Source organism: Drosophila pseudoobscura, chromosome 4, assembly GCF_009870125.1.
Source record: "Drosophila pseudoobscura strain MV-25-SWS-2005 chromosome 4, UCI_Dpse_MV25, whole genome shotgun sequence".
NCBI lineage: Eukaryota > Metazoa > Arthropoda > Insecta > Diptera > Drosophilidae > Drosophila > Drosophila pseudoobscura.
The window spans coordinates 3,743,428-3,860,472 of record NC_046681.1 but is presented as its reverse complement, the minus strand read 5'-3'; the positions used below and the strand labels follow the sequence as shown (position 1 = coordinate 3,860,472).

At 44.7% G+C, this 117,045-nt stretch overlaps 17 protein-coding genes and 1 long non-coding RNA gene across 24 annotated transcripts; 10 read left to right on the top strand and 8 right to left on the bottom strand.

Moving 5' to 3' along the window:
• The first annotated feature begins 7,509 nt into the window (after positions 1–7,509).
• rk (G-protein coupled receptor rickets) lies at positions 7,510–28,477 on the top strand. The gene is made up of 15 exons (XM_015181312.2): positions 7,510–7,655; positions 16,315–17,341; positions 18,402–18,473; positions 19,159–19,302; positions 19,683–19,826; positions 20,490–20,561; positions 20,640–20,711; positions 22,324–22,392; positions 23,596–23,733; positions 23,796–23,936; positions 24,006–24,071; positions 24,125–24,268; positions 24,335–24,702; positions 26,050–27,822; positions 27,896–28,477. The coding sequence occupies exons 2-15, from the start codon at positions 16,722–16,724 to the stop codon at positions 28,201–28,203; spliced, it is 4,131 nt and encodes a 1,376-aa protein (XP_015036798.2). The 5' UTR covers positions 7,510–7,655; positions 16,315–16,721; the 3' UTR covers positions 28,204–28,477.
• Positions 28,478–28,701: 224 nt separating this feature from the next.
• On the bottom strand, positions 28,702–31,503 carry NimC2 (Nimrod C2). Its single transcript, XM_001356184.4, has 4 exons — positions 31,344–31,503; positions 31,173–31,275; positions 30,934–30,989; positions 28,702–30,865 (listed from the first exon to the last, which is right to left on the bottom strand). Exons 1-4 carry the CDS (start codon positions 31,412–31,414, stop codon positions 28,975–28,977), a joined length of 2,121 nt encoding a protein of 706 aa, XP_001356220.3. The 5' UTR covers positions 31,415–31,503; the 3' UTR covers positions 28,702–28,974.
• A 1,574-nt stretch (positions 31,504–33,077) lies between these two features.
• On the top strand, positions 33,078–35,498 carry NimC1 (Nimrod C1). The gene is made up of 2 exons (XM_001356180.4): positions 33,078–33,395; positions 33,592–35,498. Exons 1-2 carry the CDS (start codon positions 33,183–33,185, stop codon positions 35,431–35,433), a joined length of 2,055 nt encoding a protein of 684 aa, XP_001356216.4. The 5' UTR covers positions 33,078–33,182; the 3' UTR covers positions 35,434–35,498.
• A 35-nt stretch (positions 35,499–35,533) lies between these two features.
• NimB5 (Nimrod B5) lies at positions 35,534–36,853 on the bottom strand. The gene is made up of 3 exons (XM_001356185.4): positions 36,430–36,853; positions 35,815–36,357; positions 35,534–35,747 (listed from the first exon to the last, which is right to left on the bottom strand). The coding sequence occupies exons 1-3, from the start codon at positions 36,768–36,770 to the stop codon at positions 35,651–35,653; spliced, it is 981 nt and encodes a 326-aa protein (XP_001356221.2). The 5' UTR covers positions 36,771–36,853; the 3' UTR covers positions 35,534–35,650.
• A 700-nt stretch (positions 36,854–37,553) lies between these two features.
• On the top strand, positions 37,554–39,569 carry NimB4 (Nimrod B4). 2 transcript variants are annotated; one of them, XM_001356181.4, is made up of 3 exons: positions 37,554–37,903; positions 38,014–38,577; positions 38,936–39,569. In XM_001356181.4, the coding sequence occupies exons 1-3, from the start codon at positions 37,614–37,616 to the stop codon at positions 39,438–39,440; spliced, it is 1,359 nt and encodes a 452-aa protein (XP_001356217.2). In that variant the 5' UTR covers positions 37,554–37,613; the 3' UTR covers positions 39,441–39,569. The 2 variants fall into 2 exon arrangements, with proteins under 2 accessions (XP_001356217.2, XP_015036802.1); XM_015181316.2 differs by having other exon boundaries at positions 37,723–37,907.
• A 103-nt stretch (positions 39,570–39,672) lies between these two features.
• Positions 39,673–40,396, top strand: NimB3 (Nimrod B3). Its single transcript, XM_002133179.3, has 2 exons — positions 39,673–40,020; positions 40,084–40,396. Exons 1-2 carry the CDS (start codon positions 39,860–39,862, stop codon positions 40,283–40,285), a joined length of 363 nt encoding a protein of 120 aa, XP_002133215.1. The 5' UTR covers positions 39,673–39,859; the 3' UTR covers positions 40,286–40,396.
• Positions 40,397–41,182: 786 nt separating this feature from the next.
• NimB2 (Nimrod B2) lies at positions 41,183–44,494 on the top strand. Its single transcript, XM_002133180.3, has 3 exons — positions 41,183–41,683; positions 43,453–43,989; positions 44,045–44,494. The coding sequence occupies exons 1-3, from the start codon at positions 41,274–41,276 to the stop codon at positions 44,352–44,354; spliced, it is 1,257 nt and encodes a 418-aa protein (XP_002133216.2). The 5' UTR covers positions 41,183–41,273; the 3' UTR covers positions 44,355–44,494.
• Positions 44,495–44,828: 334 nt separating this feature from the next.
• NimB1 (Nimrod B1) lies at positions 44,829–47,071 on the bottom strand. Its single transcript, XM_001356186.3, has 4 exons — positions 46,807–47,071; positions 46,186–46,743; positions 45,900–46,103; positions 44,829–45,842 (listed from the first exon to the last, which is right to left on the bottom strand). The coding sequence occupies exons 1-4, from the start codon at positions 47,010–47,012 to the stop codon at positions 45,584–45,586; spliced, it is 1,227 nt and encodes a 408-aa protein (XP_001356222.2). The 5' UTR covers positions 47,013–47,071; the 3' UTR covers positions 44,829–45,583.
• Positions 47,072–48,017: 946 nt separating this feature from the next.
• On the bottom strand, positions 48,018–53,289 carry NimA (Nimrod A). 2 transcript variants are annotated; one of them, XM_002133182.3, is made up of 6 exons: positions 53,074–53,284; positions 52,621–53,002; positions 49,734–49,908; positions 49,562–49,679; positions 48,784–49,502; positions 48,018–48,599 (listed from the first exon to the last, which is right to left on the bottom strand). In XM_002133182.3, the coding sequence occupies exons 2-6, from the start codon at positions 52,921–52,923 to the stop codon at positions 48,199–48,201; spliced, it is 1,716 nt and encodes a 571-aa protein (XP_002133218.2). In that variant the 5' UTR covers positions 52,924–53,002; positions 53,074–53,284; the 3' UTR covers positions 48,018–48,198. The 2 variants fall into 2 exon arrangements, with proteins under 2 accessions (XP_002133218.2, XP_015036803.2); XM_015181317.2 differs by having other exon boundaries at positions 48,463–48,599; positions 48,780–49,502; positions 52,621–53,289.
• Positions 53,290–55,043: 1,754 nt separating this feature from the next.
• Positions 55,044–103,585, bottom strand: Ance-3 (angiotensin-converting enzyme Ance-3). The gene is made up of 9 exons (XM_002133183.3): positions 103,060–103,585; positions 102,461–102,982; positions 101,880–102,038; positions 101,580–101,820; positions 100,802–101,526; positions 100,636–100,739; positions 100,478–100,576; positions 55,830–55,970; positions 55,044–55,659 (listed from the first exon to the last, which is right to left on the bottom strand). Exons 1-9 carry the CDS (start codon positions 103,300–103,302, stop codon positions 55,353–55,355), a joined length of 2,541 nt encoding a protein of 846 aa, XP_002133219.2. The 5' UTR covers positions 103,303–103,585; the 3' UTR covers positions 55,044–55,352.
• Positions 64,399–67,618, top strand: Vajk3. Of its 3 annotated transcripts, none has more exons than XR_004469578.1 (3): positions 64,399–64,902; positions 65,174–65,212; positions 65,261–65,455. XR_004469578.1 is itself a non-coding variant. In XM_015181318.2 (3 exons), the coding sequence occupies exons 1-3, from the start codon at positions 64,564–64,566 to the stop codon at positions 67,154–67,156; spliced, it is 1,227 nt and encodes a 408-aa protein (XP_015036804.1). In that variant the 5' UTR covers positions 64,408–64,563; the 3' UTR covers positions 67,157–67,618. The 3 variants fall into 3 exon arrangements, 1 of the variants encoding a protein (XP_015036804.1); XR_004469579.1 differs by having other exon boundaries at positions 64,400–64,902; positions 65,264–65,455; XM_015181318.2 differs by lacking the exon at positions 65,261–65,455 and adding an exon at positions 66,308–67,618 and having other exon boundaries at positions 64,408–64,902.
• Positions 78,625–81,054, top strand: Vajk2. Its single transcript, XM_001356191.3, has 2 exons — positions 78,625–78,726; positions 79,707–81,054. Exons 1-2 carry the CDS (start codon positions 78,715–78,717, stop codon positions 80,550–80,552), a joined length of 858 nt encoding a protein of 285 aa, XP_001356227.1. The 5' UTR covers positions 78,625–78,714; the 3' UTR covers positions 80,553–81,054.
• On the top strand, positions 85,710–86,769 carry LOC26532159 (uncharacterized). The gene is made up of 2 exons (XM_015181319.2): positions 85,710–85,949; positions 86,009–86,769. The coding sequence occupies exons 1-2, from the start codon at positions 85,755–85,757 to the stop codon at positions 86,447–86,449; spliced, it is 636 nt and encodes a 211-aa protein (XP_015036805.2). The 5' UTR covers positions 85,710–85,754; the 3' UTR covers positions 86,450–86,769.
• On the top strand, positions 94,708–97,584 carry Vajk1. 2 transcript variants are annotated; one of them, XM_002133184.3, is made up of 4 exons: positions 94,708–94,976; positions 95,264–95,740; positions 95,802–96,395; positions 96,494–97,584. In XM_002133184.3, the coding sequence occupies exons 1-4, from the start codon at positions 94,965–94,967 to the stop codon at positions 96,497–96,499; spliced, it is 1,089 nt and encodes a 362-aa protein (XP_002133220.1). In that variant the 5' UTR covers positions 94,708–94,964; the 3' UTR covers positions 96,500–97,584. The 2 variants fall into 2 exon arrangements, with proteins under 2 accessions (XP_002133220.1, XP_015036806.1); XM_015181320.2 differs by having other exon boundaries at positions 95,802–97,584.
• Positions 103,586–105,267: 1,682 nt separating the features above from the next.
• Acyp (Acylphosphatase) lies at positions 105,268–106,030 on the bottom strand. Its single transcript, XM_002133185.3, has 2 exons — positions 105,493–106,030; positions 105,268–105,435 (listed from the first exon to the last, which is right to left on the bottom strand). Exon 1 carries the CDS (start codon positions 105,938–105,940, stop codon positions 105,590–105,592), a length of 351 nt encoding a protein of 116 aa, XP_002133221.1. The 5' UTR covers positions 105,941–106,030; the 3' UTR covers positions 105,268–105,435; positions 105,493–105,589.
• A 131-nt stretch (positions 106,031–106,161) lies between these two features.
• On the bottom strand, positions 106,162–108,974 carry LOC6902708 (angiotensin-converting enzyme-like). Its single transcript, XM_033380479.1, has 4 exons — positions 108,747–108,974; positions 107,732–108,678; positions 107,113–107,673; positions 106,162–107,054 (listed from the first exon to the last, which is right to left on the bottom strand). Exons 1-4 carry the CDS (start codon positions 108,768–108,770, stop codon positions 106,748–106,750), a joined length of 1,839 nt encoding a protein of 612 aa, XP_033236370.1. The 5' UTR covers positions 108,771–108,974; the 3' UTR covers positions 106,162–106,747.
• A 1,392-nt stretch (positions 108,975–110,366) lies between these two features.
• Positions 110,367–112,866, bottom strand: LOC6904117 (angiotensin-converting enzyme-like). Its single transcript, XM_033380066.1, has 8 exons — positions 112,795–112,866; positions 112,651–112,710; positions 112,036–112,582; positions 111,611–111,974; positions 110,979–111,545; positions 110,772–110,912; positions 110,531–110,703; positions 110,367–110,459 (listed from the first exon to the last, which is right to left on the bottom strand). Exons 2-8 carry the CDS (start codon positions 112,687–112,689, stop codon positions 110,443–110,445), a joined length of 1,848 nt encoding a protein of 615 aa, XP_033235957.1. The 5' UTR covers positions 112,690–112,710; positions 112,795–112,866; the 3' UTR covers positions 110,367–110,442.
• An 85-nt stretch (positions 112,867–112,951) lies between these two features.
• Positions 112,952–113,405, top strand: LOC117184040 (uncharacterized). 2 transcript variants are annotated; one of them, XR_004469194.1, is made up of 2 exons: positions 112,952–113,149; positions 113,216–113,405. It is a non-coding gene; the product is annotated as an uncharacterized lncRNA (long non-coding RNA). The 2 variants fall into 2 exon arrangements; XR_004469195.1 differs by having other exon boundaries at positions 113,212–113,405.
• The last annotated feature ends 3,640 nt before the right edge of the window (positions 113,406–117,045 follow it).

The window sequence follows — 117,045 nt, the reverse complement described above, 5'->3', positions numbered from 1 at the left end:
GCGCCGCCGCCTCCACCGCCTCCGCCGCCTCCACCGCCTCCGCCGTGCATCAAATGACAGTGTCCACATAATTTGCGGCTTCTCGCGTGACTTTAATTGCATTTTGCAGTTTTCGACAAAACTTAATTTAAACAATTACAGGGTCAGGCGCAGTCCCTAGCGAGGGTCGGATCGGGCAGGGAGGGTAGTGCATTCGCAGACGCCATAAAATGCAAATTCCTGTTGATCCTGTTTGCCAATGCCAATGCATGCGCCCGGTCCCTGCCATTTAGCCGGGTTAACTGGGGATGCTGCCTGCCTGGTGGCACGGTGGCACGGTCCTGGGCTGCCTTGTCATGTCTGATTCTGCTCTGGACCAGTTTCTGCCATCCCCAAGCAGCGTTCCTGGCGCACTTTGGCACAAACCAATCTAAGGATATTGTCATGCTGCCAGTCCCAGTCCCGGGCCCCCCCAGGGGCTCTGGATGGGCTTGGGCGCCAGCATCCCGGCCTGGTCCACTGAGCCGCAGCACAAATATTTGATTTTAAATTCTTGTTCCTAACTTACTCAACAGTTGTGTGCACTGCAAATTTTTAAAACAATAAAAGATACACCCAATGAAAAGAAAGATTTGATTACAGATCGAGTAAACTTTGTCTATCGGTCCTCCCTATCCAAAGCTGATCTCCGGTCTTCTGTAGAAGTTTATTTCAGTCCACTTTCTCCCAGTGTACGAGTATCTGGTAAATTGCAGCAGCTTAGCTTACCAACTGCACTGAAACTGGCTCGACGTAATCCCCGAGTATTTTCGCGCTGGCACTGCACCTTTGACCCCCATATCGATACCCGACCGCACCCCTGCCGAGCAACTCATCAAACTGTCATTACTTTTACCCTTAGCAGATCCGACAAGGGCAGCTGCGATGTTGTCACCAGTTGCCACTCCTCTCGCTCTGCGCCAGGCGAACGGGATTAGATAAATATGCAAATAAACTGCATGTCAGTCAGCAGCAGCCCCCACGCTGTCCCCCATACTCGCATTAGGTACAGGACATGTTTTGCACACATAAAGTGCGATTAGCTGTGAGCTTCGCATGTTGAGGCATAGCTGAGATTCGGTATCTTGCAGATACATAAATCACACAAAGAAGTGTAAGCTCATTACCACAGACCACGGTTCATTGACCGACACACGCGCCGTGGCCCTCAAAACTTTCGACTAGTTCCATTTCACCCTTTTCCCAAAAAGTAGCCCAAAAAATAGGCAGCAGAAAACAATTTTTATCGGCTCCACGCACGTCAGGGTTCCGGGTTCCGGGTTCCGGGTTCCGGGTTCGGGGTTGCGGGCTCCACCCACTCCACCCCCGCCCCCATTCGGGCTGTTATATACGAGGCTGCTTCTCTAAATCTATATCTCCATTGGTTTTTTGTTTGCTCTGCCTTTGTGGTATATTTATTTATTTTTTAATTTACTTCTCCTTTGTGTTTGCGTTTTCGTTGGCTCTGGCCTGGACTCGCTGTTAGGGACGAGTCCCATAATTCAAAATGGAAATAAATGGGAACAATCTCAGTTGGACATATATCTGAGCGCTGTACATGTACGAGTAGATTGCTTGTGGCTGCAAAAATTGTTGGACACCACTAAAATGTATATTTATTATTTACGGAGAGGTGGGTGGAGCCTTTTCAGCTAAATGGAACAGTCCTATTTCTAAGGATTTGTGTGCTCATGATTATCTCTATCTTGACATAATTGGACATATGGGGGATGGCATTAAGATTTCTGTTAGATACTATATGGAAAATGTGTACAAATTTGATTGTGGAAGTACATTTTTCGAAATCTAAGCATCTTCATCTTCGAATTCAAATGTTAGTTAGGGTGTAAATCAATCAATACAGCTAGCAGAAAAGCATCCTATAGACAGTGACAGTACAAGGACATGTTCCGTTCCGACCTCGCCCATTTCAATAATTATTGATCGCTTACAAATATTAAAAAATTATGTTGATCCCTCAGGTATGTATGTATTTGCATTCATCAGAGATCTAGCAGTTTTCAGGATTTCCTTTTCCTATTCGGATTTTTGCTTTTCATTCCCTTTAAAGACCTGATTCGCTCTTTCTCCCTCTCAGTGTCAGCCCTCAAAAACAAGATATATGTATGTGTATTTACCCAACTCATATTGAAGTTAACTGAAAGTTGTTATCTGCTAAGAACTATTCCCATCACCATAAAATCCAATCGTTTGAATGCCCTTCGACCTGGCACATTCCGTTCCGCAATGCCTTCTACTTTTTTTGGCGCTTGCTCGGAGTGCGTGCTTCGTGCGTTGTTGTCCTTGAGGAGGCTCAACTTAAGGCAAGTCAAGCCGAACAAAATCTGCCAAATCATAGGCCATTTCAATTTAAATGTCCCCAAAAACATCTACTCCCCCAGCACGACCGAAACCAACACCAACACTGGCCAGCAGCACCTTCTCCATTATCCTCCTGCCTTTTCCGTTTCCTTTTGGGAGTGGGGAATTCCATGCTTAATGTGCTTCCTGTTGACGATGCCGTACGTATCGTGGACGTGGACCTTGCTTGTGGACACTCTTTCCCACAAATTCACTGCGTGTAGGACTTTCTCTGGTCTTGTGTTTGTCCGGTTGTCTTCGAGTGACATGTCAAACACGCAACTGAGGCGATTTAGGGGTTTTCCGACTTTGCAGTGTCCTCTTCTCTGGCTTTTTCCATCAAAGCAAATATTGATTATTATTATTGCTGCTGCTGCTGCTGTTGTTGGTGGTTGGATGTTGGTCAGGGCTTTCCGCGGATTTGCTGTAGAGCTTAGACTTCTGGCCCATTGGTCATTGACCCTGTTCAAAAGGCCAGCCCATGACACTGCTTCCCAAATGAGGCGGCAATTTTTCCTCCCTTTGTGGCTTCTTCTACTTAGACGCTAATTTGTTGATAAATTGCCACAGCTCAAAAAATGACAACACTGTCTCCTCCAAAGGTTAAACATTCCGGCTAACAAGACGAGGGCTCTTGACCCAGCCCATCACATCCATTTGGCAAGGTTTTATGATTGTATTAAATTTGTCATACTGATAATCTCTGAAAAAGTTAATTAATTTCAATAGGACTGTAGATAGCCGCAAAACGGAATCAGATTGGGAGTGTCACACATTCGTTTCAAGAGAAAAGAGAAAATTCTGGCACAAATTCGGGCTGGCATGTTTATTAGATGATGCGGAGATTGCCCAGTCTGTGTTCCAAAAAATTGAGGAAAGAAAAAGGAATTAAAGAAATTAAACTAAAGTTACATTTTTGGCAAAGAAGAACTTTCCAGAATGCATCAACTCCATTTACTTCTCTTTTCATTGAGCTCTTCCTCCATCTCACTGGCATTCTCCCTATAACCATACAAATTTCCATGCAGAAAATATCGAACGAATATTTATTCATATGCATTCAGTTACAAGCACTTAAAAGTGGCTCCAACAGAAATTGCAGCATTCATTTTTTATGAAAACTGCTCTTTGTTTTTTCTGAATTGCTCTTTCGGGTTCATTTTTTCCAAAACTTTTTCTCGGACATTCCCCATATTTGTTTTGTGGACACGACACGACACGCTTCATAAAGAAAATCGCCACGATTTATCAATTGCCAAAAAGGAATGAAAGGAAAGTCCGAGCCGCGGAGCTGTTGACAGGCGACGGGCCTTGGCGGAATGTATTCTGTATGCAAATAAATGGGAACAGAGTCATGTAATTTTGGTCAAAGGTGACTGCAAAATGTTTTGGAATGCATAAATCACAAAAAGATAGGAAACTATTCTGGTAGGCCGCGAGTTTTCAGAATGCCAAACTGCCAGTAAACAAAGTCATTTCTTTCTTTTATAAAGACATACAACTATCTCAAAATTCTATTGGACTCTTGGACTGATTCTCTACCCTTTGAGAAATTGACGAGTCACATTAATTTTAATATTCGTTGAAAATTGATCATTCATTCATTTCATATTGTAATGCGAACTTTGGACGAGTATAAGCTTTATATACTTATACAGATAGACATACATAAAGTTTAAATATTCCTGCTTCAGCGTAAATTAAGGTAATCTTTATATTTTTAATCATGAGTCAGTGCCGCTTTGAAAACGGCACCAAGCGGCAACGCGGCAAGGGCCGCGGCTCTACTTTTATGCCCGCTACTCAGCTTATGATTTATATTATATTATTATTATGTATTATATATATTAAACGAATTTATACGTGCACGCCGGTAGGAAGAGTCGAAATTTTGAAATACACTGGTACAGTGGGATACAAAATTTGGTTGCTCTAGCTCCTATAGTCTGAGATCGAGGCGCTCATTAAAACGGACACATAGACATGGCTATATCAACTAGGTTATTGATGCTGATCAAGAATATATATACTTTATGGGATTGGAAACGCTTCCTTCCGTGTGTTACACCGGAACTAGGGAGTCTAGAAAAAAGAGTCATATCAGACAGTAATCTATAAGAAATGAGTCTGAGTGGTAGTGAAGGAGACATCCCCATTCTGTACACCAGTTTACACTTTATTTACAAAGTTTTTGGGGAGAGCTGTAAAACTGGATGTTAATTGACCCCAATGTAAGGCTTTAAGGCGACATACATATATCAACCCATAAGGTATAGACTGGACGAAACTAAAGCCATTTGCCTATATAATGCAGGACAACTCATCGCGGGCTTGGCTCTGCTAGTCGTGATGCTATTCCATCTGCGATTTATCTATACGATTTGCATTTATTTAAGCTCAAAATAAAATTTGATCGATATTTGGTGTCTCGTAGCTTTGAAATTAAGGTTTTTTTTTTTGTAATTTGGCACCTTTTCCCTGACCTGAAAACACTTTTAAGCCATGAAACTTACTTGGTCTTGGAAAATTTATCATAATTTCCAAGACAGAAGAGTTATTTATCACCCCTAAGATTTTCTTTGGGCCAATAAAATGTTGATGAATTATTGCTAAAGTGTGCGTGGCTCTGCGTTTGACAGTGCTTCCACTGCTAATGAATAGTTTATTATCCTCCATGAATGGTGGAGTGGAGATTCATGAAAAAACTCACAATGAGTGGCGTTCCCTTGAGGTTATTTGTCAAGCCATGGGTGGTAGGGGTGTGGGTCTGGGGTGGTTTGCTATATTATATAATTTTCACAGTTTATCGGCTACCATATTAATATGCAATTGAGTTCAATCAGGCCGACAACTCGGTTGCCCAAAGAATTGCATAATTGTGAGGAAAACTCTGCACAGTTTGGACTGAAGTACTTTAATCAACAAAAAGTGCCCAAGGAATATATCCTTACAAGGTCATTACACACACAAATACACTTGCGCACCCTCTTGCCCTCGCCCATCTGATTTAGTATGTGTAAATATTTTGCTCTCCAAAGGCCCCCTTCAGCATGAAAGGCTCTTTGCTGTAGTTATCGTCGTTATCCTGTTTGTGTGCATGGTCAGGAGGACTCTTGTTACAAGGACAGCCGGCAGCAGAGCTTTCTTCTCCGCGCTGCTCCTAATGTCCCGGATCCTGTACTTGCACTCTCACTTGCACTCGCTCCGCTCTCACACTCTCAAACACCCACACACTCAATCTCATACGCCATTTGCTGCAACTTCCGCTTCCGCTCGGGTTGGTCGAGTTCAATGGGGAGCAGCAGGGACTCGGACTGCGGCACTCAGCAGGGCGGGCTCTTGAAAATTTACGAGTCCTTTGGTCCTCTGTTGCATTCCTCAAATTACCGACACGCATATTTTATATTGGGCCTGCATTACGGTCCAGATCGCTCGCCCGCCCTCAACGAGGGGGATATCTATGGCGCGCCCTTCCTCCCCTGCTATCGCGTGCACTTTGTGGCGCTTTTAATTAACGGAAATTTATGCATAATGCTCTCGACCGCCATGCCTTTTGGTATACCCTCCCCCCCATTCACGGCTGGAAGTTATGGGCCGTCAGCGAAATGCGAGAATTTGCAAATGATAGGATAGGATAGGGTGCATCCAGCTCTGCTCTGTTGAAAAAAATTAATATAGAGAAGATTTATGCTAAGGCAGTGCCAATATCGAGCATGTTCAAATGAATGAATGAATGAATGACCAATAATTACCTAAAAATACTAAATAATTAAATGACATCATATGCTAATTGAGATGAATGTCCCCGCACACTGTTCTGTTTCGATAATTACACAACAACAAAACAACAACAAAACGCTCTCAGCAAATCTCGTATTTTGTGTTTCAATTTTCCATGCTCCGACCACAAAACAAAACAATCGACATTGAATTCCGAACATTTCAAACTAAATGCTTTTCAATTAACAAGAGACAGTTTTTTGACTTTTTGACAATTTACACATCTTTTTTTTCATTCTGCGGCGGGAGGGCAGGGCAGTAAACTTTTCGTGACCTCTGGCATGACATAACGAAATGAGGCGGAAATTCTAGGAAATATGTCCAGCGGCTGGCAACAACAACTACTTAGACCTAGAAATAAATTACCAAACAATCACACAATTTTATATTTTTCACATAAGCCGCTTTAAAATGACTAAAAATAAAAGAAACTTTTGCCCTGTTTTTTCCAGGCCCATAAAAACTTTTCCTTGCAGCCAGCAGCAGATGTAGTAAATGTTGCGAAAAGCGGGAAGGGGCAGAGTCGAGGACTCCAGAGGTCCAGGAGCTGTGGAAGCAACAGGTGTTTATGGCCACTCAATGAATGCCGGCGTAAATCTTGCATTAAGCATTTCCCCTCGTCCCACGCCCCTCCACACCCCACACCCCTGCTTTGGCAACATTCCCGAGCAGTAGCCGGCGTGGAAGAGCCAGAACCAGGAGCAGCAGCAACACCATTATCAGTAGTCGTGCCAGACCGGGAAACATACGTATTCAATGGTGTGGTAGCAGTGCGCCGTCTCAGCAACATGTTTCTGGGAGGCTTGAATTTTCGGGATACTTCTTGGAAATTTATTGGGGATTAGCTGATGGTAAAGCTTAGACTTAAATGAAATATTTGGAAATATTGAATAAGATATACACATTTCTTGTAGATTATTTGAGCTTATTTACAGTACAGTACGGAAGATTACCTCCGATTTAGAGGCGTGGTATTGGGCTACGAAAAGATAACCATTAATGAGGCCAAGATCTTCTAGATTTGAAGATATATTGTCGGCCAGACTTTGGGCTCTATTCTATAATATGTATTTTAAAAATGTTCTTCTTTGTAGTTATTTGTGCATTCTAGATAAAGAGTTATGATTGGCTGTAACCTTGAAAAATGCACTGACACACGCATATCCCCTTGCATTCGCTGGGAAAACCTTTGGAAACCCCAAGTCAGTCGAAAGCCAGAGGAGGGGAAGCCCACAGTGCGACCACAAGCACTGCGATTGGCAACAGTACTCTCGTGCCTCGTGTGGCTGGCAACAAGCGTCCGATGTTGCTGCTGCTCGGCTGCCGCTGTCTGGTGTCTGGTGTCTGGAGGCTCCTCCGAAAACACTTTCGGTTCAATACGCTTTGTGCGTTCGACGCGTGCGGTTCGCTCTGACGGAAACCTCGAATGAAACACCTGGAAAGCTACAAGCTGAGAGCGGATTCGAGCCAACGGATAACTTGACTCCGATTCTGAGGTGCCACCAAAGTTTTGTAGGCGCGTGAACTCGTTACGCATAAATTACGTTTCTGCAACACGCTGACCGCGTTTCTTAACGGACCCACCAGCGGCAGCGGCAGCAGCAGCAGCAGCAGCAGCAGCGGCACCAGCAGCAGCGATTTGTGGCAAGGAGTCGACAATTTTGTTGCCGCTTTCCCCTCGAACCTGTGGCTGTGGCAGTGGCTGGCGCTGCTGCTGTTTCAGTGTGTTTTATTGGCGTTAAAGGTCGTTTACTTTTTGGCGGCATCAACAACTTTTGTTGCTGCTTTGATTTTCATCTCCCCTGTGTCTGTATATGTGATGTGCCTGTGCTGTGCTGTGCCTGTGCCTGCGCCTGTGTCGGTGCATCAAAGTGTGAGTGTGTGTCCGCTTATAGCACACTTTCAATTTTCAATAAAACAAAAGTCAACACAAACCCCAAACACAAAATAGCCCACAAAAATCGCACACTGATCGATGACGTCGATTCGAGATTTGACGCTGCTCGTGACGCTTTTGTGCCTAGAATTTCACGATCATGATAGCACGCATAAGCTGTAAAACACATTCGATTCTCGCAGTATTCGAATCCCCTGTGACACGCGTTCTAGTGAAATGTGGAAATTGTGTCAGCTGATTTGATTCCGTTTGAATGGTGTATAGTGACAAATTTTAAATTAAATAATATTCGTATATAGTGAATTATACAATATACAATACAAATTATACAATACGAAAATAATAAGCTATTAAAAGTAAATATAAAACAAAAATATAATAGTTTCAAAGGTTTGAAATATTTTAATATTCACATTATTCATTGGAATATTATTCCAATTTTTAATTCTATCAGATTTATTGTTGGTTTTTTTTTTTGCAATGATTGCAATGTTTTGCAATGAATTGTAGATGCTTCAGTATTCTCTATAGAAAACAGAAATAAGCCAAAAATGAGAATAAAATAAAATAAAATATATATTGACGTACCTAAAATATTTCGTTTATGCGACTAAATAACAATAATATATGATGCAGAGTATTTTGGGGATTTGGGGATTCTTCTTTATACGACCAGTGCCAGAAGGATTTAAATAAACTCCAAATTACAAATTTAACAAGCTTAAAACTTTATCCAAACTTCTCCCCTGAAAACTTCGATAAAATCAAAAAATAGAACATTGGACGAATCTAAAATTGTGATAAGTCGTGCGAATACAAGTGCATAACAACACAAAGAGCAACGATTTATTTGGTCCCCACACACCGCTTACAGCCAGCCAAATGTCTTCAGAATAGATTTCCCAAGGCAAGCATAATGCTTGGGAACACGAGTAAATCTCGTTCGTTGCGACTTTGGTTATCAGTAGTCAGATTTCGTTTAGTTTAGCCAAAACAGCCAACAAAACAAGAAACAGCCACAGAAAGTGTCAATGCACTGCCAGACCGAGAGCCATCAGCAACGCTGACATCAACCTAGAGAGTGGAGCGCGCCCCGAGTGCAATTGTTAATTATGTATGCCAATCTGGTAGCCAGAAATACTCATAACACTTTAGCGCTAAAGATACCCGCAGACATCAGAAATCTCATGCATTTCATTAACTGTGACAAAAGGAAAAAATACTTGCGAGTAGTCGCCACCCACTGACTACTGACCACCGACCACCGACCACTGACCAGTGACCAGTGACCGCTCTGTCCACAAAGTGTTGACGCGTGTTCGGGTTTCCATTTAGGCTTTGGAGACAGCTCTGCCGAAAGACGAAAGACGAAAGACAGCTCCCCACGATTCCGATTCCCACTCGGCTTGAATGTTTAATCAGAGCCTCGCAGACCTCTCGATGATGCAGCACGCATCAGTCCCAACTTAATTTGTAATCCATCAGCAGCCCCGGGGATGAGCAGCCAGAGCGTAACCTTTTTATTTTAATTTACGAGCTCCAAGTTTCGCTCAACTTAAACCCGTCCAAACTCCAAGCTGGGACAGAAACCATGCCGGGGAGAAAAAGGTTGCTCGGGGCGTCATCAATTTTGGCAAATGTTCTTTCTCAGGCCGCTGCCGCGACCCAGCCAATTGCAGCTAATTGAAAAGTGTGTGCTGAACAAATGGAAAAACCGAATCCTAAGTGCATTTCCAAGGCGAGCCGGGGCAAGTTAACGAGCCGCTTACGGGGGGCGGGGACTCGGAGCAGTGAGCGGTTTTCTATTGATGACGACAGTTTATAAAAATTACGCATGAGCAAACTAATTTTCATTATGAAAAGCGTCAAAGAGACAACAGCAAGCAGCAAGCAGCAAACAGCAACAACGCTGCAGCGACAGATTGAAGTGGGATGAATGCCGCCGTTTGTGCACTCCGATTGAAGAATACTCTTTCCATTTCCACCTAAAGATGTTACATCCAACGAGGAGGCTTCATTCAGAGTTTCCTTTGAATATTCATGGATGCAAGATGCCATTGGGGTATCCAGTCAGCCATTCTCCTTGCATCCACGGAATAGGGTATTTCGCAAGCAAACAAGTCCGGCGACTGCAATCGCAATTTGGTAGCGCAAAAATAAACATTTTCATTTAAAATGTTATATTTATTGAACGGCGACATCTCTTCTGATATGATAACTCAAGGCGTAGGCGTGGGCTCCATCTGTCGTTGGCGGAAATTGTTTCGCAGTGGGAAAACGCAATTGACACGATTTCCCAAATATGTGCCACGACATATAGACACTCGTTCACTCGCTCACTCGTTTACGCACATTATACGAGCATATGGATGTGTGTGGGTCTTTCCCTGGTGTTAATCAAAAGAGCTGTGCAAGTTTTTTAATGATGCTGCTACTTTGGTGTAATTAGGTAAATGGGACGGGAGCGGGAACGGAGACTGGAACTGGCACTGGCACTGGCACTGGGACTGGGACTGGGAGGGAACGATGGGGCAGAAGATGCTGACAAAATCGTTCAAGTTGAAAGGAAAACTTTTGCCCTAATGCAATTTGCGCATTTGCCACAAATGGAAAATTTTCTACTTGGCGTGGAGCAGCTCCATTGGCAGGACCATCTCACCGCACCTCCATTAAGGTGAAAGAATGGAGAGAGTTTTCTTTTTGTCGACTCGAGATGAGGTTTGAGTTTCTTTATTCCTTCAAGAGTGGGTGTCAGAGTTGTTTAATCGATTAATTAAAGGGATCTCTGGACGGCTCGAAGGCTCAAAGGGCAAAGGCTGTTCTTCTCCCTGTACGGACTGCAATAAGTGTCAGCTTCAGTGGAGGGCCGCCGAGCAGCAATCCACCGAGCACAGTCGGCAATTACATGGCAAGACGGAGGGAGGAGGTAGGAAGGGGATCTGGTCTATTCTAGTGGCCTGCCACTGACATCTTCACCCCCCCATTCTCCCATTCACCCATTCACCCATTCAGGCGTTACCAATTTGGGAGCCATAAAACCGTCTGCAAGAAAAAAGAACAAACAAATTTTTGGCTCTGGCCCAGCGTTACACTCGTATTGTTGTCATGTCTGGTGCAGCGGTCAGAGTTGACAGGGTTCGGCGGGTCGGATGCGTAATCAATTGTTGCAGCTTTGTCACGTCTCTGGGAGATGGCCAGAACTATCTCCGAGTCCCTCCCACAGCCACAATCTACTTAATCGAGTTTCGAACACATTTTCAGGTCAGTTGCCAGTTGGCAGCTGCCTTTGTGCTCGATGTTCTATTGATTTCCATACAAATAAATATATTGTACGAGCATGTAACAATAATAAGCAAAATTCCATTTCCATTTGCCAAAATGGATTGCTTACATGTCCGTAAATTAGCCGAAAAGAGGGAGAAAAGAATGGTTAACAAACGAATCAACATTTCAAGCATTAATTACACATTTGGGAATCTCCACGCCAGCACCATCCAAGCAGGCACATCTCAGTCGGCGGACAATTGACCCAAACTGCCAATAAAATTGAGTAGCATGAAATGTAAATAAGAAGCATTCTCTCCTCCTGGCTAATAGCTCGATTATGATGGCGATGACGCTGCCGATTCGCCATCCGAGGAGAATGTAACGAGAAAGCCATAAAATAAACAGTTGAATAATCTCCAATAATGAGAGCTGTTCCCATCTCGCCCTCGGGCCATCATCTTCAAGCCACACGAAATCGATTCGACAGCAAGCCAGCAATTCGAGTAATAACAGCCCAGAATACATGTGAGAATCTTAACAATGGGCCGGCGAAAGGAGAAGGAGAGTTCCGAGATCAAAGCGATCAGAAGTGCCCCGATCAGTGGGATCGACGGGCTATGGCTGGATTCAAGACACATAAACGGATCATAAACGGTTCGGAGGTGTGAACTTTCGTGTGGCCTTTGCTTTGATTGAAGTAAACCCAAACTGATAATTGTTTGGCAGCTCTAAAAATAGACTCCACATTTCTGCATTCATTATTATATTTGCGAATTATCGTAAACGGCACACGAGAGTGCTGTGTAATATGTATATGGGATATGGATGAAAATTCAAGAATTTTATTCTTATTTATGCAAAGGGAAGAATAAACAAAAATGAAGACAACAATTTTCTGTCAGCTGTGATTCCATCCCAACAAATCTGAGACTTCAATTCAGAATTGCATTCTTAAAGTTTTCCACCCTATTGAATCCCATTATCGCCAGCAGAGACTTTTCTTCTTTGATGATATACAAGCAAATTGATTTTCTCCTTAAACAGAAATCACATTTAATTATTTTTCTCTTAAAGTAGTTTTGAGCGCGCCAAAAACCAAATAAATTATGCAACAACTGTCATTAATAAAGTCGAGCGCAAAAAAAAAAACCCAAAATGAATACGAACGCAACAAAAATCGAAAATATCCCACAATGAATCAAGGTCAGCATAAGGCAGGCAGCATAACTGCAGCGGCAGTGGCAGAGGCAGCGGCAGCGGCAGAGTCAGTGGCAGTGGCAGCGGCAGCTCGGCAACAAATTAAAGTTGCATTTTGTGTTGAAAATCCAGTTTTGTATTTGGCGAGCTGCACTTGAAAAAAATTCGCAAACAATCCAAAAAGTGCAAAAACAACAAAAAACCAACTGAAACTGACGTTCGAGCCGCTGCTGCTGTTGCGGTTGTGCGTTGATTTCTTTTACATATCAAGTGAGCCGAAATTCGAAATTGATTCAATGAAGCCAGAACACAAGTTTGCATTTCGAGTCGAGAGCAGAGCTGGCTGGATTCTTTTCTGGGGGAAATATAAATTCACTGCATGTCAAAATCAATTTTCAGCTTTGATTAAACTTTGCCAGCTTTGCCAGATCGGGTTTCATTTTGATATTTTTCATATTTTCCACGGACACACACACGGCGTGTTTTTTTGGGGCGTGTCAGTGTCTGCGCTCTTGTAATTAATCGCTGCGAATGCAAAAATTTATGAGATTTCCATGAGTTTTTGAAGCTTACCGTGGCTGCAGAGCTTCGTAGCTACGGGCAGGGCATGTGGGCTGAGCTGACCGCTGTCCGAAGTGGCATTGAAGTGCGTGGAAAAGTGCGTCAGAAAAGCACACACGTGCGACCGACCATATATCATTTAAAGTCACAGTCACAACAAAATCGTGTGACAATTAACTCGCCAAGACACCCGTACCCGACCACAGCTACCACTACGAGTACGAGTACGAGTGCGAGTGCGAGTACGAGTGCGAGTACGAGTGCGATTTTGGGCTCGGCAATCGTTCAACTGTGAATATTTGCATGGCTCAGCCTCAGCCGAGCCGGCGATAAGGCGCTTTAACGATTATTTGATAAACGAGATTGAGATTGATCTGTCAAAATAACCAGCCAATGTCAACCAATCAATTGAGCAGCTAATACCGCCATATTCAGATCATTTAGGCCTGTCAAAGTTGCCCAGAAATTGAGCTTTGCCGTTTGCTCTCTCCAGAGTTCCAGAGCATAGCGCCATGGCATACGAAAAGCAATGTCCAATTATCTATTGTAGAGAAACTACCAAGGTGTATATAATAACTTAGAGATTTGTTCAAATTCTGTACATTCTTCAAGGGGACTTCCTTGAGCACTCATAACAAAATAAGGACTGTATTATCCAGTTAGTCAATCCTTTCAGTGAAAGCGTTAACCAAGTTTTTCTATGATTTACAGCCCGAGTATCTCGTTCTAAAACACTGTGGAACTTTACCCATAGCCCATACCCACTTATGATATTGAGTCGTGAGCAAACAAAATCCCTTAACCACCTACGGGTATTGGAAGAGAAACATGAAGCACTTTAAGCCCGCCAATACGCCGGGCGGGGCCTCATCCACCGCCTAAGAGGTTCGGAGAAATGTTTCCATTTTGCTGCCAATTTTCCGCACAAAACAATCTGCGAAACGTGTGCATGCATTTGGCTGCCTTTTGGTTTTGATTTTGTCCCATACTGTGTGTTTTTATCTTCGTGGCTATGTTTGGCTTCACCTTTTCAGTTTCAGTTTCAGTTTCAGTTTCAGTTTATTTTTGTTTTTCTTTTTGCCTCACACCCCACTCCGAGTGCAAATATTTGAATTTTCAGATTCGTTTGCAGATGGTTTAAAGTTCTTGGGGGCCCGCATTTGCGTTGTTGCTAGGGGAAGATGATATTAATTTAGCGGATATCATAATAATTTCTATATTAGGGGAAGATATACATACGTAAGAAGAGTAAGACCTCCATTTTATTTTGTACACTCGCACAATATCTACATATCTCTTAGTTTACGCAGCAGTTTTCATCGCCTTGTCGTCAACCTGTTCAAAATCTTTCAAATCGCATAAAAGATACTAAATACCCGAGTGTTTACCATTGATATTCATAGCAAATAACAATTGATGCTTGTTTACAATTAGCAAAGTCGAGAGGAGTGAACGAATTATTAGTCATGAATGGAAATGGGCAAATCCATAAAATACTCCCCAGATTCGATTATCGGCAATTGAAATCCCTCATGTCATCGTTTGCTGTATTTTTAGTGCTATTTTTGGTACCCTTTCAAAAGGTATTTTCGTTTTATGTTATATCTATATTTTACTCTCAATTGAACATGAGGATAGTTTTTACCTCTATTTAATCAGATTCTGTTTCGGAATTCGACCACTATGATGGGTGTCAAAAATAAGTATTATCGGAAAAAAGTTTTTTTTCTATTAAATCAACGTAGATGAGTATCTAATAATTATCAAATGCATATATCTATATGACTCTTAAAATAGCTCACAAGCGGCAAGGGTATAAGAAATTCGACAACCAAAAGATAGCCTTTGGGCATTTTTTTCTCATGCTTTTTTGGCTCTTTGCCTTATCCACGGGCCACATTTCGGAGGTGGCCAACTATCCGCATGTTGTTGGTGGCGGGGGAGGATGGCTGGTTGCTATTGGCGAGGTCAGTGGAACATAAACATGCCATAAATCATCGAGCAGGAGTGTGCGCGAGGTGGGAGCGGAGCCGCCGGCTCGTGCTGCGGATAACGGTGGGAAATCTCTTTTATTTCTGGACATATTTTTGCCCTGCTCATCCTGCGCGACCCGTCACCGAGCACCGAGTCACAGAGCATGGCAGCCAGAATGTGGAGTAAAGATTCATTTAGTTGGTTCGCATATAAAAAAGCGATTCGTCGACACTTTGTAGCCCATTGCAAATCCAAAACTGTCAACAGACTCATTAATTATGGCCGGCAATAGTGCTGAAAAATGGGCCTGACCAACCGTTCTGCATGGAGCATTCTGTGTCAAATTTGTCATTCATCAGCTCCGCCTTTGTGTGCGGAAGGTAGGAGTGGGCTCCTTCAGGCCTTTTGTTTTTGACAGGAACACGGCTCTGTGTGAATGAGCGTCGGTCAGTGTCCAGTCCCCGGCTGATTGGGGCCATTGTTGATATGAAGTGTTTGACGGGCTGTTGGCTAATTTTCTCCTTTATGAGTTCGGATTCAGTTTGGAAAAGTTTCTTTGTGCAGCTGATAAGGGTAATGTGCCGAAAAGTTTACGGAACCCGAACATATTACCTTTTTAAGGACGTTCGTTGCTATATGTGAAACTTTTTGAAAGGGCTATGCAATGAAATATAATTACGCATTGGCGAACATGTCACATATGAATGTACGATGAGGAGCTAGTCCTAAATTTAAATAAAATAATTATAAATCACCCAAAATGGCAGCACGGTGGGGGTAACCCCTTATCTTTTTACAGTTTTGTAGACGATTTATCTGAGATACTTGAAGCGCAACGCATTATGAAGTATTATATTATTGATCAGCTTGTGCTGATCGAATACTCATTCGAGTTTCCTTTTTCATGTGTGTCAGGCAGGCCCTGTTTCAGATTTAATCCAAGATCGCTTCACTATATCAAGAGCTGCCAAATCAGGCTTTGCCTCTGAACCGATTATCCAACCGATATTCGATATTGTATCATATGGCTGCCATGAGGATGATCGTTCGTAAAAAAGTCTTTGTGCAATTAACCCAAATCGTGCTCATTCCTTAATATATCGCCGAATACGTATTCAAAATGACACGAAATAATTTGCTTATTCTGTCTCGGCTAACGAGGATTGATAGTGACGATCAATCACGAGCGAATGTACACATTTATAAATACATAAAGCGAAACGTGACACTCCATTAACCCCCCATTATCCCCCTCGCAGACAGCATCAATCACACCCGAGGGAGACCCTGGAACGGTGTGCATCTGCGAAACGTTAGGCGAGGCGACGTGAAACGCAAGAGATCAAAGTGAATCGAATCGTAAGGCCAAAGCAGAGAACGAAAGGAATCACAAAGAGAATCCAATAACAGTGCTACAATGCAGCAGAAAGTAAATGCACGGTAAATACGAAAATTGAATAGGAAAAACGCGAGGCAAGAGCGTACGTATAGAGTGCGAGCGGGAGAGGAAAGCGGGAGGACGAGCGGCGTCGGGCGTCGTGCGTCGGCAGCCGGGAATCATGAGCGAGAAACGAATCGCACACAAAACTGTCATCAAATGACAAATGCTTGACAGCATCAATCAGCAACTGCGACGACAACAGCGACGGCGACTGAGACGACAGCTATGGCAATGCATTGCCGGCGGCGTCGGGAGAGCGTCTGCGCTTGCAGTGGAGACAGCGGCAGTTTGTGGGTGCGTTTAAAGCTCTGCTCTCTGCTGCTGCTGCTGCTGCTGCTTCTGCTTCTTCTGCCAGTAACAGCGTCGAACACCACCTTAGCGGTAAGCGAGGAAACCAAAGAGAACCAAGCTTCAGCCAAGCAAGAAAATCATCGAGGAGAACCACTTAGTGAACAATTTAGCCAAATAACTGTTAACAGAACGTCAGCAACGCCCACTGCAACGCCCAATACCACGCCCACTACCACGCCCCTGAGCACGCCCAGCACCGCCATGGCGACGGGAATCAGGGAGAACGTCATGCTGCCCTCGGCAGATCCCGAGCGCGAGGCCCAGATTCTCTACGAGAAGTCCCTTCAGGAGTACCACGGCAGCCAGATGGCAACCGCAGCCACCGCGGACGCAGGCAGCGGCAGGCCGCAGCAGCGTACGCTGCACTCGCTCTGCGAGCGCTGGCAGCAAAAGCATTGCCACTGCAGCGGCAGCCTGGAGAGCGTCAAGCTGACCTGCCGCGGCATCGGCATCCTGGCAGTGCCCGTCAACCTGCCCACCGAGGTCTACTACCTGTGAGTATACCCAGGCGGGGTTCAAACTAGGGTCTAACTAGGATGCTACTGGGAAAAACTTTTCTGTCTTACATTTCACTTTATTATTCTTCAAGAAGAATACTCATTACATGAACAACCATTCCAACAAAATCTATGTGTATGTATTTCTTTTTCAAATAATTTTTACCTCATTGAGTACTACTACCACACGAATCACACATAAGTTGCAGCAATTAAATTGGGAATGATACAGAAACTTCCTCTTATTGAGCGATTAGGATGGCTTACAAACCGAGATTTCGAGGCATTTTGCCGCTGCTCGCATTCCTCAATCCGCATAATTACAAGTCAATTTCGCAGTCTTCGGTCCGATTCGGTTTCGGGCGATTTTGGCATGCGGTTTAATCTAATTACACATACGCCACGTTGTGCAGCGTTTCGCAATCATCGCCATCGTCATCATCATCATCATCATCAGCGTCAGCGTGTCAACGCTGCCAGTGCTCACGTATGAGAGTCACGTTTTCTTGCCGCCGACGGGCTCTCTCAAAGGAGTTTGGAGCCGTTTTTGGCCGAGCCAAAGTTTCTTTCCACTGATTAATGGCCAACTCGAACCGTCCATATATAAATAAGTAAATAGCTTATTAATTAACGCATCGCTCGTCGCTCAGGGACCCCAGTCATAAGCCATTTAAATCACTTGCATCTTATGCCAGCGAATCACGTGAACGATGAGTCTTCAAAGTTTTCGCTGGGCAAACAGATCGCATCTTTTTGGAAAACTCTTTCCATGCCAGGCAGTTCATCTTCATTGTTATGCCATTTTCCCTTCTGGAGGGGTCTAAGGTTCGCTCAATATGTTTTTATTCCGTACCCGGTTTGATTGATAGCCCACCCATTGGGATCTTTTTTTCTTGGCATCATTTAAGCCTCGTTTTCTATTCATGACAATGGAAGTGTTTTTTGCTCGACTCGGTGGCTTTTTGATAGATGAATTGATGGGGCTGCCAATGATTCCATAAAGTTATTAATTTGCTTATTGTTTTTGCTTTCTTTCTGTCATTTACGTCTTACACAGGGACTTGGGCAACAACAATCTAACCAAATTGGAGGCCAACTCATTTTTTATGGTACCACATCTGGAGGAGCTGTAAGTATAAGTGGATCGAAAATTTCCTGATTAATAGAAGAAGGAATTGCGAAAAAAGTTCTACAAAGAATTTGAAATTATTATACATTCCTTCAGCATTGCCATGCTTTACAGAATTAATGATCAAGTGTACCGGTTTGATTCATTGTCCAGATTATTCCACCCTTCGCCCACTGTCCCTCTGTGTGTCAGACCTCCATTGGGGTATTTTAGAAACCGCAGAACTTCCCCATTTTAATCTGTGCCGGACTCGAACAACAGGAGCAGAAAATATGACAGCAGTATAAAAAACTTTCGTCATTTTAACGGGCAAAGTTGCCCTTCACGGGCGTGGCAACTCATTATTCAATTTCACAGCAAACCCCTCCCATCCACAAATCCACAAACACAAAACAGCAAAAACAAAAAAAAGCGAGATAGAAAAAATCACAGCGGTCAACACCCTACCCATCCCTGACCAAAGCTAACCCCAGCCTCAGCCTCAACTTCAACCACTGTCCTGGGCCGGGCCGAGTCTTTGGTAATATAAATTACTTGATTACGCTGTATATTTCAGCGAGTTGGCACGATTAATTACTCCTGACTGTGCTATCCTTGCAATTTCCTGCACTTTAGCCGGAGACACTCGACTTTAGTTTAACTTTATTCCGGATATTTTGTTGACCAAGGGAAGGTTTATTTGCAGGACTTTGTCGGACAATAGCATCATTAATATGGATCCCAATGCATTTTATGGTTTGGGCAAATTGAAACGTTTGAATTTGCAGAACTGTGGCCTCAAATCGTTGCCGCCGCAGTCGTTCCAAGGACTTGGCCAGCTGACTAGCCTGTAAGTATGCCACAGAAAAGTATTTAACAAATAAAGCACCATCATTCCTGCCTGCTTGAGTATCTGTGCGGGTACGTGGAGTGGACGTTGATGTTGGCTTTTATGCATTGCAATTAAGTTGAGCATAGGATATCGTCGAGACGGAGAAGCAGATCAAGGACTCCTCAGCTGGATCAACATCTACTCGCATTTGTTTGTCTCACACAAACTTAGAAGCGAACACACATGCACCAGCACAGCAATTACACGCTATTTTCTCATTTTTTTCGCAATCCTTTTACACTTTTCCCGCTGTTTCCCCCCGTTTTTCCGTTTATATTTGGATACTTTTGCCATGGCTAAAAAACACAAACCACCCGACCAACCCACGACCCATCAAGTCAATTGAATGGCAACGCCTTGGCCAGTCTGGATGGGGATTGTCTGGGGCACTTGCAGCGGCTCCGCACCCTGCGACTCGAGGGCAATCTCTTCTATCGCATCCCGACGAACGCCCTGGCCGGACTCAGAACCCTCGAAGCACTGTGAGCCTTTGATTTGCTTATTTCCAAACTTTTCACACTAATTATTTCCCTCTGCATGTCCAGCTAAAATTGTTGATCTAACCAAACGAAATTGGCAAACTGTTGGCTTGTTTTTCTAATCCATGTCGCTGTTGGGCCATTATGAATATTTATTTTTCCACCCTTGAGTATTTTTTGGCATGCGTTCGGGTAATTTTTTGGATAATTTTTGAGCCGCAATTAGCAGAAGTGTTTAAGTCTGACAATTTATGTGCGGTTCGCATTTTCAAACTAATTATGCTAATTTTTAGGCTTAACTAACTAACTAATTTTCAGGGAATAAAATATATATCATATATAACCATTTCAATGCATTAATCTTTTACGTACATACATACATATGTGTAAAACTAGCACTCAGCCTTAAATTGCATGCCAGTGTTCTCTTCGCTGAACAGTAAATCTTTAATAAACGAACCATAACCAATAATAATAATTTTATGTGCATGTTTATCCGCGTACTTTGACCCCTCAAGTTTTGCCATCGTATTACCATTTTTGATCTATAAACTTACTCCAACCACAAAAAGAATTGAATTATAAATGAAAGTTAAGGGATAATAAAACCGTGCCATTGCTCATAATTCTCCCCGTCTGCTTCCACTTTACGCCAACCATCGCCAGCAATTTGGGCAGCAATTTGTTGACAATAATAAACGACGAGGACTTTCCCCGAATGCCAAACTTGATCGTGCTGTAAGTAATCGGAGTCACCCCACACCGCTCCCTATGTGCTCAAGTTGCAGCATTAATTTTCTTTCGTTTTTACTGCAGCTTGCTGAAGCGAAATCAAATCATGAAAATCTCCGCGGGGGCTCTCAAAAATTTAACCGCCTTAAAAGTTCTGTAAGTAACAAAAGCAAGAGCTCCGAAATACTTTCAGCACTTTACACACACATGAGCAGGGCAGACATGACATAAGCCCCCTGACACCACTTCGACCTACAAAACTGCAATTGATATCGAATAGAAAAATACAAAAATCGTAGCAAGTGAGTCCGAAGTGTGTATACACTAGTTGCGACCTCAGAGCAGCATCAATATACATAGGCATCTAAACAGTTTTCGGAAATGTGTTAAGTAATGTTCGTCCTTGTAGGATATTCCCATTAAATGTTTGTGACACTTCCAACCAGTTCATCCACCAACCATATCATTTATTCATTTTTATTTAAGAAAAACCGGATCTTTCTTAGCGATGACTAGAAGCAAGACAAGGGGGGTGTACAGTGTACCCCTTCTGCAATGTAATGGTAGCAATTGTTAGGACGAGGAAAACGCGAGGCAACTTTAGTCAAGCACAAAGTGCCAAGTGGAAATGGTGTTTATCCGTTTTGCGGCCATGGCTCGAATAAATTTCAATTTTCCACCAAAAGTGTGGGAAAAAGTTTTCGTTTTTCTTTTTATTTTTACTCCCGGTTCGGTTCGGTTCGGTTTGGTTCAGCAACTTAAATTGTCGTCGACCGCGTTGACGTTTTGCTCTGCTGTTTACCGCAAATTTTCGGCTTTTGCACTGCATATTCTCACTTCTCCGTGGGCCCATAAAAACTTCCGCTCCTTAGCCGTGGCCTCCCTCTGGGCGGGACAGCAGACAAATATGCAAATTTATGTTGTGGCTGACAGACTTCCATTCTCTTTGTGAAGGAGGATACGGAGGGGGTGCGGCGGCAGGGGCGTGGCAAACCTTCCGAGGAATGCATCAAGTGAAAGTGAAAAACTTTCGCCGTGCAACGCGTAAATCTAAGCATTGAAGAAGAATGGGGAGAACGTTCCGTGTGCATGCTAGCATTTGTTTCTGGATTCATGGGAAACACCGCCCGGATGTGGGCGAGACTCTTTAGGGGAGACTCTTCTGCACTCGGAGTGGGTCATATGCAGAAGTTGGGGCTGGGGGCCAGAGCAGCTGTTGTTTGTAGTTTCTACCGCAGAGGGGACGAGCTTGCGCAATAACATTTTGCTGGTACAAGGAGCACAAGGAAGAACATGCCTCTTGCATGTTGAGTATTTTGATCTATCTAGAGTATTTGCCTAATGAATGTGCGATGTTTCAGAAAAATATTACCCAAAGAGAAGTAGTGTGAAAAACCAAAAACCAAACCAAATCAAATCGTATTTTATTTGAGAGATTTGAGCATTCTCCATTATGCTACATTTTATTTGAATATTCAATCTTTCAGTATCCCCAGGTAGAAATGGTCGAAAATCAATGCACTTCAATGCACTTTAAAATACTCGTCAACTTTATTTTCATGCATAAATTTGCACACTCCCTGCCAGAGGAAATTGGAAACCCTCCGGTTCGAAATACGTGCTGTCACGTAGCCAAACTGACCCCAAACAAAGCCATGAGAATGTGATTGTGAATATTCCAGGAACGAGAAGGAGACTCCGTTCCTACTGTAATCGAAATATACAAAAATATACTTTAAATATGCGTCTGTGCTGTCTTTCTTTGCAGGGAACTGGATGATAATTTAATAAGCAGTTTGCCCGAGGGTCTCAACAAATTGTCGCAGCTGCAGGAGCTGTAAGTCTTCCCCAGATACTCCCATCCCCCTCCTCACTCCCGTACACAGATATCCTATAAGAAAACAGGTGCCCGGCCGAGATTAGAAAGCACGGATGGGATGCAACTGCTGCCCGTGGTTGTTGACTTGCCACAGCATTTCCTACATTGTCGGGCGGCAAACAGGCGGAAAACAAAAATCATAACGCATCATTACTTGTGGAATTTATAGCCCCTGCCCCAAGCTTCCCCTTCCTGAGTCCTCCTTCTATTCGAATGTCATAAGAAAACCAACCGAGAACTCCAATCGAGAGCTGAAAGTTGCATTTTGTTTTTGCCTCACGCCCGCTTCCATGTGCAGCTCCAGCTGCACTATAGCAGCCACATCATGTGGCAACAGTCAGTGGCAACTGTCATGGCAATGTTGACATCGTTTGCGATTGCAGCTCCCCAAGGAAATTCAATTTCTGGTAAACAGGATAATTATGAGCATGTTAAATGTTGCGATAAAAGCCACGCTGCGCTGCATCCCAGAGCCATCGCGACCATGATTGGGGAATTAAGCTGGAAAATAAATTGGGAGGAGGGCGGGGCAGAGACTCCTCCATTTCCTGGCATGTGTGCGGCTTGGCAACGACAAAAAAATCAAATTTAAAAGGATTAAAACATTCACTAAGCGTCTGCTATTTCTTGACTCAGTTTTTCAGTCGGGAAAGGAGAGAAAGTTAGCCGAATGGGAGCCCCGAAGCCCAGACAATGCCACAAATTAAACTAGATAAGCAACGGGATTTTGTAGAAAGTCGCCAAAAGAGGGACAGACATAGAGAGGGAGACAATATATGAACGAAAGTTCATTTGTTTGGTTCAAAATTTAAAGAAGGATGCGGGCATCGAAACAACTTTTGTGGCTGCTGATTGCGGTTCTGAGAGCTTGCATTCAGCTGCACTTCCCAGACCAGCGCCTGAATGGTGGCCAAGAAAAACGAAAAGACGTTAAAAATATGAGAATCGAAAAGAATGCAGTTGTCACAGTTTATTTTTGGGTTTCTTGCTGTGTTGGTTGCTTGGCAAACTTGACTTTTAAATGCAGCTGTTTCCGAGTGCCACTTGCCAGGAGAGTGCATCCAAAAGATACTTTTCTTGGCAGTTGGTAAACGGTTTTATTAAATTTCCTTGAAACCCCCTCTTTCCCCCACTGCCACACTGCCACACTGTTCCTTCCAGTTCTATGACCAGCAATCGATTGCGATGGATAAACGATACGGAGCTGCCGAGGAGCATGCAAATGCTGGACTTGAGAGCCAATCCCCTTTCCACCATTACGGCAGGCGCCTTTCGAGGAATGACCAAGCTGAGGAAGCTGTAAGTTGAGAGCAGACCCTGATGGATCTTTAGTAGAAGTATCTCTTTCCCTCATCCTATAGAATCCTTTCGGATGTGCGGACTCTCCGCGCTTTTCCCGATCTCGAGGCCTGCCACGCACTGGAGGTACTCAAGCTGGACCGTGCCGGCATCCAGGAGGTGCCAACGAATTTGTGCCGTCAAACGCCAAGACTGAAGAGTTTGTAAGTGTGGGAGAACGTCATAGAACTAGCCCATGATAAACTGAGATATTCTGTTTCTTCAAATCACAGAGAACTAAAAACCAATTCCCTGAAACGCATCCCAAATTTAAGTAGCTGCAGAGACTTAAGGCTGTTGTGAGTATTGGACATTGTACTAGGGAACTGCCTCTGACCTCCATTCCTTTCAGAGATCTATCGAGCAATCAAATTGAGACCCTTCAGGGCAAACCCTTCCACGGTCTGAAGAAGCTGAACGATCTGCTTCTCTCGTACAACCGCATCAGTGCACTCCCACAGGATGCTTTCCAAGGCATACCCAAGCTGCAGCTGCTGTAAGCTAAGATCATTGGGGAACTATGAGGAAACCTCTAATAGGTTCTTCGATTTTGTATCTACAGCGATCTGGAGGGAAATGATATTACCTCCATACACAAAGAGGCCTTTGCCGGTTTCACCGCCCTCGAAGATCTCAATCTGGGCAACAACATCTTCCCTGAGCTGCCCGAGTCGGGCTTGAGAGCTCTGCTGCATCTGAAGACCTTCAACAATCCCAAGCTGAGGGAATTTCCGCCTCCGGACACCTTTCCGCGCATCCAAACGCTGATTCTGTCCTATGCCTATCATTGCTGCGCCTTTCTGCCCCTGGTTGCGATGTCAGCGAAGAGGAAAACCTCACAAGTGCAGGAGGCGGTACTCTTTCCCTCCGATGCTGAGTTCGACATGACGCTATGGAACAACAGCATGATGAATATCTGGCCACAAATGCGTAAGTAGCTCAAGAGTACATACCCAATAGCCCATACACACACATATGCTGTCAACAAAGTAGCAGGATATCATGGAGCAGATCAGTCTTAGTCTACAGGTATTTCGTTAGCATAGATCTCCAGCACACAGAAGAAACTAAATAGTTGACCATAAAGATTGACAGAATGACCGAATCTGGATCAGACCGGATCAATATTACAGCCAGAAGCACCAAATGAAATTCCACATACTTACTATCCTCCTTCAGTGTGTGCCTCCCCTAGCGGAGGGGAGTGAGATATAACGGCTTGAGTTTCTGTGAGAAGAGGGAGAGAGACAAATGAGGCGTAAAAATAGAAATTTATAAAATTCTAATAAAATAGGTTATTAAATGAAAAGCAGCTAAGCGAAGTGCAAGAATTAACATTAGCGGTCGCGGTTTCATCTATTTCTCTCCTTTTTATACCCGATACTCAAAATGAGTATTGGGGTATATTAGATTTGTGGTAAAAGTGGATGTGTGTAACGTCCAGAAGGAATCGCTTCCGACCCCATAAAGCATCAATAGCCGAGTCGATTGAGCCATGTCTGTCTGTCCGTCTGTCCGTCTGTCCGTCCGTCCGTCTGTCCGTCCCCTTCAGCGCCTAATGTTTTGGTGTTTTGTTGGATGGATCCCGATGTTTTGGATCCAGACTTCTGTGATATGTCACTGCTACAAAAATATTTCAAAACTTTGCCCCGCCCACTTCCGCTCCCACAAAGGGCGAAAATCTGTGGCATCCACAATTTTAAAGATACGAGAAAACTAAAAACGCAGAATCGTAGAGAATGACCATATCTATCTGATTGCTGAATCTGGATCAGATCAGATAATTTTTGTAGCCAAAAGGAACAAATCAATTTGCATTGGCTACGCAGAGCCCGACGTCACGCTCAGACTGATTTTCTGTCTGTGTCGTTTAATATTAGCGGCGTCTGGAGGAGGAGGAGAGACATACTGACTAAGTATCGGGTATAAATGTAGAGTTGCGGTGTCCGCAGCAACTCACAACGTTCCCCCTCGTTTTTTATCATGATAAGTGCGAGCAAAATTGAGAGACATCGCGGTCTGCTTTACCGATCCTACCAAAGCCCTCTCTCCCCACATTTATCAACAGATCAATTCGTCCCTTTTTTCGCAAAGGAATCTAAGACAGAGGGAGAGAGAGAGAAGGAATGCTGTAGTCATCCGTATAGTATCCCTTGCAGCGGCTCACAATGTTCCCGATCGTTTTCTTGAGTTTTTATATGCAAAATTAAAGAATACAAATTCCAAACATGGACGAAGTAGTGACAGATTTATCATTTTCTCTTCTGTTCTCTTCAGACAATCTCAGCAAGCAGCTGGGAGCAGCCATGCACGATCCCTGGGAGGGGGCCACATTCGGCGAGGATCAGCTGCAGTCCCCGACGGGTGGACAATCGCCCACTAGCTACATGGAGGAGTATTTCGAGGAGCACGACGTGAGCGGGCCTGCCACGGGCTATGGCTTTGGAACGGGTCTGTTCTCGGGCATGTCCGCGGATGACTTTCAGCCGGGGTCGGTGCAATGTCTGCCAATGCCCGGGCCCTTCCTGCCGTGCGCCGATCTCTTCGACTGGTGGACTCTGCGCTGCGGCGTGTGGGTGGTCTTCCTGCTGGCCCTCCTCGGAAACGGCACCGTGGTTTTTGTGCTTCTCTGCTCTCGCTCGAAGATGGATGTGCCCAGATTCCTGGTGTGCAACCTGGCGGCCGCGGACTTCTTCATGGGCTTCTACCTGGGCATTCTGGCCATTGTCGACGCAGCCACTCTCGGGGAGTTCCGGATGTTTGCCATCCCCTGGCAGATGTCGCTGCTGTGCCAGCTGGCCGGGTTCCTGGCAGTGCTCAGCTCTGAACTCTCGGTCTACACTCTGGCCGTGATCACGCTGGAGCGGAACTACGCAATCACCCATGCCATACACCTGAACAAGCGCCTTTCCCTCCGGCAAGCTGGCTATATCATGAGCGTGGGCTGGGTCTTCGCTTTGATCATGGCTCTTCTCCCCCTGCTGGGCGTCTCGGACTACCGGAAGTTCGCTGTGTGTCTGCCCTTCGAGACGACGACGGGAGTGGCCAGCCTGACCTACGTTATATCCCTGATGGTCATCAACGGGTGTGCCTTCCTCACGCTGATGGGCTGCTACCTGAAGATGTACTGGGCCATCCGGGGCAGCCAGGCCTGGAACACGAACGACTCCCGGATAGCCAAGCGCATGGCTCTGCTGGTCTTCACCGACTTCCTCTGCTGGTCCCCCATCGCCTTTTTCTCGATCACGGCCATCTTCGGCTTGCAGTTGATCTCTTTGGAGCAGGCCAAGATCTTCACGGTGTTCGTTCTGCCCCTCAACAGCTGCTGCAACCCCTTTCTCTACGCCATCATGACGAAGCAATTCAAGAAGGACTGTGTCACACTCTGCAAACACTTCGAGGAGTCGCGCGTAATGGGAGGCGGCACGGGCGCAAGAGGTGCCGTGGCCCGGGCAAAGAGGGGGGAGCTGCCACCGCCACTCCTACCGGCGACGGCGGCTCATCCGCCGGGCTGCCGCTGCCTGAGAATGCTGCCCAGCGAGATGCCCAATTGGCACAAGATGGAGCAGGCGCCGGGTCTCTGGCAGCGCCTGAGAACATTCTGCTGTGGCGACCGGCGCCGCCGCCGTAAGCAACGCCGACAGCCGCAGCAGCGACGCCCCAGGGCCTACACCGCCGCAGCCGCCAATCCCTACCAGTACCAGTTCGCTGAGCTGCGACAGCAGCGCCAAAACCGGGCCAGCTCCATCTCTAGCGAGAACTTCTGCAGCTCGCGATCGTCCAGCTGGAGGCACGGCCCGCCCTCCTCCGCTCCGGTACCGCAGAGCAACTGCAGCATGCCGCTGAAAATGATGGAGCCCCACGGGCATATGCACGGGCACGGACGGCGCAGACATTCCGCCTGGCTGATCACCAGAAAGACTTCGCAGGACTCGAATCTGTCAAGCTCGAGGAACGATTCCTCGGCCTCAGCCACCACAGCCAGCACTTCGACCTTCCGACTATCCCGCTCTAGTGCCGGAAGCAGCACGCCTCTGCCCTCGATCATAGGTACGGGAAATCCTTTTGAATCTATGTCATCAATTATGAATTTTATATTTTGTAACTATGCACTCTTCCACAGCCCACAACGGAAAGACATTGAACGAGGTGACAAAGCCTCGTCTGGTGCGACAGGAGGCGGTCCAAGAGGAGGAGGACTCTTCGCCGCCACGTCTGGGAGTGCGCTTCCTGCCCACCATTCCGTCGGCGGCCGACAGTTCGGTCATCCTGGAGGATGGTGACTCGGCCAACACCAGTGGAGTTGCTGGATTTCTGGGCATGCCCCAGCCGGGGGCCTCTAGCGGCTTCCTCATAGCACCCACATCCACACCACCAGTGGTGCTGCAGCCCGAAAAGCCGCCACCCGATCCCAACGATGCCCCGCCATGATGGTGGGACTGGGGCTGGCGGGGGCTGGGCAGAGCCAACCGGGAGACCTTCTTGTAGAGGACAAGGGAACAGAAAGCAAACTGTGTTCATAGATTGTATTCGGGGGCGGGGCGGGCAAAGCATAGGGAACTTAGGATAGCTAAAGACAAAGCAAAAAAAAAAACCCCATTAGGCACAAGAAACACGATACAAACATATATTGTACGTAGTCTTAAGTAGTCAATTCGTTAAGCAAAACCAATGCCGACTCTGATCCACTTCAAGCTTAATACGGATCTGCTTTTTTTGTCCAAAATAGTTGGAAAATTTAAATATTTGGCGAACATAAGGATGCGACAGCGCATCATTCAATAGCTCAGTCAATAATGTTTATCAAATGTCGAATGTGTGTTAGCCTCAAAGAGCTCTAAGACCCCAACAACTGCATTTATATACCTACATATGTGCGTACAAGAGCTAAGAACCCAGAGCCGCCAAATGAAGTCATAGTTAAAGGGATCAGAGAAGGTGGATTAATGAGTATTATGTATTACATAAATTATTATAGTAGATACATTCGTTACACTTACCCATAACTGTTTAGTGAAGCTATATATATATTCGTACGTATAGGTATGTATATGTATTTATGTATGTGTGAATTACGAGTATGTTCGACGATGCCAAGCATCAATCGGTGTAAACCTGAAAGCGAAACCAAGCCATAAATATTGAAATTAAACTAGTTCCACACGAAAACAGAATCCCTTAGATTTGTAAGGAAGAGGTTTCTTAGTCCCCCAGGCCAATGCCTTCCTCGATGGTCGCTTCCTCGCTGTTGGCCAAAATCACTCCGTATGAGGGATTTTCGATGAGATGGACTTGCTGCTTGTCGCCGTTGCGACGACGACGCTGCAGCTCTCTAACGACCAGCAGCGGAGTCATCACCAGGGCCAGGCAGAGGAGGATGGCCAGGACTAGCATTGACCAGTGGAAGGCGAGATGTTTGCCGGTGGATGCCATAGAACTGGTTTGATCCGACTCCGAACCCTCGCAGGTCTCCGGGGCCACGCACAGCTGTCCCGGGATGCAGCCTTGAGAACAGATGGGTTCGCATTCGCTGGTGCTGGAAGGAAGCATCCTGTATCCATCAAGACAGACGCACGTTTCCGGCCTGAGGCACTCGGCATTGATGCACTGTTGCTCACATTGAGGTTGACAAATGTGCGGCTTGCTCGAGTTGGTCACCACGTGCCCCGGATTGCAGTCGCACTGGCCGGGGGCCGAGCAGCGGCCGTTTTCGCAGCGCGGTCGGCAGCTGGGGACGCACTGATAGTGGAGTCTGGTATCCTCGTAGCCTTCGAGGCAGGCGCAGCTGTTGGGCTCCACGCAGGTGCTGTTGATGCAGCTGGGAGAGCACTCAGGATCGCAGATGGCGCTGGAGCCGGCTCTCATTCGATAACCCTCGTAGCAACGACACTGGCCTGAGCCCTCGCAGTGGCTGTTGACACACTTCTGGGGGCAGTACGGCTGGCAGGTGCCCGTCGGCCAACGCTTGTAGTAGCCAGAGTCGCACTGACAGATCTCCGGAGCGATGCAGCGGCCATTTCCGCAATCCTGGCTGCAAATTGGCTCGCAGACGCTCGACCCCAGGATGGGACTAGGTCGGTAGCCGGTAAAGCAGCGACACTCGTTGGGGGCCACACAGCTGCCGTGCACGCAGGGTCTCGTGCATATGGGTATGCAGTAGAAGGAGAGCAAGGCCTGGTAACCCTCCAGGCAGGTGCAAACTCCGGGATTGCTGCAGATGCCGTTCCGACAGCTTCGCGGGCAAAATGGCTCGCATTCCGTGATACTGCCATTCACGAAGATGTGGCCGGAGTTACAGGCGCACGTGTCCGGAGCGATGCAGTGCGAGTTGCTTCCACAGGAAGGATTGCACGTGGGGGAACACCGATGTAGTGAGCTCTTGACGAACCCCTCGTGGCACTCACACTGGCCGGGGGATCTGCAGAACCCGTTTTCGCAGCCCGCCCCACAGCTAGGCACGCACACATTGTGGGAGTCGTCGGCGAATGTATGGCCCTCAGAGCAAGCGCAATGACCAGGTGAGATGCAAGTGCCGTTAACACAGGCAGGATCGCAGAGCGGCGCGCAGCCAGAAGAAATGTGATCAGTAATGCGGGTGTACCCCTTTCTACAGGCGCAATGCTCCGGTAGTAGACATATCCCATTGCTGCAACCGCTCGAACAGACGGGATCACATTTCCAGGGCTGTGAAACTCGCTTCTCGTGTCCTGCATGGCACTTACACTCGTTAGGCCCCACGCAGTCGCCATTCAAGCACTGATCTTGGCAAAAGGGCACACATTTCTTCAACTCCTCGTCTCGCTGATAGCCGATGTTGCAGACACATGTCGCTGGGCTCGGGCAGTGTCCGTTCTCGCATTCCACCGTGCATATGGCCTCACACTCCGTCCGAGAGTCAGCGCGAAAGCGATACCCATCCCGGCACTGACACTCATCCGGCGCCACGCAGCTGCCATTGACACATGGATCGCCGCACTCTGGCTCACACACTGTGCGATTGTTCCGATTGGAAAAGCCCTTGCCGCACAGGCACACGTGGGGGCTGAGGCATCTGCCAGTAATCCCGCAATCCTCGCACTGGGGAACGCATTCACTGTGGGAGTACGAGTGGAAATAAAGCTTAAGTGAGGTGCGCAGCCAGCCGGTAGTTTCTCTACTCACGCATCTTCGTTGCGGAAGTATCCTTCGCAGCAGACCTCTTCATACGACATGTAAGTCTACGGAAAAACAAACAAAACGTGTGAATACAATAAACGTGCATATTCAACTTATAAGATACCAAAGGAACTTTAAATTAATCGAAGAGTAAATAGAAAAGAAGATCATCTGGAAGCTTACCCTAGATGACTTCAAATAAATCACTTCAATTCACATCACTTGATTTACAAAGTTTTGGTTACCTCAGTTCTAGGTCTGCCCACCAAGGATCCACAGGTCCCAGTGCAATTGTTCAACCCCTGATATTTTCGCATGGTTACCACGGTGCCCCGCATTTTCATTAGACTTGAAATTCATTAAGAGATGGACGTCAGTTATAATGCAAATTACGCGATCCATAGATTTTTACTCACGGGACGCGATCGACACAGGCATAAACCTGCAGACCAACACCTGAGAGTATTATTAGGACAAGGCCCCACATATTCGGGAATTATGTTGTAGAAACACTGGACTAAACGCTCGAGGCAACTGCTCACTTTAAGATACACTTGACAAATGATCAGACAAGTGAGTTCTCAATTACATTAAGATGGACAAGCAATCCCGACACGAGCGCTTATCATCCTAGCTTTATATTTTTCTGCGTCTTTATGTACTCTATATATACATACATATATAGGACAGATACCCCATGTGCTATATGTGTTTATTGAACCCAAAGCAGAGATTGCGATACGAGTCCAAGTGCAGTCCACGCAAATTGAGATCCTTAACATTGAATACTCGTATGTAAATGACTTTTGTGGTCTCGCTTATCGTGCAATTTTAGCCACGGGCATGAGTATATAAAAATGCATATAAATAAGATTCCTGTATGAGACCCACAATGGAAACATGATGTGACTATACTTTGTCGCTTTGGTGCATCGACTTTGATTTAGTGATAAAATAATATTGAAATCATCTACAATTTACAATTTTGTGTCACGTTGATTGTGGTTTATTTCCACTCAAACGGCTAGACCGAAAAGGTTCCCAACTATTTTTCCCATTCCTATCGCAACCCACCATTTATTACACGGGATTTTAAGGTTTTTGTATGAAGAATCTCCAAATATCCCTTTAAACATGTAAACATAATAAAGTTTGGTCTCTACTATTTGTGTGCAGACAAATTTGCAGACAAACCCAACAAGTACATTGAGCCGTTACATCTGAGTTGTTTCTTCGCCTCGCATTCGAATACGAGCCAAACATTGAGTATTACGCTCACCCGAATGCTGATTGTTTTTGGGGGTAAAGAATGTCTCCATTTTCGTGCGCTCAAATTCAAACATTATTCAGATATGTTCGTATGTGTTGTGTATGAGGAAAAAAACAACAACTTGAAAATAGACACCACGTGAACCATTAAGCGGCATGTTCATCGGCACAGATTCAATATCGAATCTGTTCCTGAAGTATATATTCAATTAATGCTTCAATATGACGTCGTTCGGAGCAACTGAAATTGCTCACAAACTGCGGAAATGGTTTGCGGGTCAGCTAGTAATTAAATATACATAATTCCATATTTATTTAGTTTTTACTTTGAGTTTTATGACCTCAATGACCGAACGCGACTGAGTAACTTTTCCGTTTTATTTCTGTTAATGAAATTCCAGCTGATTGTTTCCAACTAATCTTCCCACGCAGTAGCTTGAGAGGTCCATACATAATACTGCCAAGATATATATATATATACATATATTAATTAATACTATACATATGCAACTTTATTATCATGCAAAACATTGTTCGGTAATGCGTTGTTAGGAAGAAAAATATTTTGTAAGGCACAGATAGGCAGAGAACAGCTATGGTCAGATAAACGACTTCTTTTAAGTTGTGAAAATATAAAAAGATATCTGTGAAGACAGAGCTCCAAGAAAAGATTTACTTAAGGGATCAAGGTCGCTGGAAGAGCTTCTTTTTATCACTTCTCCTATTAAACAGTGCAATACCAGAACCAGGACACAAAGTATTACTGAGATAAAATCGAGTTCCTAATATTTGCGAGTGCAAAAGCATAGTTTATCTCGCATCCAACGGATGTGGCCGAATACGAATACCCGGAGATGCGAGAACTTGAATGGAAATCCCAGTTTGAGGGCTCAGTTCAATTCGGAACGTTGTACAGAACGCAGAACTGAACGCTTACTTGGAGATACGAATTATACTAGAGTTGGAAAACATTGATCACCAAAGCCATGACTCACAATGTAGGTCTTGGGATGGGCTTGGTCCTGGCTGTTGGCTTCCTTTGTGCGGTTCGAGCCTATGATCCAAAGATCTGTACGAGCTTCGAGAATGTTCCGTACACGCGGTCGGTTTACAGGTCTCGCCAGGAGCCGTATCAGAAACATTCCTTCTGGCAAGGCTGGCAAACCAAGTTTCGTACAGTATATGGATGGCAAAATGAAGTAAGTCCTGAATGGATTTCAAAACTACCCGGAAGTGTCTAAAAATAAGAAGAAATTGTGCTATTTACCCATAGCCTTTATTAATCAAAAAAAAAAAAAAAAAAAAAACAACGATGCATTTTGTACTTTTTGTGTAAACGTATTCTTTATGCTCTGAGTAAATCAAATATTAATAAAAGTTATTTTACACCCCCAGGTGAACTATAGAATTGAAACAAAACAGGCCTGCTGTGACGGCTACGAGGGATCTATCCAAAACTGCAAGCCCGTTTGCTCTGGAGGCTGCTCCGGAAACAGTTACTGCACCGCTCCGAATCAGTGTAGCTGCAAGGATGGATATGGCGGAGCCGATTGCGATCCCATTTGTTCCGACTGCGGCAAGAACGAGTATTGTCTGATGCCGGATCGCTGTGCCTGCAACGAGGGACACCAGAAGGTCCACAACGACGGCGAATGCCTGCCTGTATGCCCAGAGCCCTGTGGGAATAACAGCTTCTGTGCCGAGCCGGGAGTTTGCGAGTGCATCGACGGCTATACCAAGTCGGAGATCGACTCCACGTGTCAGCCCGTCTGTCTGCCCCAATGCGATCCCAACTCGTTCTGCCAGGAGCCGAACGTCTGCGTCTGCGAGAAGGGTTATCAGGCCGATGGGGAGGGCAAGTGCTTTCCCATATGCGACGCTGGTTGCGGTGAACACAGTCAGTGCGTGAGACCCGGAGTGTGCGAGTGCGAGGCCGGGTATTCCGGGGAGAACTGTCGGCCCGTTTGCTCCCAGGGCTGTCCCGAGCATAGCAGTTGCCTGTCACCCTCCGTCTGCATCTGCGATCCGGGCTATATCATGAAGGCAGACCGTTGCGAGCCGTACTGTCCCCAGCAGTGCTCGGACTATGCGCGATGCACGGCCCCTAACGTCTGCGAATGCTACCCCGGATATGTGGCGACCGGGGAAGACGGCAAGTGCGAGCCAAAGTGCAGCCAAGGCTGTGCCAACGGCTTCTGCTTCTCGCCGGAGGTCTGTGTCTGCAGCATAGGCTACCTGATGGGCCCCAACAAGACCTGCGAACCCCAGTGCAGTCTCAACTGCGTGCATGGACACTGCACCCACCCAGAGACGTGCTCCTGCGCAGCTGGCTACCGTTTCCAGGCGAGCTCGCAGCATATTTGTGAGGCGGTTTGCGCGAATGGTTGTAAGCACGGTGATTGCGTGGAGCCGGACATCTGTCTCTGCCACGTGGGCTACCAGCCGGTGGCCAACGAATCTGGCATCGTGGTCTGTCAACCCGTCTGTCAAACCCCATGTGCGAAATCTACATGCACTGGACCGGACCATTGTAGCTGCCTGGAGGGTTACGTGCACATCTCCCCCTCCACTTGCGTACCCCACTGCAGCAAGGGCTGCCAGTTCGGGGACTGCCTGGAGCCAGAGGTGTGCACCTGCCGGCCTGGCTATGAGCAGACAGACGAGGGGTGTAGGCACCAAACTACCTCCACCTCTGCGTCCTTTGCGGACTCTACATCTACTACGACCTCCATACCTCTCGATGGCTCAACCTCCAGCGCTGCTGTTTCCTTAGCTGGCCTTCTTCAAATTCCAGTCCCAAACTGTTCTAGGGATTGCCTCTGCTGGAATGAGTATGACGAACTGGGTCCACTGAACAACGCCAAGTGTGTCAACGTTTGTGTGGATGATCATGACAAGCCCTGCCTGGATCTATTGAAGTGCCTCTGTGATCCCGCAAGTGGACAACTAGTATGTGGCGGAAATGAGGACTACAGCTCCGAGGTAGCGCGCTACATATGCAAGGTGCTCAAACCCGAGGAGGCCGCGCAGCAAGAGAAGAATGATGCCGCCAAGGCCGAATCCAGCATAGCCCAGACAACCAGCTTGGAGTCATCCAGCTGGCTCTCTGGAGTGGGGTGGTGCATCGCTGTCGTCGTTCTTGTGGCCATCGTAGCCACAGCCGTTAAATGCTATCCAAAGTATTACCCCAGACGTGTTTACCAACCCGATGAAGCCATTTACGTGAATGCTCATTAGAATCATAACTTTGTTTTGCTAAAACTAAATACATACGTATTTAAATATAATTATCGAATGATTAATTAAGTTTTTTCATTCCCGCGAATGTAGATGGATCTCAGATAACTGCCACTTCGGCTTGTATATTTGAATTTATTATATAGCTGTCTAATCCTATTCCCTTTTGGGGAGTGCATAAATAAAGAATTCGGTAATAAAATAGGTCTCTTCCCTCCTAAACAGGAATACACATTGTGGATGGTTCATGGTAGCTAAAGCCCGGATCACAGATGCATCGGTTCCGACTGACACACACTCCATTGCTGCACTTTCTGCGGTGAGTAAAGAGTAAGTGAAGTGAAAGGCGTACCAGTATATTGCACCACTACGAGTACTCACTGATAACAGTCGGTTTGACAGACCCCATCCTTAAGCATGTATCCCGGTCCGCACTCGCACTCGTTGTTGTCCCTGCAGAGGCCCCCAATGCCGCAGTCCGGCTCGCAAACCGGTTGACAGCCATCGTCAGTCAACTGGTACCCCTTCGAGCAGCCACAAACCTCGGGCTCCGTGCAGTTATGGCGCTGGCTGTTGCCACAACCGCTGCTGCAGATGGGCCGGCAGAAGCGCCTCGTTTCGTCCAGCTTGTAGCCAGGATCGCAGAGGCAGCTGCCGTCGAGGAAGCAGCGGCCGTTCTGGCATCCCAGCGGACAGGCGAAAACGCAGTCCCCGTTGTCGTTCTTCACAAATCCCTCGTAGCAGTCGCATTCTCCTGGAGCACGGCAGCTTCCGTTCTGACACCCGCACAGGGGACGGCACTGGGTCACTCCCAGCAGGCGGCTGGCGGAGTAGCCAGTACAACAGACTTCGATCAGCGATAGCTTGTTGGCCAGGTCTGACTGAATGGTGTTGGCGTGCGGGTACTTTGGGGCCGTTTCGGGACTGAAGCAGTGGGTGGGGTAGTAAAAATGTACTCGTTTTTATCACGCAGAATGCGACGCTGCAGCTACTTACGGCACCCAAATGCGGCACTTGTGCTGCTCCCTGTCGAATAGCGTCTCGTGGGAGCGGACCAGGTACTCACGCCGCTTTGGCTGCTGTTCCAAGGGCCTCAAAACCTCATAGTTGGCTCCCCCAGGACGGTTGAAAAGCGGCTGAGAGGGCGACTGTTGTCTATTGGACGAATAGCGACGTCCGAATTGACTTGGATCCTGAGACTGGGGGCGCCTAGGGTCGTAGCGATTCGGGCCATCATACTCCGAGTAGTTGGGCACATTCGTTTGGGTAGGGGGCAGGCCCAAAACCAGGCAGAGAAGCAGCAGGCCCAGATGTTGGCTCGTCTCATGTAACCACATTTCCCGTCTATTCTTCTTTAATTGTTTGCTGTTTACGTTCCTCGCAATACGCTTGCTAAAATCCTACTAATGTGCCTGAGATTAGCGAGCTCTCCGCCTACCCAGAGTTGGCTCGTGGGCTTATCAGTTTAGGGTCTCTGGAAAGCCTAGGCGAAATAGAGCGGAATTCGGTTGTGGTTTTCGAGATGATTAGGAAACAATAAATACAATTACGTTACAGATGAAGGAGAGGCGTCTGATTGATGTATGTAGGGATAGATACATATGTATAGATATGTACAAATTATACGAAAATGTCATCTTAGATCTTTTGCTTGATCCCCTTCTAACCCTTAGCCAAGATCCAAATTCCACAAAAAAACCTTATCGTCCAATATTCTAAAATATAACTGCAATAACATCCCGAAAACAATTTATACGAGTTGCTCCTTATGCTTCGAAAAGGTGTATTTTACTGTGTATCCCACGTCCGCGTAGTTTTGCAATTCAAGTAATTGTTTCTATATTGTTTATATATACTCGTATTCATTTGATCAATAAAACAAGTAGAAGTACCTTAATTAGCTGTGAAATGCCATACAACAATCTATACTTCGGCGCAGTTCACTCTTTCACTTGACATACATACTCGTACATGAATTGCCCCGCATCGTGGCTCTGGATCAATCTCTCTCCCGGTCCTCAGCACAGACCAAAGCTCTCGTATTTCAATTAAAAGTCAAGCCCGCTTATCTCAGCCTCTGGCCGCGATTAAGACGCTGACTGACCCAAGTGAGTCGTCGGTGCCGGAACAGTCGGCAATCGCGACTTGAACGCTTCGGTAACTCGCCCAACAAGGCTGAAATGTCGCAGCTTTTGCGTACGTTGGGTATCCAATCGGTACTGCTGGTTGTGTTCCTCTGTCTGCTGCAGGCCATGGAGCTACAGCTGCATGAGCAGCAACTGCAGCAGCAGCAGGACGACCAAGCACGCCTCAGGGATCAGCAACTGAGGCAGCAGCAGCAGCGCGAGCAGCAGGCACAGCAGCGGCGCCACTCCTCGACGACCACCAGTCGAAAGCCCTTCATAATTCCCAATGGCCTGTCGCTGCCTCGACGAGGAGAACATCCGGACAAGTGCTACCGGGAAGTTCCGTGAGTAGGTTTTTTCGTAGCAGATCGCGAAATATTCAGATTTATTTGTTTATTGCCGTTTTCGGATGTACTCATATACTCATGCACCCACTACTCACTCCTTTGATTAGGGCTGTCTTCTTTCAGTACGACAAGGAGGTGAAGATCGTGGGCAACAGCACCACCAACCCCCACTTCAATGTGATCGAAGTGTGCTGCAAGGGGTGGCGGCGCTATGAGTACGATTGGAGCAAGTGCGTCCCCGACTGCGACGATCGGTGCCAGGAGAACGGGTTCTGTCTAGCCGGCGGGATTTGCCAGTGCTTTGACGACTTTGTGCTTAACTACCGCAACAACTGTGTGCCGACCTGCCCACTGGGATGCCCCCATGGTCGCTGCTATCTGAACGGGACCTGCCTCTGCGATAAAGGCTACGAGCTGGATGGGTCCCGACTCTTCTGCCAGCCGCAATGTAATCAGACCTGTGGACACAACGAGGTCTGTCTGGAGCCTGGAAAATGCTCCTGTGCCGAGGGCTTCGTCAGGGGTTTGCGCGAGTCGGCGGCCTTGGGCTGTCAACCCATCTGCATTCCCGACTGCGGGTACGGACACTGCGTGGCTCCGAATCAATGCGAGTGCTTTCCCGGCTACCACAAACGCATCAATGGCACCTCCTGCGAAAACGGTTTCTATAAGTAAGTGTTGGGAGGGAAACGCGAACGATCCACTGAATAAGCCATATAAATTTCTCTCATATAAATATCAAGTGTGAGTTTTAATTGCACCATTTCTTAGCTACTTATGTCCGTCCGAATCTCCGACATATGAGGTGTTTTTCACACTTCTTTGACTTATTTTGGTATCCTAAGTTCCAAAAATTATTACGCTGATGATGTGGGAGAAAGTGAGAAATATTTCTCAGCATTTTCATCGCGATTTCTATAATTGTTGGTTATTTGAAGATTCGTTCGAAAGTTTGAAACTTACAGTAATTTTATGGAACCAGTATCAACAAAGGCTTTATCTTTTTGACAATTTTGACTCTCCATCCAGGCGCTGCGAGAATGGCTTCCGTGCGAACGAGACCACTTGTGTCTGCCAGAACGGATTCCGGTACGACAATAATACTGCCAGCTGCCTGCCCGACTGCGGAGACAACTGTGAAAACGGAGTCTGCATCTCCCCGGGAAACTGTCGCTGCTTCAACGGATATGTGCGGAACCGGGAGAAGTGTGAGGCCGTCTGCGATCGAGGCTGTGGCTTTTATGGCAAGTGCATTGCTCCAAATGTGTGTGGATGTGCCATAGTGCCCGGACCAGAGACTAGTTATCAGAAGTGTGCGATGGGACTGTGCAGCTCCCTGGGGCGGTGTCGCTGTCTGGAGGGGAAGGTGCGGTTCATTGACAAGTGTATGTCGCCGGACACGGTCACCACCTATGCCTCGGTGGATCCAACGCGGGCGAATAGCTCCCTAATCCTGGAGTTCGAGCTCCTACTTGGCAGGCACTTCATCTTGGGCGGAGCCGAGAGGTTCCACAACTCGATGTGGTGGCTGTGAGAGGAGCGCGTTGCTACATGGACTGATAAGAGTTTATGTTCTCCTCGAAGTCACTCTATTTTCCGTATACTCTCTCCCACTTTTTCAGTCACAAAGAAAATTGTAATAAACATTGAAATATTTCTCAAATAGAGTGGGCTTATCAGTATCAGTGGGCTCATGCACAATCGTACCTACATATGCGTACATGCATACATATGGGTCGTGTAGCCCCCTATGAGCGACGCCCCTGCTGTATTGTCTATTTTAAAATAGTACGAGTAATTATCTATTCATGAACATAGACAATTTCTTTCTCCATACACATAAAAGCCGAGCCTGACTGGGAAGACAATTTAGTAGCTCGGAGACACTTGCGATCGCAGCGCTGACGATCATTGCCATTCACGGCCCCATTCACAATTGTAGAGCTGAACGAAATGCACTTGAAATCCCCACTGATTGGCCTTCTTATCGTCTGCCTAGCGATTGAGCGACCCTCGCCCACTGCCGCTCAGTTCTGGCTAAAGCTGCCCGAACAGAACTGGGAGCGTGAGATGCTGGCCACACGAGACTCCGGCGTCTGCTACAAGGAAGAGATGTAGGCTTAGGCCTCTCCCAGAGTTCCCACAACGAGTCTCACATCACATCAATTATCTTGCAGGGTGGAAACCATCAACCCGAATGCGAGACTCCGTCAGATCTCCTACTGCTGCGAGGGCTACGTGAACCATGGCAGCCCACAGAACCTGAAATGCCAGCCCATCTGTACCGAGGATTGTGCGCACGGCCTGTGCCTCTCGCCAGGCTACTGTGAGTGTGCTCCGGGCTACTATCGGGAGGAGCGGCGGTGCAAGCAGATGTAAATCGATGTCATAGAGACGTTAAGAATAGCAAAAACCAATGATCTATTTCAACAATTGTCGAATCTGTTCATCCGTTCACCCGAAATAAAAACAAGTACTACTTTTCATAAATATTCTTAATTTTTTCGTTACTCAAAGAGCAGAAGGGTATATAAGATACGTGTAGATGTATAATGAAAAAGGAAGAAGGAAGCGTTACCGACCCCATAGAGTATATACTTTCATATATTCTTGATCAGCCGAATCGATTAACGTCTTGTTCTTAGACTATAGGAGCTGGAGCAACCAAAATCTGGGTTATCCTTAATTTTTAAGATCATAATAGGAATTTATCATATCTAATAAAATATAATATGTTATGCGGAAATGCTCGGAATAAAGAATACAATTTCTTGTGGCTGAGTCCATACGGAGATTATTTTCGATCCGGTGAAAAAGGAAAGACGAAGTGCAGGAATATATTGTACTTATAAGTAGAGTAGTGGCACGAGTCACAACGTTTCGATTGGTTCATTATAAAATAGTACATACATAAATCTTCTTTAAGCCCAAATGGGGTACAAATTTCTAACATCTATGGTGCATATATTCTGTGGAACTCGCTTAAATGTTCAAAGCCAGATCAATCATAGTCATTTGTTGCTGGCTTTTGGTGGAACTGCTCACAAATGGTTTGACAGTAGGCAGTAAGCAAGAGCAAACACAAATTGTTAATTATCAATTTATTTTACCATAAAGCTATTCATCTGTTCAGCTACTGAGAGTAAACCTTCGTTCCGGCTGCCCCACTGATAGCCCAATGGCGAGGTGCTGATTAGGGGACGGGCAAGAGGTCGCTGGAGGCGATTTGCGACTCACAGACTCAGCTTTCGCATTAGAGCCCGTTTATTGTGAGTCGATTAGTCGAAGTGCAACAGCAGACGCCGACGGACGTGGGCGCATAAGTACGTACTTAAAAATTGTAATACGGGAAAAAAGTGACATCACCATGAGGTCATCGTATAAGATACTCGTCCCGACTCTTCTGCTGGCCATCTGCTCTCTTGGCCAGACACAGTTCAAGACGGCGGGCTTTAAAACGCGTCAGCCGCCTTCGGGGAATCTTCAGCTCTCGGGCAATGCCAGTGAGTACAACCAGACGGGCTACGGGTGGAACAGCTACAACCAGAGCACCTACGGCTGGAATGCCAATGCGCAGAACCAGACAAGCCATGGATGGAGCGATTTCGTCCCCGCCGAGACCTATCAGCCCGCAACCTCGCCTCCCCTGTTCGGACACTACGTGCAGCCGGTTGGACCCCCAGTGACACGGGCCCCACAGGTTCTGGACGAGACGGCGCTGTTCATCAACAAGACCCGATCGGCCATGGCCAGCGGTGTGTGCTATAAGGAAGTTCCGTAAGTCGGGGAATAACTTTTACTACGAGCAGAACAAACAACCTTATAATTAAACTAAAGACTAATGATTATCGAAAGAAATCGAAAACAAGGCCAACAATTAAAACAGTGAACTAACGACCTCGACATCCTCCACTGGCCTGATAATGAAGTGCGCCTCGGCCCAATCTGTGTGTCGGGCAAAGGCAAATAATAGCACAAACTCGGATTCAAACGACGTATGCAAAGTCGCAAGCAATTCAAGTGATATGATGCAACGATACGAAAGGAATGCAGTCGATTAGCTCTGTACGAATGGAGCTTTAAATATTCTAGAAAAGGGTTTAAAAATGTTTTTTTCTGGGCACTTCTTACTAAAACTTACAACGAACTATTGCATCCATAAACGAGGGGGAACGTTGTGAGTTGCTGCGGACACCGCAACTCTACAGTTATACCCGATACTAAGTCAGTATGGCTCTCCTCCTCCTCCAGACGCCGCTAATATTAAACGACACGACAAAGAGTGCGTGCAAGAGAGATCAGTCTGAGCGTGACGTCGGGCCTTGCGTAGCCACTGCAAATTGATTTGTTCCTTTTGGCTATAAAAATGATCTGATCTGATAGATATGATCATTATATATGATTCTGTGTTTTTAGTTTTCTCGAATGTGCAATATTGTGGTTGCAACAGTTTTTCGTCCTTTGTGGGGGCGGAAAGAAGTGGGGCGAAATTCTGAGGTATACGTTTTATAGTGAGATCTAACAGAAGTGCGGATACCAAATTTGGTTACTCTAGCGATAATAGTCTCTGAGATTTGTGGATGCCCCAGATTTTCGTCCTTTGCGGGGCGGAAGGGGTGTGGCGAAATTTTGACACAAAACGGTCAAGGTCCGATATCACAGAAGTGTGGGTACCAAATTTGGTTGCTCTGGCTCTTATAGGTTCTGAGTTCCTGGAACTCATATTTTGCAATTGGCAAAACCGACAATGAAACCTGTTTGTTAGAGAGAGACAGAGCGAGAAAGAATGAAATTGTTTTCTTGATTCTGGCTATAATAATTATACGATAGTCATCTTCTACGATTCTGCGTTTTTAGTTTTCTCGTATCGTCGAAATTCGCCCTTTGTGGGGGCGGAAGTGACGGGGCAAAGTTTTGAAATATTCTTGTAGCAGTGACATATCAGAAAAGTCTGGATACAAAACATCGCTGCTCTAGCTCTTATAGTCTTTGAGCACTACGCGCTGAAGGGGACGGACAGACAGACATGGCTCAATCGACTCGGCTATTGATGCTGATCAAGAATATATATACATTATGGGGTCGGAATCGATTCCTTCTGGACGTTACACACATCCACTTTTACCACAAATCTAATATACCCCAATACTCATTTTGAGTAAAGGTTATAATTACCATAATTACCATTTGCGATGAAAAATAAATTATTATTATGTTAGAAAGGACGCCGTCGTGAATGATTTGTTTGTTCAAAAGAATCTATGAAAGCTTGAAAAATTAGGTACATACATGGAAATTTTGAAAATTTATCTATAAGATAAGTGTTTTTTACACCTTAAAGCAATCACCATTGACCATTGACTCTATAAGCCACTCATTTGCAAATTTTGAGTTTTCATAATCGTAACCTACGTTTTTTAGGTGGGCTGTTCACACACATTTTATTTCAATCGAAAAGTATCGATGTGTCGATTAGTTTCCAGGATACGTCCTGTGCCTAAACAATCGATTATCCCTTTCAATCCGAATTGCTTTTCGATTTACAGAACCGCTTCTCTTCTGCGCAATTCACGGGAGAGGTTCGTTGGCAATGGGACCACCCCGGACATGAGCAGTGTTCAGGTGTGCTGTGAGGGATACGAGCGCAACCCGCACATCTATCGAAAATGCGACCCAATCTGTGCGGACGATTGTCCAAACGGAATCTGCACGGCACCCAACACGTGTGTCTGCATTCCCGGCCACGTTCGAACGAGCGAGGGCAAGTGCATCTCCACTTGTCCACTGGGCTGCGGCAACGGAGTTTGCGACGAGCGCAACGAATGTCAGTGTCGGGAAGGATACTCCCTGGATCCCCTGAGCCGCAAGTACTGCCAGCCGGAGTGCAAGCAGGGCTGTGCCCAAGGACGCTGTGTGGCTCCCAACAAGTGCGAGTGTCTGCAAGGCTATCGCCAGGCTCCCGATGGGCGCTGTGAGCCCGTCTGCGACAACTGCGACAACGGGCAGTGCACGGCCCCTGGCCATTGCACCTGCAAGGCGGGCTACCTCAAGCTGCAGGGACGCTGCGAGCCCATCTGCGAGCAGTAAGTGGGCCTACGCACATATCCATAGGGAGAATAATCACGTTTGTCCCTTTAGACCCTGCAAGAATGGACGCTGCATTGGCCCGGACATCTGCGAGTGCGCGCATGGCTTCGAGTGGGATCGTAAGTCAGCCGAGTGTCTGCCGAAGTGCGATGTACCCTGCCTCAACGGAGTCTGCGCGGGCAACAACCAGTGCGAGTGCAACCCGGGCTACGTGCGGGACGAGCACCAGCGGTATATCTGCCAGCCCCATTGCCCCCAGGGCTGTCCCAATGGCTACTGCAGTGCCCCCAACTTCTGCATTTGCCGGCCAGGATTCATCAAGAGCGGCATAAAGGGCCGTCAGAGCTGTACGGCTGTCTAGTACCTCAGTAAAATAGCTATATGTGCACTGATTTAAATTACGTTTTTTTCCACACATATTTTCTTGATTTATTTTATTTTTTTATTTGGTTAGCTGTTAATAAGCTCAAACAAAACGGCAGACAAAAAAAGTTGAATATAAAATAAAATAAACAAAAATAAATAATTTTATATTTCTTACATAGAAAATGGCTATATCATATATATTTTGCATTGAAAAACATTTCCAAGGAAAAAGTTTTAGAGTTTTGCAGAGTTAATACCTTAATACTGTCCCATTCCGCAACGATCGCTTGTTTTAAGTCCTTCAAGGTATCGAACTGCCTTGTAAAGTCATAAACTTTTGCTGCAAGGAAGCCCGGATTGATACTCAATTGGATTTAAGTCCTGACTCATTGCTGCCCACTTCATCAACGGTTTATGGGAGGTCTCAAAATATCCCACTGCTAAAATGTCCATTGATCACCATGGAAATGCTCAGCAAATTAAATAAAATCTACCAATTCTATATATGCTTGAGCATTTATCCTATCTGGTTTAAAACATATTGGATACTTCCCTTTAGCACTAAAGGCCGCCCATATCATAAGCGATCCATCACCATGGTTCCACTTGTGGCAAGTTGGCCGTGGATGAAGCCGGTCTCTGGGTCTTGGGTCTCCGGGTCTCTTGGGTCTTACCCAAGTTCTGCCTTGATTTTGTTGCAAACTGCCGCAAGTGCTGTTTTGTCCATTTTCTTATGGCTGCGATAACCGTCTGGATTTGTTAATAATGTTTTGATAATATTTCGATGTCGATACATTAGCGAAGCTATTCGACCAGTTTTGATGCGGGCTAACTTCATTTTCTTGATCCTTCCCTGTTCTTACTCAGAAATTTCTGCACCATGCGTCATTTTTAGCTAAAAATGCATTTTTATTTTAAATTCTTATTGGTTTGATGTAATAATGAGTGCTTACGTACTAAATCAATCCGCTTGTCACTTTTCTTGAAAAAGTGCTAACACTGCCCCTCCTAAAACATGAAAAAACATGATTGCTCATACATCTCTTTTCTAGGTAGAGCGCGATCTATTTGATCTCTACAACAATAAGAGATAAGAACTGCATAGTCAAACCAAACAAGCAGCTATTACTTTTTAAGACAAATTTAAAATAATTCCTGCACATACATATGGTCCTTTTACTAAGGTAAGATCTACTTCTAGTGATCCAAGCTCTATTGTACGGGTTAGCTGAGATTAAAGTGACGTCCGATCAGGGCATTGAACTCGTAGCCAAGTTGCAGGTTAAAGTGCACTCTTCTTTCATTTGTGACCAGCTGATGGATGAGCTGCTGTGGCCTTAGGCAGCGATCGACGAAGTGCGTCTGTCCGTTGGGGCAATGACAATGGCCGTTAGCATCGCAGCTGCCGTTCAAGCAATGCTGTTGGGATGGCTGACAGCCACAGATATTGGGCTTCAGACACAGTCCGTGGGGGCCACAGGATCTGGAGGGTTACATATGTAATACATAGATGGAATACAGGTTCCCCTACTAGTCTTACCCATCACACTTGGGATGACAACCATTCCCTCGGCCCTCGTGTCCCTCAAAACAGCGACAAACTCCCGGGGCAATGCACACTCCGTTCCCATGGCCGCAGTCGTCGACGCACTCGGGGAGGCAGCTGGTGGTGTTCAGATCATAGCGATAGCCCTCCCGACACTGGCACTTGTACCTCGACTCGCAGAAGCCATTCTCGCAATTACTTTAAGGACATAGACCAACCATAAAAGAATAACCCACGATATATTCCGATGAGTGTGGTGAGGTTAGACTCAGAAACTCACATATGACACTCTGCCTCACAGACACTTCGCTGCGGTCGCTTGATGAAGCCAGGAAAGCACTCGCACTGGTTGGGACCAACACACTTTCCGTATCCACAGTCCGGGGTGCATATGGGTTGACAGCCCAGTTCGTCGGTGCGACGATAGCCAGGGGAACAGTCGCACATGCCTGGAGCGACGCATTCCTCATGAGTTCCGCAGTCCTGGGAGCAATGTGGGCGACAGAAGAGGCGCGTCTCCCGATCCAGGGCATAGCCAGGATGGCAGGCACAGGTCCCGTTCAGAAAACACCGGCCATCCTGGCAAGAAATGGGGCAGGTGTGGATGCAGGCACCGTGCGCGTTGCGCACGAACTCTGCAAAGCACTCACATTGTCCAGGGGCACGGCAGAAGCCGTTGAAGCAGTTGTCCGGCGAACTCTGCGAACAGTCTGGCACGCATCTGCCGGAGTAGGGATTGCGCCTGTAGCCCAGACAGCAGACATCGATGCGGTGGTAGAAAATCGTGGAGCCATTGCCTCGAGGCGGTGAATCCTTCTGTGTTTGAAAGAAGACAACGCTGCAAGGGAGGGATGTACAAGGACGGGGTCACCTCCGAAATAAACGGGCTTCAAGTACTTACGGCACCTCGCGCTGGCAGAGATGCTTTTGGCGCTCTCGAGTAAGACTGAGCGATTCCATATCGCTCGTGATGTGTATGTCCCCGAAAAGCTGCTGCGACTCTTCCTCTGGCATAGCCCCAATCATCGCTAGCATTTCCATGACCGCAGCCAGCATCAGCAGACCCTTCATCACAGGCGACAATGTACACAGGCCATTCGAGTGCATGCCGACCTCTTGTTTAAAGCTCCAGATTCGAAGAACGAATGATCGGCTGGCATGGGAATCGAATATATTGTACTATAGCGTCTTATCACAATATGCTCTCTCCGAGAGAGCAACCTCGAAAGCACTCAAGAAAATTTGTTGTTTGTACACTTCTTATATTATTATTATTATTTTTTGTATACTCTACCCTCAAACAGTTTTATTTTCAGTTTTCGGGCGAAAAATTCAAATTCAAGAATCAATTTTTTGCATAATTCAACACTTATTCGGCCAGCAGTTGAGTGTGGAATGGGGAGGGGTGCTCCCCATGTCTTATCGTTAAAGTAGTCCATAGGGAAAATATGTTTCAGGGGCTGTGGCTTTTGCTGTGCCGAAAAGAAATCATGCTTCGCAGTTTGAATAAAACACTCAGCGGGTCCACATCGCATATATCGATCAAATACGAGTAAAGAACAAAAAATGGAACTGTGCCGGCTCTACTTGTGGTTCAGTGTGATATCGCTGACACTTCTGAACATGGCGTTGGAGCTTAACGCCAATACCATATCCATGCAATCTGCAGTAACGGAAGAGCTGTCCCACGAATCTTCAAGCAACGAAGAGCTCAATGAAGAGACCACCGAGGAACTCCTAACGCATTTTTCACATACGGATATCTACGAGGAAAAGCATTTGCTTTTGGATGAAAACAGCAAAAAAGTCAATGGAACTTTTGTGGATACCAGTCCCAGAATAAGAATGTCCATATCCGCCATAGCTGCATTAATTTCTCTTTCTGTAGGTGTAGCCATCTTTGCCGGTTATTTGCGGTACAAATATAATCATCGCACTTCCTATAACTTGTAGTTGTAGCTTAGTTTTCGGTGACTTCCTGTGTGATACAAAAATAAACCAAGAGCCATGGGAATTAATGTAATTGTTTGAGTTTTAGGAACGAATTTACATACGTCCATACATATGTACATACATGCTCCCCAGCTGGTGAAATAAGCAGGCACATCGGGGTCTTCTATACATTATACTATATATTCAAAGTTCATACATATTGGACTCGTACATATTATATCATAGGCATAATTGTAGATGAGAGAATGAGCGGGAATGAAATCATTCGGATCGAATAGACCTACAAGCTATACAAGCTACATGGTTATTATCTTGGTGTCCCCTCCATCCAACTGGCGCCTCACAGGTGAGCTATCCTCTTGGCTGTTATGGGTGCGGGCACCTGCAGGAAGTTGGAGTTCTGGGGCGGTATTATCAAGTGGCTGATGTGGTGCGGTCGATGGTGGGAGTGGTGGTGGTGGGTGTCCATCGCGGGCGTTTGGGCCGGCAAGTAGGCCGCAGCAGTTGTTGCGTGCTGAAAGTGCTGTGGATGAGCACGGGTCTGCGGATGCTGGTGATGAAGATGATGTTGATGATGCTGCTGCTGGTGATAGCGTATCTCGTCATAGAGATGCGAGTCCAGACTGCCCTTGCGCGACTTGGGCGTGACAATGGAGTAGAGAGATTCCTTCCTAGCGTAGGCATAGGGCGGTGTTTTTATCGACGAGTTATTGCTGGGCGTGTCATATAATTCCGCGGGCGCTGCAAGATAATCGAATAGTTAATAGTGGTAAAAGTTACAGATACAGTTTCGGTGCTGCTTGGAGAGTGTACAACTAGTTCAAGGTTTTGAATTTGATTGCCATCAGCAAAGCAAAATTTGATACACATCTTTAAGGACCTTTTGAACCATCCTCGTAGCAGGTCGGTAGAGACACTTACATACCATCGTTCGTATGGGCTGTTTTTGCAGAGACAACCGGGGGCTGGGGCAGCGGCTCGTGGAAGTTCTTGCCCAGGGCGACAGCTTCGGTGAGCACCACCTCCGGATTGGAGGGCTGGGTCGTCACAGTCCCATTGGCATTGTAGACGATCGCCTCCTTGTGGTGGTAGCGTTTGTAGACGTACAAGGAGCCGACCGCTATCGCCACGAGCAGGAGCAGCATGATGACGATCAAAGTGGTCACTAGGCCCGATTGCTGATCTGTCGCACTCTGGCTGCTGTTCCCGTCGCCAGCGATGAAGCCAGCCAAGTGCTCCTGTGGGGACGTTACTCCGTTGGTGATGACATGAATGACCTCGGGCGCCGGGACGCCAGCAGCTGCAGCCGTATGGAGATTCTCAAGAAGGTCACTACTCGACTGATGCAAAATGATCTTCGGTGTGTGCTGCCCAGGGTTCTGGGAGGGAGACTGCTTGATCAGTATGACTTCAGGCAGGGCACTGGGCGTGGCTGTGGCTGTGGCTGTCGCTGGGCGCGGTAAAATGCCCATTTTCTCTAACGTTGAGTTCACTGTCTCCACGATGACGTGGCTCACATTTAGCTCCAGCGGATGGTCCTGCATGATGCAGGCTCCGGTCTGATGGTGGCAGGGCTTCTCATCGCAGTCACAGGCCTTTCGGCACATGATGCCATGGGTTCCTGGTGGACACGTCTGTTCGCAGCTGAAAAATCGAATTATTTATGTAATTTTTACTGGGTGTGCCGTGCAGGAAACACATACAATTGACCTGTCCAACCGGCGATGCAGTGGCAGATGCCCGACTTGTTGTCGCAGGCGGCCCCATTCTGGCACTGGCAGAGGTTCTTGCAGTCGAGGCCCCAGCGATCGTGATCGCAGCCTTTAAGGAGATCCCAGATGGAATATCGGAAACATTTTGGTACTTTCTACTCACGCTGCGTGCAGTGCTTTCCGATGTAGCCCTCCTCGCAACTGCAGATTTCGGGCATTACGCAGCTGCCACGCCCACAGCCGCCTCTGCAGATGGGCTTGCATGTTGCCTGGCTGTCGGACAGGTTTCCCTCGTAGCCCTGGCAGCAGAATCGTACCGTTCGCGTCTTGTTCAATTTCTGATAGGCCATAAAGTGGGATTAGTTTTACACATTGCAGGATGATAAGATTGAATGGATGAAACCTGCCGGCCACGCTTGCATAGCCTGAGCATCAAAATGCTCACAGCCCAAAAGTTTGCTTTGAAATAAAGCGAAAAAAATAGCACAGAAAAGTATGTGAAGTTGGCAATTGGTTGCAAATGGCTCCCAAATCTTCTCTTTGATCTCGGACGCTGGACAGGAGGAGATGACTGAGAATCACACACCGTTAATTGGATAAACTCGGGAAGAGCTTTCCATCATCTGTGCTTCCATCAGTGCTTCAGCGACACTTCCCGCTTTACGATTCCCGCTCATGGACTTTGACACAGCTCTTTTACAGAATGAAAGTGAAGACTATTGTAAGTCCCCGGGCAAAGGGCACTGCCCCGCCCACGCCACTCCCCACGAGCACACTCAAATAGCCCTTGGTTGCCAATTTAAGTGAATAACTGAATACCAGCCAAGCTTCTCACACTCATTCCCAGACCAGAGAGCAAATCCAGAGTCCCAGAGTACGAGTTCTTTTCCCTACTTACGCATTGTTTGCCAGATTGCTGATGGATCCGTACACATCTGTGCATACTCGTATGAACATGTGTCCGTTACGAGTGTGTGCATGTGTGATGTGTGTATCTGTGTGGCCGCCATAAATGAGTAAGGCGGAAATTTTAATATAAACAGTGAAATTCGATTCGAGTTTGGCTCTGATTCATTGTGTCTGCATAATTATGGTTGGCTTTTCAAATGCCCCTTGCCTCTGCCTCTGCCTCTTGATCTGGTAATTGAATCTGAGTTGAGCAATTTTTACATGTGCCACTCGAATAGCCGCATGAGGCATCTCGCATCTCCCATCTCGCATCATGCATCACGCACCACCCACTTCTCCTTTCCTGGTGCTGATGCTGATGTTTGTGCTTCTTGTGGTTGGGTGCCTATCAATCAGTCGCAGAGACATTTTCTCTTTACATAATCGAAGTTGGAAATCTGCTGAAAATCTTTCGGCACGTTGAGGCTGAAGTTACTTCGAGCGAGCTTGGAGATTAGATCAAACTAGTTTTCCCCTTCGCAGGCACACACTTCTTTATGCGTCCGTGTTCATGTTAATTAATTAGACGAAATTGGCGAATTAGCAGCGGCATTTTCTGTCCAAAATCATGTGAAGTGTTGGCCAAGAAATGTCGCAGCCAAGTTGTGCTCTGGAAAGGCTTCTGCAGGGTAGGACAACCGTTGGCATCTCCTCAGGTCCGGAAAAATACGTCCGGATCAACCCCCAACACCTTATTCTGGTTCAAAACGCTCGATTCCAATTAAAATAATTATGAAATTGATTTGGGGCAAGCAACAACCGATCTCGACTTGCACAAATCATTAGACACGAAACCGAAAAAATAAACCAAGCCAAAACTGGCTGCGTCTTGTCACAGCGATGGCGATGCAGTTTCGAAGCAACTCTGATTCGTGATGCAATCGAAAGTGTGTCAACAGCTTTGGCATCAACTCGCCTCGCGTCAGGCATCCGTACACTGAAGTGGAGCTCTTAATGCTGCTGATCAGTCCGACTGCCTGCCCGCCTCTCAGGCTCCTACTCGTAGTCGTTCTCCAGCCCGGCCATAAACGCTGGATTTTCCGCTTTTCATTTGCACTTTCCATCACTGACACCATGACATAATTATTTCTGCTTACCCCCGGCCAACCACCCGAGGAAAAAAGGCAAATATTGTACGAGTAAATACCAGTAAGTAAAAAACAAAAAAAAAACCAGCTGAGCCTGATTAGGTGCCTCCGTTCAGGCAACTGCAACCGGATTCTGGCCATGCTTGGACAACACTTGGCCGCTGTTGTTTTCTCGGTTTTCCACACTGCGCAGTTGGATACTGTTACAGATAGACGGAGGGTATCATGACTATTATACTATGTTTGTACAGAAGGAACTTTCGATATCCAATAAAGTTCTTTCTGTTTAAATTGAGTCTTTCCAATAGACCTATTGCCATATTGGCTAATAATCACTTGGTTATTACTTATCGTAGGAGTTAATAAATAAATAAATTATAGATTGTTTCTGAGGAATGAGTAAGATTAAAATCTTAGAGAAGAGTAACTCTCCATCCCATCTCCAACTATGCTACTTCCACGTCATCATTATTGTGAGAATTACGTATACGCAGCAGGTGCACAATAGTTCATAGAAGTTTAGCAGCCAAGGACACAGACTGCCAGAACCTAAGACTCTCGGGTCAAAACCGGTCGCCTGCAGCTGAGTCAAATTGAGTCTTGGCTCAGCCGAGAGCCGATAGCCGATAGCCACTCAATCTGCACTTCCGTTCTGCAGATCAGATGGAAAGGAAACTCTGCAGCAGTTTCACGAGCTTGCGCAACGAGTTTTCCACCGACAGAACTATACAACGACATAAAATAAACGAAATATATGAGCAAAGCAATCAAAGTCGGCCATCGAATGGAGCCAATTTATGGATTTCGTGGAGAGCGGCTTCCTGGTTGGGCAAAACTGAATCAGGCTTGCGGAGCAGGCTCCGCCACATGGGGGAAAAGTGGCCACTGCGAAGGTGTTGCCACTGGGTGTGATGACGCAACAGACTCCGGCAAAGGCAGAGCCGGCAGTTGAACACCTGCACCAGATCGAATATTTGGCTGTTGCATCCATTCGATGCCGCCATTGCAACTCACCTGAACCTTCATCACTTCGCGCATTTCCGTCTTGTACGTGGAGCAGCGCGGAGGAATCTCCATGCACCAGCTGGAGGTGCGCACGCGCACCGGCTGCATCTCCGGCACCTGGATATGCTCCACGTACGGCTCCTCGCGTATGCAAATATTCCCGGGCCCCTGGACAGAGGGCAGGGCAATGGCCGATGCCTCAATCTCCTTTACATTCGTATTTATCCTCAAGCTGCTATTCTGCGTGGATCCACGGTGGAGCAAAACCGCGAGCAGCAGGAATAGGTGCTGTTTGAATCCGTTTCTCGTCATTACTACTTTTGTGATTTTTCCAATAGATTGGGATTCCGGATTCCTTGAAGCCCTTTAAACATGTGCATGTGCTCTAAAACTAATTTTCAATCATTTTATATATATTTTATTCTTGGAAGATTGCATCTGAAGACGTTGTAGCTATAGTACCAGTAGTTTCACTTCACTTTAAATAGGATAATCTTCGATGTTTTAGAGTAAACATTGTTTTCCGTTTATTTATGCACTATATAACAATGTCTGAGAGAAAGGTTATTTATTCATTCACAACTGAGTTCTGTCCGCTTGATTTGAATTGCGTGTACGCTTGGAACGCGACTCTCCATAAAACTGTTTCCCCGTTGGCAGTGATTCCATTGCTCACCCGAATGTTCCTTCTCCAAAACGAAAAAAAAACCGAACAAATAATACAAAAACAGTTGTCATTGCAAATTGTCGTCGGGCTAATGAAGGCCGCGTCGAGTGCGAGGGGACTTGAGATCGGAGAGCGGAAGTACGCACTGCACAGTAAATTCTACAAAACGAAAGTGAAATCTGAGGCTCAGTAGCACACACAGGCACACAAAGGCACACACAGTGAGACCCTCTCACCCAGACAGAGGCGGAAAAGTCTCCAATGCAAGTGAATGAAACTCAACTCCCCAAAGCGATCGAGTCTCCGTCTCCCAGCCCGGATCGAGGGAATGGCGATGATTGCATCTAATTGAAATGTTGATCATGTCCTTAACGTGCGGCTGTCATTGCGGGGCGAAAACTTGTCTCCCTCCGGCTGCTGTTGTTGTCAGATTTGCGCTTTTGTTTTTTGCCCAAACTGGGGGACGCAACTGGGGGAGTTAAAGTACCTACAACCAAACAAATGTGGTACAGTTGAATTAGCTAGCTCAAAGGTGTTATAGAGCGATACCATAGAGTCAATAGAACCAACATTTTGATAAACTTTAGCATTTCAAAACAGTTGATCTTACTACTATTGGTTATAGGTTATTATTACGTGGATTAGTTCTGGTTAATATTTGCACAAATTAACAATATAAATATTAGGTTAGGCTTAATGTATGGCCTTCATAGAATTGGTAATTGCTCATGAATCCATAATGAACTAAAAGGCAAAAAAGGGCCATGGGTTCTTATTTGTTCAGTACTTTAACGTCGCATATTATTAACCTTCATACTAACTTCTTCACCTGCATTCTGCTTCTTCGAATCTAAAATACTTTTCTCATTTATCAGAGCCCCATCAACGACTTCTGTATTTGAGTTGATTGGGAGTCCACTCGAGTCCATCTAAAACTCCAGCTCCATTCTATCCACTTAGTTAGAGTGTCTTATTTCTTAGATAAACTTTAGAACAATGACACTGAGAGGACCGTCCACCCACACAAGTGTTGATTGTCTTGTTTACACTGAGGTTGTTGCAGTTGTTGCTGTTCTTGTTGTTGTCTATAATTTATTAAATCAAATTTACAAACAGCAGAAAACCAGTTGGATACTCAAACGGGGGCAGAGTCAGAGGAGGAGCTGGGGCTGGGGCTGGGGCTGGGGCTGCGGTTGGGTCTGGGGCAGCAGCTGCAGCAGAAACAAAAGAGAAACTATAAAATTGCAGCAGCTCCGAGAGTTTATTTATTTTATTTGATTAAATTGTAAAACAACACCAGCAGCGGAGCCACCAAATGAGTGAGCAATGTGCGTGCGACGCCGGAGTTCCAATGACCCGCATGGATTGCACTCACCATAGTCCATCCCGTGCCCGGGCGAACCCCCTGTGGTACTGGTTTTGTATGCTAAATATCCATAGAACGTGAGGCTATATTAGGCCATTGGTTGCTTTGGGGACAGGAAAGTGAAACTATCGTCAACTGAGAGAAACCATTAAATATATGTCAACAAACAAACAACAACCAACAATAAATATCCTAAATCTGATCATGGATCAGTTATGGAGCCCGAATAGTCCCAGAATAACGTAATTTGTATAGGTTTTGTAAATTAATTATCAACTTGAAAAGGGACAAAGAGAATCAATTGAAGAACCTCCCAGACGAGATCTCAATCTCCTGCCGCTCTGCTAAGAAACATGTGGGCTGCAGCAACAGACTAGAGGGTGTCGGCTATTCGATCAGTTTCCAGTTGTGCGTTCTCAATGTTAATTTGTTGTTCGGTTGCAGTTTTTAGGGTGCCGCCGGTCTGGCAATTTGTCAGATTTGCGTTTATTTTTTTGTTTTATTTTAGAATTATGTCTGTGTGTATTTTTTTGGCATTGATTCAAGTTCAACTTGGTTATGGATATAGTAGCTATAGGTGCGACTTGAATAGGCGGAAGTTGTGAGTGTATAAGTACAACATTTTGTTTGACTGTTAGTTAACATTATCTTAACATACATCTTAACATACATATGTGTATGTACATATGTCTCCCACTTTCTAGAAATCTAGCTGAAACGTAAGCCTAAGCAAGAGCAGATCATGAGGATCAGAATGTTTAGGGCTGATCCCTGGTTGGCCCCGTTGTAGAAGCCTCCATAGACCTGAAGACCAGCAGTTTCAATGCTTCGCTTGCAGTAGTCTCCATCGTAGTTCCAGCCAACGTATTCGTTCGTGCGCAGGTTCTCCAGGCGCAGCCATTCCTCGAGCGGAGCAAAGTATTCCCGCAAGGCGCTGCCGTCCAGGCGGCCCTCCTGCAGGGTCTCCTCAAGTACCTCTTGCCATGGCTGGGAGGCGCCCTTGGCCATTAGCTTTCTGTTCGTGAAGAATTGGGTGAAATTTTAAAATTATAAACACGGTGGTAGCGGAATCATTTAGAAACGTATACATATGTGTAGCAGCTCCAAAAGCTTGAGAATTTTTTAGACAAATGCTTAATAAATCTTAAATATATCTGAAATACGTGGGCTCAAACTGAGACTTACTTGAGCATATTGCCAGCGGCTGGCTGGCGGTAAATGTCGCATTTGTGCAGCGGCTTCCTGGCATCGCCGGGAACATATTGGCCCGCCTCGCGGCACATGCCCCGGTAGAGCTGGAACTGCAGCACCGTCGAGAAAAAGTATCTGCAATGGGACGGATGGCGTTGCATGGCTTTAGTATGATTAATATGAACGGGCTTTAGAACGGACGCGGTCACGCTTCTTGGCCCGTGTAAGAATTGTCAATTGTTGCGAGTGAGAGTTGTGATCAGATTCGGTCGCAGTGGTTGTTGTTGCTTCTGTTGTTGCTGTCATTGTTGGTGGTAATGCGGCTGCTGCCAAGTCGTTGTCGAGTTGGCTGGTCGTTGTGCATTCTGGCTCAAGGTCGAGCTCCAGTTGAAGCCTTAAACCGAGCAGCCACAGCAAGAGCAACAGCGAGAGCAACAGCAACAGCAACAGTTTCGTTTCTTGGAGTTTCGAAATCATGCAAAAGTCAACATTTGAGGTCTTGTAATTGCCGTTTGCTCTATGCTCATTTAATCGCACTTATGTTTATAGCATTTTAACTTCATTTTTATGACGGCAGCGACGGCTGCGCAATCAAGTAGCAATTATTCAAAGCAATTCCGATTCTGTTTTCCCCGAGCCGTGCGGACTTTGCATAAAATCTTAATTTAGACATTGATTTTTATGTGTATTTTGGTGTATTTTTTTTTTTTTTTTATATTCAGAATTGATTTATAATAGTTCTGCAATATTTCGGCAGATTTTCGGGGATTTTTTTGCATATCTAAAAATAGTTTCGGGCCAAGAACAAGTTCAACAAATGGTTGCTTGTTGCTTGTTGATTTCTTCTGAGAGGAACGGACAGAGACGAACTTTCGTTGGTATGGCCTTCGCCTCGGGGGTTCCCCATTTGAGGCAATGCCAGTACTGATCAAGTCGGAGCGTTGAACCGAGACCTCTGCCCATTCGTCTCCCATCTCCCTCGCTTCACACATTCGCCGTTGTGAGAATGTCGGTGAGAATGTTGCAAGCACAGCCGCAAAAAAGGCATTTTTATGCCCACTTTTCACAATGTTCGATCACGGCTGCAGACTCCCAGGCTGCAGACTTGGTACCAACGTGCCACAGCTCCATTAAGTGCATCAGCAGCAGCAGCAGCAGCGTCAGCTTAGTCTGGTGGCGGTGTGTTATGTTTTTGGCACTTGGCAGCAGTTGCCACATAGCCACATCGTCGCCACATTTTCCCAGAGACGCGACATGACCCAATAGCAGGGATTAGGCAGCTGCCTCGTCGACTCCGGTGGATGTGGATGTGGATGTGTTCGTGTGTGCTTGTCGCCCGACGGTTGCCATTCATTCAATCATTCAATCAGACACTCGGGCAGTCTGTGACGGGGTTAGCAGTCTTGGTCCAGTCAATCAGAGCCAACATTGTCGGCAATTAGTCCAATTTTTGTTGCCGCTGCATGCTGCTGTTGCTATGGCTGCTGCCACTGCCGCTGCTGCTGCTCTGCGCTAAAATTAAATGTTGCGAAAATTCTTTTCAATCTCTCGGACATGGAACATGTGTTCGACGAGCCAGAGCCAGAAATCAACAAGAAATATGCGAAAATCTTTAATTTTCCGAAGCCACAAAGCCAGTGCAATTATTCAGCTGAAATGTGCCTGCTGGTTTGCTGCTGCTGCGGGGCGTATGAGCGAGCGAATGTCGTTTATGCGATAGCCACTAATGATCGGTTTTCGGCTCGGATTGGGTTTTCCCAGACCCATTCATTTAGCCAGTTGCTGAATAGGATGGCTAAGCCATCGAAGATTATTTTCCTGCAAACAGGCCAGTACTTGGAATGGACATTTCTGGTCACTTCGGTTTAGGTTGAGCCGCAAACCTATGGCACATTGCCGCTGAGGACCTGTGGCTTAGACAAAGACTAGACAGACACAGAAGCGGTCTCAAGGAAAGCCACAAATTTAGAGAAAATGGAAACATTTGATAAGCGCTGAGATGTTTCGTAAACCTGTATACATGTACCCATATCTTACTCCAGTTCTCCATATACGGTCTGCCAATAGATTTCTAGTTTGAGCTTGTAAAGTAATTCCACTTCAATTTTCCACCAGATGTGAATGTCACCTGTGAGGTCACACTGGGCCAACTCTGGCTGAGATCTGTTCACTTAGTAGCTGTAGCCAGGCCCGAAAGTGGTTCAATGTCCAATGCACTGACCGGACCGATTGCCCAGCAATTGACAAACTGTCGGACTGACATGCCGATATATATGTACATATGTATATGTATCCATTCAATCTCTTTGCGAGCCCAAACGACTCTTAAGACAACTTCGAGTTATCTGCGGCCTGTAGTTTACCTCTGATGTTGATATCTCGTCTCTTTGTTTCGCTTGACAAAGCTACCAGACACATACAAAAAGATTACTTTTTTTACGAATTACGCTTTTTTAGATTTTATTTTTCGGGGTCTGACCTTGACTTTCATAGCCATGCTCGCCAGGTGGAAACGGTTCGGGTTTTGTAATGAAATTGCGCGGGAATCCAAATAAAGTTAAACTAATTTGTTGAAATAAAACTCATGACACTGGCTGAGTGGAATTCAGCGAGTACCTAAGAGTCTCTAGTTCTCTAGTCTTCGGTCAAATTAAAATTACGTTTTCTTACAAAAAATGTTTATTTATGAAGTGACTGATTGGAGGTCATCATTTGGATACACCATTCCCTTTTACGGCTCACGACATGTTGAACGGCCCAAGAAGTATTCACAAAAGGATTTCTATACTTTTTGTATATTTATGGTATCCTTATACCCTGAATGGGTATTAAAGAAATCACAAAAGATGTGGTTTTGTATTGTATTTTGTATCTTGACATTTTATCATATAAAAACTATTACTTTTTGGCGATGTTTATATGGAATTAAGATTAACAGTGGTGCTCACAGGCATCCACATCGTAAAGCAACAAATGTTAAATGCCTAATTCCAACTGATAAGTTTGGCAATAGTTCATCCAACATTTCCTGATTACCCTCAATAGTGTCGGATTGGAAATCGGAAACTTTTTATCTATGACAAATTGATTTGATTAGATCAGTCGTTAATTTAAGTTTCCCGCTCCCACGGACCCAATGAAATCACAACTTTTAGATTCATTTTAATACCGCCGAAACAAAGTATATGCGCATTTTCAATGAGATTTTCTGTTGCAAATATAATCTTGGCCATTGCCCGAAAAAATAAACGAGAGAAAAACTGGTCACTTGTCGGAAATCGTTTAAGTTTTTCACTTGATATGTCAAAATGCCAAAAACGTTGCACAAAACGTGGCTGGCCCGATGTCGAACGGAGCCAATGACCAGGCATTAGGCATACGCCCTGTTGGCGGCGTTGGCCGGATTGGCCACGCCGCTCCTCGTTGCCAGCAAATCATTTAAGCGCCATGGGCGTGTGGTCTCAGCAACGAAGACAACGAATGGCCACCAGCTTCTTTCAGAGGCCGCTGCAGGGGCTGCCTCAGATGGCCTGGCCTCACTTTGCTTTGGTTTTACCCCTCTTTGCGCTTAGAAACATTGCGGATACAGTTGGCGGCCAGGTCGGACAGACAGGCGAGGAGAAGTCGGTCCGGTTTTTGTCTCGGCCATAAATAGAGTCGGTGTCGGATGGCGATATGGAACGCGATCCAGTGCGTTGCACAATGCACTTTCAGTTTCGTATTCGTATTCGTATTCGGATTCCGATTCAAAATCCAATTCCAACTCCAATTCCGATTCGAGTCAGTTGCAGCTGTTTATTTCTATTGCCATGTGCCATGTAATTCCATTCTTAATTATCTAATTATTCATTGTTCTAGATCCGCTTTTTCGAACCTAATTAGCATTTAATTTGAGCTCACTTTTGCTCAAGCCTCAATTGTCCGCCAGATCCGTGCGCATAAATCAATAATCCACAACCGAGCCGCCAGACATCCACTCGAGGCGACCGGCCTCGTTTCCAGCGAACTTGATCCAATTCCTTTTCGAATCGCCATAAAAGTGGTTATAGTTACTACTGTGTGTGTTTATTTCTTGTTTTTATAATTTTACTATCTCTTGTTCGCCAGCAAAAAGCTGTGAAAGTTTGTGGAGCTTGGACTGCGTTAATAAGAAGGTATCAATGATATGGCTTTGATCTTCAAAAAAGAAATATTACGAGAAGTAAAAGGACAGTTGTCGATTCAAGGGTGGTTTTTGTGCTAATCTGAATTTCTTGAGGTGGTAGTGTCCTGTAATATATTCTGTAAAGATCCGTATAAATTCCTTAGGGGGGGAATCTCCAAGGGTAACTTGTCTTGTTACTGAATTAAATACTTTTCTTTTCAGACTATTTCAATTCGCTTCGTTGACTCTCAGCTTCAGTGCTCAAGAAGTATTCCCAGAGCATTTCCCAACTGTCGAGTCAGTGCACCTCAACTGCATTACAATTGTGTGAAGTATTGCCAGCCTAATAAACCTTAATTATATTTGGCTAACTTGCGACTCTTTCGCATACAACATATTGCATATTTGCACTTTTGCATATATGCAATATATGCAGCATATTGCAGGGTGGCCCTGTCCGGAGGCTCATCAGCTGGCCAGGCTCTGGGGCACAGACGCAGACGTAGACCGCAGTAACATGCACCGCTGTCGGGGCATTCGAAGCATTAACACACTCCAAACAATTGGCCATAAATCAGCCTGCGCCAAATGCAACAGCAGAGAAGCGAAGGAAAGGGCGGGGGACTGGGGGGGTAAGCTGCCGTTATTGTTGTCGTTATAATCAATGAATTACGTCGCATCGGTTGACCACAATTTATGGGGACTCCGAACATGAGAATCCGAAATGCGGGGCACAAGAAGCACACAAAAGTTAATGCTGAAATCGAACGCTGAAAATGCAACTGCACCAGCTGCCCCCCAGAAAGGGAGGAAGGGGTGTCGAGAGAGCGTTAGACAGTGGTTGTAGGGGGGGTGGCGCAACAGGCCACAGGGGTGGAGTGGCAGGCTTAGATGTTGCAACCGCATGCAACAAAAGAAAAGCATCCAAAAGACGTCGCATGGCTAACCGAACAGAACCGACCCGAACCGAACTGACTTCCACCTGCCTCGCGTCTCCTTCCATCGCTGCCCCTCTCCCTCTCACTCTGCATTGTATCTGTTGGATACGCTTATCCGTCTGTCCGCCTGTCCGCCTGTCCGATGCCAGCTGACAGAACTGTAACGTTTACTGTTGGGGCAAGCAGCTGCAGCGGCCCGACTCGGCTTGGGTCGGTTCCATCTGGCCAAACATAGAAAACAAACACATTTCTGCTAACAGAAAAAAAAGTAAAAGTTGCAGAGCCTTCAGCAGCTCTGATGTCCGGCCGAGCAGCGATTTCCATTTTGGGGGAGCCTTTATGTGGGGACCCATCATTTCGATTTGGATATTCGATAGAGGAGAACACAAAAAAAAGATATTATTCCTTGTGGTTTGGGATCTTGGGCAGGCACAGAAATAAAAGATAAAACAAAATTTGGAGGAAGTCGAGCCACGAAGTTTTAATATTTTCATTTAAACATAAATATTAATGCCATTAACTTGCAGCCATGAGTGAAAATATTACGATTGAAAGGAATTTGAAAATACATATTTGTTTCAACTATATTTCGTTTTTATACCCGATACTCAAAATGAGTATTGGGGTATATTAGATTTGTGGTAAAAGTGTATGTGTGTAACGTCCAGAAGGAATCGTTTCCGACCCCATAAAGTATATATATTCTTGATCAGCATCAATAGCCGAGTCGATTGAGCCATGTCTGTCTGTCCGTCCGTCCGTCTGTCCGTCCCCTTCAGCGCCTAATGCTCAAAGACTATAAGAGCTAGAGCAACGATGTTTTGGATCCAGACTTCTGTGATATGTCACCGCTCCAAAAATATTTCAAAACTTTGCCCCGCCCACTTGCGCCCCCACAAAGCGCGAAAATCTGTGGCATCCACAATTTCGACGATACGAGAAAACTAAAAACGCAGAATCGTAGAAGATGACTATATCTTCTAGTGTGCAAAATCTAAACCAGATCGTATAATTATTACAGCCAGAATCACGAAGACAATTTCACTCTTTCTCGCTCTGTCTCACTCTAACACACAGGTTTCATGGTCGGTTTTGCCAATTGCAAAATATGAGTTCAAGGATCTCAGAACCCATAAGAGCTAGAGCAACCAAATTTGGTATCCACACTCCTGTGATATCGGACCTTGACCGTTTTGTTTCAAAATTTCGCCGCACCCCCTTCCGCCCCCGCAAAGGACGAAAATCTAGGGCAACCACAAATCTCAGAGACTATTAAGGCTAGAGTAACCAAATTTGGTATCCGCACTCCTGTTAGATCTCACTATAAAACGTATATCTCAGAATTTCGCCCCACCCCCTTCCGCCCCCACAAAGGACGAGAATCTGTTGCATCCACAATATTTCAGATTCGAGAAAACTAAGAACGCAGAATCATAGAGAATGACCATATCTATCAGATTGCTGAATCTGGATCAGATCAGATCATTTTTATAGCCAAAAGGAACAAATCAATTTGCAGTGGCTACGCAGCGTCCGACGTCACGCTCAGACTGATTTTCTGTCTCTCTCGCACGCACTCTTTGTCGTGTCGATTAATATTAGCGGCGTCTGCCGGAGGAGAGCCATACTGACTTAGTATCGGGTATAACTGTAGAGTTGCGGTGTCCGCAGCAACTCACAACGTTCCCCCTCGTTTAATATGAATTTAAATATTTTCATATTTAAATTGAATATATTTAATATTTAAATTAAATATACTTCCTAAAAATTTTATTATTTTATACTTATTTTATTTATTATTATGGCAATTAGTATTTAAAATTCATCAGTAAAAAATGAAAATGTGTCCACAATTTACTCAAAAAAATGTCAAAAATTATATCTCTCCCCTTGTCGTTTTTAGCATGTGACAACAAAGCTGTAAATGTAAGTACAAGTGAAAGATGCATTTAGGCATTTTCCGTGCCCCCATGGAGCAGCATTAGGGTGATTCAATTAAATTGTTCAACGCCTGACCCCTTATCGCTTTTGGAAAGCCGTTTAGCAGTCCGACTAAACAACTAAAGTAATAAATGTTGTTTGTTGTGTTTTTGGCGCGATTGCTTTTATAGAATTTGGCAAAGACAATAGAAAATGTAAATTCCATACCCGCCAGGCAGCCAGCCCAGACCAGACAATAAGATTAGTCAATCACGGCGCACGCATATCATTTAGGCTGTCTCATGTCTTATGGCGGGGTCCAACATCCAACAGGTTTCACTTTGCGCATTAACAAATAATTATGCTGGCAATTGCCAAATCGCAGACTCTGCTCCGCTGATATGTAATCTGATTTTGTGCAAATGCAACAGCCACGGCCTGCTCCGTCGCGGCGACTGCAACGCCGACCCATAAAGGCCTTTCACTTTTGCGGCAGAGAGCAGATCTCACGCATGCCACCCGATCCCAGATCCAGTCAGAGTTCCAGTCACAGTCGCAGTCCCCGTCCCAGTTCCCGAATGGGACTCCCCTTCCTCTTCTACCATTCGAGCATTTAAAACATTGTAAACAATCGATCTCCAATACTCGTATGAAATAGTATCCCTGGACTATAGTAGCACTGTGTGGCACTGTGGTTACAGTCCCACAGCCCGCAACACTTCCTCAAAGTGCGTGCCGTGAGGCATGCAACATCAAATATGCCGAGGTATTTGAGCTATGCAACTTCCGCTTTCCACTGGTCCCGTTCCTATAGGAAGTTCAATGCGTAACTCGAGCCACCTCAAGGTGTAATAAAGGGGAGATCTGAATGAAGTAAACATATCATAAGCAAAAAAGGCACCACAAGCCGTTCCTCAGGTATCAATGTTGTTTGCCATGGATCCGTTTCAAATGATGCAATCCGAGGTTGAAGTAGAGCATGCGAAGGCAGGCATCAAATACGAGGAGTCTGAGTAGAACGAAAACCATCGATAGGAATCGTTTGCCCCTCAGCCGACAGCTGTTTGCAGGAATTTAAAATAGAGCTAGCAGAATTTCGATATGAAAGCATCGTCTGGTGATATGATTCCAGTCGTGGTTTTAGAACACGAAATACGGGTCAGAATATACGTACATATATTACTAATATTCATTCATATCTACGGATCTATTACCGCATAATTTAATGTACAATCTAGCCTTATAAATCGTATATTAACTTTGCAGTTTTGCATAATCCAGTCAAAACAAAGGCTGAGCTAATAATTTTATTATCGATCTAATTGATTCCGGGAATCAGGTTCCCACTCTACTTTCGACTCTACAAACCTGACGATTTTGATAGACATATGACCTTTCATGGCAGATACATTCATACGTTTTGTTTTTTCAACAAAAATACGATTTTAAGAAAACCGAAGAGATTGTTTACTGAAATCGAAATCCAAACATACATAAATAGCTAACAATAAAATTTTGAGAATTCTGTGGGATTTTCCCAAAATAAATTTCATTTCTGGATTTTAGATTTTTAAAATTTATTTAAGTGTGTATTTTTTATTATCCCAAATTGATTTCAGGGCAAATTTGCACTCATATTTTATGCGGCACTTCCAAGACGACTGCTCGCTCTACCCACACATGCACAGCCGAGCCGCCTTTGCCGTTGTATTGGTGGCACACTCGTATGTCTGTGTCGGTAGTGGTGGGCGCTTCCGCTTGCAGCTTTCCGAGTCACCCGCACACAACCAAAGCGCACCAATACAGCGGAGCGGCTTGCCAAGCCGGGCCACTTCGAGTAGCGAGCTTTCGAGAGAGCGATTCGATGCGATGGCTTCGAAAAGCTTTTGGTAACCGCTCGACGGCTGGGACTTGGCTGCGTTTTCAGTTTCGTTTTGACACAAAACCTCTTTGGGGGTATAAAAGCGCGCCACTGACCACAGACAGCATCCAGTCAGAGGTTTGGAATCGCTTGGGATTCTACAATCCTTACACAGTATATTTCGATAGTATTTCTGCGCTACTTGTAAGTGCATGAACCGAAGAAGTGTTTAATTAAACAAATTTGTGCTAAATAATATTTCAATTTCAAACGTGCTGAAAAAATTGAAAAGTTTTCAAGATATATAAATATACTCGTATGTGCCGTAAGATTGTGTTAGATCTGAAAAGTTTTCAATTAAGCGCAGTGCATGTTCAAGAAATAAGGAGTAATAGTTATTTCCGACGATAAATATTTAAAAATATATGCTGATTTGTATGCTAACTATTCCATTGTTTTCTTTGTTTATTTACAGCCTTGGCAAGTCCCAACACTCTCCACTATGAAAGTTTTCGTAAGTACAATAGAAATAGCTGAATCAATCTAAAATCTTATCAATCAGAAGGCAAGAAATGTGAATGCAAATCTTAATTGCGGTGAATGTGTGAATTAATCGGATCGAGAGCATGTCAATGGGCGTGGGAATTCTGGAAAAGACATAGAATTGTAGAGGACTCCCACATATATTACATGTAATTCCGATTTAAACTAATTTTTGCATAATAATAATAATAATAATAATTACGGCTTGAGCACATACTGGGAATTGTTAGTGGTTGGATGTGAATTATGCTCTTTATATATGGCTTGGGCACCCCACTTCTTACTATGCATAAGATTGCAAATAGATTTCTTAACATGGGCTGCAGCCACTTCCTAGAGCACAAAAAACGGTTATATGGCATAAGACAAAGCCGGAATGGCGGTGAATGACAAACTTCAACTTGAACCATACTATCGTACTCGTACTAAGCGGCTCATAAATGAACGATCATAATTTGAGTGCCGGCCACGTCTAGCAAACGGCAAAAACAGCAGGCCGGGCCAACTGATCAATTAATAGACGACTACAGGTGCACTCGAAGAGCTGCTCCAGACGCTAACAGCGCCGACTGCGCCGACTGCTCCGACTGCGCCGCCTGCGCATGCGTGACATGACGCAAGCCGCAAGTCGGACGCGACATATTGTCAGGTTCGCAATCGTTAAAGAGAGGGGAAGTAGGCGCAGTGGGGGCTGGGCGTAGCTCTGCAGTGCATTGCCTATGCGCTGCACGTTCGAATTTCACCTGACCATTTGAATCGCAAAGGAGGGCGATGAGACGACCATCAAGTGGGCGTCATATCACAGTCACTTTCTAATGCGATTGGGTAATCGATCGAGCACTCCAAAAGGGGCATAAAATGGTCGGTTTTGTTGGGTAATACGAGTACCCATTTCGAAGATGCAAAAGAACCCTTTGAAGCGGATAAGACTCGTACTTCGGGGCAAAATCAGATTATAAGTAAACGAAATTTGTAAGATCAGTGCTAGGATAGGGCTAGGACAATGATAGGATATCGCTATGAATCGTCCCTTACTTATTCCCACATCCATCCATCCCGTTTGTAGATCTGCCTAGCCGCTCTGCTGGTGGCATCCGCCTGCGCCAGTAAAACCGAAGGCGAGAAGGTGCCTCTGGAGAAGAAACTGGACAAGCGCGGCCTGCTCGACCTGGGATACGGCTACGGACACGCCGGTCTGGATGTCGGCTATCTGGGACACGGTTCCGTTGCCGGACATGGCTATGGCCATGGCTATGGACTGACTGGACACTCTGCTCCCGCCGCCATTGCCGTGGGACACAGCGGCCCCGCCTACTCCATTGGACACAGCGGCCCCGCTGTTGCCGTCCACCACGCCCCCGCTCCTTATGTGATCAGCAAGCAGGCCGATGTGCACAAGACCATCACTATCACCAAGGGCATCCCAGTACCAGTGCACGTGGACCGCCCCTATCCTGTTGTGCACGAGAAGCGCGTGCCTGTCGAAGTCAAGGTTCCCGTGCCTCAGCCCTACGAAGTGATCCGAAAGGTGCCAGTCACCGTCAAGGAGTACGTTAAGGTCCCTGTTCCGGTGCCCCAGCCCTACGAGGTTATCCGCCACGAGAAATACCCTGTCCATGTGCCAGTCGATCGTCCAGTTCCCGTTGAGGTGCCAAGGCCGTACCCCGTTCCAGTGGCCAAGCCCTATCCGGTGTACGTGGAGAAGGCCGTCAAGGTGGCCGTTCCCGTCCAGGTCGACCGCCCGTACCCAGTTTACGTGAAGGTGCCTGTCGTCTCCCACTCCGTGGTGAAGCACGCCCCCACCGTTGCAGTCAGCAGCTATCCCGTGCACGGCTATCCCGTCAGCAGCTACCCAGCGAGCAGCTACGGCCACGACGCCTCCGTCTACGCCGACCACTCTGGCTACCACAAATAAGCGGATTCCGGGCGACCGAGCGATCCATTGGAGCAAGCGGACCTTCAAGAAATGAGCGGAAGGAAATTTAGCCACATTTTCAATTAAATTCTACTCTCACACGGTCTCTGCTCCCACACCCACTCCAACTGTCTGCCCCCGCAAAACACAACAAAACAAACCCTAGGAAGATGCACTTCCGCCCTGCCACTCTCTGTAGCTTTTAAGAACCCAGGACGAACAAAAATGCCTTTTGTAAATTATTTCCAATCCAGCCATCCAATGGAAACAGTTGTGTTGGATGAGTGTCCCGTTTAGGGTAAACAGCAGCTAAATGTTCGTAAATTCCCATATTTATGGACATTTTAGCTGTCACGTTTATCAGTGAAAGGTTACAACGCACAATGAATTGAATAGACAGCTACTGAAATACATATGTGACAATCGTTTAAGGATAAATAAAATAAATCGTATAAAATACTATTTCATTGTTTTATCACTGGCAATTCGTGCCGATGGTTGGCTTTTGGAAATAATCCAGCATCTAAAATACTATTTTCCAATGTCTTGTATATATATTTTGTAAATAAAGAAAATATTGTTTTAAACGGATTGTTTTCTTGTGAATGAATTTAGACATATTTGGCACCGAAAGAGCTGAAACTTTGGATCGAGGAGAATTAATTTGGATCCATGTATCGTTTCACTTGGTTTGTGGACAGTTCATAGTAGCATTGAGGAAACATATTGAAGAAGAAAATGGCAAAGCAATGGTTTATTGTTGGAGGCTTTATAAAGTGAACTTAAAACCCTATTCACGATGCTTTCCATAGTTAAAAAATATAGTAACAAGAAAGAACAGATGAAATCATTCGTAAAATCAATCCATTGTTGGATTTCAATATTCTTGAAAATAATACCATTTTGGGTAATTAATTTAGTACCTTTTAAATTGAATGAGATCGGGTTGTTTAGTTCCATACTCCATCATTGCACCCATAATACATATACTTAGTGTCCCTGTGATGCTCTTTGACATTTGACATTTAACAATTGTAATCTGCTCACATTGCCAGTCACTTTGAATGGCATGACCCAAATTAGCAACGGATTCGCATTCGATCGGAAGGAATCGCAAGTTGCTACTTACTGCCTCACTCAATAATCCATCACGGGTCAAGTAATGTAAATGACACCAGAGATTACCTCTGATGTGCTCGCGTAGCTGGGACCAGAGACGCCGAGACACGTGCAAGGTCGCACAGAGAAGTCACTGCCGAAGATGACGATCCATTCACCAGTCGACGTCAGGGCACTGTCTCCGCTGAGTTCGTTTAAAAGTCGGTCGTAAATTTTAATAACATTTAGCCACATGCGTAGAACGGCCCCCGTCGGTCATCGGAGGATCAAAAGTGAGAGAAGAGAAGACACTTGATATTTAATCTCGGTTTTCTGTTTTTTACGGCAAGTGAACGAACCAAGCGGGGTTTTTCCTCGTCAAATACCAAAATATCAACTTTCGAAAGGCCATCACAATGCAAAAAAGTTCTGAACATTATGTGTGTCTTGATGAATTGTATCAATTAAGTTTAGGGCTGTTTAGTATTTGTTTACCCCCGAAAAAGATTCTCGAACCGGTCCGCCTCTCCTACGTATTATCCAAACGAGGGCAATTAAAACCGTTTTTCTAAGCAAGCTAGCAGTATACTTGATGATATGATATCAACAGATTTAATTTCGGGATCTGTCCATCTTCAGGAGGGGGTTTGGCCGCACTCGCATTTTATTTTTGTTTGCGACGAGGCCAAAGCCCTCACGGCGACTTTGAGGCCCGATCCCAAGGACGCTGCTCAGTCCAGACGGAACTAAAACAACTTTCTAATAAAAAGTCGCCCGTTCTTGTTAATTTGTGATTTAATTTTCTTCGACTCCGATTCTCCGATTTGGACTCCAAAGAGAGCCGATACGTCTCCATCACCGTCTCTGGGTAGAACCAGTTCCAGGCCAAAGAATTCACTTAGATCAGCATCAGCCTGAAGGTCGTCGGCTTTATAGACAGCATGTGCACACCTCTAACAGAGGGTGAGGGCGGAGACGGTGGCACAAAAGGTGGCACTGCACTTACACGTAAATATGTACATGCATTCGTAAATTCGTATCTTAAACCATAATTTGCTACAAATTGCCATTGAAATTGCGCTTGCAACTGCTCTTGCTCTTGGTCTTGTCGGAGGGTGGTTCACCAGACTCAGTCGCACTCTCGTAGGTGTTATTCAAAAGCATACTCGTACACTCTCATTGCAAATATATTGTGTTTTATTTTGTTCTTGACTTGGATTGTCTTTCGGGTTGTGCAACCGCGCGCAATTACAAAGCGGATCTCCTGATCGAACCTAATTGTCGTCGAGTCGCAGTCGTAGGGTCCAATTATATAAAATTAGTTCAAACAAGAATTTTCATGATCACCAAGATAGTAATTTAATGGTAACAAAATGCCTTTGCAGTAGGAAATTGTTGCTTAAGAATATTTAAATTAAAAAAAAAACCTCTATGTACACAGATAAAAATATAAAGTCAATTAAATTTGTTTTACAGGGATGATGCAATATTTTTGGAACTAATCATAATTTGTAAAGGATACTTCATTATCATTTAACAAAACAATAAATACAACAAATGAATTTTATGAATTTTGATTATCTAAAATCGCAAATATGTAAAGGAAATTATTACTTGTACAATGCTTTTATCTTTATTTATAGAAACTTCTAGAAATTTATACCCTGCAGCTTTTGTGACATATATATTAGAATATCTTCATTTCGGCTTGCAATTAGTAGTCAAAATGCATATTATTTCCTCTCAAATTGCTCCCTCTCTCTTTTATCGTACCTCTTTTAACCGATAAACATGAATATTCATTGAGCACATCCTCATCATCGCGGAAACTCATATCTGTAGCACTGATAACCCATAAATCAGAGATATTGCAAACGCCCATAGCCACAGCGCCACGCAGCGCACAGATCGATCGATTTCGATCGCGCACATCTGGAGAAATCGCCCAGTGGCAGCATTTACGCAATGATGTCGTGGGGCAGGCATGAGCACCCAATCGATGGTTGGAGAAGGGTGGTGAGGGGTGCGGCGCAGGGGCAAGGCAACAAATTTCTGCGACCAGCAAGCGCGGCTTGCCCAATTAAAACAATATTTCCCGTGGCGATGGGGGCGGAGCAAAGAGTTGGGCGAGGGGGACGTTCGCATATTTGCTGAAATTTAATTAATTGACCCAAAACGATGGTGACACAACGGCGGACGACAAAAGATGGCAACGGAGCAAATGGAAAAGCTCAAAATGTATTTTCGCAATTCTTCCGTCGCTGGTGGCTTGGCTGAGAAAAGCCACGAAAGACGTTCCACATGTTGCCAAATGTGAAACTCTGCTCTAATGAACGGCAATCTAGTCGGCGGTTTTTGAAGGTCATCGCCAGCCAAGTTGTCCATCGCCAAAATCCGAACGAATGCGTCTGCATCGCCGCATAGTTGTCGTCCAATTGCGAAATTAATTTGGTTTAGTTTTGGCTGTTATTTTTTCGATTTTGCCAAAATGCCTGTCTATTTGACAGCCAAAGTTTAAATCAGAAAAACTTGCACCAGTTTCTCGAACAGAAAACTGTAAGCGCAAAACCCAAAACCCAAAACCGAAGCTCCGATTGCAAACGTAATCGAAGTCGCAGTCGAAGTCGAAGTCGAAGTCGGAGCGGACCAAGTCAAGTGAAGCGAGCGTCTTTGGCAATCTGGAAACCCCAGGTACTCGGAGGCCCTCCCACCTGGCCTCTTCATGTGTGCCTTCTGTTTCGGCCTGCCCTGCATTTGGCCGGCTGTTTCATTTGGCCAGCAAACTGCAAATAAAATACTCGTTACAGCCACAATGCATAGCCCCAATGCAATTGCAGTCATTGACGTGGTACATGATCCGATTTCAGCTAAATGCCAAGTCTATTGAACCCACGATGATACTCGTATGTTGTGGCTTGAGACATATGGATGAGCAAATCAGCATGGCTATGGATATCATAGTTGAGCTGCCCTATCCATAGTTAGCCCCATGCTCAACTCAAATATTCTTCCTCATAGTCCAGATCATATCTGAACATCAATTTATGTTTGACTCCGTTGACTTCTGGCTGTTGGTCTCCGCCCCATATCGCGGCGCATTCAAATTGCAAACAATTAAGCCTACGAACGCTACCGCATCACAGTCAGTCGGATTATGCAATTGTTCAATGAATTATGGCTGGTATGGCTTGGTCTGATGTGGTCTGGTCTGGTCCACGGGTGTGTTTCGCACGAAAGCGAAGCGAATCCTTTCACCTGCCTCCAAACGTAACAAAAGACTCAGGCAACGAACCAGAGTCCACAATGATTTCTCATTCCCTGGCAATTTCCGTATTGAAAGTGTTTCTCTGGGTTGTGGACACGGACACTCCTTCAAGTTCTTTATCTATGCCGCGAACTATGTCAAATGAGCCAAGTGGAGGCACCGCCTTTAAGGGGCATTCAACAATCTAATAGTCCACCAATTGAATAGGAAAACATCTCTCGCCAACAAAAAAAGGCTAAGCAGCGGCAGCAGACTCCCAAATCTGGCTAAACTTTCGGCCACTGCTGGAGTCCAGTTACGAGTCCAGCTCCGACTGAAACAGGTCGAGCTCGAGGAGCCAAAGCTCTGAATAGTTGCAAAAGTTTTGTTGTTGCTGCTGCTGCTGCTGCTGCTGCTGCTGTTGCAGTTTGGGGCTTTGGAAGTCACTCAGTTAGTGTGTCACTGTGGCATTTGCAACAAGCAGTTAGTGGCTTGGATTTGGATTTGGATTTGGATTGCTTCGGTTTTCTGCCACATCTCCATCTCCAGCCCCCACTCATTGTCTTCTGCGCGGCGCTGTTGATATTAGTAATTTTGTATTTCACATGGTCGTGGCATGATATGTTGTGGCAGCCAATCATTTGCCTAATTTTTCATTGATGTTCGTGGGCGTAGTCGCGTGCTAAAGGCAAATCATTTGTCTAGTTTTCCAATGAACTGTGACGGCATGGAAGCCAAGCATGGAATGTCAATCGAGCAGTCGAGTCTGTCAGTTAGACCGATTTAGTTAGGTCTTCCTAACATCAAATATTGAGAAGGTAGCCACAAAAATATCTGATTTACCAAAAGAGCATCCTGCATATATCTGCAAACAACAACAAAACTGGGCTTCGATATATATTTTTGTATTTAACTCTTTATTTACCAAGTGTCGACGTCCTTCGACTCCCCTCCAGCCAGATATATCTACGGATCAGTTCTGCTATTTCCCCTTTTCTAGTGACACATCCATTGTTATAAAACCCACACTAGAAAAGGTTTTCTTTGTGTCGGGGTTTCGCCTGGGAATTGGCTTGCTCTGCTTGCCACATTAAAACATAAATTTACATCACATCTCGGGGTGTTACACACCATCTCGAGACTCACACTCGAGACTTGCTCAAGAAATCTAAGACGAGAAAAACGAAAAGCCAACGACATAATTCCCAGGCCGGCAAGTTTTTGTTTTCTCCGTTTCTGTTTTACTAGTAGTTCTGTTTTTCTGTTTTTGTGATCTTATTGTTTGCTATGTTTTTTTTCACTAATTGCTGCGGAGGTTTCGTACGGCCAAACAATGGCTGGAGTTCAAAATGATTTATTTATTTATTTTTATTGCCAAACACGAGCTCGGCGCAAACATGAAAACGAAAAAAAAATTCTAGTGAAGTACGAGATATAAATGACAATGTTAAAAGCCAATTGTTATTTATTTCAGAAGAATTCTCGACTGTACTGATGGGAATTAAAGAGCTAAGCAGTGCCTGCTCAATTACAAGTCACTCGTATATCCAAGAAAGGTAGCCGCAATACTTTTAAAAGGATCAACAAACATATCTTGTTTAATTCCTCGAATTACCAATATCAAAATTAAACTCCTTCCGCTAAAGCCCGAGAAGAAATGCTTTGCTGTTCCTGAAGTGCCAAAAAAGATTGAGATCCACTCACGATCCGCCTCAATTAATGTCTTTATTTGCGTTTATTTCAGATCTTTGGCCAGCCTAATTCGCTTCTCAATGCACGGTGGCTTGTAGGTCTCGGTGTGGGCGGATAGGAGGGCGTGACAGCCAGTTCTTTGCTAGATTTATCCGCCGGCTTTCGGGCCTGCCTCTCAGGTTCTGTCAGAGGCCAGAGTCTGGTTCCGCGTGCATTTCGTGTTTGGCTCTGATCGAAGGTGGTGCTGCGGTATTGTCTTGGTCTGGTAATTCAAGGTCCAAAGCGGGGCCGGGCCCCTAACCGCATTGGGTCAATTACATGGAAAATGTCAAATCGAGAGAATCATTTTAGCTATTTTCGTTTCCAGTCCATTGTTCGCGCCTCTAATTCAGAAACAAATTTCTGTATATTTCCCAAATATATTACGGTCCGAAATTTAATAGCCAACAAGCGTTACGAGAGGTCATCATTTTTGTTGGTTTAGGAGGGTGTTGAGGTCACAGCCACAAATTAGGCAAAACAGTAGCGAAAATAGTGTCGTGTCCATCAGCACCAGCCTGCAAATCAAAAATGTGTGTCTCTTTTTGACCTTTTTGCGGACAATTACCATCAGAAAAAGAGAGGCACAAAAATTGCCCCATGTAAACAGCTTTTTTCTAGACAATTTTCTTTGCTAACCAAACGTGCAACCGAACAAAAAACAGAAACCAAATTAAATGTCGAAGGTTTTGCACGATTGTCTTCGACCCGCAGTGCGCAGTCCGCAGTCCGCAGTCCGTACCAGCCTGTGTTTTTCTGGCCATTTCAATTGACAAATGTTACTTGTCTGCACCAGACGCCAGCCCCAGACCAGACCAGACCAGACCAGACCCCGCTCGAACCTAGCTCGAACCCAGCACAACCTCGAGACCACAATCACAATCCGAAAGACTTCAGCTCCAGCACGAAATCGGTGATTTCGTTGATGGCCCGGCAGAAGAAAATCTTTTGCCACTTCGCATTCCGATTTCAATTCCGAAAATTTGGGTCAAATTGTGTCGCTCGAGCGTCTCGTTAATTATGATAAATTTCGGTGAACTTAGGCCCGGACTGACCCTGGCAGATGTAGCAGCATGAAGTACAAGCAATACAAGTACTAGCCGAAAACTCAATTAACTGCTGCATTTACTTTTAGTAACGTTAGCTCTGGCCTTACCTTCGCCGCTTCCTTTCGGGGCTCGTGATTATGATAGATTATCAAACATAATGTTTGCAGGTGAGTGATGAGACCTTAGGTGTAGGGAAAAGGGTGATAATGTTCCTTGATTTGATATCTTTCGAGTAGAGTTAATAGATACAATTGCCTTGCTGTGTGTGTACTCAGAAATTTCAGTGAGTAGAGTCAAATCAGTCTACAGAACTCAGCAGACATTCTCCGGTTAGGCAATCCACTTAGCACCAATCAAATTATCAATCTGAGAGACTCCGCTCTAGACAATTTAGGAATCAACTCACATGCCATTAGGCCGCAATTAGTTGGCTTCCACACAAAAAGCTGTTCCACAGTTTCGATGAATGAAAACCAAAGAAAACTTAATCACCTTTCGAGCATATTTGCACGGATCAGACGGCGAAACATGTTCGGCATTCGATTGACAAATGCGAGGCATCTCAAATCTGGAGCAGCCGTGAGCGACTGTGCGGGACTACAGATATCTTATGCGAGTGTATATTAGATTATACATTAAACTCGCAGAGGTGCAAAAAGTTTCCAATTCAAATGCCAAATGACAAATGCTGGGCAGAGATCGATAAATCGATCGCTTGCCCTATAACATATGGCCGGACTCGCGGCTCGATTCGTTAATTACCATCAATATATAATATTTTAATCTGCTTCGCAAAAAGATATTTCAACAAATACGTTTATTTTTGGGTTGATTGTTTCGACTGCCGAAGGAAGAATAAAGCTTATGGAAAGACGCTAAGACAAATGTGAATATCTTTATTTTTATTTATGTATTTTTTTTGTACTTCACTCTGCTTTACTCCCCTAATTTATGGCCTGCTAACACGAAAGGTGTTTGCTTTGCTGTGCTGTCCCAGATTTAAATCATTTGAATTTTTAATGGAAGGGGTTTTCCAAACAATTCTCCAGAGCAGAAAGAACCACTGAAAGTAGTTCTAAACGAAATATCATCATCGTATCTCAGACTTACCATTCCCACAACAATTTTTGTTTAGTATACAAATTTATTTTAGAGAAAAAATCCCCTGCGATCATTAATTTTGGGCGTGTATCAAGAAAATCAAAGATTAAATAACATTAAAACCTGGAAGACTAGTTTCAGACATCAATAGAAGTCAATACACTGCCATAAAAAGAGTCCAACAATTAATGAGATTCTTCTACTGGACGGAACAAATGTACATTTATATGTGTGTGGAGTAATAATCTGTATATAAATCTGGATAAATCTGTATTTAGTTTCGATTTCTTTTTGGGCAAACATGGAGTATATGTTACAACAAGTCTAAGAGCATCTCTTAGCTCTGAAAAGCTAATAAATGCAGCTACTATCAATTAGAATTTAACGTAACTTTAATGAACGAAATAAAATTTGAAAAAAAAATCGCACATACAACATATGTCCAACATAAAATCGAAAGAAGGTAACTAATTTAAGAAAAATACTGCAACATTTTCAAATTTGGAAGCCCATTTAATTATTTAAATCCATTATAATTTGATTTGGGTCAGCTTAGCTTAAAAAATAAATTAAAATTCATTTGCAACTTTACATCTAAATGTTAACCTCTTTACTCTAAGCCTTTCACACACCCCTTCAAGCTTAGGATACTCTTGGCAAGAGTATTTATTTTACATGCAATTTGGAATTAAGTTGGCTTTTGTTTTAGCTTGAGAACGAGTCCGGCGTTGACGTCACACGAGTTTTAATTAAATAAATTAAGCAGGCGATCGGCCAGTGAACGCAAAATGTCAAATATCAGATTATCTAATGGAAGATGCCCCACCTCCCTTGTTGAGCGACTCTAATATTACTTGTATCTTATGCTAATAGCTGTCAGATGTATCTGCATATTCGCGACTGTTGATGAGACGGCAACGTTTCTATTTTGATATTGAATATAATAACATATTATCATAATTGGTTTGTCAAGATGGAAGAGTTCGCAGTTCCTGCGACGGCCACAAATGGTCTACTTTCTAATTTATTTTCAAAAGAACATCGTATCCATCTCATAGGGGAACTTTTTCAAATTTGACTCCACCCGGCGTTTTATAGACTCCAAAGCATTTTAAGCGCCACACACTTTCAAACATTTTGCCTTGGTAATTAGCTAAAGAAGACCATTAAATCATTAAACACATTAGGAAACAAATAAAAAAAAGGAATGTCGGCAGAGAGGCTGTGCTATTAGCTATTGTAGAGACCTTTCTTTGTTATAGCTATAGCCTACACTTAATCGAACTCCCTTAAAATAAGTGAAATGAAATGACACTTTATATCTTGTTCAGAATAACCTCACAAAATGATATTACACAATAAAAAACTCTTTATTTGGAAAAATTTTTCTAATGGTGAACTGTAATTCACTTTTTCAGTAATATTGAAATTTTAAACCATATTGAAAGATGGTCGACCAATCCCAAAACCCTCCTCAAACGTTTTAGGTACCGGGTATTTAAGTAGAAAACAACTCGGCTAGTTTGGATCTTCGATCCATCTCCGTCCATTTATTCCAATGTTGGCGAGTCAACAACAAAATGAAAGTGATCTAGAAAAACCATAAAAGAAGGCAAACAAAGAAACCCGACTGAACAAAACAGATAAAGGCCCGATGCATAAACTTGAACTTGAGCTCGGGGCTGGGGCTGGGGCTGAGCTTTTTCGATTGTTGATTTCGTTTTGGGTCTGCATAATTTATATGGAAGCTCGCACGTCATCCGCACGATTGCAGTGCGGTGGTTCTGCTGCTACTGGGGATGTGCTCATGCCAGGGCACAGCACAGCCCCACCGTCGCCAAAGCGATGGCTAACCACAAAAGAAGCGCCACCAAGGGAAGGCCTACCACCCGCCGGTCCCCTCGCCGCCTCCCGCGAATGTGGTTCAACTTTGACTCAGAGCCCGCGCCACCGATTGTGATGTTGATGTAGTTGTTGATATGTTGATATTGATGATGGACGACCTTCGCCTTCAACTGCACATTACAAAGCCCAATACGCCAGCTGCCATTATGTTCGGACATTATATCAGCAATTAATTTAATGCACATAAATCTAGCGCTATTTTTGTTGGTTGCTCGGAGTGTTCTCCTTTATGATCGCTGTGGTCTAGTCATTGTTCACACGTTCCATTTACATGGCCATTGGCGAGTATTTCCTAGGCAGCATTAAAATGTCAAATTACCAACACACAGACAGAATCCGCCACAGACAAGACCCATTCAATCAATGCACCCATATCGAGGTTCGGGCTGAGTTTTGCCAAAAAATTAAAAAACAAAAAAGAAAAACACTGAGCAAAACACAAATCAGAGATCAAAAGTTCAGTCACGAAGCCCCCAGAAACGAGCCCCACAGAACCAAGCCTGGCAGACTCCGCGGCGCATGTTTTCCAGCGGAACATTTACATCGAATGTGCAACTGCAGTAGCAACAGCAACAGCCACTGCAACTGCAGTCCAAAGTTGTGGAAAGTGATGTGTGGCTAATGTGAATTTGACTTATGGCTATGGAGCATAGTTTTCTGTGCCTAATTTCATGATGGCTATGGAGCATAGTTTTCTGTGCCTAATTTCATGATGGAAGTGTTACCGGTTGGATATTAACCAGCAATGCCAGAACATAATTTGCGGCTGGTAACGCCTTCTCTGAATCAAGCATTTCAGGGGACATGATTTCCAAATCTTAGCCCGGCGCAACAATAAAGTGAAAAATGGTTAATTACTATTTACTATTAGTATAATATTATGTACAAGAATTCGGCTGTTAATTTATAATTTACTTTAGTTATTTATCAACTTTTAGTGAAATATTTTAAGGTCGTTTCTTCAATTATTATCGACTTGTGGCCCAGGTACTCGCGCCCTAACAACTGCCAGTGGGAGAAGTCAGCTCGACTCTAGTACGCTCACACGGATTCTCACAGACACGCACTCACACAGGCGCATGGTCACACGAACGACACGTACAGTGTACGTGAGAGGCACCCCCAGAAGAGCTTTTCTTGGAAGCGTTTCCTTCGGGCCATTGCTCACACAGACGGAAAACGAGCGAATGAGAGAAAGGGAGAGAGCAAAGAAAAGGAGCTTTTGGTCGGGCTGCTGCGCAAACGCCTGCAAGACTCGATCTTGGCTCGCGGCGACTGCGCAGCCACCGCAGAAGACAGACCCGCAGTAGCATCGGCCATATAAAAGCTCGCGACGTCTGTGCGATATTATTCAGTCTACTGTTGCGGGTTGGTGGAGACATACGAGCCCCTCTTGATCCAAAGTTGTTAAGTGCAAAACCCAGTGCAAAATGAAATCCATGGTATGTTCGGTCCCAGCTATTGAGTGTTCTGTTCCAAAGTGATTCCAAGGCATAGCTACATTAAAACAAAAGCAACCGAAATCGCGCTTGGAGAACTCGATCTTGGTTAAAGTTGTTTTTAAATAACATTATTTATGGCATAGCCCAGTCCGTTCGGTGTGGTAATTCGAGTGCATTTGAAATAATTCAGACAAGTAAACTCGTTTGAGGTTAATTTTTGAAACCGTTTCTTCAAAGGAGACAGGAGATAAAGCGAATGTCGATACTTTTAAAAATGCTTTAAAATTACAAAAAAAACATTTGTTGGTCGAACACACATTTAATAGAATTCTATTCTATTCTATTCATTGTCGTTAAGTGGTGTTAGATTGCAAACATTTTTTTTTAATTTTTAAGTACCTATTTCACGTATTGTAAGAATGCTAATAAAAAAGTTAATTTTCCTACAAACATCATTGCTAAGTTCTAAAAATATTTCTGAAATATTCAGGACCCAGCAAGCAACTGATATTTGAAAACCAAACCAAACTGTTGGAAAAACCTTAAGCTTTAACACGCTCAAGGCTGTTCCCACCTGGAAGACCAACAACCAATGTATACTTTTGCCATTCCCTTTGTAAATGTCTATTGCACTGACACGAATTGCGAATCTGATTATTTAGTCGCCACGCCAAGAGTATATCCAAATATTCCAATCACCCACAACATTGCTCCAATTTCGAGCCCCATTACGTATACGCCGCATTGCCAATATGTTTGGCCGCAAATTCACTTGCGCGCATAACCTGGGGCACCATTGAACTTGGCTGGTTGCCCAGTAAGCTTTCAGCCATTGCGTAACCGTCATATTCCAAATTATGGGCTGACAGGCGGAAGCGGGTGTAGTCGCTGTTTGCATAACCCAACCCATTTGGCCAGCCCAATTGCGGTCAACGCGTTTGACTTTAATTTATTTGTTCGCTTTCCTTTGTCCATTGCAGCTCATTTTCGGCCTTGTGGCCATGTGCGTGCTGGTGGCCAGCGCCAGCGAGGAGGCGCCCAAGAAGGCCGCCGAACCCGCCGAGCCGGCAGAGAAGAAGCAGGAGAAGCGGGGCATTGGCCACGGCCTGGGCTACGGCTATGGACCCTCGGCGGGCGGTGCCGTTCTTGGATCGGGTATTGGTATCGGAGGCGGACCCATCGGCCAAGCTGTCGCTGAGTTGCCCACCCAGGTGCACACCAACACTGTGATCAGGACCGTGCAGGTTCCTTACCAGGTGGAGCGTCACGTGCCCTATCCCGTGGAGAAGACCGTCACCTATCCTGTCAAGGTTCCCGTGCCTCAGCCCTACCCAGTCGAGAGGATCGTCCATGTGCCAGTGAAGGAGATCGTCAAAGTGCCAGTCGAGGTGCCCCAACCCTACCCAGTGGAGAAGGTCGTCAGGGTTCCTGTCAAGATCGCCGTCGATCGTCCTTACACCGTCCACGTTGACAAGCCCTACCCCGTTCCTGTCGAGAAGCCCGTACCCTACACCGTCGAGAAGCGCGTCATCCATAAGGTCCCAGTCCATGTGGACCGACCAGTCCCCTACAAGGTGGCCGTCCCAGTGCCAGTCCATGTTGAGAGCCATGTGAAGCCCGCCGTTGCCGTCACCCACACCGTCGCCGCTGCCGCTCCAGCCTACATTAGCCACGGCTATTCCGGCTACTCCGGCCACGGAATCTCTGGCCACGGAATCTCCGGCCACGGAATCTCTGGTCCCGGCATCGCCTCGTACGGCGTGTCCGGACACGGAATCTCCTCGTACGGCGCCTCCGGCCACGGCGGCTACCTCCACAAAAAGTAGATCCAATTGCAACACTTACGAGGGCCACTGGAGAATCGAAGTCGGGTGAAGGCGAGCGCATCAGCAAGTCGACATTATCAAAATGAAAAATAGGCCAACAACCTGGACCCTGCCACCCAATCTGCCACCCTCTCCCCCGCCAAGCAACCCTCAACGTACGACTTAAAATTTAGTTTTAGTTTGTGATAACAGCCGAAATTCTTGGAGGATCTGGGCCAGGGGAAGAGCTTTGACAGGCGCCGTCGATGGGTTAATTCAACCTAGAAAGCTTGCCCCGCCCATCCGGGTCGCTCTGCCAATGCCTGTCCCCTCGCCTTCCCCCTCCATGTGTACAGTTCTTTTGTAGACAGAGACGGAAAATCAAACAGCAGACGAGTTGCTCCTTCGACTTTTTCATGAAAATTTCCTTTCTATGAAATGTTTGTACATATTTAAATAATGTAAATAAAAAGAAAATTTGAAAAAATAACATAACCAGAATTAATTGGTGCCAAAAATGTAAGAATATTGTTGTACTGATCTGATGCGTTTTTCTCTTTAATTAAAATTACCGATTTCAATTGTACTAGGTTTTCCGTTATCATGGGAGCAATATAAAAACTCATTGAAAAAACCAAAGATTTCTATTGTAACTGAAGACCTTATTTTCAATCGTAGGAGTAATATGTGCGTAAATCTGAGATAGGATGCTGATCTTAGCGGTTTCGCTGTGAATAGTGAGATGTATGTATGATGAATAGTCCACATCCACAACAGCAATGGGAATGAGAGTGGATATGGACAGAAATTAAACGGATTTCCAGGGACTATGTAGAGACGAAAAGATTAACACCGTGAACACCCAAGTGTGTAGAGCAAACATCATTTTATATAAATATGCGGATAACTCTGAGCGGATAACTCTGAGTTATAATGGTGTCATAAGCTCTCAAGCGCAACTGCTCTCTCAGCATTGCAAAACAATCCCCCTAAGACAATTATTACCATTTATTTCTCTAGCCCACACGCATCATCTCCACCCATTGTGTTCTCTCTAGCGAGTTGTCTCTCTCCACGCACTCTTTCTCTAACACAAACGGTAAATCGAACAAAATGCAACAGACAGTCACACTTCGTAGGCAGGCACAGGCAATCTCGTAGTGAATTCTTGAACAGAAGACCAAAGTTCACTGAGAATAATATTATGATCCGATACAGGCAAATATTATATCTTATATCACAATTGATAACGACAGGCAGGCCCGCCTCCCGTCTGTTCCCACAGAAGTTATTTCCTTCTATTTGTTATTGTAAAGTGCTATATTAGATTGTTGCTAACACAAATAAAAGTTATTTGCTTTTGGTTTTGGTTAAATTTATTAAATACAACTTGGCTGGACTGAGATAAAAGTTGCAAATATTTTGCCAATATAAACCAGTTCATGTGATTGCATTGCTAATGAGTAAGAGACTATTATTTTATTCTCACTGATAAAAACATAGCTATTTACTCTAACATGAGTTACCTATCGATAGATGAGTTAGCTCAGCAACTCAGAGTTCGTGTCTCCACTTGCACCTATTCTATTTATTGAGTTGGAAAGCTGATACGTGCGGGTGGTTCTAGCAAAATTTTATAAAAAATCAAATTATGCAAATGGTTAACGCAATAATACAATTTCTTTAAAGGATTCTATTTATTTTCATCTTTTACCTCAGCCATAATTTGTAAGCCCCATAATTTGATTTTCGATACACTAGTTTTTATTGTTACTAGTGGCAATACGATAGGCAGAACAGCGTTAAAATATTCGGAAAATCGAACAATCGCAAGTGAAACCACTAGGCCCATATGCTTATCCTATAAAATTTAAACTCTGACCAAAACTCAACAGTTTAACCCTAGTGTAAACAGTGTATTAGCCAATATCGGACTTATTAGTTTTGTGTAGATGTGTAGGTAACACCCAGAAGGAAGAGTATACATATATCCCCATCCGGCCCCATAAAAGGCGAAATTCTGTGGTATCCACAATGAATGGAGCCACAAATCTAGCAATTTTAAATTGTTATTTAGCAATTTTAGCAACTTTATTATAAAACTGGCAATTTTTATATTTTTTTTCAAGGGTTTTGTATTTTGTATACCTTTTTGTCATCAACTGCAGAAATTGCGATTAATAGGGTTCACAAAGATATCGGAACATGTATTTAACTCAGTGGCTCGATTATATGAACAACTTGATAGTGTTTGAAAACTCTTTTAATGTTGGTGGTGTTTAAGTAATGGATTCGCAAGGATTGCAACTGATCCAACGCGAGCTTATTGTACGTGTAATGGAATGTAATGGCGCATGGAACAAACAAAAAATGTTGCCTTTCGTTCGAAGTCGACCAAAACGGAGGAACAGGAAGCAGTTCTATGCCTGCAAACACACGGCGATTGCCACAAGTAATCATGTGTGTGGAGCAGTTTTCAGCTTGCAAAGTGCACCTACATTATTAAAAATGTATTCGAAATGCAATTCATTGACGACTTTGGAACCAACATAGCAAACTTTTAGTCTTTTAGCCTTTATTTGGCCGAGTCTACTATATCTTTGTATGTGTATATTTGTTGAAAATTAAAATTTTAATGGTTTACCATTGGCAATTTTCATGAAAATTGTAGACATTTTTTGCAATTTATCTTCCCAAATCTAGCAATTTTTGCTTAGAAGATTCTGGCAGCACTGCACACAACAATAATGCGGTTTGGCTCGAATTTAGTAAAGGGCATATATACTATGTAGCATTTGTAGAATTTTTTATTTTTGTAATATTATTACGAATTATATATTTTGTGTTTATTACCCGCGAATAAGCTTTTACCCCATATTTACTTTTTATTTTACCCGAGAAAAATCTTCTTCCTCAAATTCGGCATTCCGATTTCTGTTTTTTGAGCAACTCCACCGCATTTGCCACATCGCAATTAAATTTTTTGTTTCACCTATTCATTTGTTAAATTTATAATCCAGCATCAACAGACAAAAGCTAAACTGGGACTTTCATTTGTTGATGCAAAAATAGTTCTGCAGCCAGGATCGCTGCATGGGCGAAGCCGAGTTGAAGGTTCTCCTCATACATGTGATCGGCACCATCGGCACTCAAATGATTCGGCTCACATGGATTTGAAACCTGAGAACATACTCTGCAGCATGAACCCAAACGCTCGTAAGTTTGCTAAAGTCGAACCGCAACAATCCAAAGGAGATGGATGTCTTGAACAGTGTCTATGTGATTTGCGCAAGGTTCCCTACGACCCAGATGCTAATGAATATGCTGCGGGATGCAAAGTAACAAATACGGAAACTGGGACAAACAGAGGATTGAAGGTTACTGCTTCACAGACTTTTCATTTATACCAATTTCTACCAAATATTCGCAGACAAAAGTCGTACCGGGCAGAACTAGCCCCTACCTGTTCGCTTATATAACGCCATCTTTCCGAAATGGTCAAAGAAATGGTTGACTTTTTATACCCGATACTCAAAATGAGTATTGGGGTATATTAGATTTGTGGTAAAAGTGGATGTGTGTAACGTCCAGAAGGAATCGTTTCCGACCCCATAAAGTATATATATTCTTGATCAGCATCAATAGCCGAGTCGATTGAGCCATGTCTGTCTGTCCGTCTGTCCGTCCGTCCGTCTGTCCGTCCCCTTCAGCGCCTAATGCTCAAAGACTATAAAAGCTAGAGCAACGATGTTTTGGATCCAGACTTCTGTGATATGTCACTGCTACAAAAATATTTCAAAACTTCGCCCCGCCCACTTCCGCCCCCACAAAGGACGAAAATCTGTGGCATCTACTTTTTTAAAGATACGAGAAAACTAAAAACGCAGAATCGTAGAGAATGACCATATCTTTTAGGCTGCAGAATCTGAACTGGATCGTATTATTATTATAGCCAGCATCAAGAAAACAATTTAATTTTTTCTCGCCCTGTCTCTCTCTAGCATAGGCGGCTTTGCTTAGAGTAAAACATTAGCGCCTAGATCTCAGAGCTATAAAAGCTAGAGCAACCAAATTTGGTATCCACACTCCTAATATATCGGACCGAGACGAGTTTGTTTCAAAATTTCGCCACACCCCCTTCCACCCCCGCAAAGGATATTCCCAAATCTCAGAGACTATTATCGCTAGAGTAACCAAATTTGGTATCCGCAATCCTGTTAGATCTCACTATAAAACGTATATCTCAAAATTTCGCCCCACCCCCTTCCGCCCACACAAAGGACGAAAATCTGTTGCATCCACAATATTGCAGATTTGAGAAAACTAAAAACGCAGAATCATAGATACCGACCATATCTATCAGATTGCTGAATCTGGATCAGATCTGATCATTTTTATAGCCAAAGGAAACAAATCAATTTGCAGTGGCTACGCAGCGCGTGACGTCACGCTCAGACTGATTTTCTGTCTCTCCCGCACGCACTCTTTGTCGTGTCGTTTAATATTAGCGGCGTCTGCCGGAGGAGAGCCATACTGACTTAGTATCGGGTATAACTGTAGAGTTGCGGTGTCCGCAGCAACTCACAACGTTCCCCCTCGTTTTTGTTTAAAGATAAGAAGAAAGAGCTCAAAGCTGATAGAAATCTCTGCCTACCAGTTAATACAAATCTCTTTAATTTGTTTATACACATAGATTAAATAATGGAATCAGTGCTTTGAACGGTTCACTTCTGTTTCACTGTTTGGCTATGTTACTTGTTCCTGCTCTGATTATTAACTTTGAACTAGCACTGTTCCGTGCTCTCGCTCTCCTGAACGAAAGCTCTCCGACGATATCATATCCATTGTTAAAGCTCGGTATGCTTTATAAGCACAAACTTTAAGCATAGCATAGCCAAGCGCTCAGCTTTATACAGTGGAAACCAAGTATCTAAGCTTTACCTTGGATCACTATAAAAAAGTTGAACATTGTATTAAGCCCTAAGCTAGGCAACATCTCTCGACTTACATAAAGAAAGCTCGGCTTAAGCTGCTACTTTTCAAAAACATGCGATAAATGGAAAGCATATTGGAATGATGGCTACTGTGTGCCCCAGAGGGAAAAAGTTTATTTTACAGAAGCTTTCTTATCGGAACTCGCAAGTAGAATAAGAATTTGATTCCGTTGAATTTTTTTTAGTTGAATTTTAATTTCTTTGCCGTGCGGACTACTAATACAGCATAATGCTAAAGTTTCTGTTCATATTTTTCCTAAGCATTTTGGCATACAAGATGATAAGGGCCCATCGAGATCCGAATTTGTGCAGTCAGCCCGTTGAAATTAGCTATACCGAAGAGGAATTTACCCCATTAAATGAATATGGACCATTCGCGGACTACTTCAAGAAACTGAAGATCAACGGGAGTCCAAAAAAAGTGGTAAACCATGTTGTGGCATTCAAAGCGCATTGACGGTTTTAATTCAGAAATATTCTCAGACCAAAAAAAAGACGGAAATGCAAGAAATTTGCTGTCCTGGATACATAATGTCCACCGACGGCAATGGAGACTGTCAACCCCTGCTGCAAACCAAAACCGCAAGTGCACCCACAACAACCTCGACTGAGGACACTCATGAAACTGAGACTTCGACGGACTCCACTTCTTGGAGCACCTGGGACGACTCCACTTCCTCGAGCATCTGGGACGACTCCTCCACGGAGTTGCTTACAACTACGGCGAAACTCCTTACAACCCCTACGGAAAAACCAGCTGAATTCGAATTTCCTGAACATGCTGCATATGTTCTTTGTTCCATTTTCATCATTGTGCTAGTTCTATGCCTCGTATCCTACAAGCGTAAGCAAAGGAAGTACCGAGTGCAACAGGAAAATCATCACGTGAAATTCGATGCCGAAGCGCACATATCTCTTATATAGTCTGCTCTTTACCTATACGTACACATACTTATATAGACTTATACATACATATGTATGTATAGAATAACCAGGAATTTGTATTATAAAGCCGAAAGGGAGAAAGAGAATCAAATGTGCAAACGAATTTAAAATATTAACTCGAATTACTCATTCAAATACTTTGAATCGTAACAAAATTAAAATATGAACTCGAATTACTCATTCAAATACTATGTGTACATTTATTTATACATATGTATGTACTCTTATCAGAAATAATTCAGCTCAAGTCCCATCAGCTTATTTCACAATTGTGAAGTTCGCTCATGAATGGTTGCATACAGCATGCTCTCAGAGGATTGATAAAGCAGTGGCAGTGGGTTGTGTCTATCTCGTTCAAATTTCGATTGCACAAACGATTATTACATTATTATTATTATTATGATGTTCCGCTTGTTTTAAATACAGATACAAATCTCTCTATAGAAAGAACTCTATACAAATGAACAGCGAAAAACTAAGCCAAGTAAGCCGATATTACTAAGTTTCCACGCTTAAAGAAATGGTTCAACCGTAACGTTTTATCTTGTGGGATTCTTAAATTTGGAAGCAAACTCGGGAGAAAATAAACTAGGGGCAACTTATTGTATCTACTCGCCGATCCCTCATCACAAAAATATAATTTCTTCCAATGCTTTCGCCTTGTCTCAGTTGGATATCAATACAATTTTTCAGCTCCCCACCACTAAAAACTGTCGAATAATCCATAGCTTTGATTTTTTTCTTTTTGTTACCGGTGATTACCGATGATTTTTAAAATATAGTTGAGAATGATAACGGTCCCTGATAAAAACTGAAATTTGTAATGCTAAATGTGGAAAACGATAGCAAGGAACGAAAAAAAAGATCCAACAAACAAATGAAGAACTAGTCGAAAAACTCGCAAAATTGTCCCCTTATCTCGATATGCATCTCAATATTTTTAAAACTTTCCCCATATTCGATTTGGCGATTCGATTCTCGAAACATATAGAGCTCACGCACACTAGTGCTTATATGTATTTAATAGCTTTACTTAAATATCGCTCAATAAAAGAGTTCGTGCAGCGAAAACCTTATTCGTAGGTGCATTTATTATATTCATTAGAATATTTGCATACTGCAAACTGCCAAAAGTAAGCGTTTCCGACCCCAGTACTTATGTACACATTCTGTATCATCCAAAAATTGTATGATTGTATGAGCCAAAACCGAAGATTCATAAGGAATGCATATACATACATATACCAGTAGAATGCAGAAACACGTTACGATCGGATCTATATTACTTATAGCCAGAATGAACACAACAACTTCCCGCAGCGGAATCCACTGCCTCGCTCCCATTCCCTTCCTCGCATGGCTTGTGGGAAGAGACGGAAAACAGATGGAACGGACGGCACGGTATAGGAGCAGCTAGCATATTGGTCAATACGTGGAAAGAGTATAGAAAGAGTATGGGAATAATCTACATAAATCATTCGATTTATGATCCAAACTCTTTTGGCTCTAATTTTAAACCGTTTTCTAATCTAGACCCAATGTTGCTGAGAGCATAGTCTCAGGGCGCGCAGGTGAGCATGGGGCAAGTGTTGTTTTAGGATTAGGATGGAAAGAGGAGTTAGAAGGAGAAAATCACATGAGTACAGAGGAATTCAGTTTATATTTGGATGCAGGAAGAGAGACAACGAAACGCTTGCGGTGCTTCATCGGAATTTAAAAGCTGTTAAGGCTGAAAAGCACAATTCACAATGAAAAAATGCAGAGCTATACAAGAATAACATATTTGACTGAGACAACGACTGCCTCACAACCAGCAAGTAATAGGTAGATCTACTTCCGACACACTGCTCTTACTCAATAACTTCATCTTGGGGAACTCAGCGCACTTCTAAAAAGATTTAGAATAAAAACTTAGCAAAATAAATACAAAAATATTCGTGGATAACTTGATATTGCCATTCCATTTAAAAAAAGGTAAATTCAGGAAAGCAAACGAAATGTACATTTAAAACATTTCCTTAAATCAAATAGGACCAGTAAGCCTTTAACAGTTAGGAGCGCTAAGCTATATAAACAGCTAAAACGTATTGCACGAATGAACTGGACCTGCCTCAAGCCCCAATCGGTACACTTCACTCTCCACTCTCTTCTCTGCAATTTCTCACATAATTTTGCAACCACTTAAGACCAGAAAAAATCAGGCAATTTGCTAAAAATGAAATGGAAAACAAGTCAGTCAAAATGATGCAACAGTTATCTTATAAAAGAGGGAGTGCTATCTCTGGTTGCCAGCATCGTTTATCGGTTCAATCAATTTCAATGACAAACAGTCCAGATGGAGCGGGCACGCATTTCAAGTTCGTTGCCTGAGTCTTTCGCTTCGGGAGAACCTGCTTGCACAAATTGACCAACATCAGCAACATTGATCTTGTCCTAACCCGCGAAACTACGCAAGTGCTCAACGGAGATACTCGTATGAGTATCTGAGCGTGCGGCATGTGGCAATGGAGAATGGCGCGACCCAAAACCAGCAAAGTGAATGCAACAACAGCAACAAGAAACAACAGGCACAACAGCCGTAGCAGACGCAATCAATTAGCGATATGGTGATGACGTCGGCTTTGCTATCTGTTATTGTATTTGTTGCCACGTGTCTCTGCTGCCATGCCACCGCTGCCATGCCACCGCTGCCATGCCACCGCTGCCACATGTGGCGATTGCGTCATGGCGCCATGCAAACCGTCTAATGGTAATTGACTTGCAATTTCTTTCGCCGCAACATTTCGGCTGCAAAGAAATTTTCCAAACTCAAATATGTAAGTTGCAACATTTCAACAATCCAAAAAAGCGAAATAAGCAACCAGCAGAGCGATAGCGCCGCAGATAAATAGAAACATGTCTGGATAATTTTTTAACATTTATCATAGAGAATACTCGTACGAATACGAGTATTTATAAACTATGCCAAATATGGGAGGACAGCTGAAACTTGCAACAATTGCAGTTGGAAAAGTCGGAGACGGGGAAGCGTTGCAAGTAAGTAACTCTTTTTTTTGGGGTGGGGATGTACTTGGATAATGCTTTATACCGAAACGAAGATATTATGTAACAAGGCACAAAGTTAATACTTTGATCTTTATTAATCATATGAATTGCTGCGAAAGGAGTCATTTTCAGATTTGTCAATTGCTCGGTAATCCGACGTATAAGAAATTCATATTCTAAAACATACGTTTTTATATTACAAGCCCCATTTATATTTTCTCTGGAGTAAATTTGATTAATTTGATAAATATTAAAACAACCAAATACGTTATATTGTCTACATTATTAAAAAATATCCTCCTTGGAATATATTATATATAATATAATTAATTTGCATTAACCACTCCCCAACAACCTACTCCGTTCAATTTGCTTATGCTCGAACGGCAGCATTGAACTCTCAGCTTTCTTCGAATTTAGTATGACTTGTTAATGCAAACGGGCTTTTATTGTCCTTTCTCTCTAATTCTCCCTTATTTTCTTTGAAATATTATTTTGGAAAAGCAAGATATACAGAGTTGGAAATTATTATTTGGTTTGCAGCTTTCGGAAAATCAAAATTGAATTTTGTAATTTACTTGGTATGTATTTTCGTTCGCTTCTACCGTTACGTCTTGGAAATGACTAAATTTTGAATTTTTCCTTAATTGTAGTTTTTTGTTTTTTGGTTAGTTTGTAGACATTTGCTGCTGCCTAATTGCGCTACGCTCTATATTGTATTTATTGACTGAGCGAGGGGCTCGAGTGGAGTTTTTAAAGAATAAAATTATAAATACATTTATCTATTTATATATTTGAAATTTGATATTTGTATTTTATATAATTTTTTTGAAAATATTGGATATTATCTTTTAGTGGACCTATGCACATGGCACCTAGTGATACGAAATACAGAATTTGGCTCTTTTCGAAAGATATCAGCTGTTCTGCTGCTATTTCTGCAACTCCTCTCGCTTGGCCATACATTTCATACACAACTTGAGCTCAGTGCGACTCGGGAGGCAGCAAAGCCAAGAGCTTTGTTAAATAGACTTTACGAATGTAAAGCGAACACGCCAACAATTTATAAATTGCTTGGACGAGGACGAATGTCTGCCCACTATAGTCATACTCGCAGTACCATAGGCCACGTTAGAGCATAATTTGTACAGAATTTACGCAATTTACACCAACATTAACTAGGGGCTGGCATTTGATTGCCAACTTTGTTTTGGCTTTGGGTGTTGTTGTAATTATGAACAGAAAAACAAAGACGGATTGTAGAAGTCCAAAGCGAAACCGAAAGTGAAGTCTATATTTAAAATAATTTCCGTTGCAAAAGTGACGACAGCCAGCGGATTTTCCTCATAATATTTCATAAACACTTTTGCGGCCTGTGCAATATTTTTGACTAAGTCAATGGGTCAACTAAGTCTTTCGCTGGAGAAACCTGATCACGCCCCTCGCAGCTGTGAGCAGCTCGAAACTGGCCAAAGGCGGAATTATTACGCTAATAAATAGTTTTCCTTTGACTGGTTTTTCTGGCTCTCTGGCAAAAATCTGCATAAACTCGCAGGTGGGTCGCAGTCGAAGTCGAAGGCTCAACTTAGCTTCGACTTCCTTATTCATCGGTTTAGCTTGATCCCCGTCCCCGAAAAAGGGACTTGAAGCCGCAAACCTGATTAATTGCATCTCATGGCGAGCGGGTAGCTTTTCATAACCTACCCCGATACATAGATACATACCTATTGTAAATATATGTATATTTTATATATTTTTCTTTTTTTTGCTTTGGCCTAATTGAGCGCAGCCGAAGCGTTCAACGGCGCGTGACAATGTGACCAAATCGCGACTTCATTTTTCGGATAATAAACTCCTAAACAATTTCCACTCCAAAAAAGTGCCATAAACCAACCACACCACACTCAAGCACCAAGAGTTCAAATGCTTTTGGCATTGACCTCTTTTCCTTTCGTTTTCTGATTATTTCTTGTTTTGTTTTGTATTGCTTATCATCCGAGAGATGCGTAAAGATCAGACCGTAAGCTCGGATCGGGCTCTAATTACTGCGTTCAACGTGGAGAGGAGAGCTGAAAGGTAGAGCTGATAGCACTTCCCCCACTGTGGGGCACTTTTATTGCATTGCATTTTACATGTCTGCAAGTTCATTGGAAGGGTCTTTTCAGGCTGCCGGGAGATCATGTGGATAGTTAAGAGTTCCGACAGTGAGTTGGGTTTGTTTTCCTAATGAACATATCGGGTGGTCAGCCGAGACTTGGCCTTGATATGGGGGGTTTCCCTTTCAATAGCATGTAACACTCGTGTCAAGGAGATTCACTTTCTGTTTCGATTCACCTATTGATTAATCTGCAGACACCACTGAATATTTGTAAGTAAATATTTGCTCATCTCTGAAATGTATCCTTCCCCCATTCCTCTGCCACTATCTGCCACCTCTGCAAACTTTCAACCGACTTGTAGGGTTTTTTCCCACCATATACAAAGCCTTTTCCGTTGGCTACTTTTGCTGTGCTGGGCCACTTTTCAGACCCAAGCAGCAGCGACCTTGACCAGTAATGCAATGAACCCTGTAGTGCCCCGGTCTACATGGTGAACAAAATGTGAAACGGTGAAACCACCCAGACCCGAGACCCGAAAACAGTTATACAGCACGGCAAGCAACAGCAAAAACCTTCCAGCGGTGTAAAGGCGGCAACAAACTTGAAGATACTTTTGTAAATGGCACATAAAATGTCATAACTGTCAGTTTTGCCCACATGGGTAACAGCTCTATATATTGTTGGAAGGCGTCCAAGATTTGAGACATCAACATCAAACGCTGTGCGACGCAAAATGGGAACGGAATGGAATGGAATGCTCGGGAGACAGCGGAGCGGACAATAAATTGTTACCCAAATCAGGCAGCGAGCAAAGAAAAAATGCAAATCGTAATCATCCGCCACAATGCTGATGATCAATCGACAGCTGGTTAAACTTTGACACTTTTGTTGACGCATAAAGCGGCCCCGCACCAATTGTCTTCCACAGAAGAAGTATATTTTTGTATTTGTGTAAAGCTTGGTTTATCGCCAAATACGGCAAGGTCAGGCCGCAGACAATGTACCAAATGAGCTGCAGCCTGATTATCGCCATAGAAGAAGACAGGCCTCAGTCGAGAGATAATTTTTAAATGTAAAGACACAAAGAAGGAGGCCAAGAAGGGTGTACTGGTGTTATTTTGTCATTTGTGGTAATTAAGTCAAGGAAGTAATTGCACTTCAACTGATTATGATGAGGCGAGACAATGAAGTCAAAATCATCTCCCAGGCAGTAGTCGCCCCACGAACAAACCATCCCGACAAACATATGACATAATCATCAATAGCTGGAGCATCTAACGGCAGCTTCCAACACTCTCTGCTCGCTCTCTTTCCATCTCTGTCTCTCTTTCGCCAAACTCTTTCTGGCTGAACTGGCTGGGGAAATGTGAATCGAACAATGTGGTCAAGACATGCAACAAACGCGAATCGAAACGAAACGAAACGAAATCGAAAGTTGCATGCATGCAACGAAAGCGAGAAAATATTCGCCGCCGTAACAAGTCTTGGATTGTACTCGTACTAACAAATATACTAGTACATATCTACATCTACATATCTCTATACGGACTCCACATGTGTGCCAAGCCGCAGCTGACTGAAGACCCATTGACATAATAACGAGGAAGGCAATCGAAGTAAGACCAGACCGGACTGGGGAGACGACTGGACCGTGGTGGTGTCAATTGCTGAATGTGGAATGAAATGGAGACGTGGAATCGAGACACAGACCCGCCTTGTCTTAGGTTATGGTTGACGACCGTCTGCGCCCCACTCTCAAGTGGAGCAATGACACAACCAAATGACCGACTGACACACTCCCCTCGCGACTAGCTTCCCTCCCTTACCTTCACCTGCGGAAACTGGCCCAGGAATATCGGGCCGGGCTCGTGCCAGTCCTGGTCAAGTGAGCGGGGGTAGGCTTTGTGCGGGACCAAAAAAGTAAAAGGACGCAAAGTGGCAGTCAGAGGCTTGTCAGTGGATACTTGAGGAAGGGGAAAGACGGCCTCCACTACCAGAAAGAAAGGGGCAACAAAAGAGAAGGAAGCGGAGTAAAAGAGCTTAAAGACTTAGACTTAGAGCTTAGACTATATATAATAATATAATTTTGTATTCCATTGATTATTGAGTTAGAAATTCGTTTAATGTTGGTTTGTGTCCAGCTTCCTGATAAAAATAATTAAAGATATTAATATATTGGAAGAATAGATTCAACCATCGAATGCCAATCCCTTTGGACAATTTGACAAATCTAATGGATATAAAAAATGTACAAAATTAATACTGAAAATAAGTACTGCTTTTTAAAAGGAAGTACAATTAGTGAATAATGCCACACGCTGACCGAGGCATTGCAAACACTTTTCGTCGAATAGTCAAAGAACCATCTCCAGTCAGTGAAAAGCGGTATAAGACCATCAGTAACAAGCACATAATCATCTCCGATTAACATAAAAACAACATTGAAACAAAGCCTCATCACCAAAAGGCGACTTGAATGTGGCTCGACGGCCGCGGATCCACTTGGGTATTATTCAATTACCAACAAGAAATTGTGGTGCCGGTTGCTTGTGCTTTGTGGTTTCTCAAGCTTTTTACGTGCATTGACTTCCAGCAACAACAGCAGCAGCACAACCACCGAGAAGAAACGGCAGCTGACGGTAGTCGAATTAAACAGCAAAATGGCACGCATCTATAGACCCTCGTCTACTCGTACCACTGCCTCATCAAAGACCCCTCTCCCCGATCCTCGGTCGCCACCTGATATTGCAATCTTATTTTTGATTTTCTTAAGCCGGAGCTGGCGCTGCATTTGCCGCTTGGCTGCGTCGACTTCGCGCCTCCAAGATCCAACGAGCCGAGCGGACCACCAAAAGCAGAGGCAGAGGCAGACAACCACACAGCCACAAATACCCACCATTCACCATTCGCCGCACCGCATGTGTTTTGGGCTATTGCGATTATTATTACTGCTGCTCGCAGCGGCTGATGTGTTTGTTGTACCTGTCGCTGTGGCTGTGGCTGTGGTTGTTGTCTGCCGTTGTCTACTCTTCGGCTTGGTAGTCGCGCATTCGCTTCGTGCATTCATTCACTCGCTGGCTCCGGATTCAACTATAAAAGTGAGCTCAGGCGCTGCAGTTGGCATCATTAAACCGTTAACCGTTCAACAGTCCAAAGTGGTTCGGAGCGTGTAGAGTCGAAACCAATATAAGATAAATCCTCCTCGATACTGTTCCAAATTGATCGTGCGACTGACGGGATCAGTTCTCGCCTTCTAAATCGCCCCCTACGACGTTCGTGGCAAGTCGCGTGCCACCCAATCAGGGAATACGGATTTCCATTCCCACCATCGAAGGATAAACCTTGGCAACATGAAGTTGATGGTATGTATTCGATACGAGGATCAAAGTGTACTGTGAAAAAGTGGTAGAAAAGACTCAAAATAGAGAAAAAACCAACAAAATGGATCAGTGACAAAGAACAAACAATGACACGACTGTTTTCGTACAACTAAATCAGTGAACAACTAAGGAAGTGATTCAAGCCAATCTATGATCGAAGATCGCTCCTTGATCGAACTTTTCCATACGCATTAACGATCAGTGCTATTTTCAAAAAAAAAGCAACCTAGTTGAGGCTTATTCTTTAATGGTACTCCTTAATCCTACAGTGCACAGCGACAACGCTGGCTTTGGTCCTTCTATTGGCCACCTGCTACGCCAACGCTGAGGGCGAGAAGAGCTCCGCTGCCGACGAGAAGAAGGCTGAGCCCGAGGCCAAGCCGGCCGAGGCTGCTGCCAGCGAAGACACTACAAAGTCCAAGCGCGGCCTGCATCACTACGAGGATTACCATCACCATCACCATCATGTGCCACACTTCCCCATCCACGAGGAGAAGACACTGACGGTGATCAAGAAGGTGCCGGTGCCCGTGCCCATTGAAAAGATCGTGCATGTCCCCGTGGAGAAGCACATCCACGTGCCCGTTAAGGTCAAGGTTCCAAAGCCCTATCCAGTGATCAAGCACATCCCCTACGAAGTCAAGGAGATCGTGAAGGTACCTTATGAAGTCGCAGCGCCATATCCAGTTGAGAAAAAGGTTCCTTACGCCGTCCATGTGCCGTACGATCGCCCAGTCCCAGTAAAGGTAAACTAAACTGATAATCCGCCCATCAAGCGATGCCCCTAAGCGAACGATATCCTTGTAGGTTCACGTGCCAGCCCCTTACCCAGTCGAGAAGAAGGTTCACGTGCCGGTTAAGGTCCACGTCCCAGCACCGTATCCTGTTGAGAAGATTGTGCACTATAATGTGGAGAAGCACGTGCACGTCGATAAACCCTATCCTGTCGAGAAGGTTGTCCACTACCCCGTGAAGGTGCCAGTTGACAAGCCCGTGCCCCACTATATTGACAAGCCAGTCCCCCACTACGTGGACAAGCCAGTGGCCGTGCCAGTTATCAAGAAGGTGCCAGTTCCTGTCCATGTCCCCTATGATCGTCCGGTGCCAGTGCATGTCGAGAAGCCTGTGCCCTATGAGGTCAAGGTTCATGTCCCCGCCCCCTACCCAGTGATCAAGGAGGTGCCAGTCAAGCATGAGAAACACGTTCCGTACCCGGTGAAAATTCCCGTGGAGAAGCCCGTCCATGTCCATATCGAAAAGCACGTGCCCGAGTACCATGAGAAGCACATCAGCTACAAGGAGCCCGAGTTCATCCACAAGCACATCGAGGAGGACCACCACCACGCCCCCATCTATCACCATTCATCGCACTCACATCCCATCGAGGAACATGAGCCCGAGGTGGAGCATGATTTTTCTTATCATGACTATCATTCATATCACGGTTACTAAATTGGTGAAATGAACTCTTTCTTTCTATCTCTATCTTTTTTTTGCAGCATTGAAAAGCGCAAGCGCACCGGTAATGAATGGAATAGCAGTCGTAATTATCCAAACTTCCGAACTTCGAACCGACATTCCAAGTCCCTTTCCAAAAGATACGAAACACTACCATACCATCCACTCCATTCCATATCATTCCCGTTCCACTCCATTCCCCTGATCAACTGATTAATACTTGCTATGCAGAACGTGATAAACGATGATTGAGATTCAGAGAAAATTAGACGAGAAACAGACGAACTTAGTTTTACAGACCGAACTCTCTTCTAGCTCTAAGCCATAAACTTAAACATAAACATACAACATACCACACAGAAACAAACAAAGCAAACCATAAAACGTTGACGAAAATACCCGTGAGAAATGTACGAGAGAATTGTTAAATGAACTTTAGTTATAGACTTCTGAGCGACACATTTGGGCCGCACAGCCCACACAACGAGAACGAAATCGAAATCGAAACCAAGAACAACTAGAACCCCTTTCCCTCCCAAGACACGGTCAGACAGACACAGACACTTGGATCTCGTAGGGAGATCTCTCTCTAGGATCCAATGGATGTTGTACTGGTGCTGTGGATTCTTGGATCGGACTGTCCACCTGGGTGCATCTTGATGTGGTTGCTGCTGCTGTTTTGTCCTCCAGCCGCGGCTCCTCCTTCTTCTGCTCTGCTCTGGTCCCACGACTCGTGCACCCGGTTCCCAGCGATCATCAGCGATCATTCAGTTGTGTGCAGCGTCCCAGCGTTGTAAGCGTGTGATAAGACTTCTGCTAGCGTTAAGTTTGTAGTTCGATAAGGAGACGTCGGGCGGAGCGCAGTCGCCTGCGTCCTGCAAGCGCCTATTTAAGTCAGTTTTTAACGAACGTATTGTATTAGTGTTTTAATATTTTCGCTCCCTAGTTTGTAATACTTCTACATCTATACACACATACATATATGTAATTTTGCTTGTAGTGAAAAGCAGACGAAACGGATTTATAAAAAGTACTTAATTTACCAAATATTTTTGTCTCTGTAAAAACAAAAAATTCTCATACTAAATGAAGCTGATGAACATTACACAATAAAACGACAAAACCAAGTGATCAAAACGAAAACATTGTTTATCTTAATATTTTCTTTTTTGTTTAATCAATCCTTTAGCAAACCAGCAAACTAACTCTTATCCCAGTGAAACCAAAAAATAATACAGGGCAGCAATGGTAATGGTTCTACAGTAAAGACTAGAGAGAAGAGTAAACCTTCTTTTCAGAATTATAATAATTTCGCAAAATTATATTACAGTTTTCAATCATTAATTGACATTCAGTTTCAAAAGAAGTTTTTTTTCTTTGTGATTTGTGATATTCGGATTGATCAATTTATTTGGATACAATAATTTGCGGGAAATTCGTCAACAAAAGACAAAGAAGGTTTCATTGAATGGTTTATTATACATTATTTATATATGTCGGGTTTTCAGTAGAATCTATTTCCATATCGAAACGTCAAACAGCGAATTCATCTACGTAAAAGTGTCGTGGTCTCAAAAGTCTCAAAAGCAACTGCACTCTCAGCATCGCAGAGCCCTAGCTTCAAACAATCGACTTAAAATAACACACTGCGAGCAATATAGTGAATTTTTGAACAACAAATAGACCAAAATTACCTCTCTATAAGAGATGCGGATCCGCGTATTATTTTTATTGCAGTGGATAAATCAAACTAAGTAAATTATTAAATTTTTCCCCTGATTCCCATGATTACTAGTAAAATTTAAGTGAAATGTTTTCAACTGAGTTTCCAGACACTGTTCACCCACAGCCTGTTCATAAAAGTACAATTCATGGCTACATTCTCCAGTTGTTTTGATAGGGAGAATGGATTCACTTTCTAACCCCACACACTCCCAGACAGTCTACTGCACTCCCCTCACAAAAAACCAAGCAACCAAGCAACCAAGCATGGCAGACGAAGAACCAAAATCAAGTCGTTCACCCGTTCATTGCCCATAAATGTCTTATCTAATTTTCAAATGAGGTAAACATCGCCTTGCATCCATAATTGCATATTCAAAGTGTCTCGCCCACCGACAGACAGCCGGCCAGGAGGCAGGAGTAGTGAAGGAGGCAGCGGAGACAGCTCAACATGTTTATTACATTTTCCACACTATACTCGTTCGTATCATTTCGCTCTTCATGCCGCAACCGCAGACCCTGCCACAGCCCCTGCCACAGCCACAGCCAATGCCCAGAGTTAGCCGGCATTGGGCCCGACTACGTCTCCGGCTGCACTGGCGTCCACTTCCTAGCGTTTACTGTGCGGTGTGGGCATTACTTTTTATTAGCACCAGCAGTGCGCTGTTTTGCTTTTGCTCGGACTTTTATGCACGATTACTCGTATATGTATATAGTATACAACGAGTATGTACGTTTGCGCTTTTTAGTGCGGTTTCGCTGCCTGTGGCCGACCCGGGCTGTTGCATCGACCACAAAGATTGGGTTTCAATTTGCATTTTCGGCTTCATTGAAGCCGCTGCAATTTGCAGAGTGGGTTAAATAAAGTGGGACATGGATTTATCACGTTTTTCCTCAGTCGGTTTGTAGGACATGTGCTGCTAACCGATATTTGAGCATTAGAGCCCCGTCGACCAGCTGGAGCCCCATGCAAAAGGAAAACAAAAACCATCGCGTCGAGAGCTGTGCCGCAGCTCCGTTTTATTACCATATTGAGGCGAACTCTCTCGGCGGCCAGTTGTTTCTGGTAGCCTTTGTTTATGTAACTGTAGCGCTTGCAGTTTATTGATTATGCAATAAATAATCGCCAACACAGAGCCTGAACTGGTGCTGTAATCCTCCGTCCCAGCCGCCCCTATTCCACAGAAGCGTGCGGCTAATGCCAAAAGAATGGCTGCCATAAAAATCTGGCTAATGGCTCTGGTGGAGAATCGGACTCGCAGTTAATTAAACTTCACTTTCAATAGAGAACACATTTATCCCGTAGTTCTGAATGCCATTCTGCATGAGTTCTGAACCAAAGCCATGATAATATTTGGCCCATATCAGCGTCCTAACGAAACAGAAGCATGTCAAGGTACTTGGAAAACTACGAAGCTATTATTTATTCAACCAAATGCTGAGCCTTATTTAAATGGGTATTTGTTAGTCGCCAAGGTGCCAAGCCGCTGAATCAAATTCAAATCAAATTGGAGTCCAGACTGAACTATTTTAAAACTATTCAGCATTACGAGAGACCAAGAGGCGAAGTGAACATATTAATGGAATTGCATGCTACCAGTCTCAGCTGCATGTTTTTCTATCTAGCCTTCGGAGTAGTTTTTTCGATATATTCAGTCCAAACTAAGCCAGCCATTGACATCGCCATAAGCAAATTGCATTGACGCGACAAAGGCAAATTCGAGACATTTATAATTAAATGGGTCAGCGGCTGGAGTTAGGCACCCGGCATTCGGCACCAAAGCCTGCACAGTTGATGGACATATCGTGTGTTGTCTAGATTTTCGCAACAGTTTTCGTCTCGGCCTATTCAAATGACGGCCAGCCGAAACCCGGTCGAGTCCCGCTTGGGTCGGCGGCAGCAGCCAAGTGGAAAGTGAATGCGGGAAACATTGCAGACATGTGAGTTTTCAGCTTCAGCTTTAGTGTGAGTTTCATTTTAATTTCATTTTCCACCAAGCCACACACACGAGTTTTTTGTATGAGTATGTGCTGGTCATTATGTGATGTTAGTGGGCCAACTCCACGGCCGGTTCGCCGATCCAGCGATCCAGCGATCGCAGCGCGTAATCGCCGGCAATTTGACGGAAAATGTTTGAAATCGTGTGTGAATTGTAATCAGAAATAGCAAAATTAATAACATGCCATAGTCGGGCTTTAATTGCCCTGGTTATGTGGCAAATAATTAACTTAGAGAAATGCTTGCCAATAATTATGCAATCCAAGGATTGGTTAAAGAAATCATAAGAACTTTCAGCACTTACTTGATGTACGGAATATTTGCCGGTATATGGTACTTGGCACCCAAATCGAAGTCCTTCTCAGATCGCAGGACAGGCGGCTTGATACCAGAATACTTTTCCCTAAGGGTAGGAAAAATGCATATAAGCGTGGGATACTTTCCAAACTGCTCCACACTCACCTCATATTCCAGTAATGGCAGTTCATAGTTCGCTTGTTCGCATTTCCGCTGAAGACGTCGTAGCGCCAGTTATCCAAAGACAAGGCAAAGGGCAGAAAGGCCACCTGGGAGATAGTTTCGTTATCATATTGGAGCTCAAAGAATCTGTCTTTCGAATCACTCGTACCTTGTCAATGGCCATAGTAAAGAGGTAGTTAATGTCATAGCTGGACTCATCCAATGATCGTTGAAGTAGGCCCAATGTCTGCAAATGCTTTGGAGTCGACACGGCCAGCCCGATGGCATCGCCCACAGCTTGATGGAAGGCCGGATTGGCACCATTCCGGAAGACCTTGGGCAGATGACGGTATTGAAGGAAGTACTGAATGTGAGCCATCTCGTGGTGCACGCTGATCAGACTCCGCTGATTGATGTCGGTGCAGATTTTGACACGAAAATCGTGACGATTGCAGAAGTCCCAGGCCGAGGGTTCGCAGAGCACCCTCCTGTCCAGGGGCTGCTCCAATACCGAGTTCCGATAGAACTCCGGTCCGACGGCGGACATGTTGATGGAGGTAAAAAACTCCTCGGCCAGCTGGAACATCAGCTGCGGAGTGTATCCCTGCTCAACCATGCGGGGTGTGACATCAATCAACTTGCGACCTGGATACGGAATGAGTATGTCGAGGACATTCGACCACGACTGGCCGAACATGTTGCCCAGAATGTGAGAAGGAATGGGGGCTATGCGGTTAATGCGGTCCGGTCCATAGTAATCCCTAAGCTTCCTTCGCACATAGGCGTGCAGAGCCTCATACAGCGGACGGATTTGCTCCCACACAATATCCATATCCTGGCGAAAGTTGCCCGACTCGTAAGCCAGGTACCAGTACTCGCCGCCATTGGTCACATCTACAAGAGCAGAGCTGTGAGACCGACTAGGAAAGTGTGCATTTCGAACTCACTGTTCACATAGGCCACCTCCTGCATTACGTCAATGAGCTGCTCGTAGCTGTCGCGCATTCCACGTCCGGCTTTTCGGTGATACTCCACCCACGTGTGCTGTAGCTCATCCCAATCCCTACTCTTGGCCATGATGTCCTTGAGGTGTGGTATGTAGTGCAGGTCGCACTGGAATGGCTGCTGGTAGGCGCAAACACTGGCGCTGTTGTATAGGAAAAGCATTTCATTCAACAGGCGATTGTACTATAGGAACAAGAGCTTTAAAAATATGGGATCATTGGCTAAATGCACGGAGCTCTCACCCTGTCTAGAACGTCCAAGGGCAGAGCGTTGGGCCCCACTTCAGACTGCAACATCAGTTGTCTGTAGAGGCGGCGATCAAAGATGAGGTCCTTGTTAATGCGCTTCGACTGTTCCGCCGTGATTCGCTGGAACTCCACATAGCGTTGTTGAGCATTAAGCTGGGGGGTGAGAATGAGAAGAGGTTACATTTTAGTAGAAGGACTTTCGTAACTTGGTCTTCACTAAAGTAAAACATTAGGGCCGCTCATATGTCTACCTCCAGCACCGATAAGTACATACTCGTACAACTTTTCACGATTGCAAAAACTCCCATACTGTAGTATGAGAACTCTTTGACATTGGCATGTCTGCCTGGGAATCTGACAAGGCAACTCGACCTTCAGAACGCGACTTTTTTGACTTTTCTGTGTGTGTCTGTACGAAAACTGCGAACACAAGCCAGCCAGCCTTAGGCACTTGGGAAAAAGGTGCACCACCACCACGAAGATCGCGTGCCGTTCAACCACAATTACGAGTACGAGTACGAGTAAGAGTTAGAGTACGAGCTGTACTTGCTCGAGGTTTACCCGAGACTACTCACCGCTTCCGTCTGTGTAAAATCGTTTACGTTTGTCTCGAAATTCCACTGGGCCGCCACGTTGGCCGTGCACTCCAGGGAGCCCTTCTGATCGGATTCCACCAACAGAGTGCGCAGCTTCTCCAGCTCCTGCTGGTAGCGACGGTCCTGTTGGTAGCGCTGCCGCTCCAGGTAGCCCTGGTTGAGGTTGAAGCGGTCCTGGTTGGACAGGAAGGGGTTCTCGAAGCGATTCCGGTTGTTCACCCCCACAAAATCCACATTGGGATTGTTATTATAGTTGTACTGGTCGTTGGGGTTGTAGTTCCTGTTGTCTGGAGTGGAGTAGGGGACATCCGAGTATCGGCCGTTGGCGTTGGGATCAATTCCAGAGTTGCGATCGGTGGTGCTGGAGATCGGACCGTAGTTGTGGTTGGCATACTGATTGGCATCCGCGCTGAAGGGTGAGTCAGGGTGCTCGCTGAAGTTCACACGCGGCGAGGGATAGGCATAGCCTATTCTCATGCGTTCGTCATAGGTCTGGCCGTACTGCAAGCGAGAGATCACCGGGTTAATGGGCATACCAATGAGCCAAGGGAAAGCCTAGCCTGAAAGTAAAAACACACCCTAAAGTCATCGGATCCGTCATCCGCGGCTCCCCCGCCGACATCGTCCGCATAGGGCGGCCCGTAGCGTTGGTCGCGATTACGATCCGCCCTCAACTGGGCGGGCGTCGTAGCCACGTTGGGGGTGTAGCCATTGTAGGAGATCTCCGGCTGTGGGGTCGGCAGATTAAGCTGTGGACTGGCCCAGGCTAGGCCAAGACAAAGGCAAAGCCAAAAAGAGCATGTGGGCAAAACACCGTGCATTATGCTTATCTTAAAATCTATATTTCACACTGCCAAGGTCGGGCCTGACAGCTCACTTATTAAATCTTTCACAAGCAATTAAGTACTTTAATTGCAATCACAAGATTTTCTTAGACCATGCCTGTAAGTGTCAAAGAACTTTACTGATCGAAAAAGTGATCTGCGAGACACAATAGCTTTCACTCTTTGGGACACTTTTTTCTCTCCCTTTGACAGAGCACAAGATCTCGTACCGCCCACGTAACGTCAGGGAACGATCGCGTCTAAAACTCTACTGACTAGACGGTAAGAATATTATTCGAAATTACTTTGTTACTTTTTTCCAACTCGAAAATGAATTCAAATTTGAGCGCAGTCCCAGCTGCAGCCAGCGTCGCTGCCGGCGCTGTCGTCAGATGTTTCTATATATTTTCGTGTGAGATAATCGCAATTAGCACTGGGACTCGGTCTCCGGCGATGTTGCTTCTGTCGACGTCTCTCTGCTGCAGCAACAACTACTCGTACAATCAAATCATCCATAAGCTTGTGAACAACAATGAGGCACCTGTATGCGTGTGTATCTGTGTTGTGCATGCATGTTGGCAATTATAAGGGAGGGTGAGGGCACTTATCAGTCGAAAAGCTTAACCGCATAATACCCGTACTGGTACTCGTACTTGTAGCCCCAAGCCAAGCCCCAGCGACTGTGAGAAAGTACATAACGATTGAGTGAGTTTCTGTTTTTGTTGCTGTTTCTGTTTCTGTCGGTGGGGACATCCAGAAGTAACTCAACGTGAGTCGCTGGTTATCTGTGCTAAGTAAGCTAACGATAGCTCAGACCCTCATTGAGCAACAGTCACCGCCACCCCCATCCAATTTAACACTAATCTTCCCCCTATTTGCTGTGGCCGGCCTAAAGCACCTGAATGCAAATCAGTGACCCGTAGAGCGAGGCAAATTTGTTGCTGATCGGCTATTCGCCGCAGCTGGCGCTGATGTTGCGCATGCGTTCCACAAGGCAGCGCCGCCACCCGCATTTGTGGAATTTCTTGATTGTCGCTCTTGACCCAGCGAAATGTGGAAAATGTTTGGGATGATGGGTTTGTGTTCTCTAGAACTAATGCGTTTGGCATCTGTTTGGCCTTCGATTAGCAACAGGGCGACACAAAATATCAATTAAACTCCAAATAAGACCCTATCCAAAACACAGGGTCTGAATCCTGAACGTATCATAGTTGCGTAATAACGATACATATTGTGTTGGAGAAGTTTAAGCTTCGGGCATTAATTCCTGGTTTATTCATATAGTTTGCTTGTTAACAACTACCACCCTTGTTTTTGGAATGTGGAATATTTTCAGTCGGGCCTGACCCAGTGATCTAGTGATCAAAGTTCTGACTCACAGAAAACTTACAGATACATGAGTATGCACAAGGAGAGAGCAATCCGTAGAGGTGATAGCTGGTGCTTGGTGACTGGCCACCCGAGTACAGTGAATGAGTTGGCATGCTGATTGATTGCTTGATTGCTATCCCAGTGGTGTCCAGATGCGAATGCATGCTATGAATGTACCTATATATACTATACACATATACAAATATACATATATATGTACCCACATGTGCGATTCAGTCTGTAATTAGATTGGGATCTGCAAAGTCTATCTGTCTCGGATATGAGCTCATAAATATTAGCCAGATTTATGATGTGGTTGGCTGCTCAGTGATATATTCTTACCTGAAATAAAGGCACAATTTTTTTGGGGGAAAAAGCTAATTGAGAGTCAAGGTCAGACATGGCTCTCTCAACTCCCGTCCATACCAGATCTTACAGAAGTTCTGGACTAGTCGAACCGTGGGAAAATATTGTAGTATTGGCTGTCAACTGTCCGTAAATAATTAATTTACACGAATGAATAATTAGTGTAACTCAATACCCAATGCCCGGCAAAGCGAAGAGAGCTTAGAGTGACGCAATCCAAGCACGTACTGCAGTTAATATTTATTTTTATTTTTATTCCTTAGCTATAGTTATTTGTTCGGTTCTAATGAGTGGCTGTCGAGTGAAGAGCCTCTGAGAGTCATCATAATCAAGTGCATTTTAATTATAGTTCCACGCCTGTGTTGTGCCTTTGTTTTAGACTCTTTCCGGTATCTTTTTAAGACAATGGAAGGCTCTATTTACGAGTTTATCATCATTGCAAATATTTACCGGGTAAGTCCAGATCGAGCTGATGAGATCCCAGGCCCAGAAATCTTCCATTTGAGATGCTCTTTAATGCTAATATTCTTTTGGTTTTGGGGTTGACTCAATATAGTCGGACTCTTTTGTTTTTTTTTGGAACTGAAGTCTCTGCATAGCCATCGGCTCTGACGTGGAAATTGGGAAAGCCATATCCTTCCTTCTCACGTGGCCTACTGAACTTCACCCTCTCGACATTCGACTCGGGACTGCCCGTGTTTTTCAGCCACTCCTTCATCACGTCGATCTCGGGAAGCCGCCCCTCCATGTAGCCCCTGACAGTGCCTTTTGCCGTGTTCATGCACCAGCCCCGAAGTCCCATGGTCTTGGCCTTGATCATGGCATGATGCCGGAAATAGACGCCTTGGACCTTACCATATACCTCGAACTCGCACGAGAAGACACCGTCGGTAAACATGTTTTAGCGGTACCGAAACACGACATTCAATTTTGAATTTTGTATTCATTCATTTATTTGATATTCCATTTTTATTTTGAGTAATAAGTTGATTTTAAAATCAGAGAGCAAGGTGCGTTTAAATACTGAAACTTTAAGCGTATTTCGATGAAGGACGGCACGATTCATAGATGATAACTTTAAAGAATCCTTCACAAAGTTTTCGATTTCTTTAGCATTTTAATTTGATGTTGAATTGTATGCAACTAATAATTCGGCATCTATGCCCATCGTCTATAGTCATGTTCTCGAATCCTTAAACTTAAATTATTTTGGGATAATTCTAGGAACCCTAGTTTCCAACGATTAAATTGTCTCGAAAGGTCACATCTTCAATTACATTTCCACATGAATTTGACATGAATTCTACTGTACAATAAAAGGCATACTTACAGGCTGAGTTGGAAATTCCCAACCATTCATAATCTTCATCGAAAAATAAAAATGCTTTTAAACAGAAGCGTTGTAAACGAAAAAGATTCAATAGTAGGTAAAAAAACATCCTGTTCCCTACTTCCAGGTACGAGAAGGGCACCAAAAATACGGATATAAACTATATTTCCCAATTACCGTCTAGCCCTAGAATGGTATGGGGAAGGACCTACTTCCCCAAAGTGAAACATTTTCCCGAGATATGTGTATACAAAGGCTCAACAACACATTACTCTTGACAGTCAACGCCCCAATTTTCGATGGTTTCACTCTGATTTTTGTAACCTTATGGGATTTCAGAAGCAAAAAATTTTTTTTCTTTTAATACTATGTATTCTATGCCCAACCCACATCCAGATTTTGTAGCTGATTCTGCTGCACCAACCAATCGTGTAGGGGCTTGAAGTAGGCCAACAACCCATCAATATTGATCTCCGGCTCACCCACCAACTCCTGCAGGACGTCGCTGTAGGGCACGGATGAGCCTAGTGCCATGGCACGCTGTAGACTGGCACCGATCTGACGCTGGTCGGAAAGATCGCAGAGATCCAAAGCTTTCCTAGGGTTATCCTTTCCGAACTGAAGCGTCGTTGTGCAGTAATGCTTGAGCAGCTGAAACTGTAGAACGGTGCTCAGGATGTTGCTGAAAGGGATAATTGATCAAGACATTTGCTAGGAGATTCTCCACATAGGCTTTCAACCTGGCATACTGGTCATCCACCTCCATAAGCAACTTGGCTGGGACGTCAAACTGTTCGTTACTGCGTTTCCGAGGGGCTGCCGCTCCCGTGTAATGTTCCGTCAGTCGCCAGTAGGCCTCGTTGTCGTCCGCTCGGATGTGTCCACTTAGGACCTCCACACGATAGCGATCGAGGACATAGAAGACGGGCAGCAGGAAGACCACGCGCAGACCGTGCACATACAAGCGGTTCAGTCGAGCGGGCAACTCGAGCCACTTTCCCTCCTGCAGCAAGCCCAACTTCTGAAGGTAGCGTGGAGAGGTGGCCGCCAGGGAGAAGCACTTGCCAATGGCATCGCCGAAGCTGGGAAAGGGCTCATCGCGCAACAGGGTTGGCTGGCCGGAGGCAGCTCGGTTGTAATAAAGATCACTCTGGGCCTCAAACATATTGAGGAAACGCTCCTCGTCATTTAGGGGACAGTAGGTGAAGTTGGTTATGGGAAGGGTGTAATACCGCCAGACCTTGTGCCAGCAACTGTCGTCATCATCAGCAGCCACGACCTGAGCATTTGTCCAAAGGGAGCTGGAAGAGATCACTTTGAAAATTCCTTGCTGGAGAATATCTGTTTTATCGGAATTACCTTTCCAGCAATGGCAGACCAAGTCCCCTAAAGTACTCGGCCACATTCCAGAACACTCTCTGCGTAGTGCTCAACCCGCGACGATGGAGGTCTTGGGTGATATTTGCCAGCCCCGCCAGGGGCGATGGTAAGTCCACATACCACTCGGCACGAACCCGTCTAAAGGCGTTTCCTATGAAGACCTCGGCCAGATGCTGTGGATACGGTCTGCCCCGGGGCACCAACCGTTCTCCGTGCATCTTTCTCAAGGAACCCCTAACATGAGCGTGGAACTGAAGGAACAACGGCCTCAGTCCAGCCATCAGCCGATCCAGCAATGACATGGTCTGCGCTCCGCCCATCTCCAGCGATCGGAACCAATAATCTTGGGCCCGCGGATATCCATTAAGTTGGGCGGTCTTCTTATACAACTCCATGAAGGCCACAAACTGATCCCGAGTGGCCAGTCCAGTCTGCTTTCGCCACTCATACCAGTAGTACTCGATCTCATCCAGGTCACGGCTCTCCTGGACTATTGCCTGAACCTCTGGTATTAGCCGCAAAGTGCAATTCCCTGGCTGCTTATAAGCGCATAGTAGGACGTTGCGGTAGCTGTCGCTCATGTTGGAGGCGAGCGCATAAACTTGAGCGAGCTCCATGCCATCCAAGGCATTGTAGCCCAGCCTCGGTATCCTCTCCAGCTGCCTCTTCTGGGTGGCATCCCCCAACTTCAAACGCTTGAACTTTGCCAGATGAGCCATCAGAGATTTTAGGTAGTTCAGCAGCTTTTCGTCCGCTATTTCCATCTCGAGGAGAGCTACAATATCGTTGGATCCACGTAACTCATTCTGCAACTGGGCCAAGACCACCTGATCATAGATGCCGGCCAGTTGTTGGTTGGCCTCTACGAGGAAGGTAGTCAAAGTAGAGTCAGTCGAGGAACTAGGCAGGACAAAGCCTACAAAGATCTGAATGGAAGGGATGTCATGTTGAAATCATCTCCTTTGGGCAAAACTTCAACGGCGCTTGGACTCACCAAAACCACCAACAACCTCCCCATAGTCCCACACTTTCTACTCGTACAAATTTACTTTCGCAACTCAGTCGTGGCTCATTTAAATTCCCGGCACAATATCCAACCTTCGCAAACTTTTTCAGACGTTCTGCGCCGGCGCAGCTCTCGATACCAACTAACCAACGGAGGCCGACGACAGAGGCCATGGCCAGAAGCCCAGTCGACTATTGGCTGAGCACCCAGTAGCCAATTTTTATACCCGATACTCAAAATGAGTATTGGGGTATATTAGATTTGTGGTGAAAGTGGATGTGTGTAACGTCCAGAAGGAATCGTTTCCGACCCTATAAAGTATATATATTCTTGATCAGCATCAATAGCCGAGTCGATTGAGCCCTGTCTGTCTGTCCGTCCGTCCGTCTGTCCGTCTGTCCGTCTGTCCGTCCCCTTCAGCGCCTAATGCTCAAAGACTATAAGAGCTAGAGCAACGATGTTTTGGATCCAGACTTCTGTGATATGTCACTGCTCCAAAAATATTTCAAAACTTTGCCCCGCCCACTTCCGCCCCCACAAAGGGCAAAAATCTGTGGCATCCACAATTTCGACGATACGAGAAAACTAAAATCGTAGAGAATGAGTATATCTTCTAGAGTGCAAAATCTGAACCAGATCGTATAATTATTACAGCCAGAATCACGAAAACAATATCACTCTTTCTCGCTCTGTCTCACTCTAACACACAGGTTTCATGGTCGGTTTTGCCAATTGCAAAATATGAGTTCAAGGATCTCAGAACCTATAAAAGCCAGTGCAACCAAATTTGGTATCCACACTCCTGTGATATCGGACCTTGACCGTTTCCTGTCCAAATTTCGCCACACCCCCTTCCGCCCCCGCAAAGGACGAAAATCTGAAGCAACCACAAATCTCAGAGACTATTAAGGCTAGAGTAACCAAATTTGGTACACACACTCCTTTAAAGTGTCACTATAAAACGTATATCTCAGGATTTCGGCCCACCCCCATCCGCCCCCACAAAGGACGAAAATCTGTTGCATCCACAATATTGCAGATTTGAGAAAACTAAAAACGCAGAATCATAGATAATGACCATATCTATCAGATTGCTGAATCTGGATCAGATCAGATCATGTTTATAGCCGAAAGGAACAAATCAATTTGCAGTGGCTACGCAGCGCCCGACGTCACGCTCAGACTGATTTTCTGTCTCTCTCGCACGCACTCTTTGTCGTGTCGTTAAATATTAGCGCCATCTGCCGGAGGAGAGCCATACTGACTTAGTATCGGGTATAACCGTAGAGTTGCGGTGTCCGCAGCAACTCACAACGTTCCCCCTCGTTAATTATAATCAAGTGGAGCACGGAGCGGGTATGACACTGTGCCAGTGTTCCCTGTGCTCAGCTTTTGGCTGACTGAGGCGAGATGTGTACGAGGAATAAACTAACTTAGCTTGAGTGTTTTCGACCAACGAAGCCAATCCAACCTTGTATTAGATACGCTTGTACTAGAATGAGAATTAGATTTTACGCAAAAAGCATACCTACCAATTCGACGTGTACTCTCTGTGTTACGAGGGTATACAAACATTTGAATGTAGAAGCTCATAAAAACTCGTTCGTATAAATAATTTAAAACTGGTAAGGCAATTATAAACTTTATTGAGCAATGAACTGTGAGAGAACAGAAGGTATTTAAATTAAGAGGCCACACACTCTGAAGTAAAGGGGGAGAAAAGTAATGGATTATTCGAGAGTTCAATAGTGGATCGGGAGTATATAACTTACTATCTGAAGCGGTCCAGCCGATGTGAACACTGTTCTTGATGTTCTCCGCCTCCAGCCAGACGCGAAGGGGTTCGAAGTATTCGGCAATGGCCTTGCCACTCATGATGCGCTCCCCGTTGAAGGCCTCCAGTGCATCGGGCCAGGGCTTGGAGGCACCCATAGAGAGCATGTTACTGTGGAGTGGACAAAAGGATCCCCATGGATTAGAAAACAATGTAACTTATTTGAGAGCAATCCTTACTGGAAGGCTTCGCCTGCTGCTGCACTGCCGTAGATATCACAGTTGTCAAGGGGCAGCTCCGCATTGTTGGCATCGTATTGGCCAGCCTTAATGCAGGCGGACTTGTAGAACTGGAACTGGATGATGAAGGAGATGAGGTACCTGCGAGAAACCACCAAATTACGTCACAACTGAAGCTCATCATCATCGAGAGATGACCAAACAAACCTAACATAGTCGGTATCGGCAGATATGTGATATTTGGCAGGGGGGTCGAAGTCCTTCTCGCTGCGCACAACCGGAGGCTCGATGCCGGAATACTGCTCACGCAACTTCCAGAACTCACAGTTCCAGTTTGCCTTCTCGACCTCCCCGCGGAACAACGCCCATCGGTACTTGTCCATTGTGAAAGCAAACGGCAGGAACACGATCTTCTCCAGAGCCGTGAAGAATAGCTGTTTGATGCGGGCCTCGTCATCGCGAACATAGTTCGACAGCACGCCGATCCTTTTCAGATGCTTGGGCGTAGAAACGGACAGGGAGACCACATCCCCAACGGCTTCATGGAAGCCAGGATTAGCCCCGGCCAAATACACGAAGGGCAGGTGCTGATACTGCAGGGCATACTGAATATGACCCACCTCGTGGTGGACTGTGAACAGCTGTTCCTGGGTAACGCGGGTGCACTGCTTGATGCGCACATCGTCCTTGATGTACAAATTCCAGGCGCTGGCATGGCATATCAAGTCGCGACCATCCGTGGGCTTCTCGATGATAGACTTGTCCCAGAAATCCCTATTGTAGATCAAATAGATTTGGATCCAGGCTCGACATGGAATTATAGCAATCTTCAATCTTACTTCGGCAATTTGGTGAGGTTCATCGAGGTGAAAAAGTCATCGGCCATTTGGAACATCTTGAGGGGGGTGTACCCTTGTTTCTCCATTTCTCCGGTAACATCCACCAGTGGCTTTTCGGGGAAGGGAGAAACAATGTCCGCGATCTCAGACCATTGCTGCGCCCACATGTTGCCAAGAAGATGCATGGGAATGGGTCCGTTCTCAGAGACCACATCGTTGCCGTAATACTTCCTCAGGCGGTAGCGCACATAACCATGAATCTGCCCGTAAAGCGGGCGGATTTCGGCGAAGATGTTATCCAACTGCTGTTCGATGGTGTCGTCCTCTAAATCATCCAACCAGAACTCCGCGCCAGAGGTGAAATCTGAGAGAAGGGACAAGTGTGAAAAGGAATTCTGAGGAATCTCCAGCCAGTTTCCGCGTACTATTCAGTTTGGCAGCCTTATTGACCAGCTCCACATAGCGCTCGAAATTGGAGCGCACGGCCGTGCCTGCCTTGTCGTAGAACTCGCGCCAGTAGTACTTGAGCTCCTCGTGGTCCCGGCTCTTGCTGATGATCTCTTCTATCTCTGGCTCCAGGGCCAGATCGCATTTTAACTTGTCCTTGTAGTCGCAGACCTTTACTTTGGCAAAGTTCGACGCCATGGCGGATACGGTTTCCAGGAAATCAGCAAATTCAGCCTCGGGCAAGGCGCCATATCCGAGTTCGGTCAGGGCCTTGAACTGTCTCTTGATATCCTCCGACTGGTAACTGCGCCACTGGAACTTCTGTAAATCGCTCGAAATCTCCCTCCTGAATTTTGCCAACTCAGCAGATATCTCTATTTTTTTCTTTTCGTTCTCAACGTTTATGTTGGAGGCATAAGCCCAGGCAGCCTCTGTTTGCACGTTGGTGCGCTTGGCCAGCTCCTTGTTCAGATTCTCCAAATACGCCTTGGCCTGAATCTCCTCCTTCACCAGGGCTTGCGCGAGCTAACCAGAGAATGTTTACCAAAATATAGCCATTGAATCTATTTGTCAAGATGTTGATATCGACTCACCGCCAACGTAGCCAGCAGGTCTACGAGGAATACTCTCATCTTGTTCTGCAAAGCGCTCGCCTACAGAAGTTAAGTCAAAATTTTTTTATTTAGATTATAAACGATTCCATTTTGATGGGATGTTGTGCCATTCAGATGACGTACCTGAGCTATGCGAATCGTGTAATGTATATGATATCTATTGAAAGGATTTGGTAGCACTAACAGATTTGCAGTGGCAACTCAAGTGTCACCGCGATAGGATCGCGACTGTTGATTAGTTCCACTTGTACTCGTACTTGAATTTACAAAATCAATTTACACCAGAAAAAAAAAATAAAATATGTGTGAAATTATGAAAGCAATTTGCGGTGAAGTTCTAAAATAAACCCGTCATACTCTGATTAATTCAAATTAGATTCGCTTCACAGTCCTAATATTAATAAGCCAATAAACCGACACACGAGTACCGATACAAAGATCGTTATTATCCCCGATAAGTGGGCTAGCTACCGCAAATGTAAGATATTCTTCAGTTTTTTAACGTCCATACGAATGACTTTTGGTAAATATTGTCCTAAGCCAGTTTATCGCAGCGTATTATGGCTTGGAACCACGTAGTGGCCCCGAGGCTCTCGGGAATTACGGATATTCCTGGCATGTTTTCTTCGCTGGCACCCCAATTATAAAATACCGAATGAGGATTAAAAAGATAGACGCAATCACAAGATGATTAGTTATTCAACCGAATAAAATAAAAAATACCATATTTTTTAGCACTTGGATGTAGAAAGAAAAATAATTATTATTATTGTAAGAGATGGAGAAATTTACAAAACTTAACTAGCGCTGGCTGCAGGGCCTTGGACTATGTTGTTTGACATTGCTATTGATGGTGGTGGTGTAATTAAAAATGTTGTGTATTAGTGTTAAGTAGTTTATGCATTTATGTGACGAGCACGTACATATAGATTCATGCTCATCACTTTTCATTTTAAATTCTGTAAAACCTTTAATAATAAATCAATTCGTGCGATATCGTTTTAGTATGTCTTTTAAAGATGACTTTAATTAAATGAGAAAGAAAACAAAACAATAATTTAAATTCAAAGACATCGGTTTCCTTCAGAGAGTTTTTTAAAAACAGTACATGTATCCACTTTTGCGCATTTCCACTTTCCATCCACTTTTTTATTTTTTACATTTTATGTATCACGCTTTTATCACGTTCTGAATAAGTTTTGACATACTCGCGACTAAATTTAGTATGTGCTTGCAAGGTATCATGCGCCACTCCGACTGCACGAGTTATCAATGGGAGTGTCCTGTAAGAGGTAGAGGTTTAGCAAGAGAGATTTACCAATAAAAGCTTGTGTGTTGGAATATTTAATGTAATGTTTTATTTCTTAATAAGTTCTTTTGGACTTCAACTCTCGAATCAGACTAGCTGCTAGACCCTTGTCTTGCCGTTCTTAAGCTTGTTGGTGGTCTTCCATTGTCGACGTTGCTCCCACTGTAGTTTCGAGAATTGTTTATGTACATTCTCGGAGGATGGCCCTTGGATGTCACAATCCCATCCTGTCTACGATGCCTGTGTTGCAACATTGTGATACATATTGTTGTTTAGGCTAAGCCCAATCGTTGGGTCTTAGCGGGGGGAACGTCGAGGGGTGCCGAGGCGGTAGCTCACGCGCCCCTAAAAACTCATCCAATCCCTTTGGTGCAGACGCGTTCATACGAGTAAGATATCAGAAAATACGTGCTCGCCACTGTACATTACTTTGGTTATCTTTTTATACATTTTTATATTTAAAGGGTTTTTTTTATTTTGTTGTATATGTTTGATGTTTTAAGAAAGAGTAAGAGAAGAGAGTTTTTTGTATGTTGTTTGGGTTGAGGTTGTTAAGGAGGTTTATGTTGATGAGTCAGATTAGTGTGAGTTATTCTTATGGATTGTCAGCGTTGTGTCGATAAGATTGGGGAGGTCGCCGGGAGGTTTGTATTTAATAAGCTTTTGTGGTTTGTAGGGAAAGCTAAAATCATTTCATAGGTTTATTGTGCGGTCTATGATGCCTGGGGTTTTCTTTTGGAGCTTCCGGTGTTTAATAAACCTGTTTGCAGGTTTCGTTTTTGTTCGATGGGGGAGATATTGGCTTCGCAATTATTAGTAAGCCTAGCATCCTTAATTAATCGTAGAAAAAGGTTTGGTGTGATTTTTAAGACGTAGATAGTCCAGATCTATTGAGCAGCCTAAACTTCACGATTCCTATTAGATTCACTAGAATCTTATGCCCCTTCCTCTTATTAATTAATTAATTATTAAATTAATAATTCTCACATACATTTGGCGCCGGTTTTCTGTAGTTATTTATTATTATTAGTCTTTATTTATGAATATTATTTAAGATTAGTTAAGATTACAATGGTCGCTGTGCTTTAAGTAAAATAAACCTGCGATGTCAGAAAAAAATGTTAAAGCAAGGTTGAAATTTGCAAGGGATCATAAAAATTGGACCACGGATGATTGGAAACGTGTTATCTGGTCTGATGAATCAAAATTTCGAAGAGAAACTTCAAAGACATCATGTCAAGCAAACTGTAAAACATGGCGGTGGAAATATTATGGTTTGGGGATGTTTTACATGGTGGCACGTTGGTCCTCTACAAAAAATAGATGGTATCATGCGAAAAGAGAACTACTTAAACATTTTGCAAACCCATCTACCCAATTTTTTGGAAAAATGTGCTTATCCCGAACCACAAATAACATTTCAACAAGATGGAGATCCGAAGCACACTGCGAAAATTGTTAGAGAATGGCTGGGAAATCAAAATTTTCAACTGATGGAGTGGCCAGCTCAATCTTCCGACCTCAATCCGATTGAAAACTTATGGTCAATCGTGAAACGACGGCTCGGTCAGTACAAATCAGCCCCATCCAACCTAGGCGATCTCTGGAGCCGCGTAGAATTGGAATGGAATCGTATTCCAAAAGCTATTATTGAGAATTTGGTAGAGAGTATGCCAAACCGTGTTAATAAAGTAATAGCTAATAAGGGTCTATGGACAAAATATTAATACTATGTTATTTTCTTTGATTTTTGTAAAAGTGCAAAACTGAGTACATGCGAGTTTTTATGCTTTTTTCTTTTTCACTCTTTGACAACTTCTCATTTCGTTTTGTTATTATTACCTATTTGCTAAGAATAAAGTATATTGATATGGGAAAAAAGTTATTTTGCTTTGCTTTATTCGTTTGGCTGTTATGGGCGGCGAAAGTCAGTGATTGTGAGTATGTACTCACTTTTGCAGGCCACTGTATATTTAGATTAATGCAAATATTTGCGCTCGAAATTTACGTGTGGCTGAGTGAGACTTTGGCGTCGATCGTTGAGGCTGTGTTCTCTCCTCTCTTTGTTCGACGGCCGCTTCTAGTCTCTCTCTCTCTGTTACTTGCTCTGTTATCCCTACAGACTCTGTTGCTCTCTGTGACTTCCTACCAAATCCCACATACATTTCTCGTAATTAGTAGTAATTGTAATTTTAGTGGAATTTACATTTTGCGTGCATGCTTAGTTCTCTTAGTGAGTTTAGATATAATTTTCTCCTCCTTTTCTCCTCGCTTATTAGTCTAACAGCTATCTCTCCGGCATTTTCGCGTTCGGCTACGCGCCGCGCCTCATGCGGCAATGCGGCTCGGCCAGTTGGCCGGCAGGAGGGCTGCGTTTTGCCTGGGCCACCTGATGTATGTTCTTTCATGTTTTGAGAGTCGCAGTGTTAGAATCCTTTCAGTAAAAGTGGCAAGAGGATTGAGTACGTACATAAGCACCCATTATTGCATTAAACCAATAAGAATATTAAAAAAATTGCGTTTTTAGTTAAAACTTCATCGTGGTACTGAATTGACTAAGGAAGAACAGGGAAAGATCAAGGGAAGATCCATAGTATGTTGCGGTTGGCTACGGGGTGTGAGTCGACCGTAGGTAAAACACAAGCCATGTAATTTTAGAGTAGATCTTTATTAGACGTACCGATTCCGTCTGATCACCATTTATAAAAAAAGAGCTGAAAAAACAGCAATTTTTTTAGTTTTCATTCGATTTACACTAGAAGCCTCTTATATGCTATTAACACCATTATGAATATGTTTGCTCTAATGATAAAATTAGTTTAAAATATTTACTTGAAGGATTTATTTATTTATCCCTCAGCCATAAGTATTACCCCACTATTAATAAGTGGGGATAGTTGACATGATAGACAGAATTAGTTTCTGGCTGTTTTTCCAGCTCTATTTCGATTCGATCGGAGCACCCTCTTTCAATATTTCTTATCTGATTTAACTATTGGTATCTCCACAGACCATATACATTATACAGTATATATTTCCCACAGAGTGTATCGATGGTGCGATGT

Excerpts from the sequence above, each read along its gene's own strand:
- rk (XM_015181312.2), top strand. The coding sequence starts at position 16,722 with ATGGCAATGCATTGCCGGCGGCGTCGGGAGAGCGTCTGCGCTTGCAGT. Across the intron at positions 19,303-19,682 it reads CTTGGCCAGCTGACTAGCCT|TCAATTGAATGGCAACGCCT; the intron begins GTAAGTATGCCA and ends CGACCCATCAAG. Across the intron at positions 24,072-24,124 it reads TGCAGAGACTTAAGGCTGTT|AGATCTATCGAGCAATCAAA; the intron begins GTGAGTATTGGA and ends CATTCCTTTCAG.
- NimC2 (XM_001356184.4), bottom strand. The coding sequence starts at position 31,414 with ATGTGGGGCCTTGTCCTAATAATACTCTCAGGTGTTGGTCTGCAGGTT. Across the intron at positions 31,276-31,343 it reads GCCTGTGTCGATCGCGTCCC|TCTAATGAAAATGCGGGGCA; the intron begins GTGAGTAAAAAT and ends ATGAATTTCAAG. Across the intron at positions 30,990-31,172 it reads TGGGCAGACCTAGAACTGAG|ACTTACATGTCGTATGAAGA; the intron begins GTAACCAAAACT and ends GTTTTTCCGTAG.
- NimC1 (XM_001356180.4), top strand. The coding sequence starts at position 33,183 with ATGACTCACAATGTAGGTCTTGGGATGGGCTTGGTCCTGGCTGTTGGC. Across the intron at positions 33,396-33,591 it reads TATATGGATGGCAAAATGAA|GTGAACTATAGAATTGAAAC; the intron begins GTAAGTCCTGAA and ends TTACACCCCCAG.
- NimB5 (XM_001356185.4), bottom strand. The coding sequence starts at position 36,770 with ATGTGGTTACATGAGACGAGCCAACATCTGGGCCTGCTGCTTCTCTGC. Across the intron at positions 36,358-36,429 it reads AAGTGCCGCATTTGGGTGCC|TCCCGAAACGGCCCCAAAGT; the intron begins GTAAGTAGCTGC and ends CCACTGCTTCAG. Across the intron at positions 35,748-35,814 it reads TGTCAAACCGACTGTTATCA|AAAGTGCAGCAATGGAGTGT; the intron begins GTGAGTACTCGT and ends TACTCACCGCAG.
- NimB4 (XM_001356181.4), top strand. The coding sequence starts at position 37,614 with ATGTCGCAGCTTTTGCGTACGTTGGGTATCCAATCGGTACTGCTGGTT. Across the intron at positions 37,904-38,013 it reads AAGTGCTACCGGGAAGTTCC|GGCTGTCTTCTTTCAGTACG; the intron begins GTGAGTAGGTTT and ends TCCTTTGATTAG. Across the intron at positions 38,578-38,935 it reads TGCGAAAACGGTTTCTATAA|GCGCTGCGAGAATGGCTTCC; the intron begins GTAAGTGTTGGG and ends CTCTCCATCCAG.
- NimB3 (XM_002133179.3), top strand. The coding sequence starts at position 39,860 with ATGCACTTGAAATCCCCACTGATTGGCCTTCTTATCGTCTGCCTAGCG. Across the intron at positions 40,021-40,083 it reads GTCTGCTACAAGGAAGAGAT|GGTGGAAACCATCAACCCGA; the intron begins GTAGGCTTAGGC and ends ATTATCTTGCAG.
- NimB2 (XM_002133180.3), top strand. The coding sequence starts at position 41,274 with ATGAGGTCATCGTATAAGATACTCGTCCCGACTCTTCTGCTGGCCATC. Across the intron at positions 41,684-43,452 it reads GTGTGCTATAAGGAAGTTCC|AACCGCTTCTCTTCTGCGCA; the intron begins GTAAGTCGGGGA and ends TTCGATTTACAG. Across the intron at positions 43,990-44,044 it reads TGCGAGCCCATCTGCGAGCA|ACCCTGCAAGAATGGACGCT; the intron begins GTAAGTGGGCCT and ends TTGTCCCTTTAG.
- NimB1 (XM_001356186.3), bottom strand. The coding sequence starts at position 47,012 with ATGCACTCGAATGGCCTGTGTACATTGTCGCCTGTGATGAAGGGTCTG. Across the intron at positions 46,744-46,806 it reads CTCTGCCAGCGCGAGGTGCC|CGTTGTCTTCTTTCAAACAC; the intron begins GTAAGTACTTGA and ends CCTCCCTTGCAG. Across the intron at positions 45,843-45,899 it reads TGTCATCCCAAGTGTGATGG|ATCCTGTGGCCCCCACGGAC; the intron begins GTAAGACTAGTA and ends GTAACCCTCCAG.
- NimA (XM_002133182.3), bottom strand. The coding sequence starts at position 52,923 with ATGACGAGAAACGGATTCAAACAGCACCTATTCCTGCTGCTCGCGGTT. Across the intron at positions 49,503-49,561 it reads GCCGGTTGGACAGGTCAATT|CTGCGAACAGACGTGTCCAC; the intron begins GTATGTGTTTCC and ends TCGATTTTTCAG. Across the intron at positions 48,600-48,783 it reads AACAGCCCATACGAACGATG|CGCCCGCGGAATTATATGAC; the intron begins GTATGTAAGTGT and ends ATTATCTTGCAG.
- Vajk3 (XM_015181318.2), top strand. The coding sequence starts at position 64,564 with ATGTCTGTGTCGGTAGTGGTGGGCGCTTCCGCTTGCAGCTTTCCGAGT. Across the intron at positions 64,903-65,173 it reads ATAGTATTTCTGCGCTACTT|CCTTGGCAAGTCCCAACACT; the intron begins GTAAGTGCATGA and ends GTTTATTTACAG. Across the intron at positions 65,213-66,307 it reads TCTCCACTATGAAAGTTTTC|ATCTGCCTAGCCGCTCTGCT; the intron begins GTAAGTACAATA and ends TCCCGTTTGTAG.
- LOC26532159 (XM_015181319.2), top strand. The coding sequence starts at position 85,755 with ATGCTAAAGTTTCTGTTCATATTTTTCCTAAGCATTTTGGCATACAAG. Across the intron at positions 85,950-86,008 it reads ACGGGAGTCCAAAAAAAGTG|ACCAAAAAAAAGACGGAAAT; the intron begins GTAAACCATGTT and ends AAATATTCTCAG.
- Vajk1 (XM_015181320.2), top strand. Across the intron at positions 95,741-95,801 it reads ATCGCCCAGTCCCAGTAAAG|GTTCACGTGCCAGCCCCTTA; the intron begins GTAAACTAAACT and ends ATATCCTTGTAG.
- Ance-3 (XM_002133183.3), bottom strand. The coding sequence starts at position 103,302 with ATGCACGGTGTTTTGCCCACATGCTCTTTTTGGCTTTGCCTTTGTCTT. Across the intron at positions 102,039-102,460 it reads ATTTTACACAGACGGAAGCG|CTTAATGCTCAACAACGCTA; the intron begins GTGAGTAGTCTC and ends CTCACCCCCCAG. Across the intron at positions 100,577-100,635 it reads TGCCATTACTGGAATATGAG|GGAAAAGTATTCTGGTATCA; the intron begins GTGAGTGTGGAG and ends TCCTACCCTTAG.
- Acyp (XM_002133185.3), bottom strand. The coding sequence starts at position 105,940 with ATGTTTACCGACGGTGTCTTCTCGTGCGAGTTCGAGGTATATGGTAAG.
- LOC6902708 (XM_033380479.1), bottom strand. The coding sequence starts at position 108,770 with ATGGGGAGGTTGTTGGTGGTTTTG. Across the intron at positions 108,679-108,746 it reads GGAGGTTGTTGGTGGTTTTG|ATCTTTGTAGGCTTTGTCCT; the intron begins GTGAGTCCAAGC and ends CCTTCCATTCAG. Across the intron at positions 107,055-107,112 it reads GTGGATGACCAGTATGCCAG|CAACATCCTGAGCACCGTTC; the intron begins GTTGAAAGCCTA and ends TATCCCTTTCAG.
- LOC6904117 (XM_033380066.1), bottom strand. The coding sequence starts at position 112,689 with ATGAGAGTATTCCTCGTAGACCTGCTGGCTACGTTGGCG. Across the intron at positions 112,583-112,650 it reads ACCTGCTGGCTACGTTGGCG|CTCGCGCAAGCCCTGGTGAA; the intron begins GTGAGTCGATAT and ends TTCTCTGGTTAG. Across the intron at positions 110,704-110,771 it reads GCAGCAGGCGAAGCCTTCCA|TAACATGCTCTCTATGGGTG; the intron begins GTAAGGATTGCT and ends TCCACTCCACAG.